This window comes from Cynocephalus volans, chromosome 8 (assembly GCF_027409185.1).
Source record: "Cynocephalus volans isolate mCynVol1 chromosome 8, mCynVol1.pri, whole genome shotgun sequence".
NCBI classification, from domain to species: Eukaryota; Metazoa; Chordata; class Mammalia; order Dermoptera; family Cynocephalidae; genus Cynocephalus; species Cynocephalus volans.
Window position 1 is genome coordinate 73,818,900 of NC_084467.1, and position 144,179 is coordinate 73,963,078.

At 36.7% G+C, this 144,179-nt stretch overlaps 4 protein-coding genes and 1 pseudogene across 4 annotated transcripts; 2 read left to right on the forward strand and 3 right to left on the reverse strand.

Moving 5' to 3' along the window:
• The first annotated feature begins 15,402 nt into the window (after positions 1-15,402).
• On the forward strand, positions 15,403-36,573 carry RPF1 (ribosome production factor 1 homolog). Its single transcript, XM_063104525.1, has 9 exons — positions 15,403-15,651; positions 16,996-17,052; positions 19,167-19,247; positions 27,215-27,310; positions 27,904-28,057; positions 33,821-33,903; positions 34,206-34,387; positions 34,579-34,705; positions 35,340-36,573. The coding sequence occupies exons 1-9, from the start codon at positions 15,424-15,426 to the stop codon at positions 35,379-35,381; spliced, it is 1,050 nt and encodes a 349-aa protein (XP_062960595.1). The 5' UTR covers positions 15,403-15,423; the 3' UTR covers positions 35,382-36,573.
• On the reverse strand, positions 36,181-44,558 carry GNG5 (G protein subunit gamma 5). The gene is made up of 3 exons (XM_063104527.1): positions 44,336-44,558; positions 40,404-40,547; positions 36,181-36,401 (listed from the first exon to the last, which is right to left on the reverse strand). The coding sequence occupies exons 1-2, from the start codon at positions 44,414-44,416 to the stop codon at positions 40,422-40,424; spliced, it is 207 nt and encodes a 68-aa protein (XP_062960597.1). The 5' UTR covers positions 44,417-44,558; the 3' UTR covers positions 36,181-36,401; positions 40,404-40,421.
• A 6,900-nt stretch (positions 44,559-51,458) lies between these two features.
• On the forward strand, positions 51,459-94,175 carry SPATA1 (spermatogenesis associated 1). Its single transcript, XM_063106294.1, has 13 exons — positions 51,459-51,494; positions 56,252-56,358; positions 58,392-58,509; positions 61,356-61,409; positions 61,501-61,729; positions 69,146-69,260; positions 70,009-70,066; positions 78,254-78,356; positions 79,048-79,173; positions 81,631-81,809; positions 83,320-83,418; positions 88,497-88,566; positions 94,029-94,175. Exons 1-13 carry the CDS (start codon positions 51,459-51,461, stop codon positions 94,055-94,057), a joined length of 1,323 nt encoding a protein of 440 aa, XP_062962364.1. The 3' UTR covers positions 94,058-94,175.
• CTBS (chitobiase) lies at positions 87,674-103,122 on the reverse strand. Its single transcript, XM_063106295.1, has 7 exons — positions 102,949-103,122; positions 98,255-98,393; positions 97,539-97,747; positions 94,009-94,180; positions 91,822-91,919; positions 91,330-91,491; positions 87,674-87,932 (listed from the first exon to the last, which is right to left on the reverse strand). Exons 1-7 carry the CDS (start codon positions 103,120-103,122, stop codon positions 87,741-87,743), a joined length of 1,146 nt encoding a protein of 381 aa, XP_062962365.1. The 3' UTR covers positions 87,674-87,740.
• A 9,540-nt stretch (positions 103,123-112,662) lies between these two features.
• LOC134383080 (protein KHNYN-like) lies at positions 112,663-114,634 on the reverse strand (annotated as a pseudogene).
• Positions 114,635-144,179: the final 29,545 nt, after the last annotated feature.

The window sequence follows — 144,179 nt, forward strand, 5'->3', positions numbered from 1 at the left end:
TGAATAATCTTAATAGTTTATATGAACGAAATGTGCTATATTCATTAAACACAATTCCAAGTTTAGGGAGACTTCCATCTTTAATGAAGATGCCTGTGTATCACCACCATGGCTCCTTAATTTAAATGTGGGATACGATAATGGAATGTGCCTCTGGAAAAGATTACACACAATATCTCCCATCTAGAACAACAAACCTTATGACCTCTCTATGTTAGATGTCAGATTCACAACAAATGCAGAAATGGTCATGCTAGATTGGAGATAAAATATAAAATAGATGGCATCTTACATCATATATGTGAAGTATATTAGGTTACATCTTCATTTTGTCTAAGGCTAGAAGGCACTTTTCTACCAGTTCAAATGGTAAACCTCCTTTAATCGGCTCAAATATCGACCTCCCTGTGAATGATTAGAATGTAAAATGTCATTGAGGTTTTGAAAACTATTTTATTCCTGAGAAAGAAACCTGGAAAAAAAATCAGTAATTCTCCTGGCTTCTTACCAACAATTTTGCAATTGTGTCAACCAAATAATTTTCAATTTCTTATCTCCCTTCAGAAAATCATAAAGATAACTTTTTGCCACTTTATATAATTGGGAAGCCCTAAAGTAAGTCTCCCTAATTACAGAAATGGGAAGTGATACACTAAATATATTATTTTTTTCTTATATTCATTTTGCCAAAACTGTATCAAGCTCTACCATCTCCATGATATGAAACATGAGTTGAAATAGTTAAACAAAAAACAAATATTGCCCTTACATTCACAGCTGCAAACTTCATGCATCTGCCTTTTACCATATCACACTTCATCAAGTGCTTTGTTTCTGAATATACACTGCACAGTCAAGAAAAGAAAATGAGTTACATGCACATATATGGGGTTGTGTTCATCTAATGACTTAAGTAATAGGGATCTAAGAGAATGATTAGTTGAAAGAACAATGGCATAAGAATTACAATTTGTAGTTTAATCTGGATGTTTTAATCTCTTTGAATTTCCATTTTCCCACTGGAAAAATGATAATTCCTGCCTTGCATCTATTTTATAGGAATTTTAGAAGGACTGAGATGATATATTGTAAACACTTTGAGAATCTCTAATGTTAGATGTATCATAATTCTCGGCATCATTAAGTAGCCTTGGCTTTAGTTCACATAGGTACTACTGAGGAAGATCACGGAAATAAATGGTTCTTTCTGTTACAGGCCTTTTTCAGAATTTCTCAAGACAGAACAACAGCCACAGCAAGATAATATTTATGATTCTTGATTATCTTAAAAAATAAAATAAAATGAATCAAAAAGCCTGAGAGAAGTAAGACTGGTAAATGCTCCATGGATCATTTGTTAGCCCAAAATTTATTCTAGAAATGTTAACTTCACCACGAACTATTCACCTCAGTCATGAGTGTATTTCATATGGATGATTTAAATTTTTGATATTCTGGTTTCCACTTAGAAATTCTGCATTTTGACAAGTTTTGATGAAGTCTATTCACTCTAGGCAATTTATGCAAACCTAACTTGAATAGTTGATTTTTACTTTATCCCCTCGAGTTCCTAGAACTGCCCTGATTAAATTTTAAAATATAATTACAGGTAGCACATTGAGTCAGTCAGTTAGTCAGAGAGATGTGAGCTCTCTGAATGCCTATTTCCTGCAGCACACTGCATTAAGTGCTCTGGAGGAGGGCGGGGGTGGATGGGAACAGTCACCCATGAAATGATTTAAGGATTATTATTAAAACAACATATCACCAAGTGCAAAGTACTTGAGTAGAAACTATACATAAAAGTTCAAGGAATGGAGAGTAAAGAAAGCACCTTCCCTGCTTTAACTATCTGTCCTACATATTTAGTAAATGTGTTTTGTTACTTAGCTTTGTAGGCATCCCAACACAACAAATTAAACGACTGTTGGTCTACACACAAACAGGCAGCCTGAGTTGGTATACAGCAGTTCTTTAATTTCTTTTACCTTGTAATACCTCAAGGGCTTTGTTAAGTGAAGGATCAAAGAAAAACTTTTTTAAAGTAATTTTTTATTTTGGAATAATTTCAGATTTATGGAAAAGATGCAAAAATAATACACAGAATTCCTATACACCCTCACAAAGTTTCCCTGAATGTTAACATCTTACACTGCCATAGTACATTTTTCAAAACTAAGAACCAACATTGGTACATTATTATTAAATAAACTTTTGACTTTATTCAGATTTTATCCATTTTCCACTACTTCTTTTTTTGTATTTAACAAGAAGAGACTTTAATTTTAATGTGCTGAGATTCAAAAATCAGCAATTTCTGTGCAATGTGGCTAATCAGTGTTAGATATTAATGTGAGTAAATTTTATTGAGTGTCCAAAAAAAAAAAAAAAGCCACCTGGGCACACCATGATGTCAGAATTTTAACTAACTTTAGGGAAAAGTAAGCATGATTCTTTAGCCGGGCATTAATTTCTTTTATTTATCTAAAGGTACTGATTAGGGCCGGCCCGTGGCTCACTCGGGAGAGTGCGGTGCTGATAAAGGTACTGATTATATCAAGTTCTACCATAGTAATGCTAGAGTATTTTTAATTGTATATCCATGAGAACATCTTGCTATAATAATTCCTTTGGTATTACCTAGTGCGGACACCTAGATTTTCCTACATGAAAATGTGGGAAGAGGCTAATTTTGTTACTAAATCTGTCAGTTAGAGAAGTTTACTATAGACACCAGAGAAAAAAAGCCGCAACCTCATAGGTATCAGGAGATAATAACGGCTCAAAACCAATGGGTCTCCAACTCCGGCATGCTTCACGATTACCTGAGGGCTTGTTAAAATACAGCCTCTGATTCAACAGGGCCCAAGCATTTGCATTTTTAACAAGTTCCCAGGTGATGTGGATACTGATGGTCCAAGGACTATACTTCAAGAATCATTGTTCTAGATCTTCCCTAAGTTAACCTTCATGGGGAACTGAATGAAAAGCAAAGCCATTTGTTCTGACAAGGTATAATCATAGGTCTCTGTATTGATATGTTGCCTACTAGTCAGATAAATGATCTGTTAAATCTCATTCTAAGTCTGTGCAAGGACTATGTTAGAAAATAAAACAAATATGAGGGTACTTCAAAAAGTTCATGAAAAAAAGTAATAATAAAAAACAAACAACAACAAAAAAAGTTCATGGAAAAATAGAATTAAAAGATAACACAAACCTTTCTGTGAACATTTTGAAGTACCCTCATATATTAGTTTCCCACAATAGTTTTTACTAGTCTGTCTTTCCTTCAGGCAATGCAATCATTTTTATAATAATAAAATATAATTTTTTATAACAATAACAAAATAGCTATCATTTAAAGCCAATCATAAACTTTTGGTCTGTGATTGATAAATAGAAATTAATGAGGGTGAAAGATGTAACACACACCTTCTTCAACAGTGCTTCTCACACTTTAATGTGTTTATGAACCACCTGGGGATCTGTGAGTTGGTATGAGTGTGAACCCTGAGATTCTGCATTTCTACTAAGCTTCTAGATGATGCCATTGCTCTTGCTCCATGGATCATACTTCGAGCAGCTCTATAGGCCTTTTACAAGGTTGTGGTAAGTATAGCATGTTCTAGCATCTCTAGTGACTCATGGAGGACACTGGAACTTCCTAGTATGTCTCAGTCATGGCACTATATAGTGCCTTGGACTGACAGATTTTGGAATATACTGATCTCTATCGTGAACTCTAGGTTTTAGAGTAAAGAAGGGATAATTTTAGAAAATCTAAACAAAATCTCCCTGGAGTATATGAGAGAACTACAAAAGGTTCATGGAAAAATGAAATAAAAATAAAAATAAAAAATATATACTTTATTTCTCAACACCAACATACACCCCATCAAGTTCAAGACACTTTTGTGAGTGATGACACAAGCCATTTAGTCCATCCCTAAAGAACTAAGGGTCCTAGGAATTAAACCATGTCAATGCAGCCTTTTTTACATTATTAACTGAAGAAAAATGGGTGCCCTTCAAAGATTTTTTTAAGAGTAGGAAACAAAAAAAAAGTCAAAGAGCCAAATCAGGACCATAAGATGGATGCCTAATGACTTCCCATTGAAACTCTTGCAAAATAGCCCCTGTTTGATGAGAGAATGAGCAGTAGCATTGTCATGGTGGAGAAGGACTCTCTGCTGAAGCTTTCCTGGGCATTTTTCTGATAAGGCTTTGGCTAATTTTCTCAAAACACTGTCAGAGCAAGCAGATATCATTCTCTGGCACTCCAGAAAGCAAGCAAAATGACTTGAACATCCCAAAAAACTATTTCCATGACCTTCGCCCTTGACTAGTCCATTTTTGTTTGACTGGAACACTTCCATCTCCTGATAACTATGGTTTTGGTTGTGCTTCATCTTCAGGATAATACTGGTAAAGCCAAGTTTCATCTCCTGTCACAATTCTTCAAAGAAATGCTTCAGGATCTTGATCACACTTGTTTAAAATTTTTATTTAAAACTCTGCTCTTGTCTGCAGCTGACCTGGGCACAACAGTTTTGGCACCCATGGAGCAGAAAGTTTGCTCAACTGTGATTTTTGAGCCAGAATTGTGTAAACTGAGCCAACTGAAATGTCTGTGGTGTTGGCTATTGTTTCTGCTTTTAATCATCAGTCCTAAGATTCAGGGGCAGCCAGTTAGCTCAATTGGTTAGAGCACAGCCTTGTAACACCAAGGTCAAGGGTTTGGTTCCTCTTATCGGCCAGTCGCCAATAAAAAAATAAGATGAAAAAAGTAAAATAAAATACCTCATTAAAAAAACAACAAGAAGATTCATTTTTTCCCCTCAAATTGATATGGATGGTCTGCTGCTGCAGGCTTCATCTTCAACCTCATCTCATACTTTGTAAAACCAGTTATCCGTCTGTAAGCTGCTAATTTCTTTGGGGCTTTGCCCCCATAAACTTTTTATAAAGCATCAGTGATTTCACCATTCTTCTATCCAAGCTTTGCCATAAATTTGATGTTTGTTCTTGCTTCAATTTTAGCAGAATTTATGTTGTGCTGATAGGGTCTCTTTTCAAACTTATGTCTTATCCCTCCTAGTACCTCAAACTAGATCTTGTTCAGACATATCATAACAGGTGAGTACAGGTTCATTTTGGAGCAAAAAAATTTTTTCAATCCATGCACAGTTTTTCATAATATGCATTTTCTATGAATCTTTTGAAGACCCCTCATACTGGAGCATGGTGGAAACTTCTAGAACCTGATTACTTACTAAGAGGTCCTTTATCCTTGATCCCTACTTTTTTACTGTAGTATCAATCTAGTAAGCAGCAGTGACATAGAGAAAAAAATAGAGAAGAGTGTAATCCAATTCTACAGTCTGCCTATATCACTACTGTTAATGCTGATCTCACAAACAGGTCTTTAGTTCCTCAGACTGCTATTCTATATCCTTCTCTCTCCCTCTCCCAAAGAGGCCCTCCTGTCTCTTGTGATGAAAATTCTAGGAAAGCCACTAAATTTTGTTAGCCCCCTTAAAGAAAGCTTAACTTTCTTTCTTTTTTCTTTTCTTTTCTTTTTTTTTTTTTTGTGGAACCAAAGGTCAACATTATATAAGACCTTACCATCCCTATTAGAGTGTAAAAAGGAACCTTTTATCTCTATTTTATCCGTTTTCTAGAGAGGAAAAAAAAAAAAAAAGAAACTTCAGAAAAAACGAAAAACTTTATTGATTGCCTAAAGGATAAGAGGAGAGGCTGTGAGAAAACATCCTTTTTAATAGTGAGTCAGGAAAGAAGAAAAACTTTGGTCAGAAGCAACGAATAGGAAAAACTTTGGTTCTCCCAAAATCCTGCCTTAGGATTTATCATATGATGGCACGGTGGCTTACATCTTGTACAGCTGAGTAGGTTGGAAGGACCCCCACAAAGCACCCCACAGACTGCCTCCATATACAGCATCCCAGAATATATTAAGGCTTTATGGTAAGGCTGCACTTGTTAACTAATGGTGGCAATAGAAAGGCAAGCCAATCTTCAGGGGTCCACAGATGAAAAAAGGTAACAGAGAGATGGCCCAGCCTGAGAAACAGTCCTGGGAAGCTTACATCAACAAGAGGCCCTCACCACCCACAACTCCTCATTCCTTTAAACCCTTGCCTCCACACCCTGCACTGCATTATGGGCACCTCCATCACTGACCTGGAACCCAGAAAGCCTCTAATCAAGTGAAAATCAGAATTATAGAAAACTTGCATGCACCATTTGTGACCTTGACAGCTTACCAGTATTTCAGAACTTTCCTGAGAAAATTAGCAGTGACTTTTTAAAATGTCATTTTTTTGATACTATATAATGAAATGTGTCAACTTTTGGGAGATATGCATAACTTAGTGACCAATATTTTCCAAATGACCAATGAATACAAAATCATGCAGGGGCAAAAGATCCATTCAAAATACAAGACATACCAAAAGATTTTGATGTAATAGGATATGAAAAGATCATTGATATCATTTCAGATTCCACACTGCAACTAACCTTTAAAAAACTTAGCACTTCTAAAATTTTGATGTAGTATCAAATACCCATAATCATCTGAAAAAGCTCTTAAATACCCCTCTCTTGTCCAACCATATACTTGTTTGAGGCCAGATTTTCTTCATATACTTTAACCAAAATGGTGTAGCACAAAAGATTAAACGCAGAAACAGATATAAATCCAGTTATCATCTATTAAGACAAATATAAAAGAGATTTGAAATATAAAATAATGCTATTCTACTCACTTTTTTATTTGATTTGGAAAATACAGTCATTTTCATAAAGTATGTAAGTTATATAATGGTTTTTTATATTTAAATAAACTAATAAATTAATTAATATTAAAATAAACAAATGCATATTTAATTTTTCTTTAATATTTATTAAGCTTTAAATATTGGTAGACAGAACCTACATAAACAAAAGCTCTTTGGGGGTCCTTAATAATTTTTAAGAATGTATAGGGGTTCTGAGACAAAAAGTTTGAGAAGTTCTTGGCTAAGCTAAGGGCTATGCATTATTACCTTGTTTTATTATTTGTGTCTCTTGCCTGGGTGATCCAATCATTACACATGGACTAATTTCTAGGCAAAATATATTCTGAACTTCCAACAGGGGACTTAAAAATACTGTATACCTACTCTGGCTCTTTGAAAAAGACCCTAGAAAGTGTAATTCTACATTTGGTCTTGATTATACAAAGTATAAGTCATAGAACCTTTCATATTTTTTGTAATTGCTGGTGTACTTGTTCTCCCCACTTGAGTTCCTTGAGGGGCAGGAAGTGGTCCCTTTTTCACTGCTATATGCAAGGACCTGGCACAAAGTATGACAAATATTTATTGAATGAATAAATCAACAGAATAGCCATTCAGACTGATATTTACATTAAATTTATTGTTGCTCCATACTCATACAATCAGAAATCCTCTTAAAAGATGATATTTTAGTGAAATTGCAATTTAATTGTGGTGTTGCTTTCCCTGGTCAGAAATTTGGTTAACTTGAGAAGACACATGTGGAACTATATACTTTTTCGAAATATTAACAGGCATAAAAAAACCCAAAAGGCACATTTAAAGTGGGTAATGACAATAAATCTATTGCATTATTCAATTTTTTAAAAAAGTTCTTGTTTATTTAAACAGCTCACCTCATTGATAGGGATCTGGCTACTTGGAAAACACAGTGAGGAATGTCCTTGCATTCTACACCATCACAGCCAAATTTAGGGTCTGCTGAAAAAAAGTTAAATGCCAAAAGGAAATGATTGGAAATTATTCCAAAGACAATCTGAAGATCTACTGGTTTCCTAATTTAATTTTGATCTCTGAAAAGGCCAGCACATGTATTATTTCTATTTCATAGTGTGGAATATATAGAGATGACAGACAGTATTCACCACACAGTTACTCCTAGGTTTTCAATACCTGAAAAGTCTTCATATCTGAGTCACTCTAATTCAGTTTTGGGTGGGAGGGGCTATGGCTCTAATGACTCCTCAAGGTGTACAACTTGATGAGTTGATATACATATATTGTGAAATAGCCACTACAATCAAGCTAATTAATATATCCATCACCTCACATGGTTAGCTTTTTTTTGCTCATCTTTTTTAGCTTTATGGATTTTTTGTGAGAAGAATGCTTAGGATCTACCTCTTAGCAAATTTCAAGTACACAATACAGTATTGTTATCTATAGTCACCATGCTATATGTTAAATCTCCAAAACTTATTTCTCTATATTTTTATGTTTAGTTTTGGCTACAAAGCAAGTCTTAATACATTTAAAAAGGCTAAGACCATAGAAAGTAATAGAAAATATGTTCTCTGACCACAACAACAGAAGAAAATTTATAAAATTCATGCATATGTGGAAATTAAACAACTCTCCTAAATAAAAAAATGGGTAAAAAGAAAAATCAAAGGGAAACTAGAGAGTAATTTGAGACAAAAATCAAAGCACAACATATCAAAATGTATAGGATGCAGGGCTCATGCAGTGCTTATAGGAAAATTTATACTTGTAAACACTATATTAGAAATAAGAAAAATCTCAAGTCAGTAATATAAACTTCTACCTTAACAAAATAGAAAAAGAACAGCAAACTAAACCAAAAGCAAATATAAGTAGGAAATAACAAAATTACAACAGAAATATATGAAATAAGGAATTAAAAAACAATAGAAAAAATCAACAAAACCAAAAGTTGATTCTTTAAAAAGATTGAAAAAATTTGCAAACCTTTATCTATACTGACCAAGAAAAAAAGAGAGAAGACTGAAATTACCAAAATCAGAAATAAAGTAGGGGTATTATTACATTGTCATTATGTTTTTTTGTGATGGTAAGATTTATGTTCTTTCTCTTGCTCGTTTGCATTTTTGTTATACCACTGGGTTTTGTTCTTCCTTGTGTATTTGTGGTAGTGATTATCATTTTTCAGATGCCAGATGCTTCCTTGAAAATTCTTGTAGGGCTCTCATGTGGTGGTGAACACTCATAGTTTTTGTTTGTCTGGAAAATAAATTTGTTTCCTGGGTACACTATTCTTGGCTAGCAGTTTTTTTTCTTTTAGCATTTTTAATATATCATCCAACTTTCTTCTGGTCTGTAGAGTTTCTATTGAGAAGTCTGCTGTTAGTCTGATAGGGGCTTCCTTGTGGGTGACGTGATGCTTTTCTCTTGCTTCTTTCAAGATTCTCTCTTTGTCTCTCAGCTTTGCCAGTTTGACTATAATGTGTCTTGGAGAGGATCTTTTTGGGTTGAATCTGTTTGGGTATCTTTGAGCCTCCTGGTATCTGAAGGTTTGTGTCTTTCCCTGTACCTGGTAAGTTTTCTTTTATTATTTCATTTAATAGGTTTTCCATGCCTTTTCCTTTCTCCTTCCCTTCTGGAATACTCATGATTCAAATGTTTGTGCATGTAAGGTTGTCTGTTAACTCTCTTAGATTTTCTTCGTTTTTTAAAATTCTTTTTGTTCCTTTTTTTGGTCCAACTGGGTAATTCTGAAAAGACCATCTTCAAGATCAGAAATTCCTTCATCTGCTTGTCCTAGCCTGCTGCTTAAACTATCAGTTGTGGTTTTTATTTTGTTGAGTGAATCATTTAGTTCCATGAGTTCTGCTACATTCTTTTTTAAGGTATATAATCTCTTTGTAAATTTCCTTCTTCATATCCTGGATTCCCTGCCCCCCCCCCATTTCATTATGTTATTAATCTTCTTGTATCTCAGTTACCTTAAGATTGTTGCTTGGAATTCCTTTTCAGCCATTTAAAAGGGTTCTTGCTGTATAGGGTCTGGTACTTGAGAATCACCATATTCTTTTGGTGGTGTCATATTTTCTTGGGTTTTCGTATTTCTAGTATCTCTGTGTTGATGTCTGGTCATCTGGTAGAGCAGTTGCTTCTTCTATGACTCTGGAATGGCCTTTGAGGAGAGATACATCCTCCTTTTTTTCCAATCTCTGCTGGGGACTCTCCTTCTGTCAGTGCAGTTGAGTGTCTGGCAGGCTGCCTGCACAGTGGTTATTGCTACTGCTGTGGTATTGAGCCATTTTTGTGGTATTGAGCCACTTTTGTGGTAGTCATAGCTGTGATGGTGACTTTAGTGGGCCACCCATGTGAAAGTGGTGTTTTCCACATGCTTTCTTGCCTGCTCCAGGCAGAGGGGGCAGCTGCTCTTGGTTCCTGCATAGGACCCCAGGCATTGCTGTCTTGCCTGCTTCCAGGTGGAGGGGGCTGGCTGCCTTTGGCCCCTGCTTAGGACCCTGAGTGTCACTGTCTTGCTTGCTTCCAGGCAGAGGGGGCTGGTTGCCCTAGACTCCTACCTAGGACCTGGGGCATCTCTGTTCTGCCTACTTCTGGGTGGAGGGGGCTGGCTGCCCTTGGCTCCTACTTAGGAATCTGGGCATTGCTCCTTATTCCTCCTCTGAGACTTTGAACCCCTTGACCAACATCTTCCCATTTCCCCCTCCCTCTAGCCCTTGGTAACCACCATTCTACTCTCTGGTTCCATGAGTTTGACTTTTAGATTTCACATATAAATGAGATCATAAAGCATTTGTCTTTCTGTGTTCAGTTTATTTCACTTAGCATAATGTCCTCCAGGCCCATCCCTGTTGCCACAAATGGCAAGTTTCCTTCTTAATTTAAGGAAGGAATAATATTCCACTGTATGTATATATCACAATTTCTTTATCCATTCATCTACTGATGGACATTTGTTTCCATATTTTGGCTATTATGAATAATGCTGCAATGAACATGAAAATGCAGCTATCTCTTTGAAATCCTTTGTATGAAAACCCAGAAGTGGAGTGGAGTTTCTGGATCATAAGGTAGCTCTATTTTTAATTTTTTGAGAAACCTCCAAGTATGGAGGTTTCCATAATGGCTATACCAATTTTCATTCCCATCAACAGTGTAGCAGTTTCCTTTTCTCCATATCTTCATCAACACTTGTTACCCACTGTTTTAGTAACAGCCATCCTAACAGGTGTGAGGTGATATTTCATTGTGTTTTTGATTTGCATTTCCGTGATGATAAGTGACATTGAGCACTTTTTCATGTAAATGTTGGCCATTTGTATGTCTTCTTTGGAAAAATGTCTATTCATGTCCTTTGCTCATATTTTACTTGCTTTATTTTTTTTGCTATTGAGTTGTGTGAATTCCTCATATATCATGGATATTAACCCCTTATTAGATATATGATTTGCAAATATTTTCACCCATTCCATTGGTTGTCTTTTCATTTTGCTTTTTCCTTTTGCTGTGCAGAAGTTTTTAGTTTGATGTAATCCCACTTGTTTATTTTTGTTTTTGTTACCTGTGCTTTTGGTATCATATCCAAAAACCATTGCCAAGACCAAGGTCAAGGAGCTTTTTCCCTATTTTCTTCTAGGAATTTTATAGTTTCAGGTCTTACATTTAAGTCTTTAATCCACTTTGAGTTGATTTTTGTGTATGGTATAAGACAAGGAACCAATTTCATTCTTTTGCGTATATCCACTTTTCCCAGCACCATTTATTAAAGAGGCTGTATTTCCACACTGCACATTCTTGGCATCTTTGTTGAAGATCAGTAGACCCTATATGCCTGGGTTGATTTCTGGGCTCTCTATTCTGTTCCATTGTGTTTTAGTCCATTTTGTGTTGCTATAACAGAACTACCTGAGACTGGGTAATTTATAAGGAAAAGAGGTTTATTTGGCTTATGATTCTGAGACAGCTGCATCTGGCATGGGCCTCAGGCTGCTTCTACTCATGGCGGAAAAACAGCAGGGCTGGCAGGTACAAGCAGATCACATGGTGAGAGGAAGCCAGAGAGAGGAGGTGCCAGGGTCCTTTAAAAAAATCAAGTCTCATGGGAACTAATAGAGTGAGAACTCACTCACTACCCCTCCTCCCCCAGGGAGAGCATTAATCCATTCATGAGGGATCTGCCCCCATGACTCAATCAGTTTCCAACACTGCCACATTGGAGATCAAATTTCCACATGAGTTTTGGAGTGGACAACACATCCAAACTCCATCACATTGGTCTATGTGTCTGTTTCAAAGAAGAGCTGACATTGTGAAAGTTCTACTGATACTATTAACCACTGTAATAACATTTTAACAGACTTCCAGTAAAGCCTGGGGAACAAACCTCATCACTTGCTAAGATGACTTAAGGTATAGAATAAACAAAAAGAGGACTCTCAAAATTCCTTAGAATAAGTAGTTCAGGTGCAAAAAACAGCTGCTGGGTACTAGTGAGACATTCACAAATGAGGTTAGTTCAGTAACAGTTCTGTTGTTTTTTACCAATGGATTGTACAGCATAATTCAAGCTAAGGAAGCATCAATTTACTTTATGTTTGTCAAAGGGCTATACCACATTGCACATAAAAATCTGCCAGCGCCAAAACTGATTATTCTCATGCAATGAATTCATATTTTATGTCTTTGAATTGTTTTCTGTGATATAAAGAGCTTTAGTAGTGCTGTCAAATAATAGATCAAAATTTCTGAACAGAATCTTGGTTTGGATCATCAAACTCATGTGGTGTCTAAGAGATGTATTCCAGGGTCCCCCAAATGTCAGAATCAAAACATGTAAAAAATATTTATTAAATATTAAAAATAAGTATTTTATTTTAAAATAACAAATACCCTATTGGGAATGGGCTCTGAAAATAATGGACAGTTAAGCACTTAGTTAAAAAAAGCAAATAGCTGAAACGAACCTTACAAAACTGACTTCTACGCAACATTTAACACACTAGACTTTTGTTTCATCTTCTAAACTATATACCACTTAAGGGTAAACATTATGTCTTTTTCCTCCATACTGTTTAGCATAGTCTCTGGCACCTAACAATAATAAAAATAGCTAGTTAGCATTTATCAGGTGTGTCTAGTTCTTTAATATACATTATCCTTACTCTTCTCTAGGCAACCTATGTGGTAGTATAATTGGCACCAATTTACAGATGAAGAAATTGAGGCTCATGGAGATTATGTGATTTAACCGAGATTTTATAGCATTTAAGTGACTGAGTCAAGATCTGAACATAGGTTTGATTCATAGTTTCTATCATACCCACCCACTCTATTCACTTATTGAGTAGCATTAAATACATATTTGCTGAATTGATCAATGTTTTTGTGACTCCTTCATAATAAGGATTTTATTCTGTTCACAGAAATCCTTTCATTCAACTCACACAACTGTTATTACAAATAAGGAGTGAAAGAAAAAAAGAAAATCTTTATAAGCAGCTTATGGTCCATTTGCATGGCATCTCCAAACAAATTTAAGACAGTTATCTTAATCTATTTTAGGACTATTTTATGTTTTATGAGGAAAGGATATATTATACATACAGAGATAAATTATTAAGGCTAGAAGAGACTTCCAAAATATTTTTTCAGTCTGTAGTTTTCAATCTATATTTTTCAAATGAAAGTTTGTCTGTCTCCTCCTGTCCCTTTCTTTCTTCTACCCCTCCTCTTCCTCTTTTTTGATCTGATTATCCCTCGTAAAATAAAGTAAACATGAAATTCTATGATTATTGTAGTCAAACCCATATGTCAGTGATTTTTAAGCTCAACACCACTTTTTCCTTTTTATTGTATTGCATAATTCAGATTCAATTTTGGATCTAAACATAATAGTTTTAGTTTTTTAATTACAAAATTTTGGACTTGTATCCTAATAGGTTTTTGTGGGCCTTGTACTTTGGAAGATGCAGTTATGATGCTTTTACTATCCTGCTTTTGTTAAAAATAACTTGAATTAGCAAAAAGTGTTGACACCAAAATATTGGATTATCAAAACACCACAATGTAGACAGATACTAGGACATAAAATTTGAAATTAAGGTAGTTTCTGGAAAATTGACCCCTAACAGTAAACCAAAAGTGAATTTTTTTTTTTTTTTTAGGTCACTATTTGCTGGGCATTTTCATAAAATTAAAACAATAAATAGCAAATTTAGCCACTGGAGAAACACTTTCTTCACCTGACTTCCATAACACTCTACTCACTTGATTTTCTTTTCTCATTCTCCTTTGCAAGATCCTCCTTTTCTCTCCTTCTCTTCATGTGGGATTGCTCCGGGGTTCAGTCCTTGGTCCTCATCTCTTTTTCAATTTTCTATCTACCCTTACTCTAATGGTTTGAAATACCAAGTATATTCTGATGACTCCCAAATTTTGATCTGTAGTCCCCACCTCCCCTCTTGCTGCAGAATCATACATCCCAACTATTTGACACCATCAATCAGCTCACTAAGTGTCTCAAACTTAACATTTCCAAAATTGAAATCTTGATCTTACCTCACAAATTTGCTCCATCTGAAGTCTTCCCCATTTCAACTGATGGTAACTCTACTCTCCCAGTCACTCTGGTCAAAAGTCCTGGAGTCATCCTTGACTCTCTTTCTTTCATGCGCTCCTCCATTCAATAGTCAGAAACTTTACCTTCCAGAAGTATCTGCCACATCCACTATCATTTCTCATCTCCTTCTAATTTCCCCACCCCCAACAGTCTCTTCTCAAAAAGAGTCTCAGTGATGCTTTCAAAATGGAAGTCAGATCATATCACTCCTTTCTCAAAATCCTCCAAGAGATCTGCATCTCATATAAAATGAAAGCCAAACTCCTTACAAAACTCCATGCCATCTGTCCAATCTCAACCGTTTTCCCCACTTACTCTCCTTTCTCATGGGACTCCTGGCTTCCATGGTGTTTCTTGACATGCCAGGCTTGCTACCAACTAGGAGCCATGGAGCCCGGCTGTATCCTTTGCCTAGATGGCCTTTCCTCTGAGATAACCATCTTTTTTCAGATTAACAGCTCTTCCTCCAGACAACTGCATAGTTTAACCCACCAATTACCTCCTTCAAATTTCAGCTCAATGTAACTTTTTCAGTGAGGCCCAGTCTGAGAATCTCATTTAAACTCCCAACATGCCCCTCTACCCTCTCATCTTCTTTTATCCCATTCCATTTTTTCCATACCGTGTATTACTTTATAGCTCCCCACACTATTTATTTATTTGTGTACTCATTTTAAGTTTCTCTCCAGTAAAATATAAATTAAATGGGGCAAGGATTGTTTTTGCTCCACTATTTTGAGGACTCGGCATACAGCAGACGCTCAGTAACAGAGTTCACGAACTCATCATTTCCCCGTTCATACAACAGGACAAGCCGCCTAAGCACCCCTCAAGCCTCAGGTCTAGCATCTCCTTACATGGCTAACGTTCACAGAACAATCTACATTCTTCTTTAAGAACTTTAGTACCCCGGAAGTAAAAGCTTAAGGAAGGGGTCAGAGAAGAAAACTGTTTCCGTTTCCGTACAGACGCGAAGAAACAAACACCATGGCGAAAGCCGGGGATAAGAGCAGCGGCAGCGGGAAGAAAAGCCCGAAACGGAAAGCCGCAACCGAAGAACGTCAGGAGGCTGCAGTCGTTGGGGATGAGGCGACGGAAAGCGGGGTCAAGCCACCGAAAGCGGCTGCCTTTCCCCCAGGCTTCAGCATTTCCGAGATTAAGAATAAACAGCGGCGACACTTAATGTTCACGCGGTGGAAAGAGCAGCAGCGGAAGGTACGCGAAGTGGGGAGGCAGCCGGGCTCATGCGCAGTGTCCCTGCCTGGGGACCCCCGGCGGACGCAGAGGGGAGCGCGCTGGTTCCAGTGTCCTGGTTCCCTCTCCCTGCTTTGGACACTCTAGGATCAGCCTTTTGCTGCAGCTTTAAGGTCGAGAGTTCCCTTCCTTGCTAGCTTATTCCTAGAGAACTCCTGTTCTCCTAGTAGTGAAAATTACTTCCTCTGGGCCTAGAAGGCAAAAGTGTCAGCCCCTCTGCTTTACCCAGTTTACCCAACGTTGGTTAATTTCTAGAATATGGGCAATACATAACAAATCCACAGTGTCTCTTCTCTGATTCCTGCTGCAGCTCTTACTGAAATTAGTACTGTAAAGTTTCCAGTAATTGTATTTTCTGTTTACAGCCTTATCCTCCTAATGTTCTGGGGGGTAAACTTAAACTGAAAGATAGGTTTAAACGGCTTGTCCAAGGTGACAGTGCTCATTTGTGGTTAAATTGTAATTGGAAGAAAGCATTTGCTTATCCTTGCACAGCATGGAGATGCACATTTATTCTTTTTATTTGCCTGCCTCCTCTTAGTAAGCTTTTTGAGGTCCTGGACTGATTCTTATTCAAAGTTCCAAGATGCATCCAACCCGATCTAAGATATTAAGGGATATCTTGGAAGTCTTCTTAGGATATCTAGGACTATGATTTTTAATCTGAAACCTGATGGATTGAGAGTCAGTAGGTCTGGAAAAAAAAGAATGTTTATTTTCTATTGTGTGTCAAGCATTGTCTTGAAATCTCCAGAAGTTAAGTTTCATAGTACAGCAAATTCTACTCATCTTTTTAAGTTCTTCCAATTTTTAAAAGCATATTTTGATTATAAGATATGTGGATAACTAGTGATGGTTTTATTGGAAACCTGAAAACTCATCTCTCATTCTTGTTTATTTTTAGTGCTCTTCAAGGGAAGCAAACAGTATAATTAAGGTCTTTTTTAGGATGCAACCGATTAGGCAAAACAACACAATCTGTTAACTTATTTAGATATATGTTTTGCACCTTTATTAATTTAATGTTAGGCCGTATAGTAAAAGATAAAGCTAGTGAAATTTTAAATGCCGAAACTTGCCAATTTAGATTTTTTGAAGGAGCAAGATCTTTGTTAAAGAAATCTTATTGTTTGGCCAGCTCATTTGGCTTATAGTAATTTAGGCATAAAAATCTAGATGCTTATTTTAATGGATTACAAAGATTGCCCAGTTTAAATATTCTAGCATTAGTAATATGTAGTTCCAGTTTGTGTTTGTAATATAACTGGTGGTTTCTCAATATTTTTTTTTTTTTTAACCCTTTAGGAAAAGTTGGCAGCTAAGAAAAAACTTAAAAAAGAGAGAGAGGCTCTTGGTGATAAGGTAAATAAAATTTTTAATCATCTACTTTCTATCTTACATTAAGAATGTTTTTTTTAATATTTACATTTAACTACTTTTAAAGTTTATTTTGAAACATTTCAGATTTATAAAAAAGACATAAAAATAATATAACAAGCCCCTTTCTATGCTTTACCAGCTTAAAAAATAATGTTGAAAGCCCCTCATCTGCTTCTTCCTGATTGCTTTCCCTTTCAAAGATAACCACTCATGAACTTGTTTATTTTTCCTATGCACTTCTTTATATCTTTACTATGTTTGTGTACCTAAACAGTGAACACAATGGTAGTGTTTTTCAAGTTAACTTTATGTGTTTGTGAGGCAGAGACACCTCTCCCTGACTTTGGGAATGGGGAAGCTCTCCAGGTTAGGCCTGGAGCTGGAGATGTGACTTGAAGCAAAAGCTCTTTGTCAGGCAAGGCTGGGGAGAAAACAGGGCAGAGCCTCTTCTTGGAGTAGGGTGGGAGTATGTAAGAAAGAGAGCTGATAGAGAGGATATGAACCTGTGAAGAGTAAAAGTGGGGAGTTGGGGGAGGGTGAGACACCTAGATGGATTATGGCAAAGAAAAGAGCAGAAAAATGCATCAAGAAAGGATTTGGCTATTTTTGTGGTCTTGATAAGAAGTGAAATCTTTCTATTGAAATTTTGAAAAGAACTACTGAATACTCCCACATTATTGCACAGCTGTTATTTTCATTTAGTTTCATGTTATTCATGGTTACTCGTAGGATATGATTTATACCTGTAAAATGTTAAAAATGTACAACTCTTCCCACTCCTGTCTTTTTTTTTAATGGAAATATGATTGATTATACATATTTGTGGTGTACAGTGTCAACAATCAGTATTTGTGTACAATATGTGATGGTTAAATTAGGATAGTTGTCATATTTTTCATTATAAAATGTACTCATTTTATTCATAGTTACTCCTAGGTTATGATTTATACTTGCAAACTTTCATAACCATACAAGTCTCCCCACTCTCATCTCTTAAGATAAGGTACCAAGTAAGGATAAGGGGTTTTGAGGAAGAGATAATATAAATACTGTATAGACACTAAACACACTACTTTTTCGTGTATTCTAACAGTTTAAACCATATGAAATTATCAGTATTAGACTGTTTTGACCTGCAACATCCTAATGTTAGTTGTGTTTTTTTTGTTGTTGTTTTTTTTTTAACTCCTCAAGAGTTAGTCAATTATAGTCAAATTTTTGCTGGTCACCATTTGAAAATATCATCAATCTTGTTTTTTGGACTGAAAGATGACTTCCTAAAATTGCCTCCTTTAAATCACTTAAAACAGTATTTGTTTCATGGAGCAATAATAAAATACTAAGTAGTTTATTTGTTCGTATTTTCTTCATATCTCTGCTACTATACATTATTTTGAATTAGTTGTAGTTAATGTATACTTACACTTCTGTGTTCCTGCTCCTTTAACAGTTCATTTACACAATTTCTTGGTCTAAGTTGAATATGCATGATTGCTGATTCTAACAGTATTCCATCATGTTGATGTGCCATCACGTGTTTGGTCATTACCCTGTTGGACATTTGCCCTGTTTGCTGTTATTTCCATTATGAATAGTGATACTACAAATTTCTTTGCATAAATTGTCTGCCCCCCTCCTTTTCTCTCCCCGTAAGTCCCCCAAAGTTGAATTAACTAGATCAATGGATAGACTTTGTTATATATTTCTGAATCACTCTCTGGAAATATTGGAACAAAGTCATATGCATATATACTTTTATAATTTTTTCCATTCTGGTTTTTTTTTAGCTACTTGATATTTTTCTCCTTAGTGGATAATTATTTTGATCCCTATTTCTTTTCTTTGCTATTTCTGCCTAGTTTTAAGCCATTTTGTTTAATGTTAGCCATTTTTCCAGTATGTATGTCTCTGCTCAGATTGTTAAAAAGCGTATTCAATATTGTTATTAGTACTGATGTAGCAGTACGAGTGGGTTGAAATGAGGAACAGATGGCATTTTTGAGTAATATGTAGGTTTTTGTTATTCTTCCCTAACGGTAATGTGAAATAATTAATATAAAATGCTTGTAAAATTTAATTCTTTCTCTTTTATCTAGGCTCCACCAAAGCCTATACCCAAGACCATTGACAACCAGCGAGTGTATGATGAAACCACAGTAGACCCTAATGATGAAGAGGTAATGTTAGAAGTCTTAAGTGAATTTGAGTGATCACATTTGGTAAATTATCTGTTGATATGTTTATGTTTAATTTAAAGTGCTGGCTAAGTTGTATAAAGGACTGATTTAGCTATAATGTTGGTGTTATTATTTGGTGTAGATTATTTCATAATTGAATTTCCCAATAATGCTATAGAAAAATGCATTCAATATTTATTTTCTACAAATGTATTTTATGCCTAAGTAAACGTTTACATTTCTCATTCAGTCTCTGACTAGTACTTTTAATGTTTTAAAAGAATTCCTCATACTATAGATTTTTGTAGCATTTGTTAGACATTTTGATGCCTAAGGATAACATTTGATAGCATTTTTTGTATCCTTATAAAACTCTTTGTTTCAAGATAATCTTCCACTTTGCACATTTTCTCTTTAAATAGCTTGCCATGGTGCAGTGAGAGAATCAGGGTTTTAAAACTGTATGCTTTTAAAATTTTTGTAGAAGAAACTTGGTTTTATAGTGCTTGTTTTCAAACAATGCTGTCAGTATTTTTTCTCATATCTCCTGGTATGGTTGTTCATTCATTCATTCAGTCTGTCTTCCCACAAATGTTTACTGATTGCTATGTGTTGGGATCTGTTTTAGGGACTTGGTATCCATCAGTGCACAAAATACACACCATCTGCCCACCCAGAGCCTAACATTCTAGGAAGTGAGACAATAAACATAATAAAATAAATAAATTGGACATAAGTTAGCAGGTAATAGGTTAAAGGAAAAAAGTACAGTAAAGGAGATTCAAGACTACCTGGAGTAGAAAAGGATTTACAGTTGTATGTATATAGATGTTTGTGTGTGTGTGTGTATTTTAATATTATTTACTTTGACATACTTTCCGACTTAATAGAAAAGTAGGAATTAATGTATACCCTTCACCCAGAATTCCTAAATATTAAATTGTACCACACTTTGTTTTCATTTATATTCTCTCTGAAATGCTGAAGTGGCAGACATGATGCATCTTTATTTCTGTATACTCAATACTTCAGTGTGTATTGCCTGTGAACAAGTGCTTTTTAATAAGCACAGTACAGTTATCAAAATCAGACAATTAATATTGATATACAGTATTTTTATCTAATCTATAGGTTTTATTCAAATGTCACTACTTGCCTTGAAAATGTCCTTTTTAGCAAAAGAAAAGTCCCAAGTCATGCATTTCGTTTCATCGTAATGACTCTTTAACCTTCTTTAATTCAGAACAGTTCCTCAGTCTTCATTTGCTTTTCATGACATTGACATTTTTGAAGAGTACAGACCAGATATTCTGTAGAATATGAGTTAATATAAGTTTGTTTGATGTTTTTTCTGATTATATTCAGTTTATGTACTTTGACAGGCATACCACAGATGTGATGTTTTTTCATTTTAGTGTCTGTTATCAGGAGTCACATGATGTTGATTTCACGTTACTAGTTATGTTAACTTTGATTACTTGGGTAAAGTGGTGTCTGCCAGATTTCTCCATTGTGCAGTTACTCTTCGTTTTTCCCATTGTAGTAAATAAGTATCTTGGGGGGAGATACTTTGAGATTATGGAGATGCATTTTACTTCTGGAACTTTCACTCAAATTTTGCAATTACAAGTAATTTTTTCGAGTCTGATAGGTGTGAAATTGTGTCTCAGTGTAGTTTTAATTTGCAATTCTCTTCTTATGAATGCGGTTAAACATCTATTCATATGTTTTCCTTTATTTGTCTCTAATCAGTTGTTCATGTCTCTTGCCCATTTTTCTATTGGTGTGATTGGGATTTTATATATGATGGTTAGGGTAGGCTTCATTGGGAAAATGATGTTTTAGCAAAGACTTGAAGGATGTAAGAAAAGTTAGCCGTCTTTGGGCAAAAAGAACTCCAGGATGAGAGAACATACTCAGTGCAAAAGTTCTAAGGCAAGAGCATACCTAATATGATTTTGAAGGATAGCAAGGAGGCCAGTGTGACTGAAATTAAGTGAGCGAGGGGGGAGGATTATAGAAGAGGTGCCGGGAAAGTGTGGGGAAGGGGAAAGGCCAGATTAGTGACTTTGTTGGCAATTGTGAGGACTTTGGTTTTACAGTTAATGAAATGAGGTGCCACTGGATGATTTTGAATGATGTGATCAGACTTAATTTTTAAGAGTGATTGACTGTTATACTGAGAATATAATTGGAGGGGTAAGCAGAGTAGTTAGGAAGCTACTGAAGTAATCCAGGAAAGAGATGATGATGACTTTGACTAGGGTGGTTACATTCAAAGTGGTGAGAATTGGTCTGATTCTGAGGTTTTTCCTGGGTATATTTTGAAATTAGAGCCACTGAAATTTCCTGATACATTGGATGTGAGGTGCGAAAGAACGAAGATTCAAAGATGGTGTCAAGGTTTTAGCCTGAGCGATTAGAAGGTTGGAATTGTCATTGACTAGATATGGAAGGCTGTGATTGAAACAGATTTAAGGAGGAAATCAAGAGTTCAGTTTTGGATATGTTATGTTTGAGATGACTCTTAAGAGTTTTTGGAAGAGACATCAAGCAGGCAGTTGGGATATGAGTTTGTAATTCAGGGAAGAGGTCTTGGCTGGAGATAAATTTGGGGATAATAGGCACGTAGAGGGTACATACATGTGAAAGTTTCTCTAGAACATTTACTGTGGGAGAATTTGTTGGGTCATGGGTTGTATGAATGTTCACTGTCTGGCTACTGCTAAGCTATGGCTAAGGCCTGGAATCCTCACAGTGCCAATTGTCCAGCTCTTCCTACTGTTTGTGATGGCAGTGTAAAGCTAGGCCACCACGCCAGTTGTTGCAGCTCTTTTACCTGCCAGTAATGCTGCACCGACTGGGCCAATGTTTGAGCTAGGTCTGGGTCTGGAGCTCCCAGACCCCTCAAGCCCATTCACAGACTGGGTCACCAGACCCCTCCACACCAGGCTGGGTCACTAGACCCCTTCACGCAGGTCTATAAGCTAGGTAACCGGCCACACGGTCCTTGGAAGCTGCAGTTCTGGAAAAAAACATGGCTGCGCAGGGTGGGCACCCGAGGCAGTAAAACACCAGCCAAAGGGGCGCCACTATGCAGGCGCACTTACTTCATCCACACACACAGTGTTTACCGAATGACCCTGAACGGGCTGTGAGGCAACGGGAGCCTGACCAACTTATTCTATTTTCCCAACATTCACCTTTACAAAATAGTACCAAAATGTTTTCCAAAGTAGTGGTTGTATCATTTTACACTTCCGTAGTATCAGAGCAGTATTCCTGTTCATGCACATTCTCACCAACTCTTGGTATATTCAGACTAGTAGTGAAGATCTATCTCATTGTGGTTTGAATTTGTATTTCACTATTTTCTAATGTGGCTGAGCATCTTTTCATATGTACTGTTTTCTTTAGAGATATGCCAGTTCATGTCTTTCACCCAACTTCCTATCAAGTAATGTATTTTACTGATCTGTAGAACTTCTCTGTATAATTTGGATACTAATTATATGTGTTAAAAGTATCTTCCAATTTATGGATTCTCTTTTTAATTTCTTAATTATTTAGCTTCTTAATAAGTCTTGATATCTGTAAGGGCAAGATGCTCCTCACTCCCACCCCTAAATCCCTTTCTCTCTCCAGGAGTGTTTTCAGCCTTCCTGGGCTTTTGGTTTTGTGAATAAATTATAAATGGCACTAAATCAGATCAATTTGGGGATCTCTATATATTGCTTTACCTAGGCTTCTTTAAATAATGAAAATGTATTTCAATGAGTTTCATAATTTTCTTCATGCAAGTTTTACATGTACATCTTGTTAAAGCTGTTCCTGTTTTTCTTTGTGTAACTTGCATCTCTTTGAAATTGTTTTGTTTGCCGATTTATAAAAAGACTAAATTTTTGGATAGTGATCTTCTGATCAGTAGCTTACCTAAACTCATTTCTAATAATTTGTCTGAGTATTGTTTTCATTTTTCTGTTTAGATAATCATTACTGAATGACAGTTTTGCTTCTTATTTAAATCCATTAACAGTTTATTTTTCCCCCCACTTTTGTGCTGACCAGAACCTACAGCATAATATCAAATCAATAGAAAAAGCAATAGTGGCATCTTTGCCATGTTCCTGATTTTAAAGAAAATACTTCTAATGCATCATCAACATTTGTATCATTAATGGTTAATTCCTTGTAGATTAAGGAAATTCCATTTATTCTTATTCTGGTTTTTGTTTTGTTTTCTTTTTTTTTTTTGTGGCTGGGCTGTATGGGTATCTGAACCCCTTGACCTTGGTGTTATGACACTGTGCTAATGTTTTTTCTTTTGTTTTATTGTGAGATACTTTTTCTGCAAATAGTGAGATGATTATGTGTTGTTTTTCTCTTTATTGCATTAATGTAGTAAATGACACAGATTTTCTAATGTTAAACCTCTTTTTCATTCTTGGGATAATCCCAATTTGGTTATGGTGTTTTATCTTTTTTTATATATTGTTTTGCTTTGTTAATACTTTGCTTATCTGTGTTCATGTGTGAGACTGTAATAATACCTCCTTTTCATTCCTATTATTATATGTTTGGGCTTTTTCTCTTAGTTAGTTTTTACCAGAGATGTATCTATTTTATTGTTGCTTTCAAAGTACTTTTTCTTTGATCCTCCCTATCGAATCTTTGTTTTCTAATTTATTTATATCTCCTCTTATCTTTATTGTTTATTTTCTTTTCCTTCTTTTGACTTGTCCTGTTTTTATTTTATTGATTTGCTAATTTTTCATTTTTTCTAATATCAGCTGTTAAGACCACAAAGTACCACTTTTGGTATATCCCACAAGTTTTAAAATATGCTATTTTCATTATTGTTTAAATCAGAGTATCTCTTTTAATGGAAGATTTGTTGATTTCTTCTTATAATTTCATTAGTTTTTTGCTTGATATATTTTTTTATTTCATTAGTTTTCCACCAATCTTTATTATTTCTTTTTTCTGCTTACCTTGGGGTTTATTGCGGGGGGGGGGGGGGGGGGGGTTGTTTGTTTTTCTGATAGCTTTTTAAGATAGCAGCTTAGGTTATTGTTTTTAAACTTCTTTCCTTCTAATATAAGCATTTAAAAATTTGGTTTTCCCCATGTGCCCTGCCTTAACCACAGCCCATAAATTTTGATGTGTTTGTTGTGTTTCTATTTAATTTTGTTCGAGTTATTTTGTAATTTCTCTTGTGATTTCTTCTTTGGCTCATCTATTATTGTTACATTTAATTTCTAAATATTTGAGGATTGTCCAGATTTCTTTCTTGCTGATGATTTCTAATTTAGTTTTATTGTGGTTGTGGAACATTGTTTGCTTTCAGTCCTTTTCAATTAAAGAGACTTTTATGTCCTAGCATATGGCATGTTATGGAGAATGCTGTGTGTAGCCCTTGAAAAACATTTGTATTCCGCTGTTTTGGGATAGATTGTTATGTATATGAAAATTGGTTCAAATTGGTTGGTAGTGTCCTTCACGTCTTCTGTATTCTTTTTGAATTTGTCTTAGTTGTATCAGTTGCTGAGAGAGTAATATTAAAATCTTCATCTATACTTGTTGAATTGTCTGTTTCTTCCATTCCTTTCAGTTTTTGCTTCATGTTTTTTGGGGGTTCTTTTGTTCAGTGTGTGTATATTTATAATTATATAATTACAATTATATCCTTTTGATATATTGACCCTTAATCCAATATATAATATATCCTTCTAGTCTCTAGCAGTATTTTTTTTTTCCTTAATGTCTGTTTTGTCTGATGTACAGTACATATAGCAATTTAACTTTCTTATGGTCATTGTTTGCATGGTATATCTTTTTTTTTTATATTTACTTTCAATCTGTTTATGTCTTTGAATTTAAAGTGTGTCACTTATAGAGAGCATATAGTTGGATCTTGCTTCTTTATTTGGTTTCACAGTTAACATTTAATGTATTAACATTATTGATGTAGTTAGATTTACTTCTGCCATTTTGCTTTTTTTCTCAAAATTTCTTACATCTTTATTTTTCTTCTGTTTTTTCCTTGACAGCTTTCTTTCATATTAAACAAATATTTTTATGCTGTTTTAATTCCTCTTGATTTTTTAAGCTATATTTGAGGGTTTTCTTAGTGGTTGGTAAAATATACCAAGTTTGTACTAGTATAGCTTCATTTTCTCCACCCTTGTTTTTGCTGTCATTATCTTATATACTACTTCTGTCTGTGTTATAAACCTAACGTAATAATTACTATTTTAAAGAATCTCATATTTTTAAAAGAAATTAAAAGTGTACACACACACACACACACACACACACGCATGCATGCAAAATCTTTTATATTTACCTACATATTTACCATTTACGGTGTTCTTTGCATCCTCTAAATCTAAATTAGCATCTGGTGTCATTTTCTTTCAGCTTGTAGGACTTCTTTTAGTCTGTTTGTTTTTATAGCAGATTTAATAGCAGCTAATAATCTGTGTTTATCTGAGAATGTGGATGTTTGCCTTCATTTTTTAAAGATAATTTTGTAGGTTATAAAATTCTTGGTTGACCTTTTTTTTCGTTTAGTACTTTGAACATATCATTCCACTGCATTTTAATCTTCATTATTTCCATTATCATTATTGTTTCTCTCTACCTTCTCTTATTTGTTTCAGAGTTTTCTCAGTTTTTGCAGTTTGGCTCTGATATGTTTAGGTTGTTCTTTATTTATCCCAACTTGGGATTTGTTGAGTTTCTTGGATCTGTATGCTGATGTTTTCCATCAAATTTTGGGTGTTTGCAGCCATTATTGCTTCAAATATTTTTTGTGTCCTTTCTCTCTCTCCTCTTTTTCTGGGTATCCCTTTACACATACTATTGAAGTGTTTGATATTTTTCTACAAGTTTTCTCAGCTTTGCTCCATTTTCTATGATTGTTTTCTCTTTTCTTCAGATTGGATAATGTTTATTAATCTATTTTCAAGTTCATTGATTCTTCTGCCTTTTTAGATCTGCTATTGATGCCTTTGTTTTTCTTTAAATCTTGGAATATATTTATTATACCTGCTCCGAAGTCCTTGCAAAATTCAGCATCTGAACCCACTCAGTTATTATCAACTGCTTTTTTCCTGATTATAAATCATATTTTCTTGTTTCTTCACATATCTAGTAATTTTTTTATTGCAAACGGGACATTTTTGAAAAACATATTGTAGTAACTCTAGATGCCGTTTTACTTTTTAAGGGCTACTGGTTTTTTGTTTTTGTAATTTGCCTGGACTTAATAACTGTGGAATCTGTCCCCCCCTTGTTAGTGCAGTGTCTCTGATCAATTTTTTTGTTGTTATTTTTAACCTCTCTCCCTAGTGATGCCCCATGTGTGTGTGGTTCATGGTCAGCCATTGGTTAGACACAGGTTGTGTTAAGACTGAGCCCCTAAGACTTTCACTTACAGAGCTCCCCTTTAAATTTCTGGCTGGTCCATACCAACCTTGAACTGGGTCCTGAAACCTTGGACTGGCAAAGCTGTGGGTTTTCACCCCCTACCATCATCATTCCTCCCTCTCCTCCTGATCTAGTCTACCACCTCTGAATCCAAGACTACTGGTTCTTACCTGCCATCAGCCCTGAAGTTGGTGATGTTTTTGTTTTCACCAACCAAGTTGATGGGGGAAATAGAAGTAATTCCAGGCAAGGTTCCTGATGTTCTTGCCTATGGCTGTAGCTATTTTTTGAGAATAAACCATTTGTGCCCTGAAGTGATTTTTTATAATTTTATCCAGTTTTATACTTGTATTCTACAGAGGGGAAGTCATCTAACCTCTTCATGTTGCCATTAATGTCAGTCCCTCCTGAGCCTTCTTTAAATCCCCTATCAGCTAGGTATCCAGTGTTAAACAATCCTGCTGGAGCTGCTTTTAATTTAATGGCATGGTAAAGTATTTGTTTGATATAAAATTATCTCTCTTCTTTGTTCCTAGGTTGCTTATGATGAAGCTACAGATGAATTTGCTTCTTACTTCAACAGACAAACTTCTCCCAAGATTCTCATCACAACATCAGATAGACCTCATGGGGTAAACACATTGATTAGTATAGTTCTTGAATTCTTAATTTTCTTATATTACTTCTATTTAAAGTACTCTGTTCAGTAGAGTTAAATCATCAGTTAATTGCTGTAGATAATGCCTCTGAATAATCTAAATAAAATGTAGTACTGGTAGTATGATGTTGATTCACTAAGCATGATTCTTCAGGACAGGGTTTCTCAACTGCAGCACCATTAACATTTGGGGCTGGATAATTCTTTGTTATGGTGAGCTATTCTGTTCATTATAGGATGTTTAGCAGCACCCCTCGCCTCTTATCCATTAGATGCCAGTAGCAATCACACGCCCCTACCACCACCAGTCATAACCACCAAAAATGTCTCCAGGCATTGCCAAATGTCCCCTGGTGGAGCAAAATACCCCCAATTGAGAACCATTGCTTTAGGATGATCAGCCTTTGATAAAAGATGAAAAACTGTTCCGATTTCATTCTTTTCTCAGTATTGCTCTCTTAATAACACTATGTTATTATAATAATCAATATTCATTTCCTTATGAATATATACCACATAAAATTTTCTTTTTTCACTTTTAAGAATTTTTGTTATTTTGTTTTACAGAGAACAGTACGACTCTGTGAACAGCTCTCCACAGTTATACCAAACTCACATGTTTATTACAGAAGAGGACTGGCTTTGAAAAAAATTATTCCACAGTGCATCTCAAGAGATTTCACAGATCTGATTGTTATTAATGAAGATCGTAAAACACCAAGTATCCTTTTTTAAAGGAAGTTTTCCTATTTCCTCCTTCACCTACTTTTAAAATATATTTAAGAATAAGGAATTGTTCCTTGTAACTTTCAGAGCATATATATATATATATTTTTTTTTTTTTGTCTTTTTCGCGACCGGCACTCAGCCAGTGAGTGCACCGGCCATCCCTATATAGGATCCGAACCCGCGGCGGGAGCGTCGCCGCACTCCCAGCGCCGCACTCTCCCGAGTGCGCCATGGGCTCAGCCCCAGAGCATAATTTTTTTTTTACCAGAAAATTATGTGTCTCTATCCAAGATTCTGTAAACTGATTTTTCCTTTTTTATTTAGCAAACGTTTATCAGGCACATGCTACAGCCAAGACATTATTTTAATCCTTAGTAAAAGATGCAGAGATTAAACAAGAAATAGCCTTCAGGGAATTCATAGTCAGAGTAGATAAGCATGTAAACTAACAAAATATAGTGTGGATAATACAATTTTAAAAAAAAATTCAGGATATGGTGGAAACCCTGTGACTGGTAAACTCTGCCCTGGAGATCAGTGAGGAAGGACTTGACAGAGAAAGATTCTTAATTTGGGTCCAGATGGATAAGGGTGAATGAGGTATGAAGAAGGGAGGTGAAGGGTAATCAGTGCAGAGGGAAGACCATTTGGAAAGATAGAGGCATGAAAGACTGACCCCATTGGGGACCTGCATATAGTTTGGAATGGCTAGATTTTATGTTGCCAAAATTTTATGTTGCCAGAGGTGTTATCACAGGAATAAGTTTTTGAGGTAGGAATTTGAACCCCATTATATGTTTGGTAGTGTTTTGAATGCCAAGAACAATCTAAAATTTTTTCTGTGAGGCTCAGATCTGAGGTGAATTTATCACCTAAACCCAAGGTATTTCTTCCTGCTTTAAGGTGAGAGATTATACAAGGGACATCTAGGTTTGTTTTTGTTGTTTCTGTTGTTTTACTTATTTATTGAATGGTGGATGTGAATTCTTTAAGGATGACCAATTGAGTGAATCAAAATTATTAAAATAAAATTATTAAGGATTTACCAAAAGTACGGGCAGGACTTTCTGTCCTGCTACCAGGATAACATTTTCTTTTTATATTAGTGAACATTGCTCTTCTTAAATTAATAGTTTAAAAGGCTGCTTTTTAAAATCTAAATCAATTTTACAATTTTTATTGTTTTTAATATAATTTAAAGATGTTACTTTTATCCACTTCTACTAGTAGCTTTCTGGAAACTAAAATAGACTAAAACTAGCTTTGTAATGTGGTGTTTGGTTGGCAGTATTATAATTCGGCTTAACCAGGTTAATGTACCAAAGTAACTAAAATCTCTTGAATATTTAACTATTTCAGAAAAGATTTGTTTTTAAGGTACTTACTGAACATTTTTTTTAAAAAAAAAACTGTTTCCAAAAGTAAAATGGCAAGCTTTCTGTTTTCCTCTCTTTTTTATTTTTGGCAGTTAAAAAACTCTCAAGGCTGCTAGTAACTCTTTGCTAAGAAGCAAGCATTAATCAATTCAGTCAACGTTCTATCCTTGTTTTATCTGAGGTATTTCATATAGGCACACAAATTTCACTTATATCATCTGTTTTCTTCTGAAAGCTTACTTTTTTTTTTTTTTTTTTTTTACCACATTGGACACTGTGTAGGGTAAGTTAACTATAAGGTAACTAAGGTTCCATCAGTATACAAACCTGATTTATATTGAGGAAATAACCAGGCTAATTTAGTAATTTAATCCAATTATGAAATTGCATGTATATATGTTCCCCAAGATTGTAATTTGAGAACACAAAATTATGCAGTACATAGTTTCTAAACGTCTTAATGAATGGAATTTTTATAAGTATATTTCTGCCTGGAGGTTGATTTTTGTAATTTCAAAGATACTTGATCTTTTCTGATAGTGATGAGGCTGATGACAAAGGTGTTGGTAAAGACTAGGAAAGTAGAACTCTTAATTCACTTTTCACTTCTCTGTTAACAGAGAATGAGCTTCAAATAAGGATACTGGTAAGGGGGATTGGAAGTCCATATTTGAGAAAGAGATCATAAGACCTTGAAACTCTAAATGAAGTCAGATATCTTGGCTTCAAAAAGTTTCTGAGCAAACTTGTAAATGAGACTGTGCTACTGTTTGAGGAAGATATGAGACAGACAAATGGAGTTGAGATTTTTAAGGGAAAGAGGGAGAAAAGAGAACTACAGGTTTATCTTTGCCATTATCCATACAGAAAATGTAGAATAGTTAAAGGAAATAGAGTTTCTAAGTGCCTAAAAGAAATAGTGGTGATTCCTAGAGACTTAACATGGGCTCAGGAATAACAAATAATGACTCCTAATGATGATCCTTGGGGAAAAGTTGAAAAACCTGAGGATTTGGTATGTGGAGACTCTGGGAATGTGGCAGCTCTCCAAAGATATTGGAAGGGCTGTTGTGGGAAAGAGTAGTGCTGACGGTAGAAAGTTACAAGGATATAAATTTTTGACTTATTCTAGAAAAGAACGTTGTCATCTATCTAAACTGTAGCCTAGTGGCTTGGGATCAGGGCAGATGTGATGTCAAAAACGTATGACTTGTTAGTTTTGTGACTTTAGTCAAGTTTCATAGCCACTCAGTTCATTTTTAAATGTAGGAAATAATACCATTATCTTCGGGTTCCCACAAGGATCACATTAAAATTACAGTGTTTCTAAGACATAGTGCCTGGCATGTAGTAGATATTTTAGTAAATGTTATAGTGTAGTGGGAAGCATGGAAGCTTTATATGCACAGACCTACATCCTCTATTCAGTATTTCTAAATGGAGAACTGTTGGCATTTGAGGTGGGATAATTCTTTGTGCTATTCTTGGCAGCTTGTAGGATGTTTTGCATTCATGGTACTAAAAGCCAATAATACCCTAGTCATTCTGATGATCATAATGCCTCTATACTTTTCCAAATGAGGGCAACTGCCAGCCAAGGGCTTGGGTGCAGGTGCAGTCCTACCCTCATTGACAGCTACTGTTGCCTAAGTCTGGAACTTTAGCTAGTTTACTTGACCCTTCACAACCTCTTTTCCTCATTACTGAAATAGACATAATAACTCCGGTTTTGCATGATTTGTGTTAGGGATTAGCAATAACATAAAGGTACTTGTACAGTGCCTACTTAGGGAAAGGAAGCTATTTAGGAGCTGATAGGTTTGGATTTTATACTTGCTTTTGACACAAACCCTAACTTAGAGGGAATGTTCTAGAAAGTATTTCAGCCTTGATTTGGTTTGGAAGAAATTACTTTTATATCTCCTGGCCCCCTTATTATTTTATGATATTCTCAATGTGCAAATGAAACAAATATTCTTGGCTGTACTTCATGAAGTGGAACCTGTGGTGAATCTTTAAAAAGAAGAAAAGAATTCAAATGTTTCCTGATCATCTACAACGTAGTAGGTACTAATATCTGTAACCAGCAGATCTATTTCTAAGAGTTAATGGATTAGTTAGGAAGAAAGGCATTTTCATGACTATAACTCAAATAACTGACAAGTGCTATGATAAGGAACAGGGAGAGCTGAGATTTAGAGCTTTATTCTGTCTAAAAAGAGGTAGTATTTGAAGAAGGCCTAATGGATTAGTAAAATATTGCAGGTATTTAAAATAGCATGAATCCCCTTTCCAACCAGCTCCCCAAAACAAAACAAAACAAAAAATAGCATGATGCATGATAGGATTAACAGGTATAGTGCAGTCATGCATCACTTAATAAGGATACGTTTTAAGAATTCTAAGAAATGTGTGTGTCGTGAGGTGATTTAATCGTTGTCATGTGAACATCACAGACTGTACTTAGCAAACCTAGATGGAATAGTCTATATGGTATGCCCTATTTCTCCTAGGCTACAAACCTGTACAGCTTGTTACTATATACTGAATACTGAAGGCAATTGTAACACAATGGTATTTGCGTATCTAAATATAGAAAAGGTAACATGTTGCACTACAACGTCAGCAATACGACACCACTACTCAATAGTAATTTTTCAGCTTCATTATAATCTTAAGGGACCACCTTCATATATGTGGTCTGTCATTAACCAAAGCATTGTTATGTAGCTCATGACTGTATAAGATGTGCCTACCAGTTAGGGAAGACTTGGGGAGGCAATAAGGGAGTCAAGTTAGAAAGGTAGTTTGTAGCCACATTATGAGTGCCATACTGAAGTCTTTATTCTGTAGATAAGCCTGTGATGACAGAGTAGTAGTAACTACAGCTGACTAATTTTAGTTTTCACTTAGCATTTGAGAAACTGTGGTACAGATAACAGCAATAAAGCTGAGTTCCACAGTTGATTACTTATAGAAGCAAGGCCTAAATCCAGACTTAATTTACAGTCTGTATTAGAAGATGTACTTGAAATAGTGAGAGAGAAGAGGTCAGACCAACGATAGAGTTTAATCTAGGTGGAAAATCTCAAGGACCTCAAATAAGACAATAACAGGAAGGGTAAAGAAGAGACTGTAGAAATGAAGAACATGTGAAGGTAAAAGCAGCAAGATTTGGTGGGAGAGGGGGGAAGTTGAAGGTAACCATAGTTTATAATCTGGGGGGCTAGCCAGTTAGCTTGGTTGGTTAGAGCACTAACTTGTAACACCAAGGTCAAGGATTCAGTTTCCTGTACCAGCCAGCCACACACAAAAAAAATCATTTTATCATCTGGATGAATGAGGGGTGTTGAAGCCATTATAAAAAGATGGCAACATCTGTTTTGTAAAACTCATTTGTGTGCAGGTAGATTTAAAACAGTGTGATACCTCCATTTAATGTTCAGTTGTTGAATCAGATGAAATGTTTAAAAATTTTTTAACTAAAAAAGCATAATAAATTACAGCCCTATCCATTGCTATCAATTGTGTCTGCTTGTAGAGCCAGTAGCCAAAAATTATTCATTGAAAAGTAAGTGTTGTAGGTTAAAATTAAGTTGTGATACAAAGACTTGAGGAATGTTGCATAGGTAGTAATCTTAGTTTGCTGCAGCCAGGACTTTTAGAGCCCTTTGGCTGCTAACCCTGCTGATCATAGGTAGGTGTCTTATATTTCATTTGTAGTTTAGAACATGTAGCTTAATTCTCTGTTCATGGTAGACAGTAAATGGTTATTAATTGGCTGGTTGACTATAATTTGTGGTAGAGTCATCTTAAGAGCAAGAGCTTATCTTAATGGATTTGATTTGAAGAGAGCTTGAGCCTCTGGTCTTGTGGAATGATATTTAAAGCTGACAGCACATCCTCATTGTACAAATGTATTAAAGTGGCATTTTCAGGTTTATAAACCTCTTCTGAACATGGACATAAATTTATATTCTATTTGCAGTGCTATTTTATTCTAGAATCCCATCCCATTCTATCATTTCTGCTAGAGTAGTTCTCATGCAATAGTTTTTTTCTACCTACTTTAGTTAAAAGCCCAAGGTACCCTATTGGGGGTGATGATAAGCTATTTATCATATGGTTAAAAAAAAAAAAAAAAAAAAAGTAGGACTACTCTAAGTTAATCTATTTTCTTTAAAGATTTAGGCTGATGGACATGTTTTAAGTTTTTGGCATCGTAGGAAAACTTCACTCAACCAAGAGGAATACATACATCCACATATTCACTTAGCTGCAGATTTTAGGGGCCTTTGAACATACAGAGGACCACATATTTAAACAGTTTAAGGTTTAGATTACAGAGTTCAGTGTGTTTTCTTAACTTACATGAACAGATGGACTTCTTTTGAGTCACTTGCCAAATGGTCCAACTGCTCATTTTAAAATGAGCAGTGTTCGGCTTCGTAAAGAAATTAAGGTAAGTTTCATGCTTTATTGGCATTGATCTCCTCACACAGTATTTGATTAGCAGATCTAATTGTATCTTATAGATCTAGTTGATTTTAATAATGGCATTTGTCCTGATTAAAGCAGTAGTTTTATCTAGTTTCCTTGTGAGATTGTTTGAGTTGTAGCAGACAATAGCCGTCATTAAATAGAAATAAAATCTTTAAATATATCTAATTTGTCATATAAATTCTGATACTTGAAATTGCATTGAGAGGTATTGTTTTGCTAATTAGCTTAATTTGTTATTGTGATTTTACATTCTTTTTCTAGAGAAGAGGCAAGGACCCCACAGAACATGTACCTGAAATAATTCTGAATAACTTTACAACACGGCTAGGTCATTCGGTTGGACGTATGTTTGCGTCTCTCTTTCCCCATAACCCTCAGTTTATTGGAAGGCAGGTTGCCACATTCCACAATCAGCGGGATTATATTTTCTTCAGATTTCACAGGTGAGGAAGGTTTAACTCTTTGGACTTTGACTTCAATCATTAAAGTACATTTTCAACATGAAACTTTTCTAATATATTGTAACAAGTATTTTAGAAGAGAACATAAATTATCTTTTGAACTCTGTCATAATGTTAAATACATACAGTTGAGTTCATTCAGACTAATTTCCTTAACTCTTTTGTCTTGGAAGGTACATTTTCAAGAGTGAAAAAAAAGTGGGAATTCAGGAACTTGGACCACGCTTTACGTTAAAGTTAAGATCTCTTCAGAAAGGAACCTTTGATTCTAAATATGGAGAGTATGAATGGGTCCATAAGGTATGTGTTTCCTATTTGAAAACCATTTAAATCATTTAAAATATATAGAATGAAAAAGAAACCATGTGCTTTAAACTTTGGGTATTTATACTTAAGTTAGCCTTCTGAATTTCTTCCCCCATGAGCTAGAGAGAACCAATCTGATATGGTATCTGGGTCTGGTGATAAATCCTCGTTCATTTTTGTTTAAGTATTCTAAAGATCAGTGATTCTCAAAGTGGGACCAGCAGCATCACCTAGGAACCTGTTAGAATGGAAATTCTGGATCAGCAGCTTAGGGGATGAGGCCCAGCAATCTTATAATGTGACAGTCTTAAAATGCGATTCTACTGCATGCTTTTGCATTGCCATAGATGTTTCATAGATGTTTGGAGATCTTCTTAAATTGTAAATGAAAACTCCAGTATTATAGAACATACTCTTCTATTGAGAAAGTAGCACTTCACTTAAGGAACATTTTTACTTTAAAATTATATACGTATACACAGAACAGTAACTTCCAACACCTTTTATATTAAATCTAAGACTGATTATTCAGGGTCTCAGAGCTATAAAGGTCTAAGGAAGTTAATTTTTACTATCTTACCTGAATTGTTCATTATGTTTTTGTGTTTTTTCCCCCTTTAATTTTCAGCCCCGGGAAATGGATACAAGTAGAAGAAAATTCCATTTATAAAGTACTGAGGGAATAATACTGGATTTTGCTGAACAGACCTATCTTGAACTTGGTAAATTATTTGTGAGCGAATACCCTTTTCAAAATGGCATTTACCTGTTTTCATTAATCTTTCATGTTTAGACAAATTTCCAAGTGCCATGAATTGCCACTGTATGTTTATGTAGCAAATACAAATAAAAGTCATTTTGATGAGAGTTTAGAAGTTGCAACTTGGGTTTCCTGAAATTCAGTTCTCTTATTTTTTGGTATATGTGAATAATTTTAGAATCAAGGTTCAAATTAACTTTTCTGGTTGCATTTGCGTAGAACATGTGGGCTGGAGAAAAAGAAAATGGTTGGTAGATGTGTAGCCCGATTTTATACTCAATTAATCTTAGGTTCCCCATGTCTGGCACATAGTTTTAACTTAAATTGGAGGCCAGGTATTCTTCTATTGGAATTCTTACTTCCAGTCTTTTCTTCCTACTGCTATCCTTGCTAGGCAAGCCATCTGCTATGATGTAACTAACTTTTAGGTATAACCGGTAATACCCATACAAAGGAGTTTATTTGGATTAATTAAAACAAAGTTAACCCTATAAATAACTCATGGATAGAAACATAGGCCTTAACAGACTCCTCCTGACCTTAAAGGAATAAAAGTCTGCAGTTTACCTTTAATTCCCTAGCAGTCTTGCAAATGTATGGCATAAAGTCATGTGATAGAGTCAGTGGAACAAACACTAAAAATTTAACCCCCATAGGGGTTCAAAACAAATTAATACATAGTATAGTTAATACCAATAATAAAGCAAAAAATGTTTATACTATTTTATTATATGCTGCTGCCAGTGTATATAAAATAATTACCCTTGTGAAATAGAAATTCATGAAAATTCAGAGAGGTAGATGTTAAGGACTGACAAGTAGAAGTTTGTATATTATGGCACATGTGTTATAGGGATAAGCTTTTGTACAGGCTTCAAATTTGGCGCTCTTTTGAATATTCACTGGTTCATGAGAAGTGGTTTTGGAAACCTGAAATGGAAAAAAAAAAAAAGAAAAAAGGTAGATGAGGGTAAAGTATCAAAGAACTTAGTTTTTAAACTTTTTTCATCAATAATTACCAATTATCCCTGTTTTTGTATCTCTCAGTTTTTTATAAATTGCTCATGTACTATTTTTCTGAATAACAGTACATCTTATATTACTCTTAGGGCATTCATTCAAATGTCAGCTTATAAAATGCTTTCAATTAAACTAAGCCTGTTTCCTTGTCTTTGTCTTTTTGAAAAGCATATATGTTATCACAGGGTTTCTAAGAAAGAATGAGAAATAGGATGGGAAATGTATATGGTGTAGTAGACAGTAAAATCTAACTTTCTCAACTTTCACAACCATTCTGAAATATATATTATTCCAGTTTTACAAATAAACAGACTTACAGGTTAACTTGCTAACATCACTGCCGAAATACACTGTGTATTGTAAAAAAGATTAATATAAAAATCTTTTAAATCAAGAAAAATCTGAGCATTCCCTGAAAAATGAGCTAGAGAATTTAGGATAGCAGTTTGGCAATATCTAGTAGAAGATGCAACCACACTACTGTTTACTTAGATAAACCTATACATAGAGAAACATGTACAAGGATATTGGCTGTAGTAGTGTTTTAACAGCAAAGAACTGGAAACAGCCTAAATGTAATTCAATAGGGGAATGGATGAATAAACTAAGGTTTACATGTATGATGTAAAAAGAGGGTATTTCAAAAAGTTCATGGGAAAATGGAATTAAAAGATAATATGAATCCATGAACTCTTTGAACACCCCTGGTACTTTATAGCAATTAAAATGACTGAATAATCTATGTGGAAATAGTTTCAAAAATCAAGAAACCAAAGTTATGCCTTAAACAAAAGTTATATTTTAAAGCTACAAAATACAATAAGTACATATAGTAAAAAGTGAAAACGTGGGCATACCAACTTCCAGATAAGTTATCTATATGGAAAGGTAGAAAAAGTATTAACTGTTTTATTTCTTTTTAAAAGAAACAAGGTAAAACATTTCATTCAGAATGGTCGATAAGTGGTTTATCTTTGTATTTATTTCAAAATTTGAGATATTTCATAACAAAAATGTTGAAGAGGCATAAACAGAATCAATGTGTTACGGTCAAAAAACATGAAAAATGTTTAACCTCACTTAAAATGGTAGCAAACAGACTAAGGTTTGTTTCGCAAGGGCTCAGAAAAAAAACACGCTCATGCCCTTCGTGGAATACCAAAGTATTATATTGGCAGTAGTTATCGACTGTTATTAAAATTTTAAATGTTTATCTTGTTCGTCCCTTGTTGACTAATTTCATTTCTAGAAATTCATCTTAAATAAATAGTTAGAGGTAAAAGATACATATAGATACCAAGATGTTTGCCTCACAATAGCCTCAAATTTGGAAACTTCAGTATTCAATAAAGTATAATTAAGTTATGGTACAACCATTGAAAATCTTGTTTACAAAGAATGGTTAATGAAATAGAAAAAATTCATTGTTTTTTAAAGGCAGAATGAAAAACTGCACTTTCTGTGATTCTTTTTTTTTTTTTAATTTTTTGTCTTTTTCGTGACCGGTACTCAGCCAGTGAGTGCACCGGCCATTCCTATATAGGATCCAAACCCGCGGCGGGAGTGTCGCCGCGCTCCCAGCGCCGCACTCTCCCGAGTGCGCCACGGGCTCAGCCCTGTGATTCTTATTTTTAAAAATAAAAATTTTCCTCTTAAAAGAAAAATCTTTTGAAAGTGATTATTTCCAGGTGTGCTGATCATGATCATTTCTATTTTTCATGTATTGCCTATTGCTAAATTACCTATGCTAAGTTTTTTCATTTGACATAAAATACTCTTAAGAAGCCACATAATTTTTAAAAGCTATTTATGAGTATAAAGACTCCAATGTATATCCTTTACATTCGTGCCACTCCATGTAGGCCTATGACCATCAGCACCAGTAAAATGTGGGAGCATGTAATGAATGCAGGTTCTAGGGCCTCACTTCAAACCTACTGAATTAAAATTTACATTCTAATGAGGTGATCTGTATGGTACATTCAATTGTGATAAGCGATGCTTTTTTATACCCAAATAATCTTTCCCTATCCCAAATTGTTTCAAATCACAATATCCACAAAGCTGTTTTCTTATAATTCTGGGATTAATAGCCATTATTTTACTTTGGAATCTGGGTTCTTATCCCAGCCGTGTTTATAAACTTGAACAAGTTGTTTAAACACTTAATCTGTAGACTCCTGTGAAATGAAACTATTAACAGCTGCCTAGGCTTCTTAAGAGTATTTTATGTCAAATGAAAATAAACCACTGTGTAAAGTGAATGCAACAGGAACTGAGGTTAAAAAAGAATCTTTAATCAAAAAAATATGAAACTTCCAAAAACTGCTATGAAGAACTAACTATTGCCAGAAGCAAGAAAATACCAAACTATTAAACATGAAGGTGCTAGACTCTTTATGGAGAACCTGTTACTCAAAGGTGTGTCCCCCCACCCCACCCTCAGTGTTTCCAAAAAACTTAACAATGTTGACCAATCATTGTATTTACTGGAAATATGTTATACAGACTTCCTGGTCACTCCCAAGTCTACAAAGCTTAATTCCGGAGGGCACAACCACATAGCAAGGTATTTTAGGAAGCAGCTTCCTGGACTTTACCAAGTCAAGTAAAGAGTGTGTACCATGTAACACACATACACACACACAGAATTTAAGCACTTTCAGATTGTTTGCTTCTCATAAATTAATGCTGGTGAATATACACCCTAACTAAGTTGCTAAGGATTTATAAAAGGTAGCACCTTTGGATTACATTTTAAGTTATCCAAAGCACATTTTTGGTCACATCTCTTTTGGACTTACCTACGTTTTTGAGCATATGACATTTGATCTGGAAGGTAGAAATTAACTTACAGAAGCATGCTTTAATAAAGCCAGCATCTCTTTAGTTTCTTAATTCTCTGAAATCCAATCCACTGTCTGACTGCCACCACAAACTCATATACTTCATTACTTTCATGGTTTATCTTTGCCCAACACATGAGGATAAAAAGTAAAATGTTATTCCTCACTCCAAATGGCCACATCATATCAGCTTATTCAACTACTTCCTGATTTTCTCTTGCATTCACAGTTCTCAATTCTTTGCTATAATGCCCTATACCTAGGTTCTACTGGAGCAGTTAACATCAGAATTAATCAGAATCAATTGGTAATACTTTATTTATTTATTTATTTTTATTTTTATTTTTTATTTTTTTTATTTTGTTTGTCGTTTTTTCGTGACCGGCACTCAGCCAGTGAGTGCACCGGTCATTCTTATATAGGATCCGAACCCGCGGCGGGAGCGTCGCCGCGCTCCCAGCGCAGCACTCTACCGAGTGCGCCACGGGCTCGGCCCCAATTGGTAATACTTTAAAAGCTATCCCCACAAACACTGAAGATTTTTTTAAATGTCTAAATATTTGCTAGGAGGGCCGAGGCCGTGGCGCACTTGGTAGAGTGCTGCGCTGGGAGTGCTGCGACGCTCCCGCCGCGGGTTCGGATCCTATATGGGACTGACCGGTGCACTCACTGGCTGAGTGCCGGTCACGAAAAAATGACAAAAAAATAAATATTTGCTAGGTACACAAAAATAAAACTAGTACTTGAGGACCCCAAAATATACATGCCATTAGGCCTATGCATTAAAAAGTAACAGATGGCTTTTCACAGCAGTAGAATTTTGTAGTAACTTGCCTATACCTTTTTTATGGTTATTACATCCTCTATTTAACCCTCTTTATAGTAAAATAGAAACGATTTGTCTTTATGACGACTTAAATCAGCAAGTTTCATCAATACTCATTTCCTTACAAAGCTGGACTTGGAGCACCAAATGAAAGTGCATGGGATGTCTTTTAAGTGCTGCAAATAGAGACTTGACTAGTTATTCTTATGTGGGTTTTTGTTTTTATTTAAGGCAACTTACCTTTGAAGATCCATTTTACTACAAAAAGGAACAGACTTTCTGAGGTCTGAAGGGATTTGTACTTGAAGACACTCCAGTCAGCAGGGGGTCATGTTGAGCATTCTGCAGACAGAATTGTTTCAAGTCTGCAGCTGCCTGGGAAACCTGCACATAAAAAAGAGGGGGAACGTGGGAGGTGGTAAGAAAGTTTTAAGGAAGGTTTTCTCAAATCTTTGGAAACACTTGAAATAAACAGCCCTCCTCTTGCCTCAAAAGAAAATATTATAGACTAATTGAAGACTAAAAGTCACATACTGAGCTCTTCTATTTACTGTTTGTAATAAGACTGGTTCATAGTATGTTTTCTTTTGCTTGCTTATGAGAAGTATCAAATGATTCACTATAAACAGCAAAATTGCATTTATCTACAAAGCATAGCACATCTTGCTTAATAATTATAGTCTGTTCAGGTGCAAGCCTGAGGCTACTTAACATCTTGCTTTATCTTAAAAGCAATACACGCTATTAGAGGTTAAGCAAAAAGCATCAATATTCTGGCAAACTATTACTTTTGTCTTGAAAGCAGTATTACTGGAAAAATGCTACTGTGAATGAACATAATGTCGGATAACTAGCATATAATTTAGAAAACCAAATACTGTAAGAATGCATTCAGCGCAGTGTTCTTCAAATTTATACAGACTCATACTTCTTGCCTTTAAACTAAAACACAGTAAAAGGCATGCATTCATTCACTTAAACATCTATTTCTTTATATTCTGGTAAGGTGCTGTAGAATATAATCAAAATTCTAAAGCCATAGAAGTTCCCTAAATCCTGTTTGGGGCATTGCATAAATATATGAACATTGTTGAATCACATTTGAAGCAAATAATACAGTTTCTTAAAGGCAGGCTGCTCAGAAAAGTTAAACTGAGGTTTGCTATCAGCCTTCCAGTCACATGATGCTGGGGAGAAAGCTCCCACTGTCTACAGCTTTCTAACATTAAACAGTTGATGGTACGCTAATACCAGAACAACGAACCGAACTGTTGTGATGCAGAAAGTGAACAACTAAAAGATGCCCCAAATGCATCCAATATCCTAAGTTTTGAATTGAGGTTTAGGAAGATGGGAAAAATAGTCATTTATTTTATTGTCCGGGATTTTTTTTTTGTTTTTTTTTGTTTTTGGTGGCTGGCAGGCACGGGGATCCAAACCTTTGACGTTGGTGTTATAATACTGCGCTCTAACGGGCCAGCTGTTATTCTCAGTCTTAAAAATCCCCAAGGAGGGAGAGAGCAGGTGTCCAGTCCAGCTGGATATGTGGCTTTGAAAGGGAGTTAACAGCATCACAAATGCTCTCTACACCAAGAACCCCTGCAGATTACATCTGTACTCCAGACCTGATAAAAGAATCCATCACCCTGAGATGAATCTACTGTAAACTCTTCTCAAATCTATTCGTATGTTTGGCTTAACAGCATAATGAATTCCATAGGTTTATTAGGTCTTGTGGAAAAGTATGTACTTTTTAAAAATCCTGGTACCAAGTACTTTTACAAATGGCTGCAACCACCCCAAAAGAGGTATAGCTAAAGTAGGGGAATGGGTGGTATTATTTTTAGAAATGCTACAGTATTTGGTTTCATTCACATTAACCAGCAATAAGCTTACAGTAAAGTATCTGTTCGTTTTCTGTCTAAAGTGTAGGTAAGGGTCCAAATTTAAATCCTTTCACAAACTTCTCAAGCACCAGCACCATTATCCATTATATGCCAAATAAACTTCTAGGCACTGAGAATATATAAGAAAAGCGATATTCCTGCTGTTATGGAGCTGACAGTTCAGGGAAAAAGACAAGGTGCTCTGTAGTAAAGAGTGATTTGTTAGAATGTGACTGGGTAGTTAGCCACCTAAGGGAAGGTGTGTGAGGTGACACTTAAGCCAAGATCTAAATGATGAGATCCAGCCAAATAACCATCAGTGAGAAACAGCATTCCAAGCAGTGGGGAAAGCTGAGACAAAGAGTCTAAAACTGGACAAACTGCTAGCCTTCAAGGCACTGTAGTAATTACCATCTGGGAGGTTGAAATTCTGTAATCCTGGTATGTAAGTGCTCTTTTCACTCACAAAAGTATCCTGACCTACCTATGAGTTTGTCAAGCACTTGTGATAATTTCTATCAAATGTACTCAAACATAAAGGTTTAAACACAGTGAGCTTGTGCTACTTTAAAACTATCACAAAAAAACACCTAGCAGTATAATGGATAAACAACGTGAAACAGAACCTAATCACATTTAGCACTATGTCCAAAGAAAAGCTCATTTAAAATCCTGAAGTGGGATGCCCTCCCCGCCTTGCTACAGGTCATGCTAATGATTCCAATCAGAAGCCTACTGAGAATCAGATATACGAGGTAGAGTCAGGCTGGGGAGTTGGAGGGGCAACCACTATGGTGTTCAAAGTAAAGCTCATGGAAGTCTTTATAGTCTGATGAATTCATCTCATTTTCTCTGGAGACTACTTACAATTACTTACAATTACTGCTTTCACCAGGCTCTTTTTTCCCCACCCTTTTTTTTTTCTGGTCAACTCCAATCTGATAAAGGCACATCTGAATGAGAATATAATGGTTATTTAAGAAATACATAATTTCGGGATGGCTCATTAGCTCAGTTGGTTAGAGCAATGGTGCTGATAATACCAAGGTCCGGGGTTCCATCCCTGTACCAGCCAGCCGCCGAAAAAAAAGAAATATATGATTTCAAATGTCAGAGCTAAATCTAGCCAAGACTGACCATAAACCACGGAGATTAGGTGAGAATTTGGAAATTAGAGAAATTCAGGCCACACTGTTTGGCCTACAGCATTTAAATGCTAGGAAGGGCATCCCACACCAAGATCGGTAGGAATTTCCCTCCCTTCCTGAGGTATCACAACTAAGCTAGTTCCCTGACTTATCTAGTTAAGCAAAACATTTCAGGAAGAAATAAAGAGACTAGTCTGATGAGTCTAAAGTCAAATCATGTTGGAAACGGGGTACATGATTTATATTCTCGTTTTTGTAACTACAAGAAAGGTTACACATGTAACCCGACCTACTGCACCAGAAAGAAGCCAATCTATTTAGGATTTTAAAAATCAGGGAAATACTTGGAATAGCAGGCTGTCAAATCAACAGACAAAAGGCCTCTTCCCCCAAAGTAAACAGCCTTGACAATACCAGACGCCAAAATAACTAAAACCAATACTGGCCCACCCTAATCACCTTCTCGGGCATATGGACCAGTACACATTCCCAAGGTCAGAACCGAGCAAACCGTGCTGAATAGGTACAATATGCACGCTTTGTTCGAAGTTGTACGGGGCGCGGACCGTAACCTTACCATCTGGGAACGTTTCGAAAACAAACATGTTTCTTTCAACCCATAGTTTAAGTTATGCAAAAATTCGTTCTCAACTATGTGTTCAATGGACCCAGGGGAACTGGAGGTAAGACTCTACTAAAGGGAATAAGTTTGGGAAAAATCAGAAATGAAAAGAATAAGTCTGTCCTCAATCAAAGGTCGGAAAATACCCTGTCCGGTGACGAGAAACGGTGAAGGTTGGTAGGGGGAGGGCAGGGTGCGGACGGCGCGCGGAGGTGCAGCTGCTGGCGAGCCAGCTAAGAAGTCACTGCCTAGAGAGGGACGTGGAGGGACGGAATGTGGGCCGTAGCTCAGCCCAGGGGCCAGCCCGCCTTGGAAAGTCCTGGGGCGGAAGGACGGACTGATCGGCCCCCAAACCACAGCGCCGACCCGCGCGGCGATTCCTCTAAAGCTGGCCGCTCCCCGACCGTCGCCGCTGAGTGCGCGTTCTCCCCGCGGGAAGCGAGAGCAGCCAGCTTGGCCGCGGGATCCCACCCGCCGCCGCCTTCCCCTCCCCCTCGGCCGTCTGTCCCCGCTCACCTTCACGCGGTTGAGCCCAGCCTCCAGCCGGAGCTGCTGAACCACTTTCTTCATAGCGGCGACGCTGGAGGAACCAGACATGGCGTACGCTAGAGCCGGGCCGATGTGTGGATCCGCGGGCCGGTGGGTCGTGGGTCGGCGGGGCCAGACGGCTGGGCAGCGCGAGGCGAGGGCGGGGCTCCGAACTTTGTTTCCAAGTTTCCGGTTCTGTGCCTAGCGGCTCAACTCTCAGCGCGCATGCGCGCCCTGCCCGCCCTCAGTTCTAGCTTCTCACCCCAGCGCCAGCGCGATCCTGGGGGAGAAAGAGGGAAGGAGAGGAGACGGGAGGGGAAGGGGCGGGGCGGTCGGTGGGTGAGGCGCTGCGGGAAGCAAACGAGACCCGACGACGGATTCTTCTCTTCCTCTCCGTCAAGTCCTATTTGAGAGAGGTAAGGAAAGAGCTTGTCGTTAACCACCAAGACCCGAAAGGGGCGCTGAAGAGGACCGGTGAGGGAAGTCAGATGCTCCAGGGAGTTTCTAAAATGCGTGGTGGCGGGTGACGAGGAGGTCCCAGTTTTCCTCACGGAGTTTGAGGTAGGGGTGACAGAAGGGAAGGGGAGATCCCAGCCGGGGCGTAGGAGGTAGATGTACCCGGCGCGAGTCACCCGCACAGCAGCACCAGCACCCCTGTATAGTCGTGTTTTTGCGTGGCCTGAGTTTGTCCAACGGGCGTTCTCTGCCCGTCTCGCCGCCGTCAGACGCCCGGGCGGGAGAGGGCGCGGGGGGCGCTGTAACCGACCGAGGGCAGCAGGCGGGCCGAGAGCAAGGGCGCCGCCGCACTGGAGAAGAGGGTCTTCTCAAGGACTGACTTCTGTCGCTTCTTACCTCCTGAATCGGTTTTCTGGAAGAGGTTGTGAAGAAGCCAAGGTGGTGGCTGAACATGACACCTGTTCTCCGTTATCCATTCGTTGGGGTAATTAACGCTTACTGTACTTTTTAAAATAAATCTTTTTTGTGTGTCGTTTTGTATTTCACTTGTGATTTATAATCTCCCGCCTGAAATTGATTTCCTAAGGCATTTTCAGGAGAGACAGACAATAGGATCTAACCAAACAAAATATTCACGGGCTCAGGTAATGCATCCTTCACCTATGGCAACGTGTGTTATGTCACAGCACTTAAGACAAACGTTTCCTACTTCTGTTGGGGTAGTCCATCTCTGAATATACTTGTTTTCTATAAACATGAATAATTTCGTCATTAATGCATTTCAAATTTTTTGTATAGTGAGAAAATCGTGTGTAATTTGCTCTGGGTCAACAAAACTTACTAAACAGTTTATATCAGTACACAAAAATGTACAGTGTTAAGTTTAGCATTTTGCTTAATTCATACAATGGACATAATGACTGGTGTTAGAAACCAGGGTTTGAATTCTGGCTGTACCACTTACCATAGTATCCTTGGGCCACTACTTAAACTTCACTGAGCCTCTGCTTCCTCATTTCAAAATGAAATAATAAAGCTTACTTCCTGGAGTTGTTTTTATGAATATAATATGTAAAGAAATGAAAGGTATCTCAATAAATATTGTTTCTCCCTTTTCCCCGGCAGTATTTTAACTTATTTCATCTTTGCTGTCTTTTTGACTACATAGCACTAAAATCTCATTCTTACTTTACAGATTTGTAAGATTAGACACAAATATCTTTACTCAAAGAATGTTCTGTTTTAGTCGTAGAATATACCTCTGAACTCTAAGAACTGTTGAATGTTAATGCTGAAAGGGATGTCAGGGAATATATGGTTCAATCCCTTCTGGGAGGAACAGTGTTGAGGAATCAGCAAACCCATGTTGTGTTTTAGGCTTAAACGGCCTCAGAAAAGGTTTGGGGTTTTTTGTTTCTGTTTTTTTTTTTTTTTTTTTTTAACTGACTGCATCAGGAAACGACAGAATGGATTGCTGCCTCAAACACCAGATATTATCTTAGTTTTTGTAATGTGTGTCTAATAAAGGATTCAATTTAGGATAGGAAGAAAGAAAAAAACATTGAATTCATATTAAATTCAGTTTCATCTTGAGTAATTAGCAGTAAATATAGTTTAGGAACTATCAGTATTTTCCTAAACAAGGCTTTTAAACATTTTAAACATTTGAAAGACCTTACCAACTGTACAGACAGAAGTTCGCATCTCAAATGATTAAAAAGATGGGCCTTGTGGTAAAAGCAATTTGACACCGAGAGAATAACAACTTAGGACAAGAAAACACAGCCAGGAAATCTTGTTTTGTGTTGTCAGCAGAGCATTGCCAATTGAAATTTACCTGGGATCTTCACCTTGTATGATTAGTACCCTAAGGTCTTTTGTTCAATAGATCTAAATTCAATATTTAAATAAGTAAAATATTTTGAGATTCACATGCCTTATTTTGTAGTTTAACTAAAAGCCAAATCTTTTTAAGAGGAGATTTCACAATTCTGACTCCTTTCTCAGAGAGTGAGCTTATGTTATTCTCTTTTTACAGTAGCTAAGGAAATTGAGGTTTGGAGAGGATAGGTGACTTGCTTATGGCTATACAGATAGTGGCAGAGAAAAGACTAGAACTTCAGTCTCCTGATTTTTATCCTCTTATATGTTGGTAATGTTTTTCCATGGAACTGCTCATATATGATTGGAGTAATGATTAGTTTTCATAATTGAGTACAGAACTATAAGGAAATTTGGTTATAAGAAACAGGAAAAGAACTTAATTATGGTCTCCAGTAGTAAAGTCATAAGCCTTCATTGTATTTTTTAGCTCAACATCTATGTTAAGATCCATTTTCAGTGAATAAGGTATCATTAAATACCCTTTATTTTTAAATTTTCCATTGTTTTCTGTTACCTAACTATATTACCATTCATCTCAATAGTTATAATTCTGTTCCAAAAAAATTAGAGACTATTTTATCTCTGTTGTACCTTTGAAAGGTTTCCCAAAAGATACACGGAGAAGTGAAAGAGCAGTATTTCTTTCATAACTGTGCACATGTATGGTTCAAAAACCATTCCTTTGTAGAGAAACAAGGAGATGGGGAAAATTGTATTCTTTCTACCTCTGCTTGTAAACCCCATGCTATGCTTTCGTTGTGTATTAATAACACCATACTGACTAGTACTTATGATCAGGAAGAATGAGACAAGGTTTTGTTTTTGTGTTCATCTCTGTATTTGAAGCTGAATCATTGTCAAACTTGAACCTTTTCTATTTTTGGAATATAAATTTTGAGATCCTGTATAATTAAGCATTCAAATACCATTTACCAAGAGAAACATCATTGTAATGTGCATCTTAATTCAGGTTTTATGCTGGGCAAGAAGATATCTCTACCCCTTTAAAAATTTAACAAGAAGGCCAGCCTGTGGCTCACTTGGGAGAGTGTGGTGCTGATAACACCAAGGCCATGGGTTCAGATCCCATATAGGGATGGCTGGTTAGCTCACTGGGTGAGTGTGGTGCTGACAACACCAAGACAAGGGTTAAGATCCCCTTATGGTCATCTTTTAGAAAAAAAAACACTTAACAAGAAATAATTTTTGTAGGCGGATGAGCAGAAATTTGTTTAAAATGTCCTGTTGCTGTTTTATGATTATGAAAATTATACTAGCTCAAAAGGCCTTGAAGGGATATATGAAAAGAAAGCATGTTCTATAATTTATTTTCTAACATAACAAAATGATACAGAATTAGGTTTTAAGACAAGTATGCCATTTTGTCTATACTAATGACTTGTAATGAAAACAAACTTCATTCCTCAATTGGTCCTACAAGTCTAAGGACTGTAACTGCTTATGGGCTCTGGAGTACCTTCAGACATTTCAATCTATTTACCTAAAACAGGTAACCTTTTAAATGGAATAGAACTTTACTTACTGGTTAACCATGAACTAGATAGAGCAGAACTTTCAGAACATATATGTAACCTGAATTTATCCTGATAAGATGGACCTCATGCCTTGATGACTTAAGAATCAGGAATTATGTCAAGAAGTACTCCCATCATCTGGCATGATGTTGACTATATTCTGACTTCTTTTTCCAGAATAAAAATTTCCCCATCATTTTTTGTATTTTTTGAGCAATCAAATAAAGAATTTTAGAGCTGCAAAGGATCTTAAAGAGTCCAAGTCACTTACTTTACAGACTAAGAAACTGAGACTTACACCAATAAGTGGCCTTATAGGTTATGTAGGACTAGAAACGTGTTTTTCTGGCTCCTAATCCGTTTGATTACTTTGTGTGATATTCAACTATATTGGTATATTTAAACATAGCCCGTGCCAGGTTTCCAATTTTTTTTTTCTTTGGGGGGGGGCTGGTGGGTATGGGGTCTGAGCCCCTTGACTTTGGTGTTACAAGGCTGTGCTCTAACCAACTGAGCTAACTGGCCAATCCCAATTTCAGTATTTAGGATTTTCTGAAGTTCATTGAGCATCTCTTTGTATGGTATATTATCAAATCAGACAAGTAATAAAAATTACCAGAATCCTTATTTCTAGGCACTGAAGAGAGAATCAGAAATTCTTAAGCTTGATTTTTCAGCTCTCCTACTGACTACCAAATCATTTTGGAAAAGTGAAGAAAAAGCATGATAGCTACTAATTTTTTTGAAAGTAGAGACTAGATCAGAGATGGCAGATAGGTGATGTATCTACATACACTCCTTCCCACACTCATAGTTGACTATGATAATCCGTTTCTGTACTCTTTCCTACTGAGGCAAGATGTCGCCCTGGGATCCTTTTTGGTTTTTCAGTAATTCACTTTTAGACAGCCACTGCTTGTCGGTGGGAATTAGTATGCAAGATAAAGTTGATTTTCCATTCCTGACAGGAAGGTTGTAAAGCAAAATTATGCAATAAATGAGAGATTAGAATAGAACTCTGTAGTCATCTTATCTTCGGTTATTGAGCCTTTTGTTTGAATTGTTGGCATTATTTTGTTCATTACTAATTAGTAATAGGTAAAGAATTTGAAAATCCCAAATATTCTACGTTAGGATTTAGTTTGTGGAATGTGATTTGGTTAAGATCAACTACAAATTCTAAGCATGCCTAAAGTTTTAATAAGTCTCCTTTGGTTTTGATAGCAAAGACTTACTCAAGTTACCTCAAGCAATGGGGAAATTATTGTAAAGATTGACATAGAACAGTAGTGGAGACACATACCTCGTGGAAATCCAAGGAGAGGAACTGTCGCACTGATAGGTCAAATTGGAAGTAAATTCAAGGGTAGAGACCTCAGCATCAAAAATTCTTGACTCTTCTCTCTAGTGCTTAGCTATAAACATGAAGCAGCTCTGTATCTCAGTTTGCCTTTTACTACCAGTTCACCTAGTCATTCTCCCTGTTCTTTATCTCTTTTTCTATCTCTGTTTACACATAAATATAGTGTTCTCATAACATGGGCTTGCCTCATGGCTATGATACTTCATGACTTCTCTTTCTATATTCTTTTTGCTTCAGTGTCTTCTAACTAATACTTGAGTTATTTTCCTGTTTTTAATTCCTAAGGGCTCATCTTTTCATATCATGTCATTTTGTTACTGGCCAACCCAGGATTTGTTCTCCAGCATTTGTCCAGTTAGAAATGTATAGTCCCAAACATGGCTTCTCTGCTGTTATTTTTAAAAGGAGTAGTATTATAGTGGGGCAGTTTACCTTAGGACAATAGTAAAACAGGTCTTGATTGACCTGTCTTTGAGTTTGCTTAATTAAATGTTTGTTCTGAATTAAAACATCAAGTTTTTAATGTATCTACAGAAATTAAAAATTCTAGCCTCATAATTTGCATACCAGTTAATGGATGAATGCCTGTATACTATAATTATTATAGATTATTACCAGTAATTCTTATCTATTAAGTAAGTGACCATATATTTATATATATATATATATCAGAGTCATGCTTTGTTTATGTTCATTCATAATAGAGGTTAGTAATATTAGTTTCATAATTATATTATTATATTAGTACAATGGCAGAAAGAACCTTTGGATAGATATAAAAATGGAACTATCTAAATGTTTTCTTAAATTACTAAGGTATTTAAAATAGTGTTTGAGATGGTCAGAATGACAAATCACATTTTAAATTTTAATTATCTTAAGAAATTTATATAGGAAGTAATATATGAAACTGATTTAGAAGATCATATATCCCAGGAAATAATATTTTAATTTTGTTACCATTAAAACAATTAGCAGTATCTTGTAGGATTTCATAGAGCTATAATCAGTACCAAATCAGAGGAATTTTAAGTTTTGTTGAATTTGAATCACTATTTTAATATAAGCCAAGGTGGAGCAATGCTTTGAAATCTAGAAAAATCTGCTCTGGTATATCCTTGAGGATTGCACCATTCTGATAATTTCTTTTTAGAATAGGTATTCAGCTACCCTATTTTTCAATTTTAATTATATATTTATATATTTTTAATTTTATCATGCTTTCTTATAAACTGCCATAAATCCTCTGAGGAAAAACACAGGAAATTTGTGTATACAGATGAAGCCTGATACATTTAATGACTAGTATTTTCATCTGAAGTGATTATTCACATTTATTACTATTGGGGCATCTGAGCCCAGGAAGAAGTGCACACAGTAAAATAGTTTTCTACATTCTACAGCCATTTGTATAATTCAGTTCTTTCTACTTCCAAAAGTATATTTCTACTTTATGTAAACTGCTATATATATAACCTTAATTTTTGACCAAGAGAAAATGAATTGTTTAGAATAGTAAAATATATACCGGTCGCACGTCCGTTATAATGTAATTTATCAGTTTACTTAGTTGTATTGGATTTATATTCATTTCATTGCAATTACCAGCCCTATTTACTAGTAATATGTCTTTTTGAATCAGAATAACAATAAGATTGTATACATTCCTAAGTTTTCATTTTGAGTCTATTTTAAAGCTTGTATGTTTTTTCATTTCACATTTGAACAAATCAGAGACCAGAAATGAGTGGAATGCTATCTTAAGCAAGCCAAGACTCTGTTATAACCTTTATTTAATACTACTTAAATGAAGAAAGATAAAAAACAAAACAAAATTCCAGTTGATAATTATCCCATTCAGACATTGGTGAATATGTCACTCAATCCAAGTCGACCTTCCTCATCAGAGGTAAGAAAATCTGTTTATACTAAAATATAAGAAATATTTGCTTATTGTTGTTTTTGAAAAGTTTTGATAAGATTAAAATATGAATTATAAAAAGTATTAGATATTGACTCCACCATGATCCCAACGTCATTACACTTATGTCTCTAGTTCACTTCCTTTAGTTCCCCAGTTGTACTGGGGCTTCCAGTGCATTGATCCTATCATCTTTTTTACTGTTCCTCAACTGGTAATGCCTTCCATACCTAGCTTAAATTTCATAGGGCACTATTGATCACTCCCATGCACATACTTTTGACACCTTGCCCCTCTCTCACTTCATTGTACTCCTTGGCAGAACAACAACGCTGGTTAATGTATTTCTCTACCTTTTCAACACCTATCCCTGAGCAGCTGAATATGACCGGAGAAAAACATGCCACATAATGACTATTGTCACCTTAAATTCCTGACCATGAATCTCATATGGACTCTCTTGCTAGTAGGCAATCATACTACAGGTTGAATGTCCCTAATCTGAAAGTCTGAAATCCAAAATGCTCCAATGAGCCTTTCTTTTGAGTGTCATGTTGGCACTCAGAAAGTTTCAGATTTTGAAACATTTTGGATTTAGGATTTTTGGATTAGGGATGCTCAATGAGTTAAGACAAATCTGCAAATCTAAAATCCAAAAAAAAAAAAAAAAATGAAATCCAAAACACTTCTGGTCCCAGGCATTTTGAATAATGGATACTCAACCTGTATCTGCCACTCATTCATTCACTCTTCCACTCTTCTAGACTAGTATTGCATACCTTCTCAAACCCTCAATACCTTCTCCTCATTTTCTCTTAAACCAACTCGTCACCTCCACTATTCCACCAAAACTGCTCTTGTTAAATTCACCTCTTTATTACTGAATCTGTTGGTAGTTCTCCTAACCATACTTGATCTGGGCACAACAGTTGACACCATTAATCACTCTCTCTTTCTTGCCATAATTCTTTCATTTGGCTTGTAGCATACACATTATTTTGGTTTTCTTCCTACCTCCTTGGTTATTCATTCTCAGTCTTCTTTGCTGGTCTTCATCTTCCTGACCTCTAAATATTGGAGTACCTCAGGGTTCAGCTCTTTGTTCTCTTTTCTATCTGCACTCATTCCTTGGTAGTCTTATCCAGTCTAGTAGATTTAAATATCAACTTTATGTTAAGTATTTCCAGCTTTATATCCCCATCCCAGCCCTCTTTCTTAAACTCTAGATTAGTGTATAGGAACTGTATTCAACTGACTATGTGACATCTCCACTTGGATGGCCAATAGACATCTCAAATTTAAGATGACTGAAACTGGATCTTTTCTCTCTCCCAAAAGCCTATACTACCCATGTCTTTCCCTATCTCAGGTGATGACAAATATTCTTTCAGTTTCTGAGGCCAAATGCCTTGGAGTCATTCTTGATTCTTCTTGCATACTTGACTATTCTACTTGACTCTTTTCTCTCAAACTCCACTTCTAGTGGAGTTGACTCTAACTTTGAAATATTTACAAAATCTAATTACTTACCACCTCTACTGTTGGTACATTTGTCAGAGCCACTGCCATTATTCTAAAAACATCATAGCAGGTTAATTTTTCTTGCTTCTTACAGTCTGTTCTGGCTATTATCCCCTTAACCTAAGTAGTAAAATTTAGAAAGATTATGAAGGAAAGTATTATATATGTCCTGCAATATGAAATGCAGAGCACCGTTTATAAAATATTCCTCCCCTAGATGGTTAACCTGTGTCATTTGAAAGCTGGATAGTTAAGTGTTTACAGGAGATAGAGGGGTTGGAGAAACAAGTTAAATGATACCTTAGAGATTATGAGGTAAATTCAGAATGTAGAACAGCCTATATGTCAACTAGTCCAATCTCTTTAAAAAATCAATGACACAAAGATTTAAAAGACAGGTTTGGGAAACTCTTCAAGATTAAAGTTTTTAAAAAATGTAAACCAAATGCAACGTGACTTTTTATTGAATTCTAGATTTAGAAAGCATTTTGAGGATAATTGGACAACTGGGGAAATTTGAATATAAGTGAAATTAGTTGACATTAAGGAATTGTTCATTTTCTTAGATGTGAAAATGGTATTGTGATTATGTTGGAGAAGTCCTGATTTTTATTTTTATTTTTTAATTTTTTTAAAAAAAAGATGACCAGTAAGGGGATGCTAACCCTTGACTTGGTGCTGTCAGCACCACACTCTCCCAAGTGAGCTAATCGGCCATCCCTATACAGGGATCCGAACCCGTGGCCTTGGTATTATCAGTACCACACTCTCCCAAGTGAGCCATGGGCTGGCCCCTGAAGATCTTGTTTTTAGAAGATGGATGCCAAAGTATTTAGGGATATATTGTCATGATGTCAAATTTACTTCGAATTTGAGAGAGAGAGACAGAGAGAAGTAAACATGGCAAAATGTTGACTTTTGAATCTGAGTAGTAGGTATATTTGGACATTCATAGTATTCTTTTTATTTGTATGTATGTGTTTAAAACTTTTCATTTTGAACAAACAAAAATATAAAATATAAGTCAGATCTTGTCATGCTTCTATTAAAAACCATACATTGGCTTCCCATTTTGTGAGGTGAAGACCTTATAATGGCCTGGAAGGCCCTACTTAATTTGTTCCCTCTCCACTTCCTTGTGTTTCTGACCTTATCTCTTACTACTCTCTCCACCCCTCTCTCTTCTTCAGTCTTACTGGCATACTCCCACCCGAAGGTCTTTGCTTAGTTCTTCCTGGAACAATTCCTCTAGATCTTCACTTAGCTAATTCTTTCTTTCCCTTAAGTCTTTACTCAGATCTCAGCTCTTCCATGAGAACCTAACCTGACTATTCTATTTAAAACTGAAACCTTCTCCATTCCTTATCTTCCCAGTCTTCTTTCTCTGCTCTAATTATTCTTTTTTCCTTGTAATTACTACTTTCTAATATACTGTCTAACCTGTTAGTGTTTTATATATTTATTGTTTATTGTCTATATCCCTCAATGGGCCAGGACTAGTCTGAAGCAAAGGAGGTACTTAACCATCGGTGCAAAATTTAAGGGGACACCAAAAATTTTTTTAATTAAAACTAATGCACAAAAGTCATGATGAATTAAGATACCAACCTCTTAAATAGACATAGGATCCAATAGTGCCATGCCTAATCATTTTGAAGCCTAAGACTGAGGCAAAAAGGAAAAATGTACCCCTATATATACACATTTTAATGTAATTTTTAAATGGCTAGTGGTTTTAAGGAAAATATTATTGGTGAGTTGCTTTCATTAAAGCCAGAAAAGTAAGATTATAATAAATTAGAGTTTTGGTGTAAATAGAATATTTGGCCTTAAAATAATGTTGTGAGCTTTAGTACATGTTCTTTTAAATTTTTCAATATTTTTTGCAACTGCAGATTATCCCCAACTTATGATGGTTTGAGCTGCAATTTCTCAGCTTCATGATAGGTTTATCAGAGTATTAAATGCATTTTTGACTTAATTATATTTTTTACTTACAATAGGTACCTATTGTAAGTTGAGGAGCACTTACACTTGTTCTGGAAAAAAATCACATTAAAAATGTTTTTTTAAAGAAACATGTGTATAAATGTTTAGTTTTAAAAATATTTTCCCCCTTTGTATTAACATTGCAAAATGTTAATACATTCATATAAAGATAAGGTCATATTTACTTCAAACTTAAGGTTTTGCAAATATTTAATAGTATAGCTAGGGAATAATCTTTTAAATGCTCTAGTGTTCAAAGTGCAGCATATAGCAAACATTACTATCATACCTATACAAACATTTTTATTGTTGGTTAATATTTCATCATCAAAAGTATGGATGTAAATTACTTGGTTTATAAAAATAACTTGAGCAAAACCTTCAGTTCAAGAGTCATTTTTATATCCTGTAAAAATTACTTACATTAATAGTAGGTCATATTTAAACTTTTAAATGTTTCTCAGATATTTAATATCGCAGTAGAGTACAATCATTTAAGTGCTTGGACTTTTAATATGCAGTGAATATCAAACTTTATTAGACTAAAAGATAAGACTACATTTGTTATAATTGTTCTGTTTCTCATGATAATCAAATATTCTTTTAAATAGAAGAATTCTAAGCAAGGTCATAATAAAACATTAATAGAAAAATAGATAGTTGTATATAAGCACAGACAAGCTTACAGACACACTCTATGTAAGAATAACCATTTCCTTCCCTATCAGTGTTCAGGAATAGGTTTTCCTGGAATTCTGGAGAGCAAATATGTTCCCCAAACCACAGTATTAATGCTTTTGTAGATGCTGAGAGTTAGCAATCATCACAACTGTAGTAGAGAGACTGTACAAAGGATAAGGATTCCACAAGGTCACCCCTATGGAACTGAGTAGATGGGGAGTAAAGGTTAGTGAAAAGAAAATGGTCTTAGCACTCTAGTATGCTTACTTTAGGCCACAGAAAAAAACACCAAATGTCGAAGATGTTGGGGTAATATAGGAACCACATTTGTGACACTGATTCCAAGGGAAAATGTATTCCAAGGGCCAAGTAGCAACCTTAGGACCAGATTTTGGGTCCTTCATTTTTGTTTTTGTTTGTTCAGAGAGATACAAGTATTTCATGTTTATTTCAGCTGTGTTCATTAAACTCAAAATTCTATAGGACATCAGTTGATTTTTAAATTTTTTTTTACTTTAAAATATTTTAACTGATGTTCTTCTCAATTTATTCAGTTGGTGGAACTTCATGTTTTTTATGTCCCTGAAGGATCATGGAACTATAAGTTAAATACAATTTCAATAGAAGTTGTTAACAAATTCATTTCAGCTGGATTTATAAGGCAAGTATTTCTGGTTATGTAACAAAGTGCCTGAAAAAAGAATCTTTTTTTTCAGCAGAAAAAAATGCTTTCTAAAAATTTTAAAATTATATGTGAAAAATATCTTGTCCATGTCATAGATCCATTCCCTAACTTAATGAACACTGTCAATAAATAGTGCTATGTAATAGTTCAGTCAAACAGTGCTGTAGGAACAGATGTCACTTGGCCACAATACTGCCACCTAGAAAACAGTGTATAACCTGTGTATTACTGTGGTTATATACAAAGAGAATTAAGAGAGAAGTTATCTGAAATTAAAACCTTTTGAAGAGCTGTGAATAATAGTTAAAGCAGTATATCCACATGCCCTGTCCTCTGAACTGTTTAAAAATATAAATAAAGAACATATATATGTATATTATGTACACTTACATGTATGTATATGTATATTTTCACACTGACAGAAATACATATCACACTATATGATCTGAACACCTGTTATTACCTCTCTTGATCACATCTCTCTTCCTAATCTTTTCTATTACTTTCTTCAACCACATCAGCCTCCTTTCTGTTCTGGAACACACAAGACATAGCCCTACCTCAGGACTCTGTACATGCTGTTCTTTATGTCTAGAATGCATTTTCTGCCCTTACCACCTCATCTGCTTCAGGTATTTACTCAAATATTACCTTTTTTGGTAGATATTCTCTGATCACAGTGTTTTAAATCACAGCTACAGTCCCTTTCTCTCTTCCCTGCTTTCTTTTTCTCTATGGTACTTTGCAGTGTCTTCCAAATTATACTTTTTACTTATTTACTTTGTTAATTTTTTTCTCCACTACTAGATTATAAAGTCTATGAGGGCAGAGATTTTTGTCTGTTTTGTTGATTGCTGTGTTTCCATCCATTGGGCCAATGTTTGACACATAGTAGGCGCTCAATAAGTATTTGTTGACTGAGTGAATGAGTGAATTATTTAATATTTCCCATAAGATTTTAGAAAAACAAGAACTTAGAACAATAGCGTTTTTTAAGTGATAGCTTTAAATTTTAGACACTGAGGAATAAAATATCCCTAATAAGCAAAGTTGTGGAGTCCGACAACATTTGACCATTGAAAAAAAATTTTTTTTGGCAGCTGGCCGGTAGGGGGATCCAAACCCTTGACCTTGGTGTTATATGTGAGCTAACCAGCCAGCCCCCAAAAAACTCTTTAAGCACCAGCTACTCCTGCCAAACTTCCAAAATAAATATCTGTGGCTAAATCATTCTATAATACATATATAAAAGTATATAAATTCCATAGCAAAGTTTTAACAGCAAAATTTGGAGGTGGATTAGTGTAACAGTTCATTTCTGTTGCCTATAACATAGTGCACAGAACTGGGTAATTTATAAGAAAACAATATTTATTTGCTTACAGTTTCAGAGGCTCAGAAGTCTAAAGTCCAGGGAACACGTCTGGTGAAGGCTTTCTTTGGTGGTGGCTTTAGTGGAGGCACAGTATCACACTATGAAAATGAGGGAGCAGAGAGACAGACAGTCCTCTCTTCTTTTAAAGCCCTCGGAACCACGCCCCTGGCCACCATTTTTAATCCGTTCACTAGGGCATGGTCTTATAATATAATCACCTCTTCAAGCCCACATTTCAATTACCATAATAGGATTTCCCTCCCTCTTAACAGTCACAGTGGGGGCTAAGTTTCTAATACATAAAACTTGGGGGACACAGTACATGCTTCAGTGAGTTTTGGAGGGACATAATTCAATCCATTATGATTAGCAAAGTAGACAATCATTTTCAGTACAAAAAGGTCTTTTATATTGTTTATTTGATTAATTTTAAAAGGCAGACTTTTAATCATTTATTTTAAAAAATATTTACTGAAAACCTACAAAGTGCCAGCAATGTAGAAACATAGAATATGAAGTTGTATCTCATATATTAAATCTGTATTTATGTTTGAGATAGCTGAAGTTACTGAATTATTAGTATATACAAAATCTATTTAGTTTTACATTACAAGACAATTTCATATTGTTTCAGAGTATCTCCTCAACTTACTTTACAAGCCCTGAGGGAGCGTCTGGGTGAGTTTCTTGGAGAAGATGCTGTTGCAGAAAAATTTTTATTTCTGAAATGCATTGGAAATAATTTAGCTGTGGTAAGTTTTCTTATTTTTTTTCTCTGATTAATAAAAAGCAATCCCTATCAAATTATGATTGTTAAATGCTTATCAACTCAGTTTTTAAACATTCTATGAGATATGTAATCTCAATCACAGTGAAATCAAAATATCACTGAGCACATAGATGAGAAAGATGGATCTCATTGGCATGTTATCAGGCACTAAATTGATGAGGGTTTTTTTGCATGTGAATTTCCTTGAGAAAAAAAGGAAGACAGATTTAAAATGTGATTATATAAGTAATACAATTTTAAACATTTAAATGATAGTTTCTAAAAGTGTTTTAAACAAGTATTTGTGTTCTGGAGAAAAATGGGGTTCTCATTGCTTGGCCACAACTAGACTTGTTTGGTTTTATATGGCTTGAAAAATTTCTTTTTTTTTTTGCTGTCAGCTATTATCTATTGAACACTCCTTATTTGTAGTTTCTATGATTTAGTGGCAAGATATTCTAAGCAGGGAGTATTCCTAGCTGAAATTCCCAATCTAATGAACCATCAGATCTCAAAGTTTCTGGTCTCTCATATCTACATAAAGTTTATTTCCTGATTTTCCATATTTAAACTCTTGAAAATACAATATATTCTTATTTCACTCTATTTAACATATTATATAATTATTATGTGTTTATCTATGTGATTATTTGTTTAACATCTAACTTTACCATTAGATTGTAGTTCCTTGTGGGAAGGGGCTTTATTTTATTCAATTGTGTTTTTAACTAGTGCCTAACAAGGTGCTTTGCATTTAGAAGTGTTCATTGAACAAATTAAATAATGAATAATAATGGAAAAAAATAAACATTTCCCCCAAAGTACTACTATAGCCTGCTATGTGGGATTCTTGGGATTAGCAGCTAAATTTGAAATTTTTGTTATTAGGGTTCTATTTAGTGTGCCAGAATAGTGATTTACTGATCATTAAGTTTATTTTCCTCAAACAGTGAAGAAGTTAGCAAGAAATTGGTAAAGGGCCACAAAAAAATGATTACATTGTGAAATGTTGAATATGCTAATTATCCTGATTTGAGCATCACATATTGCACACAGGTATTGATATTAAACACTGTACCCCACAGATATGTACAATCAATTATGTTTCAATTTTAAAAAAGTGAAGAAAAGGAACAATTCACAATTTTTTGTTCTTTTTCATGATTTATAAATTTAAAAAATATCAATCTCAGAATCCCAGGATGAAAGGGATTTGAAAGACAATTTAGGTCAACTTCTAAAATTCTTCTAATATCTTATTTTCAGTAAATATTTATTGATGTTTTTCTATATACAAAACTAGAAAAAAGAATTGCATATGCATCCTGCTCTTAAAGAGTGTTCAGTGTAGTGGTGAAAATAAAATATATTAAATAAATAAATAAAATATCATATTTTGTATATTCAAGAGAAAAATTCATTACTTCCATCAAGAGAAGAAGGGAGGTAGAGAACTTAGAGGAAGAAGCAATATCACTTTGGATCTTGAAAGAGAAATGGTCTTGCAAAGATGAAGGGCGGGAAAAGCTTTGTGAGCAGAGAAAATAGGATGAGCACAAAAGTAGAAAATAGCCAATTAAGAAAGAATAAATGGTTCATTTTTTTAATGGATCATTGACTGTGTGAAAGGATGTAGTGGGGAACAAGCAATAAAGAAGTTTGTTGAAGGTCTTGAATGCCATATTAATAGTTTGAATTTTTTTTTGTATTTTGAAGTCTTAGAGTTTTTGAGCAAAAGAGTGACATGATCACAGCCTTTAGTAAAATTAACTGGACCTGAGAAAGATGCACTGAAGTGGGCAGAGACTAGAGGCAGGGATTTCAGGTAGGAGGCTTTTACAGTGGTTCAGGCAAGAGATAAGGAGGGCCTAAGGAGGAGGTTGTCTCTCAGATTTCACCTACTACCATTTTCTCCTTGGTTCTACACTTTAACTGCAAAAAATCTTCCTTTGGTCCTCACATATGACAAACTCATTTCTGGTTTATGGTCCTTGTACTTGCCTGGAAATCACTTACCCCTGATTTTTGGACAGTTGGCTACTTCTTTTCATAATTCGGCTCAAGTATTATCTTTTCACACAGGTTTTTCCTGACCACCTGGTTTTTAGATATTCTTTCTTCAAGTTACTCTTTATTATGTCACTGTTTTTTATTTTCATAAAGCACAGATCACAGTCCTAAATCATGTTTATTTATTTATTTAATATCTGCTCTCCCAAGTAGAATGTAAGCTTCAAGAGAGCAGGGATTTTGTCTTATTTGTCATTGTACCCCCACCATATGAAATACTACCTACACATATAGTATGCCCTCAATATTTGTTAATTAAATGAATAACAAATGAGCTCTATGGGTTGAATATATAGGAAATAAAGTTTACAAGATTATACTCTAGAGTCACATTACCTGGCTTTGAATAGTAATTTAGAAACTTCCTATTTATACAATCTTGGACAAGTTACTCAACTTCTCTTTGCCTCAATCTCCTTCTCTGTAAACTATAGATAATATTAGTGCCTATCACATAAAGTTATGAGGATTAATGAGTTAATATATATAAAACACTTAAAGTAGTACCTGGCACATAGTTTATGGAAGTGATAGCCATAATCATCATTATTATTATTAAATGGCATAGAATTTCTCCTATGTTGGATACAGTGAATAGAAATAGGATTATATTTTACATTTTCTAGAATCTAGCCACAGTTGCTAGCTTTTAAATTTGATTTATATGCCGCAGATACATGCCTTCTGCACTAAAAGTGGAGGTAAAAATAACTGAAAAATTACAAAAGCTTTAATTTTTTCTCATTTATTTATTTCCAGGTGAAGGAAAAGCAAGAATCAGAGCTGAAGCTCAGATCATTTGCTCCTCCATATGTATGTAATGTGATAGTTTAAACTGCTAATTTTTTAACTTATACTGTTTCTTCATTACAAACTAATTTTTAAAATTTCCTATATGTTTTAGGCTCTTCAACCAGAATTATATTTGCTTCCTATAATGGACCATTTAGGAAATGTTTATTCAGCTTCGTCAACAGTTACTTTAGATGGGCGGCAGACTAATGGTGTTGCTGAGGTTGATGGAACAATCCACAAACCACTTGGTGTTACTTTGTCAAAGGAAGAACCTGGAAGAGATCCCGGTGTGTTAAAAAACACTTTGAAAGAGCTTCTTAACAAAAATCAGAAAGAAAGTTATTTTAACTGGAATGAGAAACACAGAGAAGTTTTTTATAATACATTTTAGCAATCAGGTCTGTGAGTAAATTCTGGGCAAACCTAACCTTACAAATATATGCAGTACAACAGGAGAGCTACAATTCAATCTGGGGATTTGAAAAAAGTTTTTGCCAGATGGGAGGAAAAAAACAATTTAAGTACTATGTTAAAATAAAAACAAAATCAAAATGGTTACAGCACTTAAATAATCTTTACTTACCAACTTTACCATTTGTACTTCTTTTATGATAAAATTGTTTCAGATAAAATTAAGGCTACAGGGGAGGGGAAAGGAAGACATTACTGCATAAAACTTTGGTATTGTTCAGAGGCCAGAAAGATCTTATCCAGGAAAACAGTGTTAAATCAAAGCAAAACAATTTTAATGTTGGGGGACATATGTATTTCAAAGAATTTTTAAATCTTTATCTGATTATACTTATCAACTTACTAATAATTTGATTTTTCAAAAGTGGTAGGTAATTAAAAAGTGCTTACATTAATATGAAACATAAATATACAAATAAAGCTGGCTACATTCTAAGAATCAATAGAAAAAAATCTGTTCGACTTTTTTACCTTATTACTTAAGGAAATAAACCATGAAGAAAAAACAGATATACTTTCTAAACATTTATAAATGAAATGAATCCTCCCAAAACTAATTACACCATCTGCTGTAGCTGCAGAATATACTAATTTTTAACCAATGATATTTCTTTAGTGTTCAAAATTTATGCTGTACCCAGCAATGTTCCAAATGTAACACTTTCTTTAATCTTAGATACATTTAATATTTACTGTTTATTACTTAATGCCAGTGAGATGCTCAGTGAGAGTCTTTACTTTCTTTATCTGGGCATAACTCTGCTTTCCAGTCATAATAATCACTTAAGGGCTAAAGGAAAAAAATACGAAGGAAGCAAAAATTCAGAGTGGAATCCCAGTATTCCTGAATAGTACAAGGTCAAGTGGCTAAAGAAGTGGGCAATTGCTCTGCATAAAGTTATGAGTAATGTCATGTTTCACACCCTGGGCTACTGGCCAAATTCCTGAACTATGCTACTTGCACAAAACCCCCAAAAAACTTTGGTGGGAGTTTTTAATTCTATGAATTCAGTGCAAGGGGAATTTTTAAATTGTATTAATTTCTTGGTGCTTTATTCCAAAAAAAAAAAAAAAATACTATAAATGAGAGGCCATAAGCTCATTTTTAAAAGTTCTAGAAACATCAGTAAGTATAAAGAAGAAAACAATGATTAACAATAATTCCACCGCCCAGAGATAGCTTCTGTTAGTATTTTGGTGCATATTCTTCCAGCTATTTTTCTCAGTTGTTGTATGTAATATGTATTTTTTATTTTTCAAAAAGTGAGGGGAGGCTGGTCAGTTAGTTCACTTGGGAGAGCATGATGATGGTGACACCAGTATCAAGGTTTCAGATCCCCTTACCAGCCAGTCACCAAAACAAAACAAAACAAAACAAAAAAGATCAAAAATGAGGTCACATACAAACTCTTTTAAAGCATCTTTTATTTAGAATATATCATAGACATTTCATATTGATATAGATCTACATTGTTATTGAATACCCTTGTGTCATAATTTCCCCAACCCTATATTAATTTTATGCTATTATGAATAGTTCTGTGGGCAACACTTTTCTCAGTGCAGCTTTATGCGTTTGTCCTCCTGTTTTTTAGAAGTTTAATTTATGTTTCTAAAGTGATGTGGTATTGTTTTTCTTAGAATATTTTCCAACTTTGTATGTCCCTCTCTGGTCACATCCTCTTCCTTCTCCAGTAGAGATAGCTACTACTTTGATTCTTGTGATAATTGTTTTCTTGCTTTTTTTTAATAGTTTTACAACCTAGATATGTATCCCTTAACAGTATAGTTTAATTAGGTCTGTTTTGAATTTTATTTGAGTAGTTGTGGCATAGACCTTCTGGTCCACAAGCCTGAAATATTTATGTTCTTGCTCTTAAAGAAAAAGTTTGCTGACTCCTGTTCAAGGCTATGCATTATGCACCTTACTTTGGTTCAAATTATATACAACTTCATATATAATATAAGAACTTTATAACAGTGTACTTATATTTCCTCCCTTGCATCTTTTTTGCTGTCATTTTGTACGTTTTACTTCTACATATGTTACAAACCCTATAATACATTGTTGCCAGTTTTTACTTTAGACAGTCACCTGTCTTTTAAAGAAATTAAAAATAAGGGGGAAAGTGAATTTTTATATTTACCCTCATTTATTACTATATCTTTCCACCTGAAAAGCTTCCCTTAAAATCTCTTGTAGTGAAGGTCTGCTAATACTTAATTCTCTCAGCTTTGTCATTTAAAAAAGACTTTATTTTGTCTTTGTTTTTGAAAGATATTTTCACCAACTGTAAAATTCTGATTTACAGCTTTGTTTGTTGTTCTTGTTGTTGTTTGGTATTTAAAGATATGTCTCTGTTGTCTTCTGGCTTGCATAATTTCTGATGATAAATCAAGTGTTATTTTTCTTTTTGATTCTTTTTTTCTGCTGTCTTTTAAGATTTTTTCCTTTGAACAGTATGATTACAGTTTACACAGTATTTTAATTTTATTTAAATTCTAATTGGGGTTTTATGAGCTTCTTGAATCTGTGTTGTTCAAGCAGCTTGTTTTCCATTAATTTTGAAAAATTCTTGGCTTTTTTTTTTTTTTTTTTCTTGTTTGCAGCTGGCCAGTGTGGGGATCTGAACCCCAGACCTTGTACCATGCTCTAGCCAACCGAGCTAACTGACCAGTCGCCATTATCTTTTTGAAGTGAAATTTGGCTCACCTAGTCGCTTTGCAGTATCAACTCTGTGATGAATTTGATAAAAAATATCATTTTATAGATTATCTAACTTTTTCTCCTGGTTCAGGTGGGACCACTCTTTTGGCTTTCTATATCCTAAGCAGAAGCAGAACTACAGTTTTTAAATGTTAATATAGCTAAATTTATCAGCATTTTCTTTTATGGTTAGTATTATTTATGTCTTCTTTTAAAATCCCTTTTCTACTGCAAGATCATGAAAAAAAGGTCCTGTATTATCTTGCTTTATGGCTTGCTTTAACATCATATGGTATGCAAAGATTTTGTGGTTTGGCTCATTCATCTACTAGGAATTAATTTTTATATGTGGTGTGAGGTAGGAGTCCTTCAATTTTTATTTCCATATGTACACTGCAATTTATTGATGATAGTTGTGCAGTTTCTTAAAATTTTTCATGCTAATTGCCAAATTTCTCCAGTAGTGTGCAAGAATGCAAAATATATGCACTCTAACACTGAAATATTATCAGTCTTTAAAAGTTTTGCCATTCTGGTGGGAAAAATATGCTTTCAACTTTTCCACTTTTAGCAATTTTTTGATTCCTAGTGAGATTGAACATCTTTTAATATGTTTATCAGGCAGTTATATATCTTTCATGAATTTTTATTTTTACCCTTTTTCTGTTTTGTGTTTAAGTTTTCATGTTTGAGTTTGATTTGTAAAAGCTTTTTGCACAGTTATAAACACTTTTCCAGTCTGTAGATTAATATAATTTTTATGTGATCAAAATTGTACACTTTTTCTTTATGGTTTCTGACTTGGATGTCATATTTAGAAAGGGCTTTGCCACTCCTGGTTTAAAAGAAAATATAGGTGAATATTTGATGATGAATGACTTGAATTTTTTATTTTTCACATTTAATTCTTTAAGCTTCCTGAATTTGTTTGATATAATGAGTGATGCAGTATAGATTTATTTCTTCCAATGTGTATCGATCCAGTTATCCCAGAATATCCATTCATTGCTTCCCTTCTGATTTCAAATGACATCTTTACCACACACTAAATTTCTATATGACAACTTTTAGACTCTGCTCTGTTCAGTGTATTTATCCTCTGAACAAGTACTGACATGTTTTATTCACTGTAGCTTAATATTTTTTGTATATCTGGCCTGGCAATTTCCCATTCAATATTATTACTCTTTATCGTGAGGCTCAAAATTGATACATTTAATAAAATATGTAAAAATGCTTTTTATCAGTGTTTACAGATAAAAATCACAAATATAAATAATTTTTTCAATACTCTTGGTTTTAACTTTTATTTGCTATGTGGTTTATTTGCCATTTTGTTGGAGAGCAATCCAGTTTCTAAATAATTTTTTTCATAAACATTGTAAACTCTTTGAGGACAAGGATTTATTGCTACATACTCAACAGTCATGCGCAGTGCCTAGAACATAGTGCTGAATAAATGTTTCTTGAAAACTAATAACTATCTTAATATAGCTATATCAGTGAGTCAATAGTGTATAATGATCACCTACTATGTTCTTAGGTAATAACTATAGTAGTTCAAAAATGATAACATGCTATTCCTCCTGAAATATGTGACAACTTAGAGGATAAATTTATGATATTGAAGTTTGAGGAGAATGTAGGTAATATGCTTTTAAGTAATTGCAGATGCTTTTATGTAATGTTTATATTATTAAATATTTTTGAATGTACATCTTGCTGTTCTTTTATTTTACTCTCAGAAATTTTTGTGAATGAGCCAGTTTTTAATAACAGCAGAGTCAACATCTTTATACTTGACCAAATGATATTGACCAAATAATACTATTTGGGATTTTTCCAACTATATAGTATATTTTGGCTCATTGGTAACAGCATTTTACTTGAGTTTATAGTATATGTGTTTAATGCTATAAGAAACTTTATTTGCATTACTTTGCAGTTAACAAGAAGGAATTCATTTGAAAATACCTTGTTAGTCTATTTTGTGCAGATTAGCAGATCTGTGATCATTTTCTACTTTATGACCTACCCAATTCATTCTCCCTATTCATTCTTATTTTACTCTATTCATTCTCCTTTCAAATCTGAGTCATCCCCTCTTTGGAAAACTATGACTGGTGATAATATGCACAGTTTATGTTTTTCAAATAATTTAAAAAGGGAGAAAAGGAGTATTGCTTTACCCATTTTTACATATTTTACATATTGTTGTCTTCTGTTCTTTCCCATGGTTCTGTGCTACACATCTCTACATTTATGACATGCCTCAACTTTAACCCATTTAATTCCTGACTCTGTCGTTGCCCCAACTCAGTATACTTCCTTGGCTTTTCTTTGGTTTCATCATTCTTCCATCTCAGACTTTAAGATTTGAAATTATTATTATTGTAGAATTAATAGATTCTTAGGGTTAAGGAACCTTAGAAACCATCTTGTCTAGCCTCCTTCCTTGCTTATGGTCTCTTATAGTGCTGTCAGCATCATTCTTCTTGTTACAAATTGGATTATTTATCTCCTTGCTTTAGAAAGACTCATTGATCACTACTTGAGATCTGAGCTCCTTGAGATGACATAGAGAACCCTTCATACTGTAATCTAGGGTTGCAGCATTTGGCCATGTAGATTGTTCATCTACCTACAGAAGGCTTCCTTCATGTAGATCATGATATAAATGGAGCTTTCAGGATTTACTTAATGGGGTAGATGGTTCAATAAATTTTTGCTATTATTAATAATAATACTATTATTATAATATGGGGGTAGAGAGGGGAGAGAGAAGTACCATGAACTGGTACTTCTGAAGAGGTAGGCAGGGACTTAGGCTGTAAGAGCCTTGCTTGCAAAGCTAAGGAATTTAGCAGGCACTGGGAAGCCATCTGAAGTTTTTAACAGGAGTGGCATGATTAAGATTTCAGCTCTAGAAAAACAACTTAGGTGACAATGTGGAAAACAGACTTAGGTAATAAAGACCTGAAATAGGAAAATGGCAGTGGGATAGAGATCAGAACTCGAAATCAAGAGATTTCTAAGGATTGGACAAAGTGCTAGGTGCTTTATAGGTACTATGCCACTTTAGAGATAAGGAAACTGAAGTTAGAGAAATAACTTACCTGAAGTCATACCTCCTGTATCAATGCCTGGACTCTAGCTAGCTCTTGTATGTTTGACTAAAGCCTATGCTTTACAATACTGTGCTAGAGTCATACTGAACTTTTCGCTGTTGATAAAAATGAAAAATTCCTTTGCTTAAATTCCTCTTACTTTCTTCTTTGAACTTAGTTTCATGGTTATCACTCCCTTTTCTGTGAATCTATGATATTTTATATGTATATCTATTATAGTTCTCAAAACATTGTATTATGATTTTTTATTTTTGTTTTTTGGCAACTGACTGGTACAGGGATCTGAACCCTTGACCTTGGTGTTATAACACTGTGTTCTAACCAACAGAGAAAACGACCAGCACTGTATTATGATTTTTTTCAAAAGTAAATAGGCCTGCTTTCTTTTTGTTATTAAGTTATACCGTTATTACATGGTGTGGTACGCTATGCTTCTAAGATGTTACTAGGAATAACAGATACATGTCCTACATCCCTATCAAAATGTAACTTGGAATCTACCGTTTTGCACTGTTCTTTCTTTTTTTGATTGGATAGGGGGTGTGGTATTTTACTACTAGTGTTTAAATTGCTGTTATATCTAATATTTGTTGATTTTGCATTGAATAGATCTTATAGAAAATCCCTGTTTGTTGTCCTTAAATGACTATTCTGATGCCAGCTGGGACATAAATGGTAGCAGCCAAACTAAAATTAAACCAGTATGGGCTTCAGGTTGCAAGATATTGTGGCAGTGTTTTTAAAATGACTTTTCAAATATTAATTTAACTCATTTTATTTTTTCTTAAAAAAAGATTTCTCCAAAGGAAAAAAAAAATCTGTGTTAGCACTGCCAGGTTCCTGGATCTTTTGTTCTTATAGATTATGTAGAACATCACTGTTAATATTTTAAAGATAGTGTAATTTTTCTATATGGAGAAATTCTGTTAAAATGAAGGAAGATTTTATAAATGAAAATATATGTGAAATAACAAATGATATTTTGTGCTCTGTATTTATACCAGCATTTTCCAGAGAAGGTTCTTCAGAGCACTATTTCAAAAGATGCTTTGGCAAAAGGTCTCTGAAGACAGTCAACTTTGAATAAAACCTAACTTACCCGCTCTTGCAGATTCATGTTGTATACAGAGACAGAAATCCTGCAGTAGGAGTTTATATGTGTGTGTATGTACATATGTATATGTGTATGTAGAGGGGTATGTTCCTGTTTAGTGTTGCTTAATTCAGTGTTTTCCAAACTAAATTAACCAGAGAATTTTCTTTTCATCTAAGCTAATATTTCCTGAAATTCACTTTGGAAATTGTTGCCTTATATCTGGGATAGTAAAGTTAATGGGGATTCTGAACATAGGACAAGATTATAATATATGCATATAAAAACAAAGTTTTATTTTAGTATTTTCTTAATATTCTAAACTTTATTTGACATGGGTGAACATCAACATAAGCTGGGGGAAAAGCCACTCCAAAAGAAAACCAGGCTGTAAAAAATCAAATTGGAAATTCTGAGTTGTCAAGATCATTGGAAGATTCAAACACTGATTATTTTAGCAACAAAAAAAGGTAATTAGTATAGATGTTGATTTCACATGTCATAATCTAAACTAAAAAAGAGTGAGATATCCAGAGTACTATAATAAGGACTTTTAATTAGAACAAAGATATGAGTGAAATTAATAATATTTTTAATTCAAAGTACCTTAAGTCTGATCTTTACTGTTATATACTACCATTCTTCTCCATTATAGTAAGGGATAATTTCTTATTTAAAATTTATTTCTATTATATCTTTTTGTCATTAGGAGCAACCTGATGACAGAAAAATGTCTTTGTTTTCCTTTATTAGAACTAATTTTTCTGCCTTTCTTAGATTCTTGGTTATAGATAAACTAATCACTGTTCTTGAGTTTCACATTGGTATCACTTCATTCAAAATTATAATACTTAGACAACAGTTGTGCATACAGTCTTTTGAAATTAAGACAAGGATTTTTATAAGCAATTATTCACAAAAGAACTATAAATAAAATATGTTTCTAAAATTTCCCATTATTTTACATTGCTGTAGACATTAGACTATGATTTGAATTTAGCTATAATATAATATGACTTATTACTCATACTAAATGTGGTTTATGTTGATCATTAATGAGTTTAAAAGAAATTATGATACAGGTCTCAAGCTGACTTTTAAAAATTTTAATGTTATAGTTGTGTTTACAGAACATCAAATAAAATATTTAAAATATGAAAAGCTAATATTCATGGAATCATGTTTTAATATCACTTTCAAATCTGTCATTCCCTTAAGTCAGTTCCTTTGGAAAAGTGGAGATGATATGACTCTCAGTTTAAGACAGAACCATCAGGTATGATATTAAAATTTTTGTTTAAATATGGTATTGCAACATAATATTTATATTAAAATTAAAATAAAGGGCTGTCAGTTAGCTCAGTTGGGTAGAGCACAGTGTTATAATATCAAGATCAAGGGTTCAGATCCTAGTACCGGCCAGCCACCCCCCCAAAAACAATCGAAATGAAAATGCAGATTAAAATGTCTAAGTTTTCTGGAATTATACTTCTAATATCACTATTGTTAATGATAGTCCAATTTTTGTTTCTGCATTTGTGAGTGAGCAAACAATATGCCTGAATGAAATGCGGTGAGGGGAGAAGTTAGCTACCAACACCTTTTTGGATTATCTTCTCAAATTTAATTACTAGTTTTAAGGTACACCAACCTTCATTTAACTGGCAGCCTTAATAGCTAATTTATAATTTCATACATTTATACCTGTACTTGATTAACTCAGCTCTTCAGAAGAGACACCTATAGTGTGTCGAGTGGTTAATTGTTTATTACCAGTTACTAGTTACTGGCTGTATGACCTTGGATATACTACCTAATCTGAATAACAATGGTTTAAAGGAATTAATGAACACTCTTCAAATCACCAGTTTATTCTCAAGAAATGATGGGGAGACTGGGAGATTTTTGCGAGTATTTATCGGATGTATTTAGGACATTCTTAAGATGATAACAGTACCAGTTTTGATAATAGCTAACAATGAGTACCAACTATCAGGCACTATTCTAAGTATTTTAAACGTATTGACTCATTTAATCCCCTGTGAAGGGGAAAAAACCCTATGAAGTAGGTTATGGTTTTACCATCTCCATTTTACAAAGGAGGAAACTGAGACACAGTAAGTTTCAATGGCTTGCCCAGGTTGTACATATAACTTGTAAATACTGAAGCTGGGATTAGATCCTAAGAGTTTTAAACTGGCTCTAGAGCTCATACTCTTAACCACTATAATAACTACCTATCTAAATAATAATAATGATATAGCAACAACCAGTTAGGTAGCATTTATTGAGCCAATCACTGTTCTAAGTGCTTTATGTTAACTCATTTAATTCAACAACTCTTTGAAGAGGGTGAGGAGGTACTATTATCCCCATTTTCAGATAAGGACACTAAAACACAGAAGGTTACATTAACTTTTCCATGGTTACAAGTTTATACTCATTTGTCAAAACCCTCTCAAAAACCCAAACCACAAATCTCAAATGAGTCTTTAATTCTGCCGACAAGTATACTATATTTTCCTAATCCATTACTACTTGTCTAAACAACTCTGTCTTACCTTCTCTTCAAATCATCATACTTCCTTTCTCTTACATTTTCTGTGATAATTTTTCTTTGTGAAAATAGAGGCAATTTGAAGAGAGCCACCACATCACAAAGTTTCATGTACAGAGTGAGGTTGGGATTAAGGTTTAGTTTTTTCATCAGATATCCAGTTGTTCCCAAACCATTTGTTGAGACTTTATTTTTCCCATCAACTAACTCTAGGTCTAGGACAATTTCTGGCTTCCCCTTTTTGCTCAATGATCTTTTTTTTATCCTTATGCCAATACTATACAATCTACATTACTAAGGCTTTGTATTAGTAGTTCTTATTATATAGTGTAAGACTTCCAACTTTATTCTTTTTAAGATTGTTTTGCTATTCTAGATTCTTTGTGTTTTCATATAAACTTTAGAATCAGCTTATCAATTTCTTACCAAAAGACCACTTGGAATTTTTATTGGAACCACCTTGAATCTGTCCATCAATTTGGGAGGAGAATTGATAACCTAACTGTATTGAGTCTTCCAGTCCATGAACATTATATAGACCTCCATTTATTTAGGTCATTAGTTTCTTCTCTCAGCAGTGTTTGTGGTTTTGGTATAATGCTTGTACACATCTTTTGTTACATTTATTTCTAAGTATTTGGTATTTCGAAGCTTCTATAAATGTTATTTAAAATTTTTATTTTCTAATTGCTGCTAGTTTTTAGAAATATAATGAGTTATTTTTGATTTTAAAAAATAAAAGTTTTATTTAGGTATACCTCACATGCCATACAATTCACCCATTTAAAATATACAATTCAATGGTTTTAGTATATTCACAGTTGTGCAACTATCATCACTGTCAGTTTTAGAACATTTTTATCAACGAAAATAAAAGAAAACCAAGAAAGAAACCCCGTACGCATTAGCAGTCACTCCCCATTTTCCTTCATCCTCCACTTCAGGCAAATAATAATCTACTTCCTGTCTCTATACATTTACTCGTTCTGAACAAGAAATATAATTGATTTTTATACATCGAACTTGTCTCTTGAGATTTTGCTAAATTCCATTAAGTTCTATTACATATTTTTGTTGATTCTTTAGGACTTTCTACATACACAATCATGTTATCTGTAAATAACAGTTTTACTTTCTTCTTTTTTTTTTTTTTTTATGAATTAAGTATTTTTTTTCCTTCAGCTTTCTGAGTGTGAGAAGCGATAATAGCAGTAACAATGGCTTCTTGCTTTCAGCATAATTCTGGTGATAGCCTCAAAGATAGTAACTTTGCTAATAGAAAAGTCATTAATTACAGGAGACTATGCCTAGAACTTGTTCCTTTGGTCTTTCTGATATATTTAATTTCCTTTATTAAATTCCTTCCTTCTTAAACCTTCACTGAACTGATTCACTATCTGGTACAGAAAGTAAGGTATGGGCAACAAACTCTTAAAAATGAGAATCTCGACTGATTATTGCAAACACTTTGCAATATTTTGCTAATTTATGCCAGTAGGAACTTAGAGGAATATTATTGGGAATAGATTCAGACCAGGAATGAAGGAATATAACTTTAGATTGGTTCAAGTTTAATTATATGGATACACTTATCAGAGATTCAGGATTTAATGTGCTAATTCAAGCAGTTGCAAGTGGTAAAAACAGTTTGCTAAACTGACAAAACAGGTTGCAGCACTCTGGACTATACAAAAGTACTTCAAAAAGTTTGTGGAAAAATAGTATTGAAATATAATACTAACTTTTTGAAGTACCCTCATATGGTGGCTTATACTAAGTAAATTTAGAATGCTAGAAATTTCTTGTTTAAAAAGTAGAGCAAGAAACCCAAAGATGTTGGGAGATAAAAATATTGAAAGGATTCATCATATCCTCTTTAACCAAGTGTTGAAGAATATATCGGAATGCCCAGCATTCTTGAAAAAGCGTATAGTGGCTGTTTTATGTGGCCTGGAATGAAGATGGGAAGGTATTTCTTGATTAGCTTAGAGAAGATAGGAACCCAGAGTGGCAGAAGCCAATTTACAGCATTTTACTATATACTAGTAGGACCCCGCTTATCTACAGTTTTGCTTTCTGAGTTTCCAGTTACCCATGGTCAACTTCAGTCCAGAAATAGTAAATGGAAAATTCCAGGAACAAACAATGCATAAGTTAATTGTGCACCGTTCTGAGTAGCATGATGAAATCTCCTGTCATCCTTCTCTGTCCCATCCAGGACATGAATCACCCCTTTGTCCAGCATATCCACGCTGTATATGCTACCTGCCCTTTAGTCACTTGGCAGCCAGCTCAGTTATCAGATTGACTGTCATGATATTGCAGTGCTTGGGTTCAAGTAATCCCCTTATTTTCCTTAATAGTGGCCCCAAAGCACAAGAGTAGTGATACTGCAATTATGTTATGCCAAAGAGAAGCCGTAAAGTACTTCCTTTAAGTGAAAAGGTGAAGAAGTTCTTAATAAGGAAAGAAAAAAAATTGTTTGCTTAGGTTGCTAAGATATATGGTAAAAATGAATCTTCTATCTGTGAAATTGCAGAGAAGGGAAAAAAAACTTGTGCTATTCTTGCTGCGGCGTCTCAAACTTCAAAAGTTATGGCCACAGTGCATGATAAGTGTCTAGAATTGCTGAAATGCCTATTTATAACTTAATTAAACGATACCAAATTGTGTTCCAAAATGATTGTAGAAATTTACACTCCCACTAGGAATCCAGGAGATTTCCTGTTGGTCCGCACTGTCAGTAACACATGCTGTCTTCTTACTTTAAAATGTTTGGCAATCTGATGGGTGTTTAATGCTATTTCACTGTGTTCTGAATTTTAATTTCTCTCATTACCCATAAAGTTAACCATGTTTTATATTTTATAGACCCCAATTTGATAACCCCTTGGAGGGGAGGGCGGGAATTACCTGTTCAAGTATTTCTATTGGGTTGTCTTCCATTTATTTCTGATTAGAAAGAGTTTTTAATATACTGTGGAAAAGATAATCTCATATTTTCCCTAGTTTATGGCTTGTCTGTGGTCTGCCTTGCTGAATACATTGTGTATTACATATTATTGAACTGAGAATGGTGTGTTAGAGTGTGCTTTTATTCATGTGTTACTATTTATCCTTGCGTCTCCTATGGTTTCTGCTTTATGTAGGTTTTCTATGTGTTATTTGGCACAGAGTTGTTCTTATGTAAATATTATATTTGCATTACAAAGTGTCCTTCTTTGACTCATTTTAATGCATTTTTGCCTGAATTCTTCCTTATTGTATATCAAGATACTCTGCCTTCTTTTTGTTTGCATTTATCTTCTATTTACATAATTGATAGGATCGATATGTTTAGTCTAAGATTTGCCATGTTATTTAGTTACAGTTACTGGATGTCTTTTACTATGTGATTTATTCGCTTCTTTTTGTCTTCGAGGTATTTAGGAAGGTTAGTATTTTTGTTCTAGTGTTTACCTTTATAGTAATACATTTATACTAGTATTCTTGGTTCCTCTTTTTTCCTTTTTTTTAAAAATTTATGCTTCTGCTTTTGGTTTGTTACCTCTAAAATTATGCTGTGACTCCTACTTTTTATAATCAGAAAACTTGCTCTACTTTCACCTTTAACTCCCTTATCTTCTCATTTATTTTTAGTTGTTATTTCTCCTTTGTCAAATAATGTAACATTTTTGTTACTATTCTTCCTAGTCTTATCCCGTCACCTTTGTTTTAGTCTCAGATCCATAATTATATGAGGGTACTGCAAAGTTAGTAGAAAAACAGAATACAAATCTTTCCATGAACTTTTGGAAGTATCCTCATACAAGTTCAACACTTAAATGCAACTTTTGCAGAAATTTTCAGTTATCTCTTGGTTGGATGAAGCTCAACTCATGGTAGGAAAAGCTCCCAAGTATAATATTCCCTTAGTTCTTACACATTTAAAACTTTCTCTATAGCAGGAATGGGCAAACTATGGCCTGCAGGCCTGTCTAGGAAAGCCTGTGAGCTGAGTGGTTTTTTTTTTATATTTTCAAAGAGTTGTAAACAAGAAAAAAAAGAATATTTAACAGAGACCATATGTGGCCCATACATATTGTTGAGCTACGCTAAGGCCTGGAATCCTGTCAACATAGCCAATTGTAGTGCTCTTAATACTGTTTGTGACACCAATTGTCTAGCTACATGACCACGCTAGTTGTCGAGCTCTTTTATATACTGGTAATCCTGCACGACTGGGCCAATTGCCGAGCTAGGGCTGGGTCTGGTGCTCCCAGACCCCTCAAGTCCATTGTCCAGACTGGGTCACAAACCCTTCATACACCAGGCTGGGTCGCCAGACCCCTTCACGCAGGTCTATGAGCTAGGTAACTGGCCAAAAGGTCCTTGGAGGCATAGGTTGGAAAGCATGGCTGCACTGGGTGGACGCCTGAGACAGATACCTGCCTGTCTGCTTCACTAAAACTTTCTTTCTTTCTCTCACTCTCTCTCTTCTCTCTAGAAGAACATAAAAATAGCAACAAAACTAAAAAGATACATTGGTGCACATGCACACTAACTCCACACACACACACAATTTGCTTACAAAGGATGCTGAACCATACCCAACTGGACCTGAGGCGAGGGCCCTGACCAAACTATTCTATTTTCCCAACACATATTTACTCTACAGACCTTTACAGAAAAAGCTGGCTAATTCCTGCTCTAGAGGCTTGATACTTGAAGGATAGCTTGATTGGCTATAAAATCCTTGGCTTATTTCCATTGATATTCTTTAAAATGTTGCTCTACTGATGTCTTGCTTTTTATGAGTATGTTACTAGAAGTGTGATGCCAACCTGATTTTCTTTTCTTTGTTAACCGACTTATATATTTTTGCCTGGAAGGTCAGAGGATTCCTTTAATGTGTAATAATAGTTTTAAAAGGCTATATACCTCAGTTGAGAATTCTAGGTCAGTTTTTCTAGGTACTCTGTGGGGCTCTTTCGGTATGAAAATCAGGACTTCTTTTATTACAAGAATGTTTTCTAAAATTAAAATTTTAAATAGTAGATCTGTTCCATTGTTTTGTTTTTCCTTTTTCAGGGACCACAATTAGTCTTATCTTAGATTTTCTTTACCTTTTATATCCACCACTTTCAGATGTATTTTACTGTTTTATTTAAGTTTAATTTTCTTGGCTCCTTTTATTTCTGTTCTTTATTATCCTTTCTGTATTTTTGGTCATCTCTATTCTCCCTTGGACACCTGCTAATTTATTCATTTCTGAGACTGATTTTCCTCTTAATTTCTTTCTTGAGTTTGGCCAACTTCCATTTCATATCTTCCTGTTGTTTTTCCATTTTTATTCTGAGTTTTAAAATTTCTGTTCTGTGTTGTTCATTGATATCCATGAAGACTTGCGTAATTATATTTATTCCATGTTGAGAGTATTGTAATGTTTTTCTCTACTTCCTGGTGGTTCGTGTTTTGATTTTAGCTCTCAGTTTTGAGGTTTTCTAAATAAGTAGCTACCTGGATGGCAGATTATTTGTAGATTTTGTTGATGTTCATTTGTGTTGGATTTTTCTGTATCAGTAATAACAGGTGTTCCTATAAAGGAACAGGGAGTGGTGTTTGGGTGGCTTATTCTGTTTCTTAAATCAGGAGCACCCTCTTCTGTTGCTATAGTGAAATACAGTTGTTTATTCTTTTTGTTCTCTTTTTTAAAATAAATGAGGCCTTTGGAGGAAGGGATTTGTTTTCTTTGGATATTTTTCTACTAACTTAATTCAATGGAGCTGTTATCTTGGCCATTTTCTTCTTTTCTCTTGCCAAACTAGCCCTTAAGGGACACCTCTCCCTTCCAAAGCATTTTCCTCTCTCCCAGAAGCTGTGTCTTCCTGTGATTACTCCCTCTGGCTGCCTACATTTTTTCAAGACTTTTCTTTTGGATCCCTCATAGATAGTCCTTTGATCTATCTGCCAGGTCTTCTTGCTCTCAGTATTTCTCCACTCTAGGTGGGGTCCTTTCCTTCCAAACTAAAACCTTGTTTGATGTTTCTATGTTATCTATGCGTAGGTAGAGCCCTCTGATACATAGTCCACATCTGACTCTGGTCAGATGTGGGCTCCTGACTTCACTCTGGTCTAGAGTCTTTATTTGCACACTTACATGTAAATTAAAGGATTCTGTGTCCTAGTTATGCTGTAGGCATAAATTATGGGTGATTTTATTTGCCTTTTTTAATGGTAGTTGGGAGGATGTGTGGAGAGATTCTACTTTAGGTGGTTGCCATTATGTTGTGGGAACTACATCTTAGTAAAATAAAATAGAAAAATAATAGTAAACAAAATAGGAATAAAAACTTAATGAAGATAAAAGTAGAAACTAATGAGTTACAGAAGTAAAAACTCTAGCAGAATTGAAAACAATTCTATAAAGTGATAGTGGAGAAACATCACCATGGTAAGGCTTGAGGTAGTTTATCAAAAAAGGGTAGAAACACAAAAACTAGGAAAGATAAAGGCAATATAAACACAAACAATGAGGAGAGGAGACATGAGAATAAAATAAAACTCTATGCTAAAATTTTGAAAATGTCATATAATCACCAGTTTTCTAAACAAATATAAAAATTGACTCAAGATGAAAAAAAATCAATACCCATCATAGAAAATTTAAAAAGTTATCATAATAAGTAACTGAGACCAGAAATCTTAGAAGAAAATCATGTTTGGAAAGAAAATGGGTCTTTTTGTTTTTTTAATTTTAACTTTGAAGTGCCTGTGTATAATGTCCAAATAATAGTGAAGTGGAGAGACTGGAGCATGAGAAAGAATCTGTAGTTATAAATACAGAATTATCAAATGCTTGCAGACAGGTGAAAAAAGAATGTGTCACCCCTACCACATCTTACTGATTTTCATGTTTGCTTACAGACTGAGTGCATCACCCTACTAGATCTTACTGACTTTCCTTCATTTCCTTGTCAACCTGTTCTTTCTTCAGGAGTAACTGATATCTCTTCATTACAGATTGAGAGTAAGTATGGTGACACCATAAGTACAGATGATTTTGTGAAGTAAAGTTAAGTAATGTTAATGCAGAGTTATTGTTGAATAGGTACAGAGTTTCAGTTTGGAAAGATAAAAAAGTTCTGGAGATGGATAGTGGTGATGGTTGTGTAACAATGTGAATGTACTTAATGCCATAGAACAGTATACTGAAAAATGGTTAAAATGGTAAATTTTGTTATGTATATTTTGTTATAATAAAGAAGTTCAATTTTGTGAATTTTATGTTAATTGCTACATATGTTTAATCACTAACATTATTTCATTAAAACATAGACTAAAATACACATTTTTTCATGTAAGATTTAAGTACAATAACTTCAGATCCAAGATAGATTTACCAAAAGAATTATACCAAAAAATATAAGCATAGCTACTTGAGCTCTACCAAGTTTGTACACATACATGTAAATGCAGAAGAGACATACTATTTTATAAATTCCCTTATGTGATCACTCTTAGAAACTGAAATGACTCCTCTCATTTTCCATAGTGGTAAATGCTACATACTGCAGCAAGAAAAACAGAGTTTGGGGTAGAATTTATTTTTGTTGTTTTAGACACTTTTAAGTTTTAATGATTTGTGAATTCCATATTTTAGGATACAAACCATCTTTTAGCTTTTAGACATTGATGAGTATGGGTTTTAATCTCTTTAGGAGAGAATATTATTGAACAAATGAAACAAGTAAAGGAAGAAAGAAGATATCTGGAAAGAATTAGAGAAGAACTAATAAAAAAAGTTGAAAAGCTATGTGAACAAAGCAAATTGAAGCAATATCATGGTAAAGTTTATTATATACCTTTTATCACAATAAAGAAAACTTAATTTTTACAGAATTGATACTTTTGTAATAAATAATAAAGTTAATGTTTACTGTTTTACTGTTAGAGTTTAAATGGTACATGATTGAGGTAAATTCAATATGGAAAACAAAACCTTCAGCACTATTTTATACAAAAAATGCTTTAATAGGGTTTTTACAATTAAAACTCAAATATTTTTATACCTTAAACTCATTTATTTATTTATTCCTCCATTGTTTATTAAATAAATGTTTATTAAGTGCCTACCGAATCTAGCCACTCTTCTGATAGACACACAATCTTGTACCTGCCCTCATAGATCTTATAGTCCAGTGGGGAAATGAGAATCAAGATAAGCATTAATGATACATCCTAGTGAATACCATGATAAAAGAATTACAGAATTCTATGGATAGGAATGCAAAGGAAGAACACCTAAATTAGATGGATGAGATCAAGGGAGTATTCCAGGAAAAGCATTGGATATGCTAGTATTTGTGTGCTGCTTCTTGGCTCCAGGCCATCAGACATGCTTTTCCCTCTGCCATCTACTTCTCTTCCTAACCACTTCCTCCTACCCTTTTCTTCCCTGTTCACCTGGCTATTCCTTACTAATCATTCAAGACCAACTTAGATATCACTTACTCTAGAAACCTTCTTTGAGTCCCTTGGACTTCCCTAGGTGCTTAATTTTTGTTAGTTTTTTTGTTTCCTGCTAAAGTGAATGAAAAGTAAGTAGTTTTCTTGGTAAAGAAGTAGAAACAGTGTTGTTAGGACTGGTGGAAATGGAAAGATGAACCAGGGTGAAGAAAGTATAGGATAATGGTTGAAGAGATGTTAAATGATCTGAGAGGCCTGCGTTTTGGGTTATGTTTGAGAATTATCAGGATATAAGGTATATATGGAATTAATTGATTTTAGGACTCTCAGTTTACAGCAAAATTGTTTCAGTGCTAGAACTGACTGAAGGTTATAGACAATGTCAGGAGGTATTTCTGAAGATTCTGCCTCATAATTATCCCAGTAATGGTGCCAGTGACTCAGTATTGTGGTAGGGTTAAAAGAGTGATTTTATCAGACAAATTTGAACAATGGACTAGAAATCACAGGACCTGGATTCTAACACTAAATCAGTCTTTTACATAGGCAAGTTATTTTTCCTCATGCCTCACTCTTTCTGTGTATAAAATGGGAATGATCAGTCATTTTCTATTTCAACAGGAATATTTCAAGATAAAATGTATGTACCAGTCATCAAATATTTATTGAGCTTACTATACGCCAGGCATTGTTTAAAATGCTGGGGATACAAGCAGTGAACAAGACAAACATGGTTCTGCCCTTAAGGAGCTTGCTTCCTAGTGGGCAGAGAAAGATAAGTAAGACAATATCAGCTACTAATCAGAGCTGAGATGTCATTTTAAAAGAATGTAGTAAACAGTGATGGGGCAGGGGCAAGATGCTTTCAATGGGGTTTTCAGGGAAAGCCTCTGTGAGGACATATCATAATATTTGATTAATAAGGAAGCAGGCATGTAAAGAGATAGGGGAAAGCAGTCTGAACAGGAGGAACACTAAATATCAAGAAACAGAGATAAGAATGACCTGGTGGTATTAAGGGCCTGAAATAAGGCCAGTGTGGCCATATATACATAATTTAAAAAATATTTTAGAAAGGTCAGAATGACTCTATATGGAATAGCCTGTAGAGAGCAAGAATGGAAGAAGAGAGTTAGAAAGATAATGCAACTTTCTTAATAAAAGATGATAGTGTATTGACTAGGGATGTAGCATTGAAGAAGGTTTTCATTATTGTGATAATCTAAAAGAAATAAACATAAGCATATTCTGGTATACTAGAATGCAGTTTGTATTCCCATTAACTTTGTGTTTGGAATCTCATTGGTTTCAAAGTGATTTCCTAAACTGATAGTGTTTAATTTCTAATTTCCTCGACCAGGGTTGTCAAGTTTGAGAAACTTTGCCATACAGAATTTGGGGGAAATATTTGAAATAATTTTGCTGTCTGATGAATCAAAATCAGCTAATTTCACAAAGCAGAAGTCATTATGGGGGCTGAAAAAATGAGGAAAAAAATATTTAAATATATGTCATGTCTTACTTTCATAGTTTTAATTATATAATGATTTCAAATAAGATTATGGAAAAAAGTAATCAAAATAAATATGTATTTTGGTTTAGGTAGTATATTTTAAATAAAGATTTTTCAGAAACAAGTACATGTTTAAAGAACTTGGTTGGGGTTCCTGGATTTATTACTATGAGATATACTATATTTCTAGGCAAGTTCTTTTTACTATTCAACAAACATTTCTCCCTTAGCTCTAATATCTTCAGCATGTAGGGGAGGGAGAAGAGGAGAGGAGGAAAATGGTTTAAATTGACATTAACAATAGCTTTTGCTTTTTTTGTAGCTTGTGATGGATGGAAGAAAAAATACTTGGAAACAAAGAAAGTCACAGCATCATTGGAGGAAGTTTTAACAAAACTTCGAGAAGATTTGGAACTTTACTATAAAAAATTGCTCATGCAACTTGAAGCCAGGGAGATCAGGATGAGACCAAAGAATCTGGCAAACATCACAGACTCCAAGGTATTAAATGTGTCTCCTTCCTATTAGAAAAGTTTTGTTCCAAATACATGCTTTATAATTGTTAATATTATTATATTTAGGATGCTTTGGACTACAGGTAACAAAACTCTGACTTAATAAGAAAATTTATTACCTTGTGTAATGGGAGAAGGTTTTGCTGAGGAGATACAGTCAGCAACTTAATCTGCTTCTGATATTTCCTCATTATTTTTAGTGTTGGCTTCATTGTGAGACTGCTTTTTCTACTGGTAGCGAGATACATAAGGCTATGTATCTCCAAAACAAGAGAGAAACCTCTCCTCGAATCCTGGAATATATAATTCTTTCCCATTAGCCTGGTAGGGATCAACCAGGCTTGCCCCTGGATCAGTTAATAGCTGCCAAGGAATGCCATGTGCTGACTGATACCTCTTTATCTGGGGATAGGGTCATATTTCCTGACTCCATGGGAAAGAGATGAATACTGTACCTGATAAAGTAGGACAGGGTACGAACAGTTTCCACTACACTCCTTTTATTTGAAGGGGGGAAAAGTGGGTTTATAACATCCACGGAATTTAAAGGAATTGATATTCTAAAGAAACTATGAAATTATAGGTAATTTAAATCAATTCATTTTTTAAGATAGTCTTGAATCTTAGATCAGAGACATGAAGTTTTTTTATTATTGAGTAATTTCACCATATAATTAAACAACAGACAAAAAAGTTCCAGAGGCCATTTAACAATATTTGTTGGATTGATCCCACTTATCCAAAAAAGATTTTTAAATATGTAAGTTATGATTAAGATTAAAGATTTAACTTTAGACATATTGAAATATTAAAATTTACTATCTTAGATAAATTTAATATAAAATTCAAATAGGCTCAAGTATTTGTTTGTCCATGCTAGTTGATACTTTTTTTTTTCAGTATAGCTGATACTTTATCTTACTGTTTTATCAAGTTCAGTATAAGAACATTTTTTTGTAATGGTAGTTCAAAAATTTTAAATAACTTCTTTAGTGAGGATCATCTTACCTCATAAACATTCATGGACAAAAGAAACCCAAAAGTCGTCTTATTTTAAATAGCTTTTCTTAAATAAAATATGGTATTTGATTATTAAATATTTTTAAGTACTTCTAATCTGATTCAGCTAATAAAGCAGGCCAAATTCTGAAGTCTTGCTAGTATCTTAAACCTAGCTTATTCCTTTCATTGCAATAGTTACTAGTCTTTATGGTGCTAACTTAATGGTAATCTTTACAAATATCTACTTTTTAAAAAATAATAAATGACTAATGGTGGTAGAAAAGAAGAGAAAGTGTGTCCCTAAAATGTAAGAAATTAACAGAAATTAATAGTAATAATAATTTACTCCAAAGCAGTAAGCAGTAATATGGAATGTTATTTTCATGATTTGCTTTCGTTATTTATCACTTCATAATTTATGTTTGCAAGGCAGTTAAAATTAAAAATGTGTAAATGTTATACTAAATAAGTATGTCTTTATATATCTCACACAGAATTACCTTATAATCCAGATCACTGAGGTACAGCATGCAATTGACCAACTTAAGAGAAAGCTGGATACTGACAAAATGAAACTTATAATAGAAGTTAAGGTAATTTACATTTCTCCTACTCCGATTATAAGGTTTATCTTGAAATAAAATATTTTGATGTTTTAACTTTGGGTGTCATAATATAAAGGTAGTCAGTAAAATTGTTACTTAACAACAAAGAGCATGAGTGAAAAAAATGCAAGAAGAAAAACTAAAACTTGTGAAAAGATGCATGTTATATCATGTTATATCAAGTAAAATTTAGGAGAATTTCACTAAGAAGAATTAAAGTAAAAGGAGCCTATGAGTCAGTGTAGTCTGAAAAAAATATTTCAAAAGAAGGTTTCCTGTATTAGAGTCATTCAAAATAAGTCTAACAAGTCACTAAGCTCTCCTCTGAATTCCCATTTAATTTTTTCCCCTCCCTTGGGTAATTGTCTCATTCTGTCTGGTTATTTTCATATATATTCTGTTTTTTTAAATATGAATAGTGGGTCTACTAGATGTTAAGTTTCCCCCAGGGCAGAAACTGTGCCTTAGTTAACTTTGTTTCTCCCATAGAACCTTTTGTATAGTAGATGCTTAGTAGAGGGTTCTGACCATACTTCACTTATTTGACAAGAATTATATGTAATTATCACATCATAGGAGTAATCTCTGAGGTACAGATGTCTTAAAAAGCTCTTTTGTTGAACAGAAAACAGAAGATGATTATACATTTGCACACAAGTATGTACACAGGACAGGAAAGTAAAGATAATTATATGAATGCTCTTAATTCATCTTTTTACCAGAAATAGCTTTATGACATAGAATAATGACCCCTTTCTAAAATTAGCACTGTCCAACAGAACTTTCTGTGATTATAAAAATGTTCTGTACCTGCACTGTTTGATGTGGTAACCACTAGCCACCCACAGATATTGAACACTTGAAATTGTAGTTTGTATGACTGAAGAACTGAATTTAAAACTTATTTTAGTTAATTTAATAGATTTATATAGCAACTGGCTACTATATTGGACAGTGCAGTTCTATATTTTTACTAGCAGCATTTTCGAAACTAAGCCCTGGCTCAGCTCTGAGAAGCTTAAGACTTAAAATATAGAAAATGAAAAGGGCAAAGGACAATTTTTAACATTCTTATGTAGTATACACTCAAAAAATAATTTGTTCAATGAAGGAAAATTGAATATATGGAGAGAAAACCAATATGGAAACTTGTACACTTAAGAATAGTTGAGTGGGTAGGAAGGAGTAATAAAAAATCCCTAGAGCCTTCATTTATGACTCCCTCATGCTCTTTTCTTCCGGAAAACATGCAAATTAGATCCTACCATTTTTGTATATTGTAACCTTATAAATGTCACTTATGGTTTGAACCCAAATTAGAATTGTTAGTACAAAAACAGTAAAGACAATTAAGGAGAAAAAATAAAACAATGTTTTCAGCTTACAGACTGGGGACAGGGGGTGGGGGGGAGAAATCCTGTATTTAAACAGTGCCTGGTGGACAAATAACAGACATTATAACAAGTATTTAATGATTTCTGAATGATCTACCCAAAACAGCTGTGCGGCAGAAAACCTAGCCTGAGTCTGTTGCAAACATATTTATTCAAGATATAGCATAAATAGTGCTTTCTCAAAGTTTAATGTGCTATCATGAGGATCCTATTAAAAAAATGCAGGATCTGACTCAATAGATCTGGGTGAAGCCTAAGATTCTTCAGTCCTAACAAGCTCGCAGGCGATGCTAATACCAGCAGGTCCATAGACAATACTTGGAATAGCAAAGGTACCAGGTGGTTTGAGTTTGAATTCTGGCTGTGCCACTTTACTAGTTTTATAACTTCAGCAATTTACTTTGCATCTAGGGGCTGCAGTTTCCGCAACTGTAAAATGGGTATAAATTATAGTATGTGCCTCAATAAAAATTTTTTTTAAAATCAAAGACATTTATATACTTAGAAGAGTGCTTGCCACAGAGCAAACAATATTATATTTCTTAAATATCTATTCAGTTCCTAAGGGCTAGGAATTAAGATGAGTTCTCTTTTTTTTTTTCCTGTATTTTTATTTTTGTTTTTATTATTTTCTTTACACATTGAGAACAACAGATTTTGAAGTTTAAGCAAAAATAAAATTCTTTCTCAGTTTTTAGAACAGTTCAATTGTATTGTCCTTATAACTAATAAAGGAAATTATCTCATAGCATATCTAGCAGTAGGTAAGCATGTTAATTAAACAGGATTTATGACCTACACACATTTACTGTAGTAATGCAGTGAGAATGAAGGCACTGAAGGAAAATGAAAGATGATGGTTAAAACAGTTACAAAACCCTACTTACATGACAATTATGATGTACTTTTAGAAGGGTGGGATGAAGTTGATTTTTGAAAGGTAATTATTTTTATAGATGAGAAAACAAGCAGTTTCAGATTTACAAACATTGAAAGCTGAACTGGCACAGAAGAAAATTCATACATCTTTACAACCTCAATTAGGTATGTTAATTTAAAACTTTTATTTGTCAAAATATTTAAATATTTATTTGAATAGGTTCAACCATTGTTTTCCTTAAATCATAAGATGTAACATAAAGCAAAATGGTGGCTGTTTAATTATTTTTGAAGATTTCAAGTCTATTACCTATTATTTTACAATACTATATTTTTAAATTACTTTTAACTTTTAATAATCTTAAATTTAAGAGCTAATGACTATAAAATCTAATTACAAAGAAAAAATATATCATGTTTTAATAAATACTATTATCTTTGCATAAAAATAGAGACTTGTTCATTGTATGTTACTTAAAAGCAATCTGGAAATATAAAAGAATAGTGATATTGAATTGCATCCAGAGCTATGACAGAGGTAGTGCCTAAGATTTTAAATTGTTTTATTAATTTATGTTAGAAATATAAAGACAATAGTGATTCAATATATACTGTGGAAATGTTTGATTTTACTCTGTCATAAATAATTGTATAAATAGGACATATAATATTGTCCTAGTGAGATGATTGAATTGTCAATTTATTCAATTTATTCTAAAATGTGGAGAGAAGGCAGGATTTATGTAAATCCAGAGTTCAAGGATGCAGATTTTTAGTCTGTGTATTTATAGGAACTAATATAAGCACTGCACAGTGTTGTTCTTAATTGCCTTGAGAAAGAGAACAGAAACTTCATTACATTTAGAAAAGTTCTTTGTAGCCGGCCCCTGGCTCACTTGGGAGAGCGTGATGCTGACAACACCAAGTCAAGGGTTAAGATCCTCTTATCAGTCATCTTTTTAAAAAAAAAAAAGAAGAAAAGTTCTTTGCATAAAGTTGATATTTTATGAGGAGGAATTAGTTAAGAAACTAATCAATGTCTTTAAATGATTAAAAATAAAATGCAGATTTAGAAAAAAAGAAATTTAACCATGAAAAGAAAACTAGCCAAGAAATAAATTGTAGATGTCCACAAATGAAGAAATATGAAAAATTGGAAGTGTAAATGACTGAATAGAATCAAGTTAAACACCAAGTTATTGCTATTGTAAAAAATTTGTAGATAAACCTCATAAAATTAATTTAGTTTGAAAATATTAGGTGGCTCTCACTAATTGAAAATATTAGTAAGTTATCTTCTTGTATTTTATGAGTACATTTAATCCTTTGTATTCTTTATTTTTTTGGCGGCTGGCCAGTATGGGGATCCAAATCCTTGACCTTGGTGTTACAACACTGTGCTCTCTTTGTATTCTTTTTCTTCCTCACTGTCTGTAGGTTTAAGTGAGTTGCGTTCAAGTACTTCAGAGGTATGAGTACTATATGGAGTCAGGAAGCAGAAGAATTACTTTCATCAGTTTGATGAACTTAAAGAGGAGACACTCAATTTCAGCTTTTAAATTTAAGATTTATTGAGAAAAAAACGGTACAGCACAAACTGTTTCTCAAAGGCTAAGTTTTTAAAAAATACATTCTAAGCAAGCAATTTCCACTTCAAATTATACATATTTTTAAAACCAGCATTGATTTGTAAGCATATATTTTAATATAATGGGGGAAAATTTGGCCTAATAAAACTCTGAAAGCAATTTTTCCTAATTAAATAATAGGATTGAAATATAGAGGAATATTTAATACAGTAAGTTGACTTGTTTTTGCCTTTATGTTCCTGGATACTGATGATATAAATATGTATTTTTTAAATTCAAACAATCAAAGCATTTCTTTAATTCTTTATCTGTTTTTGAGTATATTAATAACTAAAGTATATAGCAACATGTCAAAAATGTATACATTTTTAAATCTCTTCAAGAAGTCAGATCTAGTTTTACAGATCATTTTCTAAATCTTAAGTTTGGCAAAAGATATTCATCTCTATCATAGCTTTAGCTTTAAGACTTTCCACATTTCTTCAGTTTGCTGTTTGGCTACAGCATCTCCAGAGTAGTCAAGAGAGTTTGCATTCCACATGCCAATGCCCCGTAAGCCAGAGTTTTGTATGTATGCTGCCTTTAAAGAAATGCTCTGAGGGTTATCATACCACACTTGATGAAAATGGCCAGCAGGATCCTATACAAATAAATTAAAATGGAAATTTTAAGTACTCAGTTCAGTAAGAGGGAAAAAAGTTTCTTAAATCTAATGATTCAAAAAAGATACAATGAAATAATGAAATTTTAGGGTGTAATAACTTTCCAACTCCATTACTTCATGGTTCTGTATGTGATACTTTCTAGATATTACTGCATATGGCACTTCTAACAACAGCAAAGATTACACAAATGAGCCTCCTAATATATTCTATGTAGGTCCTTCTTGCGTCCTAAGATTCTTTCCTTGCTCAGATCCAGAGATTATCAACCAAGATGTACATCTGAATCACTTGTGGGGCTTTTAAAAATATAGATTCCTAAAAAAAAAAGAAAAAGAAAATACAGATTCCTGGGACCCACACCACATAAAGCCTACTGTATCAAAATCCTCTAGGGTTGATGCTAGAACATATGCTTGTTTGTTTGTTTGTTTTGTGTTTTAGCATTCCATTAGGTAATCTTGATATGCAGCCAAAGTTAATAAGAATCACTGCTCTGGTCCTCTTAAACCAGCTTATATGCTTTTTTGTATTCTTTACAGTTCCTGGAAGTGTGCCTAGCTAGGAGCTCAACTGATGATTTTGTTTATGATGAATCAGCCACATCAAAAGGTATTGGCAGTAGAGGAAGAAAGTACCTCCTTTTCTAGGTCTTACAGAATTGATGTTAGGTCTGGACTCTATGGATCCACTTAATACACACCTGATTGGGAACCAAAAACTAGATTCTGGTCTTATGCTAACCTTCCACCCTGTACAGTCCTTCTCTGTACAGCATCACCTGCCTATATCTAATACTAACATAGTCTCTCTCAGGAGGCACGAGAGCTATTGGATAAGGATACTGGAAAAAGAAGCAGAGATAGGCAAAAGGGTAAAGGAAGGGGGAAAAGATAGGCGGTAAGAATTGAAAGACCTGTAACTAAAAATAATTTACTGATTTTTATATACATCTTGGAAACTTCTCAAAGGCAATTCTGAAAGAATGCCAGCAATATTTTTATTTATGGTAACAACACTGGAATTAGTATAGTCTCCTAAGATGACTACTTTGAAGGATAATAGTCATTTGGTAAATGAATAAGCTGTGACATATTTAAGTATAGTAGATTCCTTACATGCAAGCATCTCATCCTATATCTTGTATTCCATTCTTCAACATTTTTAGTACTAAACAAAGCCATGCACGCTTTAGTAACTGTTATGATTCGCTATTAAAAGGTATACTTAATATAAAAGATTTTTGAAGATTCAGTAGCAAACTCAAAGACACCTTTGAATTTTGCCATCATTTCAGTTAGTACTTTGAGTCTTTTTGATACTGTTAAGGAATTTTAAATAGTCTCAAAATAGTGAGGGGTCAAAGGGTGAAAAACTGGTTAAGGCATATATGCCTTCCAGAATATCGAGTCCAAAAAGAAGTTGCTATTGCTGAAACAGCATAAGAAGGCAGAATGATTCTCTTCAAACACAATAGAAGCTTGATTTTGGTTGCTCACAATTTTACAATGAATAAAAGAGAGGAGAAAAACAGTTATAACTAGACTGTTTTCTATCTAAGCGCCATTAAATGGCCTTCAAGGCTTACCAAAATGTTTCCTGAATTATAAGAATGTAAAGAATATGTTCCTTATAGAAACAGTAGAAACAGAGGCTGAGGGTGGGAGGAATAGGAGATGTTGGTCAAAGGATACAAAATTTCAGTTGCACAAGAGGAATAAGTTCAAGAGATCTATTGTACACTTGGTGACTATAGTTAATAACAATGTATTTTATACTTAAAAATTGCTAAGAGAGTAGATTTTAAGTGTTCTCACCATAAAAAAATTATATATGAGGTAATGTATATGTTAAATAACTTGATTTAGCCATTCCACAATGTATACATATATAAAATCATTATGTTGTACACCATAAATATATATAATTATTACTTGTCAATTTTAAACTTTTTCTTTAATTTTTTAAAAAATAATATTTTCCTGTGTCTTCTGACTCATTAAGAAAAAAATAAGTCAGGGATTACAAAAGACAGTTTACTGTTGTGTAAACTATCATTCTATATTATATATCTTTAAATTATATGTAATTGATTACCATAGCCATTACCAAACTATATCCATGAAACACTGTTCCCTTGCATGTTTCTGAGACTGATGTGAAACAGGGTTCTCCATCAAACAATTAAACAACCTTCTCAAATCCTTTAATATAATGTCGTACATTATAAATCTCCAAGAGGGACTACAGTATATAGATTTTTTCCAAATATATCTGGCTATGGTACACGTGTATATATTTGGGCATGTGTGCGTGTGTGTGTGTGTAATATTAATAGTTCCCAGATCAGAGTTCTATACTGTTTGGCAAAGACAGGTTTACAAGATACTTTGTTAACTAATAGGTATATATAGTACTTTCAATTTTAAAGTTTAAAAAGCTTTGTACTTTGTATATAATTGATATACAGGCATATACATGTATGTCATTATAATTTATTACATATAGTGTGTTTCGAATCATTTTTTATAAATGGGTATCAGACCATTAGTCAAGAATACAAACCTTGCTGGAATTAACTTGCATTCTATTATTTTAAAGTAACATAATCCACAGTAAATTCAAAGATTATTTGTACTTAGATTGTTTAAGTGTGAAAAAGTTTTTATTATGCTAAAGGTAAATTATGAAAAATATAACTTTTCTTTGCCTCTTTGGTATAGCAATTCTTATTTATTAAACACTACATGACAGAATTGCTAATCATTTACTATATTTTTTCAGGCTTCCTTTTGTAATGTTGTTCTGTCTCTGATTTTTAACATTACTTATATTTCTTTTAATTATGAAATAAATGTGACATGACATGATACAGTATTCCCACTGTAAAGTCAATGATGATGACATAGCTCCTATTCTCAGCCTCTTTCCTCCCTATTATAAGAATCTCTTGAGAATCATTAGGCTACTTTGAAATGAAGGCTTTCAGAGCTGGTAACTTATTTTGGCCCAAAGTCCTTTCAAAAGCAATAGTTATCATAATTGTCAACTATTTAGGAAATCCTATTTGTGATATGCACTTTTTATAGCATCATCTAAAATAACAAGTGGCCCAAGCAGAGTAGTTGCTCTATTAGCGTAATTTGAATTGCTCACCAGGGAAGCCGAGTAGTTGCTCTATTAGCATAACTTGAATTGCTCACCAGGGAGCTAAAGTTTCTGATTACACAGATTCAAAGACAAGTTTACTCATGTAAACAGTATGTTCTGATAGAAACAGTATGTAAACTGATAGAAATTCTTAATATTAAATAATTATGAAAATATATAATTATGAGAATAGAATAAGTGTTCATAACTTGTGAAAAGTCTTACTTTATAGTTATAATAAGGAGCCTGCTGATCTTTATCCCATTGGCTTCCAGAAATAGAACTATTTATTTGCTTCATGATCATTTTATAGGGCACCTGACGTCCTGCAGCATCACTACAAGGAGCTCCCCGGAAAGGGACTTTTGGAATGGTACAAACATGATCCTAGAAATGCAAAAATGTTCAAGTTACAGATTAACAATTAAGCAAATCTTAAGAGCCTAATCATAAAAAATAATCAAAAACTATTTGTTAGAAATAAAATATATGCTATAGATAACCTGACTATACAGAATAAAAGTTAAAATAAATTTCATTATTAAATAATAATGTGCAATTCAGAAGCTTTTGTAGGATTAATAAAAATAAACAATTTTTTAGTCTCAAACTATATATGAGAAATTCTAAATAAAGTTTTTTTATTCCTAATGAGACAGCAGAGTCTCTAAAAATGTAATAGAGAAAAAAATTATGTAACAAATGACCTGTTCTTACCTCTGATAAATTCAGGCAGGTATAATCATAACCATACCAGGGAACACCCATTACAAGTTTCTTAGGGTTAATGCCCATCTTGATGTAGTCATTATATCCTAGTCAAGTAGGAACAGAAAAAGCATATTTTTTCTCTTCATATGTCTGTTAATATGTTCATCATATGAGCTATGCAACCACTCAAAATCTAAGTGTGTAAAAAACAGGTACAATTATCCAAAATAATAATATTAAATTAAAAATTATTAAAAATAAGTGTTTCTATAATATAAAAGTCATCCTTTAAGAACAATGAACTCCATATCTTACCTTCTAAACCACTTCTTTTTTAATAAGAGAAAACATTCAAAACAATTAAAACAATATTGGAACAAAAAATTTACAGAATCTAATTCTAGGAAGAATAACACATTTCAGGAAAGCATACTGATTGTGTCTATTAACTGCTAAGAGAAGATATATTTGATATTCTAGATTATAGTTTCAAAAAAGTTTTGTAAATCTTAAACTTTCTGGCAATGATGGTCTCAAAATTTCTTATAGAAAGCACAAATGTTCCATGTTTTACAAATATCCTGGATATATGAATGACAGCTGAGATAAGAAATGTTCCCCTCCCTCTTTTTCCCCCTTTTATTCTGTAGTTGATAATCTGCAATTGTAGGAAACAAAGAGAAAAATGAACAAATTTATGGTACTATCAGTCCTTTTCTTGCCCAATGCTGCAGAACATGTTTTTCCCCCAAGAGATACTCCCAGATTATCTAGAATGTTGAGTTAAATAAATGTGTTGCTTTTCAGAGTCTTTAATGTTACTGTGTACTATTAAATAGCCAAAAGAGGGGTGAGGTAGGCATCATTTCCCAAACATTTCATAGTGAACCTTTTATTGATAGAACACAATTATCATCTCTTCCATGACACACAGTTTAGGAACCCTGAATGAAATAAATTATAATTTATTATAAATTAAGAATTATAAAACAGAATGAAATTATTTTTCAAATTTAAATAGTATATATTTATGATCAGACTATTCTATCCAAACAATTAGGACATGATAGAATGAAGCCAGGTTCTAAGATTTTACCGCTGTATGAAAAAGAAAAAAAATAGTTATTTATAAATCCATCAACACCTAAATCAGTACAAATTATCCCAGAAAATTTTAGTCCAGTCCAAAAGATAGCAAACAGTCTTTTATTCAATTGACTGGTGGGATATAAACAAATCCAAACTTTGGAAAGGATAATTCAGAGACCACATGATACCAATGGCAGGTCAGAAGTACTGTTTTCTTAGGGTTCTTTTTTTTGGCAACTGGCCAGTACAGGAATCCGAACCTGTGGCCCACACCATGCTCTAACCAACTGAGCTAACAAGCCAGCCTTTATTTCTTCATTTCTTTTCTTTTTCCTTTTTTTTTTTTTTTTTTTTTGGTGGCTGGCTAATATAAGGATTGAACCCTGGACCTTGGTGTTATCAGCACGATGCTGTAACCAACTGAGGTAACTGGCCAGCTAGGTATATTATTCCACCAATTTTTAGTTTTGTTGCTGCTGCTGTTGTTGTTTTTGGCAGCTGGCTGGTCCAGGGATCCAAATCCTCGACCTTGATGTTATACCACCGCATTCTAAACAACTGGGCTAATCGACCAGCCCCAGAAGTACTCTTAATTCTAATAGGAATACAATTTTTAATATATCATGGGTTCTAATATTAAGTAAGAGAAAGCCAGTCTTATTAATCATGTGTGGTAGGTACCCACACCATAACTATCTTTGCTATTAAATTATTTAACATTGCTTATTTCAAAAAAATATCCTGTCATATTCTAGATAAGCCAGTATCTTCTTCATGTGATTTCATGACAAGAGTGTTGGATTTGAAGTTACAATACCTGTCAGAGTTCCAACTATATAATACTTAATAGTTGTGCAACTGTGAGAACTTAACTCCTTTCATCTCATCTATAATAGAGGGTTAATAATAATATACCTATCCCACAAGGTTGTTAAGTGAAAACTTCAAAGCTTTAAAACTTTCTGTAATCTTTAAAGATCTCCAAATTCATTGATTTTCAAATGGAAATTGTATACAAATAACTTAGAAATACTAAAAGACATCTTAATGTTTGTGGTTTTGGAATTAATATTGCTAATAAATGATCACTTTGTGGATTCTTACCAGCTAATGTTTGATTATAGGGAGCATTGGCTGCTGCAATACATTCTGACCAGACCTGACTTTGTTCATCATAAGACATCACAAAGAGAAAGTCACAAGCATCTGCAATTCCAGTATAATTATAGCACCTTCTGTCTATGTTCTTTGGAGACCAAGCTACATCAAAGGTTACCTGTGGAAAAATATATTGTTTCATGTAACATGATCAAATACACATATTATGTGAGTTTTTTGGGGGTTACATATTCTCTTGCCTCATACTACCCAAGAAAAAAGAACTGCTTACAGTATACGAATGTAGGACTCAACACATATAGACATAGAACAGTTCTAAGAAATATATTTTTTGCCTACATTGGACCTGACCAAGACATATTTGTACATACAATAACCAGGAGCACAGCTCTATATAGAAGAAGGATTTTAAACTCAAATGTTTTCAGAGGCTAAGCTGGTAACTCAACTGATTGAAAGAAGCAGATACAATGACAGTAGGGTGTTGTGGGGCCCCTGAAAAACTGGAGAGTAAAGGCACAGTAAAAGGATTCAAATACAAAAGCTTTTAAAATATTTTGCAGGCTAAATATGTACCTGTTGGCACAACCTGACTGGCTTGTGAGTTTGAGCTCCTAATTCACAATTATATTACATGGCAGGTTTGGCCTAGTACTACAGTAGAGAATAGTGGTGTTTTATGGCTCACAGGTACAGATTAATCAACTCAAAATGTTGAAACAAAGCATTTAAATGGTCTTATTTTATGGAAATATCCAAATAAAACTTGAGTGATATATTATCTTTCATTTTGAATGGTGAACCAGCCTTCAACAAGGATGAGTCTCTTTAAAATATCTGTTTATTGCCTTAACTAAATATTTTTAATAGCTTTGTTTTATATGTGTACAGATGTTCTAAAACTTCATTAAGAGTTATTTTTTCCTTAATTAGGCACTCAATAAATACTTATTAATTAATTATTACAAAAAATTGAGATACTTAGGTAAAATTTTTATACTTTGGCCCATTTAGTCTAGAAAAACTTTTTAGGACTTTCTCCAGTTCTGTCTATAGTTCTCCAACTATTAGCACTAAAGGAAGCTCTGCTTTACAAGTACATGCTTTCCTCAGGAACTCACAGCAAAATAGGTTATGAAGTAGAATTTTTACATATTGGACCCCATTTTATCACTGACTTACAAAATGGGAGCCATGTTATAGTAATGGAAAAAAAAAATGACTATCTCTAAGCAGGTACATTTCACGTCCATTTTGTAAGCCCTTAACTCTCTCCTGGGCATTAAGAGTATTTTCACCTGGATCTCCTGTCACAGTTAATATCATATTTTTGAGAAGATACTGTTAGTATATTAGAAATCAAAAGACTTGGGTTTTAGTCTTGGGTCTGTTATAACTAAGTCTGTGTCACTGCTAAGTCACTTAAAGCATTTGAATCTATTTTCCCACCTTTAAAGAGGGTGCCCATGAAGAGAAAGAACTCTTCATGGTCATTTCTCTCTCTTTAATTCTGTGAGCACGATTCTGTAAACTGAAATCATTGCCTTTTCCACGGAATTCACTTCCCCTTTCAGACTATGTTAGTCATTTTTTTTCTGGTCACCAGTTTAAGAAACTTTGGACCAGTTTCTGATTCTTTCTTCTTCCATCACACCCCAAATCTAATCCCACATTTTCATCTGGGTGGCCTCTCACAGTTTTTCTGCCCTCCCTTTCTATTAATCAATTCATTCAACAAATATTGAACACTCACTGAGTGGGAGGGTTATGCCATCATCTCAATTCAACGATAAATCTCTAGTTATTGGATTAAGTCCTTACTGGTCTTCCTTTCTCCTCTAATTTTCTATACTACTATACTACTACATGGAATCTATTACATATTGAAAAAATGCATACTCTTCAGTCTGACATTCTGGAAATTCTACAAGCTGGCCTACCTATGCAACTGTACCTCCTACTAAATCACCTAATGTGAACTTGACATAGCTGGCCAAATTGCACTATTCACCTCTCAAACATGAAAGTAGATATTCCTACTGCAAGGTCTTTGCTCAATCCCTTCTTCCTTGCCCTTTCTCTATAGCATAATCAGGACTAGCAGATAGGTTGTTTCCCACACACCAATTCTAACCTATTAGTAATGATTATGTAGAGAATGAAGTTTCTGAGACCAAAATTTGTGAGGAGGAGAGGGGTATAGTGGCCAGCATGCCAGGTATTTGCTATTCTTCATCCACATTGCACTCATCTGAAAAGCTGAATTCCACACTGACAAACCTTCTCTACTTGCATAAAACCATAGCGATGTCAGTCTTCATATCATTTATTATTCTACAAGTGATTCTCAAATTCATGATGATGAACTGCACCAGAATCACCTAGAGCACTTGGTAAAAATACACTTCCCAAGGCTCCATCCCAGACCTACGGAATCAACCTTGGGATATTTTAAACAAGGACTCCCAGGTGACTCTAAGACAGGCTTTGGGGGTCATTCATTTACTCAACAATTTTTAAACATGTTAAACATCAAGGAGCTGCTCCCTGCCTTCAGAAAACTCACTGTCTAGGGCCAGCCTCGTGGCTCACTCGGGAGAGTGCGGCGCTGGTAGCACCGGGGATGCGGGTTCGGATCCTATATAGGGATGGCCAGTTGGCTTACTGGCTGAGCGTGGTGCAGACAACACCAAGCCAAGGGTTGCGATCCCCTTACCGGTCAAAAAAAGAATAAAGAAAACTCACTGTCTAGCCTGGTAGTTCCTAACCATAATCAACTATGAAACTTTTAAAAAATTATGTGCTCTGGGCTCACCCCAAACCTTCTCAATAATAATTTCTGCGAGTGAGTCCCCAGTGTGTGTGTGTGTCTGTGTCTATGTGTCTGTGTGTGCACACACGTGCACATTTACTTTTTTTTTTTTAAGACCCCTGGTTATCTTAACATGTGGTTTGAGAATCAGTGGTCTGGGGCCAGATGTTACCACTCATTGCCTGTGCTGTGATCCTCTAATCATGCTCATTATGGCAGTGGGGAAGCACACTGCCCTTTGTCATAGCTCTGACAAGTTCTGTGGAGTTAATCCTTTGAGTCTTATTGGGCTTTGGGTACTTTGCAAGTAATTCAGAGACTACGAAGCAAGTGAGACACTTCCCCAGAACCACCTCTATTCGAAGGCAAGAGCAGTTTCTGTCCAGCACTGACGAAAGAAAGCCAGTTAGGCCCTCCCTGATCCTTGCTGCCCCCATTGCCTTTCTAATACCTGTAACCCTGCTGCAAGGCAAGTATAGGTGGGGAATCCCAGTGTTGTATTTTGATGTGAATAGAGAACAGATTTAGCAACTTAAAATTCCTTAAATAAGAACATGAAAAGTTTCAGAAAATTTTTTTAGGAAATATGTGCTGAAATTTTTTCCCATTTCATTACTATAAAACCAAGGTTGCATTAGTCATACCCTCGTAAACATTTTGATTGAGAAAATAAGAGATTGCTAAGAAATAAACAAATTTTTACCTGTGATCCTTCAATTTCACGATGGAAAGAGTCTGTGGTTTCTTTGACTAAAGCAGTTAATGCATCATATTCAGGTGATGAACAATTAACTTCTTGCTCTATGTCTATATTAATTCCATCCATATATTGTGTTTTGGCCAAGTCAAGTTTTTGAGCTATCCAGAATGCTCTGAAAGTAGGATCAATGATATCCTTTAAGGATACATCTCCTGTGGAAGAAGCATACATCTTTTGTACATACATGCTTTTCACAGTTTAATGACATTTATTTCACAGACCATTCCCACGAGATCAAAATGTGTTTAAAACACTTCATTATTTTGGAAGGTGAAGCTCCTAATTTAAGTTTTCCAAATGGAGAGATAATATGCCAAAATAAGAGAAAACCATTACTCACTAATCTCCAAAATAACCATTATGAATAATTAGTAAAAATCATTCTCAAATTAGAGGTAGAAATTGTGGACTATGACTAACTAAAAGTCATCGTGCTAATTAAGCAGTCACATTTTGCTCAAAGCCATACAGTGGTTTGTTTAATTTTTTAAAAAATACCTATATTTGTGAAATGAATTAAAGACTAAGATTAATCTTAGGATCCTTAAAAAAAAAATCAGATAAACATACATGGGAATTTTTTGGAAAGTCAGGACTATAGCAAGTGATACAGATAAATTTACCCATTGGCTAAACACATAGATCTGGTAAAAACATACCTTTAAGCACTACTCTGGCTCCTTTCGAATGAGCATAGCACATAAGTTCTGAGTCATATTTTCCAAAAACTGCCACAGTTGTAATCTGTGACCAGTCATAAGATTTCCAAGTTTTTTGCCCAACATCAAACACAAAGACCTATCAGAAAAACAGGATAAGTACCATCACTTAAACCAAGAATATCATGCTGACCATCTAAATTAACATACCCACATACATGCAGGGCACTGTGGTGGGCTGAGAGTACAATAGTGAATAAGACACAGTGGTTCCCATATAATTGGTGGCAGGGGTAGTTAGCCAGGTCTGGAAAGTGGGGAAGGATGGGCCAGGAAGAACTAGTGGCAAGTGCCAAGACGTGGAGGCAGAGAGAGCATGGTGATTGTGTAACTAAATATTTAGTATGGCCTACGCCTAAAATTTGGAGAGACAGCATGGTGAAGATCCAGAGAGTGGTAGGCAGGGATTAAATGATGAAGGGCTTAATAAGCCCTGTTGAGAAGTTAGTACTTTATCCTTAGGGAATGGGAGAGAATAAAAGCATTTTAAAAATGAGAAGGTATGGGGATTTAAAAGAAGAGAGAGGAGAGTCTCTTCCCTGCTCTTTCTGCTCTCTCTGCTCTGCCATTTCACAATGTGATACCCTACATCACTGTTGCCACCATCGAGACCCTCACCAGATGTGTTCCCTGGGCTTTAGACTTCCTAGCCTCTGAAACTGTTTTACCAGTTTTGAAAATGTTACAATCCCATTTAAGATGTGCCTTGAAGATTTAATGGATGCCCATGAATGCTGTGAAAGGCTTTATTTAGGGAGAGAGAGAGCAGCTCACAAGCTGCCAATCCGGTGAACTTTATGAAATGCACACATCTGCAGCCATCGAGTGCCTGATCACTGACTGAGTGGAAATATGTGAGAGTATATCATCAGATGACATTTTAAAACAGGATTGTATAAGGAACCTCCATACCATTTTCCACAGAGGCTGCACCATTCTGCAGTCCCACCAACAATGTATGAGAGTTCCTTTTTCTCTGCAACCTCGCCAGCATTTATCATTCACAGTCTTTTGGATATTAGCCATCCTAACTAGGGTGAGATGGTATCTCAATGTGGCTTTGAATTGCATTTCACGAATGCTGAGTGATGTTGAGCATTTTTTCATGTGTTTGTTGGCCATTCGTTTACCTTCCTTGGAGAAATGCCTATTTAGCTCTTTTGCCCATTTCTTAATTGGGTTACTTGTTTTTTGTTGTTGTAAAGTTGTTTCAGTTCCTTGTATATTCTGGATATTAATCCTTTATCAGATGTATATTTTGCAAATATTTTCTCCCACTCTGTTGGTGGTCTTTTAACTCTGTCATATGACCCAGCTATCCCACTGCTGGGAATATACCCAGAGGAATGGAAATCATCAAGTCAAAGGGATGCCTGTTCTCCAGTGTTCACTGCAGCACTATTTACAATAGCTAAGAGTTGGAACCAGCCCAAATGTCCATCATCAGATGAGTGGATACAGAAAATGTGATATATCTACACAATGGAATACTACTCTGCTATAAAAAAGAATGAAATACTGCCATTTGCAACGACATGGATGGACCTAGAGAGAATTATATTAAGTGAAACAAGTCAGGCACAGAAAGAGAAATATCACATGTTCTCACTTATTTGTGGGAGCTAAAAAGAAATAAATGAATACCCAAACAACCTGGCGAGGGTGGGGGGAGGGAAGAAGACACAACAATTACAATTCCTTGAAGTTGATACAACAAGCAAACAGAAAGGACATTGTTGGGAGGGAAGAGGGAGGGAGGTTTTGGTAATGGGCCACAATAATCAACCACATTGGATATTGACAAAATTAAATTTTAAAAAAATGAGAAGGTATGTGTTTTAGAAAAACCTTTTAGCCGAAGTGGGAAATGGATTAGGGAGAGGCCAAAACTGGAGGCAGAAAAGGAATGCTGATGGAGGAATCCAGGCAAGAGATAAGGGTGACCTCAACTAGAATTGTGGAGAGATAAGTGAACACATCTGGGAGATCCTAAGGAGGCAAAATTAGCAGGACCTTGTGACTAATTGGTTGAGTAAGGCAAGAGAAAGAGAGGAGTTTGATAATACTCAAGTTTCTGGCTACTGGAGAGTAAGGCATAGATGATTCATTTACTATGTATGTTTTCTGGTGCAGCTGACTTCTTAGAATAGTACTCAAGTCAAATTCCAAGGCAGCTGATGTTATGTTTCTCCAGTATTTTTCCCACACAGATAATTCTAGAAGTACAGAAGTCTCACTGATCATTTTAATTTTATTCCAAGGTATTAATTCATTGATTCAGCAAATATTTATTGAATTCCAGTAAGATGTAGGGAGGGTATTTTGCTAGGCACTAGAGACATAGAAGTTACCAAGAGACGCCAGGTCCATTAGGGAGTGAATTTAATTACAATACTATTAAGGGCTATAAGAGAATGCCGGGGGCCATGATAGCATATAAGAATCAATCTTTTATTTTGTGGGGAGGGGAGGGCAGCTGGCCAGTACAGGGATTGAACCCTAGACATTGGTGGTATCAGCACCATGCTCTAACCAACTGAGATAATCAGCCAGCCCCATGACAGCATATAAAGGGGAACTGCTAGCCAGATGAGGCAGGAAAACTTCCCTGAGGACTACATACTTTAGGGGAGGACTCAAATCTGCGGAACGGCAGAGGAGGGGTGCCTATGGACAAAAGAGCATTCTCAGTTGAGGGAACAAAAAGCCAAAAGGTCGCTACACTTCAGGAGATTCTGGAATTGTCTTTCAGTTCTTTAGGTAATGTGGCTAGAGCATAGAAATCCTGAAATTATATGGAATCTGATAAAACTAGTAAGGTAGGTGGTGGAAAGATCAAGTAGAACTTTGTAGACCACTGAGGATTTTGTATTTTATCCTGGGATCAGTGAGAAGCCATTAGAGTTTTAAGTAGGGGTGGGCATAAGATTTGAGGAGAAATGATGGGGGAGGAGCAGTGAGGAGCACTAGCTATGAAAGTTAAATCAGACATTTCTTCATTTTCTCAATCTCCCTTTTTCCAGAATTGACTGCATAACTCATTTTTCTGCTAAGCAGTTGCCCACAGAAATAATAAAAATTACAGAATGTGGAATTGAATGGCCCATTGTTTTTAGACTTGTGTTTAATCAAACCTTATCCTTTATTTTAATTTTTATAATAAAGATTGGATTTATTTTTTAAAAAATACTGAGATCCTGTGATATAATAGAAATTCTTATAAAAAAAAAATAACTGGATGAACCAATTGAAAATATAAGGGAAAAAAGCTATGTAATCTAGTCTTGGTGTTTGAAAAATATAAAGGCCAGTAGAGAAAAAGACCATTTACCATAAACATACAAATGAGTATAATTTTGCTTTTTTGTATAATAGGTTTTCAGAATGCCCACAAATACTGCCCACTCCACCAAGAAATGTTGGGTGCTACAACAAATATTTCAGATTGTTAAAAATTTAATTGGGAGTTTGTTAGGCTGAAATAGCTCCAATGCCTTGGATTCCTACTTAAGCAAACTGCATTCCAGTGTAAACAGGAAAACAAAACTTAAGCTTACCCAATCAGAAACTAAACTAACTAGGGACTTTCCACCAGATCATAACCACATAGGGCAAACACCTAGTCATAGCCAACCAAGTAATTTCTTTACTTTGCTTCTGCCTTCAGTGTATAAAAGCCCATTGCTCAGGCTATTAAAGCATACCTCTCTGAAGCTCTTCTGGTTTGAGTGCTGTGGATTCATGAATTGTTCTTTGCTCATATAAGCATTGTTAAGTTTAATTTGTCTAAAGCTTTTCTTTTAGCAAGATGTTAGGTTTCCACACTATAAACACTTTCACCACTTTTATTTCTTCTCCTAAGCAACGTATTTAACTGTTTTAATTTGACTTAACTGTTCGTTGACATTTAAATGTCTCCAAATTAATGTACGAGATTAAGAACTAGGAATCATTCCTATTTACAAAATAGTTGTTGTTTGGACTAAGCCTTCCTATCTCTCTGACATCAACCAATTCCTGCCACAGTCATCAAACTCTAGGCAGTCAAGTGTTTTTCATATTGCTTCTGAAAGGGTGTTTGATTACAGTTGCCAGAAGCCTTATAATTGTGAGGTGGGCAGAAGGAAAATTTACGGAAAGACCATTTTTACGACCCTTCTAGTGTGGTGCTGTAAAGGAAAGGGCTAATATGCATAGACAAGCAAAGGTATGAAAACATTCTGCCTTCCAATGTACTGTTGGGTTAATGAGATTCTTTCCAACTAAATCCTCTTGGAAACCAAGAAATGGATTATCCTACCTTCCCTGCCTTTCACACCCAGAGTGCCCCCAAGTGCCGCCGGAGAGGCAGAGAAGGGTAATAAAAGGAGCTTGCCAAAGAGCCAGATCTGGGTTTGAATACTTGCCTGCCGAGCCAGGCGCCCAGTCTGTGAGACCTGGAGGGAGTTACTCAACCTCTCTGAGCCCGAATTTCCTCATCTGTAGGTTGAAGGAAATCCTAAACAGGAAGGCCTTCAGCGAGAGGTCAAAGTTGGTGTCGGCACCCACACCACCTCTCTTTACGGCTCGCTTCTACTTTAACTTCCCTTGGGGCCTTGAGGACCAGACCAGGAGGAGCAGAGAGAGGCGCTGACCTCGAAGTCGGGGCGGTGGCGGATCGGGTGGCAGAGCGCGGGCTCCGGGCACGGGCAGTCAGCCCCGGCCGCCAGCGGCAACGCCAGCAGCGGCAGCAGCAGCAGAGCGAGCCCGGAGCCGCCGCGCCGCGGGCGGGTGAGGAGGGGCGGGCGTCGGAGCTGCGGCCGCGACATGCCGGCGCGTGGCCGGGTGGCGGGAGCCGGTTTCTCGGGAATGGCCGGGCGGGGCGGGGCCTGCAGCAAAGGGCGGAGCCGCGCTCCGTGGCCGGCGTGGGAGGGGCCGGGCGGCCACAGCGGCGGCGCCTCGGGCTCGTGTGAAGGTGAAAGGCCGCCGGGAACGCCTTCCTGGAGCCGGCCAGTGCCTGTGGCACCGAGCAGGCCGGTCGTGGACTCCGGTGGATATCGTCTGTACCCCTTACGGCACCACCAACACTCGGCGTCTCTCTTTGGCTCTGTCGTGGTGGTTTGTGTATTGTGGCGTCTGAAGGGGGAGGGAGCCCCCAGATGGAGAAGTAGGGTGTCTTTGGAGGGGTCAGTGAGCAACGCGGTTGGAGTGACCAAGAGTTTCACGGTACTGGTGTCCGTTCTGAGTTAAGATGGCGGTTTGAATACAAGCATCTAATTTCTCTTCTCCCATGCTTAACCTCTACTAAAAACCTAAAACCACAGGGACGAAATGTTGGAAGCTGGAAAGTAGTAGCATGAAAGGTAAATCTAAAATAACGGGGATTAGGTGACGGCTGCTTGAGAAGCAGTTGGATGTCTAGATCCTTTCCCCAGCCTCCTCTGTGGGAAGCTGCGCCTCTCTCACCCAGGCTGAGATTGAGAGGTTTAATTCTCTGGAAGGGGTAAATTCACTGGTGAGGGTTAGGGTCCTATACCTAAAACAGGCGAAATAAGTGACTTTGTGTCTCCTGAAAACTGAAACCTCCACCCACATCCTTCACGAGGCTGACCAGGATCTGATTAACCCAAGAGGCTGACCAAAGATATTGACAAAAGGCGCTCTATAGTGAAATTGAAAGTCAAAAGCACTGGCCATCCACTCACAGCTTCCTCTCTTTTTATTTTTCACTTTTAATCATGGATAGCGACCAAGAAAATTTACTAACATACAAGAGGCCTAAACAACAGAAAAAGGAAGGAGGAAAGACTCTGCAAGAACACTTAAAGCCATAACAGGCTGCAATTTAAAAAGGGGGGGGGGGGGATAGCAAAATAAATCATCACAGAAGATAACATTTAGGAATGTACAGCAAAAAGACAAAAAGACAAGAAAATTGAAAGAGTAGTATAAAAGGGAAGAAGTAATTAAATAATTCTCAAGGATCCAGGACTAAGGATCTGAGTTTTCAGAATGAAATGGCAAAGAATAGATTCAAAAAGCTTCAGAGAAAAGTCACAAAGGATCAAGAGTTAGAATATCGAGGGAGACTTACTTTTCATTATTTACCCTTTTGCTCCTTTTGAGTCTCATCAGCATCAGAGCAAAACTTAGAGAACTATAACTCCTTGTTAATTAAATATCTTCAACTGCTTGATTTAATTTTTGTTGTTTCTTCTCTAGATGTGAGAAGAACAAAATACTCTGTCTTGCCTTGAACTGTTCCTCAGAATGAAAAACTCCTCCAAGGGCACATACAGTTCTGTCTGGAGCTTGCAGCTACAGGAGTTTGACATAGCCCTAAGCTGTGTTTTCTATAGAATCTTTAGTTACATGTGCAGTGGGGAAAAAAAAGAGAGAGACTTAAATGCTTCCAATGAAATTGTCTTGAAATCTGTAAGTATAGCCTAGTTAACAATATGAGTAGTGTGTAAAAATCACATTCAGATTATGAAAATGTAACTAATTTGCACAGATTGTTTCCTGTGGCCTACTGTAATTATCTTCCAGTTTTTCCTTCTACTTCATCCAACAATTTGTATGGTTTTCAAACTTTAGTCTTGATAAGAATCACCTGCAAAGCTTCTTAAAATGCAGAGTCGTGGGCCCTACCCACAAAGATTCTCAGTCACTGAGTCTGGATGGGGCCCAGGAACATGAACTTGAAACAAGAGCCCCATGTGATTGTGATGCAGGTGGGCTGTAGCATTTAATTTGAAAGACACTGCCATAATTAGTGCTTTCATAATCTTTCTAAAGTACGGTTTTTTAAAAATCATGTCACCACCTTTTCAAAAACATTTCTGTGTTTAGTATGGCATTTTGGGAGCTCACAGTCCCTTTTGAAGATTATGAAATGTTATGCACTCTCTTTCCCAAAAGTGCATTAACATATTCATGAAAATTTTGGGAACAATTCTGAAGTTTATCTATGGGCCACTCAGGTACTTGATCTTAGGTATAAGGCTAAGAAATGATTTTTCACATATACATTCCTCAAGTGGCATTCTTTTTTTTTTTTTTTTTTTGGTGGGGTACGGTGTTGTTTCAGTACATGCATGTCTTGCACAGTGATTCACTTAAGGTAGATAGCAGTTTTGTCTCCATTAGTCCACCCCTTACCTCTCCCCCACCCCCACCCCTCCCAGCCTCTGGTAACTATTATTCTATTTTCTAATTTTTATTATGATTATTCATGAGATACAAAGCTAATTGTCGTTCTTAATATTTCTTTTACTGCTGTATTAGTCTGTTTCTGTTGCTTATAACAAAGTACTTGGAACTGGGTAATTTATGAGAAAACAAAATTTATTGCTTACAGTTTCTGAGGCTGGGAAGTCCAAAGTCCAAGGCACACATCTGATGGTGGCGACAGTGACCCCTCATTTTGCAAGATGGTAGAAGCTGAGAGAGCAGAGTGAGACAGACTCTCCTCTTCTTTTAAAGCCCTCAGAGCCACACCCTGACCACCATTTTTGATCCATTCACTACTGCATGGTCCTACAATCTAATCACCTCTTCAAGCCTCCACCTTTCCAATTACCATAATACAATTTCCCACCATCTTAACATTGACAGTGGGGACCAAGTTTCTAATACATAAAACTTGGGGGACATAATTCAAGCTTCAGTGAGTTTTGGGGGGGCATAATTCAATCCACTACAATGGTCACAGTTTACTTATGCCTCATTTAACAAAACTCACTAGGTTCTGCCTTCCCATTCTCCTTACCCATTGCCATCTCATCACCTCCCACTGCTAACTCTGCATTTACAAGTATCACGTTTTCCTGAACCAAAAACCAGGATTCCAAAAGAGTTATGATGCTTGATACAAATGACAGGAAAACAAAGTGGCTTGAGCAAAAAAGAAGAAATTTATTATTTTAAGGAATTAAAAGTTTATGGATAGATCTTCAAGACCCAGATACTTGAATAATATCAGTAGTTCTCAAAGTCTCATTCTCTGTTTCTTGGCTCTGCTTTTCCCTGAATTGGCCCGTTCTCAGGCAGGCTTTCCCCTTATAGTGGAAAGATAGTTGCCAACAGCCACAGGCTTCCCAACATTTCCAGAACCTCCCCTAGCATTTGCAGGCCCCAGGGCAAGGGCACAATTGGAAGTCCACACATCTGCAGTCTAAGTATTTTAAAGTTATAACCAAGCCAACAAACTGTCCTTTATCTGGAAAAATATACTTCATAATGGCATGTATATATATGTATATGTAAAGCTACGGTTTTTATGACAAAATCAGCAAACTATTAAGATGATTAAATTTAATTATTACACAGGTATTCATTTTTGTCCTTATTCCACAAAATTGATTTTTCTTGTCTTAATGTCAGCAAAATCACTAATTATGCTGTTATAATCAAGATCTTCACATAATTTGTGTTCTATTCGGAGCAATGATCGGAAGGATTCAAAAGTAAAGTGTAGGTGTATTCAAAACATACAAAATTTTAATACAGATATTAAAAATGTAGACTAAAGTAAATATCAAACAAAATTTTAAAATTATTTTTATGATTCCAAAAAGCAAAGCTATTTTTATTCTAAAATAGTCATCAGTTTATATTAAAATTTAAAGGCAAAATACAAAATAGTTAATATAGCATTTTTTAGAGGAGTTGAAGGTTCACAGCAAAATTGAGCAGAAAGTATGGAGAGTTTCCATATACTTCTGCCCCTAACCCCCGCCTCCCCACCCCAACCTGCACAGTTATTAACATCCACAACAGAATAGGACATTTGTTACAATCCAATAAATGAACCTACACTGATACATTATTCTCACCCAATGTTCATTGTTTACACTAGGATTCTGTGCTGTATATTTTATGGGTTTTGACAAATGTATATAATGACCTGTATCCACCATTATAGTATCATACAGAATAGTTTCACTACCCTAAAAATTCTTTGTGCTCCACCTATTCATCCCTCCCTTCCTGCTAATAGTGACAACCACTGATCCTTACATTGTCTCCATAGTTTTGTCTTTTCCAGTATGTCATGTAATTGAAATTCTACAGTAGATAGCCTTTCATATTGGTTTCTTTCACTTAGTGTGAAGGTTAATTCTAGGTGTCAACTTGGTTAGATGAAGGAATGCTGAGAAACCTGGTAAAGCAATCTTTTTAGGAGTGTCCATGAGGGTGTTTCCAGCAGAGATTAGTATGAGAGTCTGAGTGGCCTGGGTGGGAAAGACCTCAATCTGGGTGGGAACCATCCAATCCGCTGGGGGTCCGGAGAGAACAAAAGACAGAGGAAAGAGGTGAAACTCTTTCTTTTTCTGCTGGAGCTGGGATACACTCTTCTCTCCTGTCCGTGGACATCAGAGCTCGAGACTCTTCAGCTTTTGTGTTCCAGAACTTATACCAAGGACACCGTCAGCTTCCATGGTTTTGAGACCTTTGGACTTGGACTGAGCCACGCTACTGGCATCCAGTTTATAGATGGCCTATCATGGGACTTTTCTTCATAGCCACGTGAGCTAATTCCCCTAATAAATCCCTCTCATATAATTATAACATATCCTATTGATTCAGTTTCTCTGGAGAACCCTAATACACTTAATATGCATTTAAGGTTCTTCCATGTCTTCTTAATTCTTTTTAGAACTGAGTAATATTCCATTGTCTGGATGTACCACAGTTTGTTTATACATTCACTTACTGAAGGATATTTTGGTTGCTTTCATGTTTGGGCAATTATGGATGAAGTCACTGTAAACATTCATGTGCACGTTTTGGTGTTATAACATTTTAAAAGGAAGCAGAAATTTTAATTTACTTTTGACAGCTAAATCTAATTACATGCTTTTATTCAAATAAAATCATTCACAGTTCTAGCATTGTTTGTCCATCTAGTTGATCCATTGGTCCATAGTAGCATGCAATAGAGCAAAACCAAAATAAATTTACAGTAGCAACATAAAATATAAAATATTTAAGAATAAATCTAACAAAACGTGCAAGAATGCAAGACCTCTATGTAGAAAAGTATAAAACATTATTGAGAGAAGTGTTTAAAGCTCTAAGTAAATAAAAATTTCAATAGTAGGGTTATTTTCCTTTTTTTGTTTTTTATTTTCCTTTTTGTTTAGTTTTGGTGGAATTTGACAAGTTGATTCTAAAATGTATAGAGAAACGCCAGAATAGCCTTGACACTACTCAAGAACAAAATGGGAAGACTTATTCTACAGGGTCTCAAGACTTAAAAAGACTAAGTGATTAATTTTATCCACTATTTGTGCAAGGATAGACAAATGGGCCAATGGAACAGAATAGAGAATTCAGTACAGATTCATGTATATAGAGACACTGGACTAATGACAAAGGAAATACTGCAGAGCTGAAAAAAAAAAAATGCTGTGACAATTGGATATTGATATGAAAAAAAATCAAACTTGACCCCTACCTCACACCATACACAAACATCAACTCCAGGTGATTTGTAGACCTAAATGTGAAAGGCAAAACAATAAATTTGTTTGAAAATAATATAGGAGAATATTTTCATGACTTCTGGAGAAAGAATGATTCCTTAAATGGAATACAAAACATATTAACTATAAAAGGAAAAAAGCAATACATTTGGCTACTTAATATTTTAGAACTTCTCTTTATCAAAAAACACCTTAAGAGAGTAAAAAGACCATAGCATGGAAGAAGATATTTTCAAAACACAACCAACAATGTTCTTTTATGAAGAACATATAAAGAACTCATATAAATTAAAAGAAAAAAGTAGACAACTTAGAGAAAAATGGACAGGAAACAAGATCAGGCACTTTACAAAAGTATTAGAGGATCAATAAATGTATGAAAAGATAATCTACTTGGTAACCAAGGAAATGTGAACTAAAATCACAATAAGATACTTCATCAGAATGGTTAAAATTTAAAAGACTGATAATATCAGGAGTTGACAGGAATGTAAAACAACGGAAACTTTCACATATGGTTGGTGGTGGAGTGTAAAATGATATTATTTTTTTCTGAAAAAGAGATTGGCCTTATCTATAAAGCTTAAGATACACATTCTCTATAAATCAGCAATTCTGCCTAACAGAGATGAATGAATATGTAGGCTGCATATAGAAACATGGCATCCTATAGATGCAGAAAAATCATTAGATAAAATTCAGTATTCATTCACCATAAAAACTCTTAGTAAATTAGGAATAGAAGCAACAATATAAAAAAACCAAACCAATCATTTGCAAACATCATACTGAAGGGGGAGATTGTGACAGTATTCCCCTGAAAATCAAGAACAAGAAAGGGTGTTCATCTCACCACTTCTATTCAGTATTATACTTACCAGGGAAGTAATATTGGTGAAAGAAATAAAAGGTATAAAGATTGAAAAGAAAAAACACAACTGTCATTATTTACAGAAAATAAAAATATCTACACAGAAAACCTTAAAGAATCTCCAATAACTAGAAATAAGAGTTAGCAAGGTTGCTAGATAGTAAGTTGGCTTAAAGAAATCAATTACACTATAAACAGAAATAAAATTAATTTTTAAAAGGTATTTTTTACAATAACAACCAAATATGTATGGAATTTAGGAACAAATATGACGAAAGATATGTTTCTATGTGTGCAAATGCTGATGGAAAAAAATCCTAAAACTTAGACATTATAGAAAATGTAAATACATTTTTAAAAAAATACCATGTTCATAGAGAAGAAGACTCAATTTCCTAAAGATGTTCACTCTCTCCAAATTGATCTGTTGATTTAAAGCAATTTCAATCAAAATCTCAACAGGGCTTTTCAAGGAACTTAACAAGATTTTTTAAGTTTACATGGAATATGTAAAATAAAACCCACTGGGAGCAATAAGAACTCATAGATTGTTGGCTGGGAATATAACAAATTGGCATTATCTTGTAAATTTGGAAATCACACACCCTGGGCTGAGCAATTTCAGTTCTAGACTAGAGAATATCTCGCACAGTTGTCTTAACAGTCACGTAATGTGCAAGTATATTCATAATACTAAGGAGAGATCTAGATGGGCCCAGTAGGCTCATTTCCTCCCTTTTTGTTAGCTTGGGAGCTGGCTTATCAGATCTGAATTAGATCAGCTGATACCAACTGATGAGTTCTGGAGGCTTCTGCTTTTTAACAAAGCTTCTCTGGGATAAGCCCACGAAGCTTCCATTGTTATATCACTGTGTAATGTTCCTGCCCCCTGTTACTAAATGTACAGAGATAGAGTGGGGCGTTACCTTTATACTTGAACTTTGGCTATGGTGCCTGCAGACCTTCTATGCTAAACCTAATCTGTGGTCTAACAAAAGTTTAGAGAAATGTGTGTATTCTACTAAATCTCTGATAGTAATGCTTCTTCCTAATAAATCCTATTTTATATCTGCCCTATTTAGCCCTAGGAATGTACACCAAACCTTTTTGCATGAAAGCACTGTTGTTTGTCATAGCAAAAAACTGGAAACAACCCAAGCCCATCAACAGAATGATAGGTCAATAAACTGTGATATATTCATACAATGGAATTTTATATAGCAATGAAAAGGAATGAATCAAAGCCATAGGCATTAATATGAATGAATCTTAGAAACATCACTGAAAAAAACAAGTTGCGGAAGAATACAAACAACATGATACCATTTATATGAAGTTAAAGTTCCAAAGCATATTTGACTAAGAGATACTTATATATGGATAAAACCACAAATAAAAGCAAAGGGATGATAGACAAAAATCAAGATAGTGATTTCTTGGTGGGGGTTGGGGGCTAGGGTTATGGGATCTATAGAAGGCAGAGGACGTGGGAGAACTTAAAGCTATTGGTAATATTTATTTTAATTAAGTTAAGTGTTCAGTTTATGTTGTTTTCCCTGTTGTTATCCTTCATAATTTATATCCATATATATTCTTTTGCATGTATTAAACATTTTATAAGTTTTTATAATGTGAAAAAGATATGTGGCTTAGTTTTCTCCCCCAGCTGGAAAAGCAGGCAGGGCTCCTGGCATTCCTTGAAATTCTCTTGGGCAGAGGTAATTTTCCAGTAAATTTGAGCATGGATGAAGGGGTGGGGAAAACTCTGACATGTGCAGAGATTTCCCCTGTCCTTTTTCCTGTTAAAAGTGTCCAGATTACTCCAGTGACCACATGAAACCAAGGGTGGAGATGCTTTTAACAAGCATTCCAAACAATCGTATGTTGTTTTTTTTAGAAGTGTGCCTCACTTTATGCAACATATCTTCTGTAGAGAAAACATTAGGGTAAGATCACATTAACATTGACATTGCAGAGCATGGCTTCATCAATTTGGTGAATGCTCCCAACACAGCAAATGCATCTAACCAGGGACTTTCTGACACATATGTTATTCTAAAAATAGACACTTGAATGTAACAGGAGAGCTGCCATTTATAGGAACCCTGAGAGTATTTTGGTAATGCAGTCATCACTAATTTAACGATTTTGTAAACGTGGATTTTAGAAATTGCACAAAAGGTATGTAGCCATAATAGGGCATATACTGAGGACTCAGTGTTAAAATCTAGGGCATGGGCCCCTCAGACAGAGGACTCACATCTCTCTGAAAGTGAGGTTTTGGTTAGGGAGCCTGCGCAGCCACAGACAGACACACCTGAGACTTGGTCAAGTATTTTTCCTCCAAGGAGCTTTCCTCTATGTTCCCATTCCTCTTCCCAACAGATATTTTTACCCTTGATTAATAGGCAGAAATAAAAGCCAAGCAGTTCAATCAAAGTCACAGACGGGCACAGCTGAGACCAACAGCCACGTCTCCCTCTGCCTTCTTCACCAGCTCACTGCTACCCCTCTGTGACCCAGCCCACATACCCTATAGCCCTTCCAGAGCCCAGCATTCCCTTCAGTGCTCCCAGGAGCTTAAACAGGCCTGGGAAGCATCTAGTCCTCTGGCCATTCAGAGCAGGAGTGGGGGAGAAACTTAGCTTCCTTGTCACCTCCCACCCACCCTAACCTGTTTCAGTCTCCAGGACTTTCCAGCAGCCCCACTTCCTACACTGAAGCAAGGTTGAGAGGTTAAGGCTTTAGCAGGACCTCTTGAGAGCTGGTTAAGGTCCTAACTCAAGATGAGATCAGGCCACTTTATGGACCTGCCCCTAAGTTTCCCAGGCAAGAGCATTCCCCATACTGGAATGCCCCTCTTTGGCACTTCCCTGATGCAAAGCACCAACTCAGAGTGAGTCTGGTTACAGTCTGAGCAGCAGAAGGACTCTCACAGAAGGGGTTGAGCTGCAGGGAGCTGGTGCAGGCTGAAGCTGTCAGGCAGCAGCCACTGAGGCAGGTGAAGCTCAAAAGTTGAGACTGAGCAGGGCCTCAGACAGTTGGTTAATGTCCCGGCAGTATGGCTCCTGCTGCAGGATGAAGTCCACTTTGTGATCCTGACCCCAAAACACTTCCAGCAGCTGGTACAGGAGTGACTGTCTCCTGGGTCTTCTAATGCCTCCATTGCCTTCTTCCTCTTCTCTCCCCTGCTGCTGATTATCTTGTTCTGCACAGCCCCGGAAGGAGGCCAAGCTTTAAAAGACCCCTGTGACCTGGCTGGCTTCTTCAGGAACTCATCCAGGGTGGGGCCATGTTTGCCCCAACGGGTCATCAGAGACCATGAAGAGGTTTCCCATGAAGGTGAAGGGCAGCAGGCACTCTGATGATTGCCATCCACTTCTTGGACTCCTCTGCCAGGTCCTGAAGTGGTAATCAGAGACAATGATCTCATCGGTCTCTTCAGCAAGCTTCACCATGAACCTGTCATCGTAGAAAGAGGTCCTCTTGCCATCCATGACTTGTGAGGGGGTGAGGGAGAGCAGGCTGAGGGAGTACAGCTTTTGCAGGAAGTGACTCTCTCTGACCCTGGAATCCTTACAGAGGTACCACTGAGGCACAAAGTCAGTTATGTCACAGAGGCCATGGTCCCAGAAGTACTACATAGCAATGGCAATGCCCTGGCTAGAGAAGTAGTACTGAAGGCCATGAACCATGGCCACACTGCTGCCATCAATGACAATATGGCAGAGGTCTGGCTGGCCAGGTATGTTGGTAAGGCACATGGTAAATGGATCCCGTAGGGCTCCTGGAAACAGTGTGCCAGTCACCAAGTTGTCACCCCCTGCAGGTACCTCATTTTCATGAGACCCCCAACCTCAAGCCATGGTCTGCTGCTTGTCTCCCTGGTCTCCTGTCTCCACAATGCCATGGGGATTCGGGTGCAGTTGGAGGCACTCTTGGTGGGGAGGCTTGCCCATTGTGGAGCTGCTGGAGGAGGGAGGCTCCCTGGGGTTGAACTGACCTCTGACAGGGGCCGTGGGCACCAGAGGCTCACCCTGGACACAGAACCCTCCACTTTCCTAAGGTACCCTGTCTTTCTCTGGGGCCTTCCCTTTCAGAGGTCCCTCATCCCTTGCCCCTCCACCCTCTGACTGTGGCCTGAAGGCCACTTCTCTCTCCCAGGCCTCTTCCCCAGGCAGCTCCTTCCACCCCAAATCCATCTCCCTGGGACCACGCTGTTTTCCTCCCTTCTCCACAGCACAACTCTCTCCCCTTGACTGTCCCTGCCCCACAGACCCAGGGTCCAGGGACTCCCTGCCTTCACTTGGGGAAGTTCTGATGCCCCTTCCCTGAGCACCCAGCAAGCCTGGGCTCCTCCCATCCCAAGAGGGGAGTGCTTGCAGCCCCTGGACGCCTCCTGCACCAGACTCAGCAGCTCTTCCTGGACAGCCAGGGGCAGCTGCAGCAGGGCCTCTCCGTGGGCTTCCCCATGAGACTGCAGCAGGGCAGAGAAGTCTCTCAGCACTCCAGCATACTGAGAGGCCCCAGGGGATGGCCCTGGCTGAAAGTCCCAGCTCGGTCGCTCCACTAGCTCCTCCAGCTGGCTCTGCGCCATGACAAAGGCCACAGTCAGCCCACTGATCTTCAGTGAGCCAGGCACCCCAGGCAGCAGGTGGGCTGAAGGGCTCCAGACCAGGCAGTCATGGAAGAAGCCCTGGCTTCCAGGAAGACGCAATGCAGTTTTGGTGGGTAGTGGATTTCATCTTGCAACTCCAGGCTGCTGAAACTCTTGGCTCTGCTGACGTTCTCCTGGGGGCCCTCACGCTGCAGTGAGATGTGAGTTCTCGAGCCAGTCCTTGGGGAGGACGCTCACTCCCACGCTGAAGATGCGCCCTATGTGGGGCTGCTGCTCCCACACCTTGTCCTCTGCCTCCACAGACACCACAAAGTAGTTGGGTATGATGAGCCAGCCCCCCAGGTAGGCATGGCTGCTTCTCCCAGCCCCTCTGGGCCCCTGCTCTGCCCATGCCCCCAGCCCAAGGGAGGAGGGCAGGTGGCCCAAATCTGGGCAGGCCTTCCTGGGTTCCTCACATCTCAATGTTTTTTTTCCATTTTGTTAAGGACATGAATATAAGATTAAAAGTTCTGTCATAAGAAGAGCTGCGTAAGCAGTGGGCCATATTTGCAAACAGAAAGATTGAGAGTCTAGGAGGTCCCAGAGGATCAAACGAAGGACCAGTTCTAATCATAGTGGTGCAATCAGGTACATGTCATTCTGGAATCTCTTGCAATTTCCCAAATGCACTTTGCTGTTCTGTACATGCTATGTCCTCTCCCTGCAAGTGCCCTTCCTCACTTCTGCTTTGCTCGCTCTTAGTCCTCGGTGCCTGAGCTTTGGAGGCACTGATAACATTAACATCTTCAGATCTCAGTTTTCTCAGCTGTAGAACTAAAATGATATTTCCTTATAGAGGTGATGTGATGATCATATAATAAAATAAATAAACAGTACTCAAGATAACTTGTGGCACGTCAATAAGCATTTAGTAATTGGTGATAATGACAGTGATGACGACAATGATTGTTCATCACTCAAGTTCCTTCCTCTGAGGTATGTACAGTTCCCCCAAACTGTGTTTGTTAGGTGGCCTTCTCTTTTCCCCATCAGAGACTTATTACACTGTACCATAATTGTCTGTTTATATTAGTTAATTCAACAAGAATTTTTAAGGACCTATTTAATCTGTTAAGAGTAGCAGATACTGTTCTCAGCGCTGGGAGTGAACCAGATAGCCAAGGTATCTGTTCCCATGGAGTTTACAATCTAGTTAACCAATACAGAAATGCAGTGTTTTCAGATAGTGATTAGTACTGAGATAGGACTTAAGGGAGAAGTGGTTACTCTAGAGAAAATGACTAGCATTTGAGCTGAAACTCAGAAAATGAGAAGGAGCTAGTCATGCAAAGGGGCACAGAGAACAGGGAGTGCAAAGGCTCTGGGGTTAGAAACAAGCTTGGCTTATAGCAAAGGCAGAAAGAGGCTCACTATGTGTCTGAAGCATAAAGAGCAAGGGAAATAACGTAGAAGAAGAGGGCAGGGGCTGGTCATGTGGGGCGTTGGTGGCCATGATAAAGGGTTGGGATTTAATTCTAAGAGAAATGGGAAGAAAACATTTGAAAGTTTTTAATCAGGGAAGTAGCTTGCTTTGATTTATGTTTTTAAGAGGTCATTCTGACTGGTGTTTGGAAGAGGCACTGGCAAAGAGACCAGATCTGCTACTGGAGTCCAGGTGCAAGGCTGATATTATGCTGGCAAATACTGGTACTGCTGTCTGGATTTTTTATGGTGAGCATTTGTAGACTGGAGGCAGTTTTTTATTGATTGATGCCATGCTGTGCCATTATCAGTTGTTAAATATTTTGATTATTTCCCAGTATTCCCATGAGAGTTCAGGGTGGCTCAAACTCAGGTGGCTGTAGTTGTTAATAAGTAGGTTGATAAAGAGTATATTCTGCAGGTACAGCTAGAAAGACTCACTGATAGAGTGTATATGGGGGTTGGAGGAAAGAATAGAATAAAGGATGACAATCACTTGTCTATTTTCTCCACTCATCTATGCACTCTCTAAGAGCAGAGGTGATCTGTGGTCCCCAGCACCTATCACTCTATCTGGCATTGAGAGGATCAGAACATTTTTGCTGAATGGAATTGCTACACTGGGACATTAGTCCAGAGTGTAGAGGTGTCAGTGTGGTCCAAGGGTGAACACTGTAAGGTAAGGCAAGACAAACACAAATAAACCCCCTTATATATGGTCAAAATAGGACCAAGATCTCAGATGACTGTCTCTGTAGGAGTGGGCAGAAAGTTAGAGGAATTTTACCAAGGAAAACTTTAAGGAAAATTTTACCAATGAAAAGGGTTGGGACCCCACACAGTGAGTGTGAGAGATTCAGCCCCTGGGAGAGTAGGTTATAGGGGTCAGGAAGCCCACCTCCTGGGAAAAAAGTCAGAAAATTTCAGGAATAACAGTGTAAGGAGTGGAAAACAGCGCTAGGAATGCTAACAAAGTCGGTCAGATTGAAAAAAGTAGCAATGCTGATATAATAGTAAAACAGCAATAGTGGCTGGATCCTATGCCTAAGTGCACACAACCTCAAGACCTTCTTATGCTCTCTGCTAGTGAGGACTGGTTCCATTGCATAGGACAGAACAGAGCCTAAAATATGAGAGTTAAGGAAGCCCAGCTCCTAGATGAGGAGAACCAAGAGGTAGGCTTTTCAGCTATCAGTTACCTGCTCATCCCAGGAGCCTGCTAGAACCCTGAAGATGATTTATCCCACCAGCTCAGCATAGTGCTTGGCACATACTAAGTGCTCTGTAAGTGTTTACTGTTTGCAAAATTTAAAGAACTCACATTTTCTTTTTATTTTATTTATTTATTTTATTTTGTCGATATACAATGTGGTTGATTATTGTGGCCCATTACCGAAATCCCCCTCCCTCCTCCCTCTCCCCACTCCCACCCAACAATGTCCTTTCTGTTTGCCTGCCGTATCAACTTCAAGGAATTGTAGTTGTTATGTCTTCTTCCCCCCTCCCCGGTTTTTTTTTGTGTGTGTGTGAATTTATTTATTTCTTTTTAGCTCCCACCAATAAGTGAGAACATGTGGTATTTCTCTTTCTGTGCCTGACTTGTTTCACTTAATATAATTCTCTCAAGGTCCATCCATGTTGTTGCAAATGGCAGTATTTCATTCATTTTTATAGCTGAGTAGTATACCACATTTTCCGTATCCACTCATCCGATGATGGACATTTGGGCTGGTTCCAACTCTTAGCTATTGTAAATAGTGCTGCGATGAACATTGGGGAACAGGTATCCCTTCGACTTGATGATTTCCATTCCTCTGGGTATATTCCCAGCAGTGGGATAGCTGGGTCATATGGTAGATCTATCTGCAATTGTTTGAGGAACCTCCATACCATTTTCCATAGAGGCTGCACCATTTTGCAGTCCCACCAACAATGTATGAGAGTTCCTTTTTCTCCACAATCTCACCAGCATTTATCGTTCAGAGTCTTTTGGATTTTAGCCATCCTAACTGGGGTGAGATGGTATCTCAGTGTAGTTTTGATTTGCATTTCCTGGATGCTGAGTGATGTTGAGCATTTTTTCATATGTCTGTTGGCCATATGTATATCTCCCTTAGAGAAATGCCTACTTAGCTCTTTTGCCCATTTCTTAATTGGGTTGCTTGTTTTTTTCTTGTAAAGTTGTTTGAGTTCCTTGTATATTCTGGATATTAATCCTTTGTCAGATGTATATTTTGCAAATATTTTCTCCCACTCTGTTGGTTGTCTTTTAACTCTGTTAATTGTTTCTTTTGCTGTGCAGAAGCTCTTTAGTTTGATATAATCCCATTTGTTTATTTTTCCTTTGGTTGCCCATGCTTTTGGGGTCGTATTCATGAAGTCTGTGTCCAGTCCTCTTTCCTGAAGTGTCTCTCCTATGTTTTCTTTAAGAAGTTTTATTGTTTCAGGGTGTATATTTAATTCTTTAATCCATTTTGAGTTGAGTTTAGTGTATGGTGAAAGGTATGGGTCTAGTTTGATTCTCCTGCATATTGATATCCAGTTCTCCCAGCACCATTTGCTAAAGAGGCAGTCTCTTCCCCAGTGTATAGGCTTGGTGCCTTTGTCAAAGATCAGATGGCTGTAGGTGTGTGGGTTGATTTCTGGATTCTCTATTCTATTTCATTGATCAGTGTGTCTGTTTTTATGCCAGTATCATATTGTTTTGGTTATTATAGCTTTGTAGTATAGTTTAAAGTCAGGTAGTGTTATGCCTCCAGCTTTATTTTTTTTGCTCAGCGTTGCTTTGGCTATGTTGACACACTTAAGGTCATTCTTTTTCAAGTCTCAAAACAGAATGTTAGAAAAGCGTAAAATAGATGGGATGATATTATTTTTACATTACCAAATATCCAGTTAAGTATGTTTTGTGATTTTCCAGTAAAAAAATAGAATAAATTTAAAGACAAAATAAATTTAAATAAAGGTAAAATGAATGTAGTCTAACGGTCTAAACTTAAGAGTTTATAAGTTTATGCAGAGCATGTTTCATACAAAGCACTGCATTTTACTACAGGAACATGATGTATGAGCATCAACAGCTTCTACCAAATCTTCAGACTTGTGGTCTGGATTTCTCTGCTCATTAACACCATAGATCCTAGAAGCTAAAAACATTTTGAAAGTTATTTTGTATCTTTGGGGATTCTTCTGTTTAAACATCAATAGGAATAAACATTTTCTTCATGGCTATAAAGGAAATTGAACACCACAGACTTCATAAAATAATAATAAAAATACTAATTACAGCATATGAGTTTAAATTTATTTTAAACCACCTAAACACCAATAAAAATTTAAATGATGTAAATTTTCTTCCCAGAACCAAAATATTATCAAAACAGAGATCTCACTTCAGCTCTCTCAGGAGAACGTAATTAGCTAACTAGAACCAAGAATAAATTAATACAGTTCTTTTTATAGATTTGAAAAGCTTAGTTTGAAATATCATTTCTGATGGGAAACCAGATTAATTTTCCTCATCTTGAAGTCCTCTTTGTGGTTCTTGGTGCCACGATTCTTTCATTCTACTAAACTCAATACTTTGAGAGGATTTTTAAAAAATTTTTTATTGTTTTGACTTTTTCTTCTTCATTACCTGCTATCACGCTGATTCAAATCCTTGCTCTTAGATCATAGTAATGGCCATGTAAGTCAGGGCTGATTCTCAGCCCTATTTTACAGATACTGAAGCTAAGACACATAGGTTGACTGTCCAAGAAGCAGGTTACTGCAAGTGGCGAAGCCAGGCCTCACCGTCTGGCCACCTGACTGCAAAGCCTGCACAAGCTATGGTAGACATCCTCCTGCTTCCAACTTTCCAGCTGTGGCCTCCATTCCGGTCTCTTCCCTCTTAAGTTCAGCGTGACTGACCTTTCTGAAACTCTGAGGCCACTTGCCATTTTCCTGTTCCAGATGCAGCAGGAACTCCTAAAACAAGCCCAAATTCCTCTGCCTGATCTTACCATTTCTCTGTGATCTGGCCTAATCTGAACTAGTCAATCTTTCCTCCTTGTTGGCCCTTCTCTCCAGCCAGGTGGTCAGGACTTGTCCTACTCTGTGCCTGTACTCACGAGGCTCCTCTCCATTCAGCCTCCGGCTTCACTCTGGTTCTAGATGTCTTCGCTTTACTGTTTCTCCTGCTGCGCTCGGGCACCGCCCCATAACTGCAGAGAAATAACTGATCTCTAATTATTTCATGTGTGTCAGTCTTAGCTCCCCCATAGAGAGGCTCAGAGCCTGTAGATCTCAATGTGTGGTCCCTAACCTGAAGCTTCGGCATCACCCAGGCACCAGTGGGAAATGCACATCTTGGGCCCATCCTAGATCTCCTGAATCAAGAATGCTCTCAAACATGCAAGTAAGAATTACCTGGAAGGCTTGTTAAAATACACATTGCTGGACCCCACCCTTAGCGTCTCTGATTTAGTAGGTCCAAAGGGGGCCAGAAAATTTGCATTTCTAAAAGGGTACCAGGCAATGCTGATACAACTAATCTAGGGAAAACAGTTTGAGAACCACTGCTATAGAGTTTAGCATGGAGCTTGCCTCAGTACATAAATTTAACCAGAACTTGAATATTTAGATGGTTTTCCATCTAAAATCTGATTTATGTTTCGAAGATTGATTATAGTTTGGTGGGATAACACCTCAGGTTTGAATCTAGGTGGCATTTCTACGTATTGAAATCATTTTAGAGACTGGTTGGAGTAAACATTCTGATGCAGGTGTCAGCCTAAGACTCTAACTCCATGGTCAGCAGCATGGGCTGGGATGGCTTCCAGAATCTCCATGGGCCATTCTTACCACACCTTTGAATAGCAGCTCTCAAAGTCCCACCTCATACCCACCTTCCCTTCCTGTAAGAAGTGGTTTTTAGCCTCTGCTTGGGTCTTCCAGTATAATAAGCTTACCATCCCACTAAGCAGCCCAGCATACTATTTTTTTCTAATTACTTTCAGCAAACTAATAATTGCAAACAGCTTCTTAACCTTGAGGTGGAAATTGTCTACAGTAACCCTAACTGGTCCTGGTTCTTTCTCTTGGGGACCCCCAGAACAACTATGATAATTTTTCCATGTGGTATCCATGTGTTTGAAGATAGACAGTCAATATTTCCTCCTCCTCTGCTTCCCAAATCTTTCCTTTTCCAGGCAACATAAATCAATTTCCATCACCTGTTCCTAATATAGCAGTTTCCAGACTTTTCACCATCCTACCTACAACCCTCTTTAATGAGCCCTAAGGATGTGGTGCAAAGCTAATCTGTACATTCCAGGTCAGGCATGACCTGGTCAATGCAGCATACAGCAAAATCATTACCTCCTATGAGCTGACATGCCTTAATGCTTTCTGGACATTAATGATTTCTTAGTTTTCTGGACAGCGATATCACTGTTAGCGTATAAGAAATTCAAGATCAACTAAAGCCCCTTCTATGTCTGTTTGTCAGGAAGTATTGTTCAGTCAGATTTCTTTCACCTTTACCCATACAGTGAACTTGTTTAACTAAGAAAGGACTTTACATTCATCCTTTGAAATTGTATCTTGTTTGAGCCAGACCTTTCTGAACGCAGACTCAGAGACAATGTGTCTTCAGGTACTCCAATTAGAGAGGTTTAGAGAACAAACTGACAGGGGACAACCCCGTGGCTCACTTGGGAGAGTACGGTGCTGAGAGCGCAGAGGCGCTGGGAGCGCTGAGGCTGCAGGTTCAGATCCTATATAGGGATGGCTGGTGCGCTCACTGGCTGAGCGCGGTGCAGTTGACACCAAGCCAAGGGTTGCGATCCCCTTACTGGTCACAAAAAAAAGAAAAAAAAAACAAAAGAAAACAAACTGACAACCTATAAACATAATGATTTAAAATGGCTTTTGTTGGCATGGACAACCACTGAAAGGTGTCCGCTTACCAGCTGCCAAACAATGGAAACCAAGAAACTGAGACTGTCCTGGTGGTTGGGCCTCCCTGTCAATATGCAAGACTGTCTGAACTGAGAAGTGAATGGAAGCCTTCTTTTCATAGCCTATGTATAGCTCATCTTTATGACTTTTCACCACAGTCCATGCACTGGGAAGATATTCACAATATTTCATTGGTATCTGTATTAATTTTCTAGGGCTACCATAACAAAGTACCACAAACTGGGTGGCTTAACAGAAATTTATTATCTCACTGTTTTGGAGGCTATAAGTCCAAAATCAAGGTATTGACAGTTAATTCCTTTCTGAGGGCTGTGAGAGGAGGATCTGTTCTAATCCTGTATCTCTGGCCTTCTTCTTGGTGGGAACCCTCTACAGAGTCCCAGGCAACACAGGACATCACATAGTGAGAGGGCTAGAGTGTGTGTTCATGTGCTCATCTATGAGCCCATTAATCCATTAGTCCATGAATGGATTAATCCATTCATGAAGACATAACCCTAATGATCCAATCACCTCCCAAAGGCCCTACCTCATCACACTGCCACACTGGAGATCAGGCTTCCATATGAGCTTTGGAGGGGACATTCAGACCATAACATTTCATCCCAGCTCCTTAAAGCTCATGTCCTTCTCATACACAAATATGAAGGGTCTTGAGAAAGTTCACAGAAAGATTCACATTATCCTTTAATTCCACTTTTCCATGAACTTTTTGAACTATCTGCCTACATTTATTTCATCCCCATAGTCCCGAAGTGTTAACTCATTTCAGCACCAACTCAAAAGTTCAAAGTCCAAAGTCCCATCTGTGATATCAAAACAAGTTATCTACTTCTAAGATACAATGGTTGGACAGGCTTAAGACAGACATCCCATTCCAAAAAGGAGAAATAAGCTAAAAGGAAAGGGTAACAGGTCCCCAGCAAATCTGAAACCCAGCAGGGCAGGCAAAAGCTGGAGAATAATCTCCCTTGACTCCTTGTTCAGCATCCTCCACACACTGGTACAGGGATTGGGCCCCCAAGTCCTTGGGAACCCCTGCCCCTACGGTTTTCCTGGGCTCAGCCCTTGTTTCAGCTCTTCCTGGCTGGCACCACACACTGATAGCTCTATAGTTCTGGGGTCTTGGTGGTGGTCCCACTCCCACAGCTTCACTAGACATGGCCCTGGTGGAGGTTCTCTGCTGCAATTCTGACCATACATTTCTGCTCAATGTTGCTTTAGTGGAGTTTCTCTGTGGTGACTCTGCCCCTGTGACAAATCTCTACCTGGGAAGCCAGGCTTTTTCATACATCCTTTGAAATTAGAATGGAGGCTACTGTGCCTCCATAGCTCTTGCATTCTGTGAGCCTGCAGATTTTATACCACATGGATGCCACCAAGACTTACAGCTTATATCTTCTGAAGCTGCGGGTCCAGCCACACCCGTGGCCATTTTAGCTATGGCTGGAGCAGCCAGGGTGGCTGGGATGTGAAGAGCTGTGTGCTGAAATGGCCCTGAGCCATATGTGGAGGGTGCCCCAGGACTATTCTCTGAAACCATTCTGCCTTCCTAGGCCTCTTGGTCGGTGACGGGAGGGGCAGCCTCAAAGATCTCTTAAATGCCTTTGGCATCTTTTTCCCTTTGTCCTGATGTAGAGCACCTGACTTCCTTTTATCAAAGAAAGATAAAAGGTCTGTGGTTGCTTATTTTTTAAGTTCTATCTTTAAGTCATCTTTTCTTCTGCTCATTTCACTGTACACAGTTAAAAGCAGCCACGCAGCAGCCTGAATGCTTTGCTGCTTAGATAGTTCTACCAAATAAACTAGTTTATCACTCTTAAGTTCTGCATTCCATGGACACAATCCAGCCAAGTTCTTTCCCAGTTTATAACAAGGGTGATTTTTGCTCCAATTTCCAATAAGTTCCTCCTCCTTTCTATCTGAGACCTTCTCATAATGGTATTTTTCCTTCTTTTTTTTTTTGGTGTGTCAGAATGCTCTTTACAGCCCATATTTTTATCAGCATTCTGTTAACCACCACTTAACCAATCTTTAAGAATTTCCAGACTTTTCCTGGTCTCTTTATCTTCTTCTGGGCTCTCACCAGAATCTAGGCTTTTTCTAGCCTCCTCCAAATTCATCTAGCCTCTGCCCATTACACAATTCTAAATGTGCTTCCATATTTTCAGGTATTTGTTATGAGCAACAGCCATATTTCTTGGTACCAACTTTCTGTATCAGCTTGCTTTCTGTTGCTTATAAAAGAATACCTAAAACTGGGTAATTTATAAAGAAACAGAATTTACTTCTTACAGTTTTGGAGGTGGGAAAGTCCAAGTTTGAGAGAATGCACCTGGTGAGGGCCTTCTTGGTGGGGACTCTGCAGATCCCAAGGCAGTGCAGGACAACATGTGGAAACAGGGCTAGAGTACGTGTTAATGTGCTCTCTCCCACTCTTTATAAAGCCACCAGCTCCTCTCCTGTGATAACTTCCTCATTGTCACCTCTTCCAGGGTGAGAGAGATGCAAAGGATTACCCAAAGCTCATTTCTCCAGAGCAGTGAGAGGCCCAGAAAGGATTAATTCCTGGAGAGATTCCTTCAAGAGAGAAGTATTCCTAGGAAATAACCCCAAACGAGGTTTTCTCTCAGTTTTTATTCTCCAAGCAAGAAAGTTACTGAGAAGGAACATAGATGGTTACAAAAAGAACAATGAGATATTCGTCAGGGCAACAATCATTAGGTTTAGCTACACCAAGAATGACTGCCCTAATAGCAAGCATTTTCACGATGTTACAGATTTTTTATCTACAACAGAGACTTTAGTCCTGGGAAAGTTTTCTGTTTTTCCCAAGCTAAGCATTTCTATGTGCAATTCTAAAACGTTAAGCAATACTTTAAACTACAGGGCTTTGGCCTGCTAAAACTACATTTGCTTTATTAATGTTGGTATCCTCCACACCTCATCAATTAGCCCATTATTCATGAATGGATTAATCCATTTGTGATCCAGTCACCTCCCAAATGCCCCACTCATCACACTGCCACATTGGGAAACAAGTTTGCACATGAGCTCTGGAGGGGACAAACATTCAGACCATAGCACCACCTTAATGACTTCATTTTAAATTGATCAAGACCCTATTTCCAAATAAGGTCACATTCTGAGGTACCAAGAGTTAGGACTTCAACACATGAATTTTGGAGGAACACAATTCAACCCATAGCAGTACCCATGTACCAGTCACCTCGTAATGCCAGTTTTTTTTCCACAGGGCTCAAGATACAGAACAGGACTCTCCTGTATTTTGGTTGATTTTTAAATATTGGAAATTTGCCTTAATTGTCATATAGACTATGATGACAGTGAAGTTTATGGTGATACTGACCATGATGTGGATAGTAGTGGTGGTGACAATTTTATTAAGAAGAATTGTTTCAGCACTGTGCACAAAATAGCTTAATGGTGGCCTAATTGAATTGTCAGGTTTCAACATGCTCACATGGTTCTACAGCCAGAAACATTTATCCCTGTAAGTCAGGGGTCAGATCATCTAAACAGACTTTTATAGAGAGATGTCTATAGAGAGCTAAAGTATCCTGCTAATAACACTTCTGGTTCTTAGTATATTGATCCTGGTCATCACTATGATTCCATTAGTATCACTGCTGCTCTTTCAGCACCTTTGATTTTGGATAGAATCAAAAGACCTGAATTCTACTCCCAAGTCTCCGTCTTTACTATCTCTATGGCCCTAGGGAAATCCTTTGCTGGTTATTGAAAGGAGGAAAGATAAAAAGAAGTTGGCATTCTAGATTATGCATTCAGAAGGGCTCATTTGGTTAGAGTGTGGTGCTGATAGCACTGGTTCAGATCCCAGTGCCAGCCAGCCATCAAAAAGCAAAATGGAAAAAATAAAACAAAAAAACCCGACTGTAGATTATGCATTCATTTCTGAATTCAGTTTGCATGACTCAATTCTTTCTGAGGAAGTCAAGTTGATGCATCAGCAAGGCCAAGGCTAGGCCCAGGGCAGTGGTCGTTGCTCTCCTGCCCACTCTGGCCCTGCCTGAGTCGAGGCAGGTCTCATTTGTTGACTTTGCACCTAGGTCTCTAGTGGGATTTTCAAACATAGATGGCAAAACTCGAGGTAGCCTGCGTACCCATCTCCACTACAGCACCATCTCCACTCCTCTAAGCATGTAAAACATGTAGAAATTCCAGTTATAAAATGGTAAAGGACCCTTCCATATTAGCTAAACTCAGGAAAGTTAACTTGTTCTCAGTATAAAAATCAAAGTAGGCATTTGGGATATTGGCAACTCAAAGCTGAACAGAAATACATCTCCCTTCATACCTGGAGGGAACTTCCTGCTAATATTCAAGGCTGGGCAAAGCTCACTGCCTCTTTAGCTAGGTAGCCACTGTGCATTTGGAATTCTGAATTTTTTCCAGCATCAGAATTTCCACATATACCATGGATTTTTTCTAGTCATCTAAAAAGAAATTTGGATCTTTATTTTTTAAAAAAGGACAAAGAGAAGGAGAAATGATTGGGTATTTTAGTAAGCACACAATCATAATAATGATAGTAATTATTTATAATAGTGATGGTGATAGTAAAGGAAGGAGTACCTGGCACGTCCTTCCATCATAAAAAGGTTTAATGCCATAATCAGGACCTATTAGTATGAGATCATTTTTCTCATGCCTCAACCAGCACATTGGGCTTTATAATGAAAAAAAAAAAGTTTGAGTAGAAAATTTGGATTCTAATATTTCTATAATGTCTCTATTATTTTACAAAGAAGTATTAAATATAGCTTTATACAGAAAAACTATGTTTCACGTATACATGCCCATGCTGTAAAGGCTGCTGTTGCTGTGCTGCTGCTGTTGGTGTCACAGCGTGAGATGTCACTGTGGCTACTGTTGCTTTTACCACTCTCCTTGCTTTTCATACCTTTCATTTTTTGAATCCTAAAACAACCAAAATAATTTTTAAGAAGATAATAGTACAAAAAAATATTTTCACAGAATTCACAGAAATGCCTCTAACAGTCTGCAAATATTTCTTTGACACAGTTTGTGTGTTCATGTGGGGGGTGTGTATTTTATTTTTGAAGCTTTGAGAGTGTAATCTCTTATTTTGAATGAAGACACAGACCTTGAAAATAACTGGGCTTCACCTGATAAGATCAAACCTTTGGAAAAGTTTTTTTTATAATTTATGGTTTGCCTTTACTAGGCAATAAAAATATTTTTCAATGTTATATAATACTGTTTTTGTTTCAAAACCAATTTTAAAGCTCTTATTTTTTGATTTTGAAAATTTAGAATAAAATAATAAGTTACTGTCCTAGTTCATAGCTGTTTTTTGTTTTTTGTTTTTCTTGTATCCTTTCTAATGCAAGAAAAATACCATTAGTTGTTCCAGCATGAACAAGAACTAAGACAGCAATAGCTTTCATTGCACGTTCCTTAAATCCCATCTTTATTGCCTGGGTGATCCTAGCTAAATCTTGCTTTCTTCATCAATAGAAGATGTGCTGCTTGCAGAATTAGAATCAACTTGAGGTAGGAATAAGGCATACCTTATGTTTGTAGAATGATTTGGATTTTAATTGGTAGATCTCTGGTGGAATCTTTGAACTAAAGGAAATAAACTAATAATTGTAATACCTGTTGATGAAATAGTACTCTACACTGTCATAATTTCAAGTGGAGAAACAGAACCCAAAATATCACAGATCAAGAAAACTTTGAAAATAGTGTGCACTCTTCACTCAAAACTGAAGAATCATTAAATGTCATCTACTGAAAAGCTAAACTAGGATGCAATAGAAAACAATTTTAAAGATCATCTGAAGAACTCTGAAGGCAGCAGACTCGTTTTGGAAAGCATAAGGACTGGGCAAAACAAAGCAGTGGAATCGTATACAGCATAATTAGCCTTGGCCCAGATTTATTTGATAAAGTTTAGTGGGTCATCCTTGCAAGGTAAGTACCTAGTTAAATGGCGATTATTGAGAGAACTAAAAGGATAAGAAATAGGGCTCATTTAAGTTATAACAAATTAGTAAGAGCCAAATAACCAGAAGTCTTTTGCTATGGATTAAAAAATTGACATCTTAAATTATTAATAATATTATTTGTGATCATTATTATTAATAGCAACAATATAAATATTTTTAATCACCATATTACTGTTTATAAAGCTCTTTAATATATATTATTTTATTAAAACATGTTCAGCAAATAATCATAGATTCAGATTACAGTATATATCTAGCATATTCCAAATAGATTTCTGAGAACCAATTCACGAGCTTGGTGGCATGACTACTACCAACTGTAGTCCCTTGCCTTTGTGAAAATGCCTTTTTTCTCCTTGCTCTTACTGCTGCTGCCGCCGCCACTGCCATTACTGGTGGCCAGGCTGCTTGTGCCCTTTCTGCTGCTACCACTGCTATTGATGCTCATTTTACCCTAAATCCTTTCTCTATTGGGCCTTTATCTTTTCTGGTTTTTTCCAAGGATTGTTTTTGCCCTCGCTGCTGCCGCTTCCCACATGGCCAATGCCAATGCTGTCCACACCTTTGACTTTGTTGCCGTGGGTCTTCTCGCAGGGAAAGCTGACACTCACTCACTGTGACACTGCTGGTGCTGCCCCTGTGTTGTGTTTGCTCCTGTGTTTGGAGACGCATGTCGTGGTCTTAAGTGTGCTCTTTCCAGAAGAGGATGTTACAGAAGATGTTGGCATTTTCAAGGAAGGAGGAAGAAGATAGAAACTGCAATGGGATTTTCACTCCAGCTTTAGTTTGAATTTCAGTCATTGTCAGGTTTTTATTTGGAGACACATGCTTATGTTGTCTGAGCTTGGTCTTATTTTTATGCTATAAGTAAAATTAACATTTATTTTATTATGATGATGATGACAGTGATGATGTTGATTAGTGAACAGAGGCCATAGAGCAGTGTGATTAGGAGGTTGAGCTCTATAAGAATACAGAGCTAGGTTCAAATCTCAGTTCTGCCCAATTCTAATCATTTGACCATGAAAATGTTATTTAACTCTCTGAATTTGTTTCCTCTTCTATGAAGTAGAGATGACAATAGCATCATTCTCATAGGATGCCACTAGACATATGAAAAAAAAAAAAAGAAAATACATGTAAAACTTTGTGTACTCCCTGACACATAGTAATAATAAATGTCATTACTGTTATTACTGGAGTATCAATTACTATATTCTACACACAGATAATAGGGTGCTTTGTACATATTAGTATTACATAAGTTTTGGTTTTATAATCGAATGAATAAATGAATATTATGAGATGGTACTTCTAAAGTCATAAAATTCACATATCTCTTTACTTAAGAACAAAATATGTTCATTATTCATTGATAAAATTCTAGAAGGTTTATGCTATCGAGGCTAATAAAAATAAATTATGGCTTTAGTAAAAAATTTCTCTGAAAGATCTTAAAATGAAGTGAATGCAGTCTTCTTTCCAAGTGAAAAAAAATCAAGCTCAAATTGAACAAAACACAGTAAATACATATTCAAAGAGCAATAAAATAAAATCCATCATTATTCATTTATTTATTCAGCCTTACATGCTATTTGATGAATATATATTGAGCATTTCAGTGTTCTAGGCTTATTCTGGTATTAAGCCTATTAAATTCATTGCTGGTTGCTGAAATGGCTGCATTAGGCTGAGACCTGGAGAAGAGCCGAGGGGACTTGGGGATCCGGAGTCCATTCTAGGGCTCAGCATCTGCTCCCAGGATTCCTGGGGCTACAGTCAGATGGGGAATTGGCTACTATTTTTCAGCCCTCTTTGCTGGACTGCCCCCATCTTCCTGACCTCTATCCTGGAGTGTCCCAGAGCTCAATCTTTGACCTCTTTTCTTCTTAATCCATAATCACTTTTTGAGTGATTTCATCCAGTCTTGTGACTTTAAATACAATCTATATGTCTGTGATTCCCTATTTTATATCTTCACCCTAATCTCTCACCCAAACTCCAGATTTACATATTTAATGGCCTGCTTCATAGCTCCATTTGGGTGTTTAATAGGCAACAAACTTACCATGTCAAAATTGAACTACTGACTTCCATCCCATACCTTGCTTCTCCTCCAATGTTCCATATCTCAGTAAGTCTCCATCCAATCACCAAATTGCTCAGGCCAGAAACCTCTCTCTCTCTCTCTGTCTCTCTTATGTGCCATATCTAACCCATCAGCCTCAAACTCTCCCGCAAACATTTCCTGCTTTCTCCACCACTACCTTAGTCCAAAGAGCCACCATCTCTTTTTGGACTAGCTATAATAGCCCACTATTTAAACCCCTTATCCCTTCAAAGCAGCCAGAATTATCTTTCAACGTTGTAAATAAAATCTTACCACTTTTCCAAACATTCCAAATTAAGTCCAAAGTCCATATCATGGTCTCTAATGCCCTTGAGCTCTGGCTTTTACAAACTGTCATTGACCCTTAGTCTTTGATTATTGACTAAGTGGCTTTCTTTTTACTCTTTAACTTCCCAACCTTATTCGTGCCTCGGGGCTTTTGCAGTTGCTGTTCCCTTTGCTTGGAGCACTCTTCCCTAAGCTCCTCATGGCCTTTTCCATCACTTGTTTCAGGTTTCTGCTTGTCTGTCATAGATCTCTTGGTCAGCCTCTCCTCACTCTCAGTCACTTTACTTTGCTTTATTTTTCCTCAAAGCACTCATCAATGCCAATAATAGGTTCTAATTTATCTAGTGGCTCATCTCAACTATTAGAATATAAAATACACAAAAGCAGAAATTTTATTTTTCGTATTCATTTCTGAATTCCTAGAACTTAGAGTACTGCCTGTATTAGTTCATTTCTGTTGCTTGTAACAAAATGCACGGAACTGGGTGATTTATAAGAAAATGAAATTTATTGCTTACAGTCTCCGAGGCTGGAAATCCAAAGTCCAGGGAATACATCGGGTGAAGGCTTTCTTCGGTGGTGACTTCAGTGATGGCAGGGTACCACACTGTGAAAATGGCAGAGCAGAGAGAGCAGAGAGAGAGAAACTAATCTCCTCATTCACTCTCCTTTTAAAGACCTTAGAACCATGCTCCTGACCACCATTTTTAATCCATTCATTACTGCAGGTCTTACAATCTAATCGCCTCTTCAAGGCCCCACCTTTCAATTACCATAATAGGATTTCCCACCCTTAATAGTTAGAGTGGGAATTAAGCTTCCAATATATGAATCTTGGGGGACACAATTCAGTCAACCCACAGCACTGCCTAATATATAAAAGGAACTCAATAAATATTTGTGAAATAAACGAACATCTCTGCTTCCCTCCCCATCTGGGGAAGATGGTACCATGACAGATTGAAGTTCAGCTCCTTGCCTTTTTGATAATGTCTACTGAGCACTTATGTGTTAGGCATAATACTAGTTGTTGTTGTTGTTGTTGTTTTTTACATTCATTACCTTATTTAATCCTTATAACCTATAAAGTAGGTATATCGTGATCATTACTGTTATCTCCTATTTTATAGATGAGGAAACCGAACTGAGGAAGGTTCAGTATTCTGGCCCACACAGCTAGTAAGATGTAGGTAAGCGTTGGAAAGGCAGTCATGCACAGCCTGCTTTGGGCCTGAGACATTTCCTTGTGTGGGGATAAGTAGCCCTCACAGCCTGTGCTGAGCATATTGCCTTGTTTGGGAATATCTTCCTCTACTCTGGGTTTGATGTGTTCTTTGTTCTGCTTAAGAGTGTGTCATATGGTGTCCTATGGCCCCTGGCCAGCCCCACTGCTATATCTGTTCCTGGTGGGTAAGGAGTGGGGTCCTTCACCTGCAGCACAAGAGGGGTGCCTACAGACTATCTTAGCTGTGCGGTGAGACGCCCCTGGGCATGGGGGACTAACACTCACTATTGAAGCTGATCTCTGCCTTTTCTCTATGTGAGTAAATGTTGTTCCATCCAATGCCTGTGTAAGTTGTATCTTTCTTGGTGATCCCAACACCTGCAATCCATGCGGTGGGTTGACATCCACAGACTCTTGCTCCTGTTGGTAGGCATTGTTATGCTCTTTGTTATCCTCTATGCAATGGGACTCCTCCCCTGGAGGTGGTAACAAGTGTCACATACTCGACAGTGAGCAGGGTCACTGACAAAATACACCATGGCATGGTGGAGGTGTGAAGGTTCATCAGTCCAGCCATCTCAAGGTCATGCTGGCTCCTGGGGGGAAACAGGCTGAATGAGGCGCTGGCCTTGGTCTGGCTGCATGGGAATAACTGAGATGCAGACAGCACCCCTGTCAACAGGGGAGAGCAGGTGCAATGTATGAGGGCGGCCATGTGAGACAAGGACCCTAAGAAACGTAGGGAAACTATATGCCCTGGCTCCTGGCTGCCTTTACAGTACTATACCATCTGCCAAATCCCACAGTATCCCAGGGGTTGCAGGTGACACCCAAGGGGAATCAAGGGCCTTTGTGTGGGTTGCTCTACCCAGTTAGGGTTGATTGTGAGCTCCAAGACAGACCCGTTTTCACTCAGTGCAAAACCACTGATTGCGTTGCTGAGAATGAAACTGTTGAAAGGAGGTCCTTCTCTGAGAGTGAAATAGGAAAACTGAAGGACAGATACACGCAGAAGCCAGGGGAGTCCCATGTGGCTTGGTTGGTGTGCCTTTTGAATGAGGGGTGTCACAGACCCAAATGTCTTTGTCTAGTGGCAGTCTGGGAAAGCTAACCACTGACTCACAGCTGCTAGGTGTTTTTGCTGGCATACAGCAAGAAAACCGAAAGGACAAAGACAGAGACACGCACATTCCAATTTTGACTAGGTGGCAAGGAATATAAAGGCAGCATTTCTGTCACTGAGCAAGGGCTCACTGCCTGATGCACACAGAAGCCAATATTATGTTACTGTTTTTTGAGAATAGAAAAGGCTTTATTTCATGAGGCTGACCAATGAGAAGACAGGAGGTAAGGTGCTCTCAAATCTGTCTCCTCAATCCAGGGGCTGGGCAGGCTTTCAGGGATACCAGGCAAAATTGGTTGTCTATCTCCTAGTCTGGCCATATGACTGGACAAAACTGGATTGGCTAGTTCCATGTCAGGCCATCTATCATGATGAAACTTCTGGGTGCTGATTATCCTTGTTGAAGAACCTCTTGATGCCTAGAAGTTCCTGGTGGTTCAACTTCTAGCTTTTGAGTTCCACATATGGGAGATTTTTGGTTCCCGTGGTGCTTGAAGTCATCTGGGGCGCAAAGTTCTCTCTGTGCATGCTCAGCTTACATCTTGCGAGACAACTTGAGATAGGGAAATAAAACCAGTTTCAACTAGTTTTAGATGGTTTCATTTCTAACTGCGGGGGACTTCTGTAAGAGTTAAGATCCCCTGGAAAACCATTCATGAGCCATAACTGCTCTTTGGGTAAAAGCCATAGATGACCCTGACCCTAGGGATGTGGATGACACAGTCCTGTCCTGGACTGCACAGGAGGCCTTCATGCAGCAAAGGCCTCCTAGATGGAAGACCCCATTATTCCTACTGTCCCCTGGAGTGATCATGGAGGAAGCAGTAGAGGACCTCTACCAAAATGTCCCACTTTGTAGTGGAAACAGTAAAATGGTTTCAGTGGTTTCCAATGGCTCAGGCCCAGGTGGACAGAAACTCAGCAATGGGAAACTGTGCCCAAAAGGAAAGGATGGTCAGTGCAGCTCTATAGCTGTACTCTCTCCCTATTTTACCTAAAAAGAATTCTCAAACCACAACCTTTTCCCAATATTCTCAAGAACTCCAAAAAACAAAACATAGCGTAATTTACCCTCATAAAAATGTGGTATCGTCTGGAACAGATCATGATTTCAAAAAGTTGCTAGAAAGCATATTTTGTCCACTTGGATTTGAACTCTCATTTTAAAACCATTTTAGAACTGAAAAAACTGTTGATTGCCCTGGTACCCTATAATTTTTTAAAGTGCCTAATGAAGACTAACTCTTGGTTGTACTCATTATGGCCATTTGTAGAAGTTGATCATCAGCCCTGACAAAATGGTAAATCATGGAGAAGAACAAACTCGTTTCCACATAGAGTCCATCACTATGAAGCTTAACTATCAGAAAATTTAAATGTGTTCCAAATTCCTGCCATTAGCATAACACTCAGCTGCCAGCACTTGCACATGTGTAGAATTCTATTAATTTATCTCATCATGATTCACTACAAGAATCCCTGATCAAGTAATATAACCTTAATCTAGCTTTACCTCTATTGAACCTTATCTCCAAACTGCTTCCAAATATTATTTAAGGTCTCAAAGGTAGATCTTTGAGTGAGAAAGACCAATTCAAAGTATTTGTATACGACATCATTATGGATTCCTTGCTAGTTATTCTCACCTAAATGTTGTAATGTTTCCACCATCTATTTTTAAAAACAGAGAAAAGCAATTAAATATCTTCATTGCTGTGGTATCACATGATGACTTTCCACCACCAACGTAATCAGTCAAAGATTTTATTAAGTCTCATATAGCCTATACCCGTATTACAATGCTTTTCATTTTTATTAGTTACATTGGCATATGACCAAGTTCTTTAGGGACATGACAGGGTAGACCTCCACATTTCTACATACGGAAATCAAATGTGATAGGTCCATCATTTATTTCCATCACATTAAGTAATTGCCTGACAGGAAATGAGGGTCAAAGCGTTACATATTGAGAGTGAGGTCTACCATTTAGGTAAAGGAGAAGAGAACAAAATGAATATTTGTCAATTCTACCATGTGTTGAGCAATTTACCCATTCTCTTTCATGTAATCCCACTACAAACTGCAAAGGAGGTAGAACGTAGGCTCATTTTAAAAGCAAGGGCAAGTAACTTGCACAAGCCACATATCATCTGTTTATTCATTTGTCCACTCAACAAGCATTTATTGAGTGCTTCTGTGTGCTAGGTGTTGGGTAAACAGCAGGTGGTGGGTTGGTAAACAACAACAAAAAGATGTAGTCCTTGTTCTCAAAGAAGTTATGGTATAGTTGAGAAGATAAGTAAACATCTGGATGCTAACTGTAAGACATGTATGAGAACTTGGTATTTTTAAGATTGAGAAAATAAGAGAGTCAGCATTCAAAGCCATATGAATGGGCTCCAAGTCTTCTATAGCTTCCAGTTCCCAGATGCTTCCTACAGGAACTCAATAGGCTCATCATTCACTTTCTCTGTCAATGTAAGACGTATTTAATACCCAAGTCAGGTAATACAAGTAGTACCCAAATACGCAAAGAAAATTATACTTCCATATTTCATTTCTCAGTCAATTATTCTAAAATGCAACTGCTTCTGTGTTTAAACTTAATGAGTGTTTTAGTCTGTTCGTGGTACTATAACAAAATACCTGAGACTGGGTAATTTATAAACTATAGAAATTTATTTCTCAGAGTTCCAGAGGCTGGGAAGTTCAAGATCCAGGCGCTGACAGGTCCAGTGTCTGGTGAGGGTCCTGTCTCCACTTCCAAGATGGTTCCTTGTTGCTGCATCCTCACATGGCAGAAGACAGAAGGGCAAAAAGGGGCTGTGTTAGTCCATTACTCTTGCTTATAACAAAATACATGGAATGGGGTACTTCGTAAGAAAATGAAATTTATTCCTTACAGTTCCTAAGGCTGGGAAGTCCAAAGTCCAAGGAACACATCTGGTGGTGGCAAAATGACCCAGGGGTCTCACACTGTAAGATGGTGGAAGCAGAGAGAGCAACCTCCTCATTCACTCTCCTTTTAAAGCCCTCAGAACCACGCTCCTGACCACCATTTTTAATCCATTCACTACAGCACAGTCTTACAATCCAATCACCTCTTCAAGGCTCCACCTTTCAATTACCATAATAGGATTTCCCACCATCTTAACAGTCACAGTGGGGGCTAAGTTTCTAATACCTAAAACTTGGGGGACACAATTCCAGCTTCAATGAGTTTTGGGGGGACATAATTCAATCCACTACAGGGGCCAAACCCTGTGTGTAGCTTCTCTTATAAGAGCCTTAATTCCATTCATGAGGGAATCATGACCAAATTCCCTCCTAAATGCCCTACCTCTTAATACCATTGCATTAGAGATTAAGTTTCAACACGAATTTTAGAGGGGACGCAAACATTCAAACTCTAACAATGAGGAAAAATGGATACTTCAATAACTATTTCTTTGGACCACAAACACAAATCAACCTATTTGACTAAGTTATTCCAATGAAATGACTGACCTCACACTGATCATTTATGATCAGTCATGTAGACTATTTGGGATATTTATTTCTTATAATAACTTTATGAAGTACTTATGACTCCCATTTTACAGCTGACAAAAATGAGACCTAAAAGAGGCAAAATAAACTAGTGTTCATATGACTAGTGCTCACAGTCACACAGCTAATAGTGGTAGAGCTGAGGATGAAAATCCGATCCTTGATGCGCCACCATCCTAAGTCCTACCTTGATTGGAAGTGGCCTCGTGGTCCAGCTCATTGAACACTGCAGTCTGGTACACTTTCTGAGTCACAGCCTCAGTGATCAGGGCTTTTGACTCTTCAGAGTTCATTTGTATGTAAATGAAGCTATCCCTTTCATAGACTTCTTTCTCTGTGACTGCAAACAAACCAAAGGCATAGCTACTGTTTTCCTATCACTTGGGAATGAACAAATGACCCCTTTATGCCCATGTTAGGGAGTCATCTCTATAGTTAAGGTGAGCTTAGATTATTCACACAATATGGAACTGACAATCACAGTTGCCCCATGATGCCAGGCAAAATAGAACTTCCAGGGCCAGAAGGTAATCACTTGTTCCTCCTACACAAAGAAAAGCTCAAAATCACAGGTTTAAAAATCTCTCACCCTTCAGTTCCATCCTATTATTGTGTTAAATACTTAACCAAAATCTGTGCTGAGTGCTTTTCAGCTTTCCTGCAACAAAAGTCACAGGAATGGAAAACGAGTCCCACGTGTTTCCATTAAGAAATGAAGCAGCGGCTCTTTACCCTAGTACGCATGTGCTAAGTACCTGTGGGAAGGAGGTCCCATGTTAAACCCAGTGACATTCAGGAACAGATCAGAACCCTTATCCTTGGCCATATGAGCTACCATTGTTTGAAGAATGAAGCACATATCATCTAATAAAAGAGTGAAAGCCTAAATACAAAATCAACTAAAAAACAAAAAACAGACTATTCGATTTAGAAGAGGGGATACTTGAATTTTTCTCACACAACTGTCCCTCACCAGGACTCCTGGGTAGAACATAGTAGACTGTGTAGGACACAGTTTGACAACCACTGATCAAATCAGCACAGCATTGATTAGGGAGAGTAGGCATCGAGTGCTGTGCCCACTGGGTGCTGACCCAGGGAAGAAGCTGGGGAGCTCTAGTCCTAGGACCCACCTGAGTGTAGGCTGGAAGGTCATTCACGTACACAGTCCTACTAGTCTTCATAATCTTTTCTTGGCAAGGGCTGAGGTCCTTGGTCTTGCTTACAATCCTCCAGTTATACTTCTGAACTTCCTGGATGGCATATCTGGTAGATAAACTCCAGAAATGCAACTGCAGACAAGATGAGAGAAGAATAAATATCTCTGTCATCTGCCCATGGTCTGGGCAGTAGGTGAGGGGAATATCTCTTGGCTTGGGGCACCTCCTGGAGTTCACAGACTGACTGTTTTTCCTGATGGTCACATGCAGCATGTGTAGGATTCCTCAGAATATGTTGATGATGGCGTTCAACATGTTTTCAGAGGCACAGAATTTCCAACCTTCTCTTGGTGTGTTCAAATATAAAGAGATAGGAAGATGAGCTGCCACCATAGCAGTCAGCTTTGCTGATGGTGTGAAGGGTCCTTTGGGCCAGAAACCCTTATTTCATCAATTTGGGAAGACTGAATCTAGAAATAAAATTGTGGGAAATGAGATTTTTCAAATCAAAATGTTTGAAAGAAAATATAAGGAAATGCTCCTAGTATAATCTATTATTTAGTTCACTCTAGCAGTCTATTTATTCATTCATCCTATAAACATGTATCAAGTAGCTGCCTTGTGTCAGGCCCTGTAATGTCCTTGGAATCCCTTTCAAAGAGCTGGATAATGTTTCTGTGATGTCATACCAACCCGAAGACTTTTCAGGGCATTCGAGGCCTTCACTTACTATAATTTCTCCCCAATTCCCTACCACTCCATTTCTGAAAAACTACATGCCTGCGGAAAACCCATCAGGCCCTGGGCAGCAGCCTAATTACTGTTTTGGAGAAGCCCCAGTGGTCCCAATTGTCACCATTGTTTTGAGCCAGCCTCCTGACCCAGTCTAGAAGCAGACCTGGTGTGGATATGGGGTAATGTTTTATCATTTGCAGGTAGAGACCTGGCTGGATTCCTCCCAGATGAGAAAGAGAGAATGGAGAAAGCCAATTTCAAATTGAGTTGGCAGAAAGCGGCATGGAGAAAATATTCTGACAAATTTTAAATTACCTCCAAAGTATTTTGCATTTGAGAGAGCAGGTAAACTGGTAAGATTAAACACCTAGAGGGCCAGCCCCATGGCTCACTTGGGAGTGTGGCGCTGGTAGCGCCGAGGCTGCGGGTTTGGATCCTACAAAGGGATGGCCGGTGTGCTCACTGGCTGAGCGCGGTGCAGACAACACCCTGCCGAGTGTTGCAATCCCCTTACCGGTCAAAAAAAGAAAAAGGTAAACACTTAGATTTCATTGGATTGCCTCAAGTGTAAAATAATGTGGCCAATTTTCTCTTTTGATTTAGAGATAATTGCTGGAGTTGGAGGAGACAGAGAGAGCCTCCTCCGCTCCTTTTCCTGCCACTCCCCTCAGTTCCATCTCACTGGGCTTCTCTGGGCTCCCTTCAGGAATGTTGCACAGACTTGGCTCTCCCTATAAGTTTGTTTGGGTTTTTTCCCCTAAAAACTATAGGATTTTTTTATTCAGTTGAGAGGTAGTCAGATGAACATGGAAGGCTATCCCATTTAACTTGCCCAAAACTCATATTCTACTTCAGTCATCTGTGCCCCCAGCCAGAAATCTTAAAGAAATGATCAAGATTGCCAAAACGCTTTTTCTTCCTACCTCTTAGCAATAATAGTCCATGAATTGCCTGCAAAGAAGTTACTACTAACTTGAATTTTTACTGTGTCCAAATCTCCTTGTAGTTTGGAGTGAATCTTCCCCAACGTGACCTCTCTGAGGAGTTCAGGAGAAAGGGAGCATGAGAATTAAGATCACAGGCTTTTTGCTGTGTGCCCCACAATCAAATAAAGTGTATGGACTCGGAGCTTTTTAAAGAGAAATTTGCTTGCTTTAAAAAGAGAGAAGTCCTTCTAGAAGATTCTGATAATGATGGAAGAATTGCTGGTGTTCTCACTGATTAGGCAAATAAAATCATTCATTTTGCTTCCAGGGAAGAATGTGAACAGTTGAAAAAGCTGTGAATTTTGTAAAGTCACAGCAGGAAGAAAGTGGAGAAAAAACGTTTAAAAGGATCAAAATTATTGAGAAGAAATGGGCCTCTCTGGCTGGTTTCTATAACTTCTTAGTTCTTCTGACTCACAGACATTATAAAAAGCACTCTGCCTGAGTCAGAAATTTATTTTGGAGATATTACAACTCCCTTGCTGTTGGAAGGTACCTGTGAAAAGACTGCATGACATCAAGGATTTACAGCAGCATCATAAATGGTCCAGAAGAAAGGGAAAAGTTCAAAACAGAAGTGTGGGATCGTTGGCTATTACCAACATTCTGAAAACTGTGTACTCAGTGTTAGGAACTATACTAATCCCTGCTATGTATCCAATTGCTTGAACTGGATTCAGTGGATGCTCCACGTTGGTTTAGAACACTCAAATGAACGCTCTTTAAGAGTAAGCTTTGTTTATGGCCCCAGTGCCCAACTGCCCCAATTTTATCTCAAGTCTCTAAAAAAATTTAAAAATGTAGAAACAAACAGTGGACAATTCTTAACACTTTATTACAGTAATTAATAGGAAGGTGGATAAATCCTGTTTGTAGGAGCAGAAAAAGTGTAAGATGTACATCTTTTGGAATTATACTTTACACAAGTCTCAATTTTGTTTTCATTTCATCAATTTAGACAAATTGGATTATGTTGGCTAAGTTAAAAACAATAATATATTCCCATCTCATATGGGTTTCCTGTAAGCTGTTTTGAAATAGAAAGGTTAACAAAGGCTTGGAGGGTTAAAAACTCAATTCAGTTGTGGCCTTTTCAACAGCATTTACTATTTTTACTAGAACTCCTCACGTGGGGTTCTTTTAAGAGATTTTGGTGGTAGTGGAGGCGATGCAACTAAAGCACGTAAGAAAAACAAGTTGTATTTCATTCCAGAGGCAGGTGCAGAATGAGACCTGGGGTAGGCACAGGTGTGAGGGAATGTGACAGGCGACACTCACTGAGAAGCAGCCGATGGGGCAGCTGCGGGGTGGGGCTCAGGGAGCTCCATATGCGTGTGAAGGCCTCACTCAAGCTATGCCAGCAGGAAGAGTGAGGGGGGAGAGAAAGGCTGAAGATGTTTGGAAGAGGGCAAGTCCAGAGGAAGTGGAGGCATAAAATGGAGGACATGGACAGAAGATTTAATCCTGTGTTTAGGAAAAAGCAGCAGCCTGGGGAGAGAGGCTTGGTCTTAGAGGCTGGGGACTTGGCCCGGGTCTGGGCTCTGTGCCCAACTAAGTCACAGATCACCCCAAACTCGCCTGGATTCAACTCCTCCCATGCCTTCCCTTCTGAAGTCTTATACCCTCAAAATCCATGCATTCCACATAGATCAGATCGTCTACTCTTGTCCTTCAAACACTCAATAGTTGTTTGTTTTATTGTAAAGTCTAATCTTGTGAGCTTGCTTACAAAGCCCAGCTCTATTTCCCACTATTTTCCACTGCCACCCCCTATGCTCCAGCCCTCCCAGTGGTCTCAGAATGTGGTCCCTGACCTGCAACTTGAGTATCCCCTGAGAACTTGTTAAAAATGCAAAATTTCAGGCACTACTTGATTTAATGAATCAGGAATTCTGGTAGAGGGGCCCAGCAATCTGCGTTTTAACAAGGCTGCCAGGGGATTCTGATGCACTCAAGTTTGAGAACCACTGGTCTAGTTTTACAGAACCGTTGGCAGCTCCCCAAGTCACAGCATATGTTGGACATCTCCCTGCCTTTGCACATGCTGCTCTTTCTGCCCAGAGGTCCTTTCTCCCTCCCACTCCTCTTTTAAGAGTCAAATTAAGGGTCACCACCTCTGTAAATCACTTCCTGGCCAGCCCTTTCCCTTGTGACCACAAGCACTGTCTGTCTCCCATGTGCTTTCATGGAAACCAGTGAACACTTCTGCCATTCATGTGCTATGCTGTCTTGAAGCTTATGGTTTATGTGTCCGCCTCCTCAAAAGACAGCAAGCTTCCTAAGGAAGTGACTGTGTTTGTCCTGGCACAGTGCTGGGGCTCAGAAAATGTTTATTAAGTCAAAGTGTTATCAAAAAGCAAAGTGCAGAGAGAGGAGAGAAAAAGAGGGAAAGCGAAGAGGGTGCAAGAGATAACAGCCAGCACAGTTACAACAGCTGGCACTGGCTGAGTCCCACCTGTGTGCTAGCTTCTGGGCTAATGCTCCACAGGGACTGTGCCAGGTACTCCTCCTGACAACCATGTAGGTGTTATGATTCTCATTTAACAAAGAGGGAAACTAAGGCACAGGGAGGTTATATGATGTGCCCAAGTTGCCCCTACAGCTGTACATAGTAGAGCCGAAATTCACACACAGGCAGTTTTGCTCCAGAGTCTATACTCTCAACCCTCCAGTCTGAGAGAGGAGGTGGCTTTGTTTGGAGCCATTATCAATATTCACTAGTTCACCACACATCTCCTCAGTGACTGCTCTGTGCCAGACTGAGAATACAAATAGGAATGCAGAAAAGGGCAGATGTAACGACAGCTGCTTACAGTCCTGCACTCAAGGAGCTCGCATTTTAGCAGGGAGAGAGATCTATAAACCAGTATGTATGATTCATCTAAGGACATAACTGAGGAATGTTCAAAGTGCTCCTTAGAGGCAGCAGCAGGTAGGATAGATTTGCTGTGCCAGGGGGGATGTTTGATTTGGATCTTGAAAGATGAGCATAAAAACTCACACAGCAGAGAAGTGAGGGAGGGAGGAAGACAAGATGCAGGGCAGAAGGAAATGCAGAAATGACATAAAGGGGCATGGACATCTCGGCCAGTCTCCGGAAGGATGAGTTGTCCCATGAGGCTGGACTGAGGAGTGTGCTGGACCTTCCAGATTGACTCACCGGACATCTGTTCTCAGTGCACTGGCCTGTTCTGCAGAGCTACAAATAAAGCCACATTTCCAGAATGCCTTGAAGCTGTGGTTCTGGATGTGATTCTGCCAAGGAGATGTACTTTGCAAGGCCTACCAGTCTGCAGTCCGCCGTGGCACAGTGGTTATTTAAATTATCACTGTGGTCGCCTGGGAAAAAAAATCCATAAAAATCAAATGTTGGAAGGCCAAACGCTATGGTAATAAACCTTTATGGCAAGAGTAAAGAATTCAAAGACTGTGGGGTTGGCTGGCTTTTTGAATTCCTATGGAGTGTAAAGAAAGAAAAAGATAAGCCTGGAGTTACCTCCAACAACCCATATCTGGCACCAAATTCTGTGTCAGTTAGGTTTAGGCTCAGCAGAAAGAAACAGAGACCCAGGATAACAGTGGCTTGACCAAGTTAGAAATTTTTTGTCACAGGAAATTCCAGAGGTGGGTCGTCAGGCTCTGGCAGTTCTGCTTCCTGGCCCCTTCCACCTCCCTGCTCCTCCTTCCCTGGGGTGTGCTCCTCATCTTCATGGTCCAAGATAAAAGCCGTCACATCTGCGTTCCAGGCCATAGGAGGAAGAAAGGAGGAAAGGAAAGGACACGTGCCAGCTCCCCCTTGAAAAAGGTCTCGGGGATGCTCACATGATAATTGTGCTTACATTCCATTGTCCAGAACTTCGTCACCTGCCCACATCTAACTGAAAGAGAGGCTAGGAAATGTAATCACCAATTTGCTATTATTCTAATCAGGAAGAAAGAGAGAATGTAAATTGGGGGCAATCTGTGCTCTCTCCCATGGGATGCATGGTGGAGAGCGTCAGAGGAGGAAACTGAGATGTTGGGAGCCAGAGGGGAAGGACTTGAGGTGACATGCCAAGCAGTTTGGACTTTATCCTGCTGGCAATGAAGAATCGCCAGATAGGTTTAAGCAGCAGAGAGATGTAAACAGAGCTACGTTTCACAGCGATCTCCCTGACACCTATATGGATGGGTTCTGGTGAGGTGATACTGTGACCCAGAGACCAGTTAGACAGTAGTTGTTCCAGTCCAGGTGAGATGTGATGAGGGCCTGTACTAGGGCGGTGACAATGAGAAGGAGAAAAGAGAATAAGAGGGTGAGATGGATTAGGGCAGAAGAGTACAGTCCTCAGTGACCATTAGGAAGTGGGGGTGGATGAGGGCCATGGAGTTTAGGATGGCACCAAAATTTCAGCTTGAGCAATTCAGTAAATGGTAATGCTACTCTCCAAAATAAAAAAAGGAATACAGAGGATGGAGGAGGCTGCCAGTGGTGGGGACAATGTGGTTAGGTTGATTGGGGATACGCTGAGCTTAAGGTGTTTGTTGGGTGAAACATTCAGCAAGCAGACAAAAACGTGTCTGGAGCACTGGGAAGAAGTCAGGGCTGGAGGTACCGACTCAGGAGTTGTGTGGGTCTACGTAACAGCAGCAGCCACAAGTTTGGGATGGCTGAACCAGAAAAGACTGAGGGGACAGAGGCAAGGATGAAGCCCAGGGAAGTGCCGATGCGGTGTGAATCCTCTGCAAAGTCAATTCTAATAGAAGGTTCTTTGGGAATTGCAGCTCAAGGAATTCGAAGCTGCAGATGCACCCCTTTCCCAGACATCCAGGACCTGGGTCGAATCTTTCCATTAGAAGACAAGGGAAAACCACCAAAGGCTTTTTCTTTCCCTGGCTGAAATACTTTAACAGCTAATTTCAAGTTTAGAAAAAAAAGTCATATTTAAGGTTGAGGATTCCATTTCTACTCTGTAATACAATAGAGCCTGTGTCCAGAAAAACTCCTGCCTCTTTCGTTGGCCAGGGAGCTGCCTTGTAATTATTCTGCCAGGCCTGGGGGCTGGACAACGTCAGCAGGTCTAGAGACACGCTGAAGGCTCTGACAGATTCGGGGAGTTCTCCTACAAACTGCTTTCAGCTTCTGGGGGATTTAATGCCCTTATGATTGCTTTCAAGAGATGGGAAGTTGGTCGTTGGTCCTAGTATTTGCTTCAATTCTAGAAAAGATTTTTTAAAAGTATGTTTGTATATAGCACCCCCTTTCCTTTCAACTGATTCCTGTTGTCCTCATTTTAAGTTGTTTGC

What these genes read in the sequence shown, in the direction of transcription:
- RPF1 (XM_063104525.1), top strand. Translation starts at nt 15,424, where the DNA reads ATGGCGAAAGCCGGGGATAAGAGCAGCGGCAGCGGGAAGAAAAGCCCG. An exon ending in TGAAGATCGTAAAACACCAA is followed by an intron (nt 28,058 to 33,820) that starts GTATCCTTTTTT and finishes TTACATGAACAG; the next exon opens with ATGGACTTCTTTTGAGTCAC. An exon ending in AGTATGAATGGGTCCATAAG is followed by an intron (nt 34,706 to 35,339) that starts GTATGTGTTTCC and finishes TTTAATTTTCAG; the next exon opens with CCCCGGGAAATGGATACAAG.
- GNG5 (XM_063104527.1), bottom strand. Translation starts at nt 44,416, where the DNA reads ATGTCTGGTTCCTCCAGCGTCGCCGCTATGAAGAAAGTGGTTCAGCAG. An exon ending in CTGGGCTCAACCGCGTGAAG is followed by an intron (nt 40,548 to 44,335) that starts GTGAGCGGGGAC and finishes TTTTATGTGCAG; the next exon opens with GTTTCCCAGGCAGCTGCAGA.
- SPATA1 (XM_063106294.1), top strand. Translation starts at nt 51,459, where the DNA reads ATGTCACTCAATCCAAGTCGACCTTCCTCATCAGAG. An exon ending in GTCGACCTTCCTCATCAGAG is followed by an intron (nt 51,495 to 56,251) that starts GTAAGAAAATCT and finishes CAATTTATTCAG; the next exon opens with TTGGTGGAACTTCATGTTTT. An exon ending in GTTTAAGACAGAACCATCAG is followed by an intron (nt 70,067 to 78,253) that starts GTATGATATTAA and finishes GTTTGCTTACAG; the next exon opens with ACTGAGTGCATCACCCTACT.
- CTBS (XM_063106295.1), bottom strand. Translation starts at nt 103,122, where the DNA reads ATGTCGCGGCCGCAGCTCCGACGCCCGCCCCTCCTCACCCGCCCGCGG. An exon ending in GCCACCGCCCCGACTTCGAG is followed by an intron (nt 98,394 to 102,948) that starts GTCAGCGCCTCT and finishes TTTTTCTGATAG; the next exon opens with GTCTTTGTGTTTGATGTTGG. An exon ending in CTATAATCAAACATTAGCTG is followed by an intron (nt 91,920 to 94,008) that starts GTAAGAATCCAC and finishes CTACTTGACTAG; the next exon opens with GATATAATGACTACATCAAG.